This window comes from Melospiza melodia, chromosome W (assembly GCF_035770615.1).
Source record: "Melospiza melodia melodia isolate bMelMel2 chromosome W, bMelMel2.pri, whole genome shotgun sequence".
In the NCBI taxonomy this organism is placed as follows: domain Eukaryota; kingdom Metazoa; phylum Chordata; class Aves; order Passeriformes; family Passerellidae; genus Melospiza; species Melospiza melodia.
In genome coordinates, this window is record NC_086225.1 from 47,450,663 (window position 1) to 47,594,841 (window position 144,179).

The following is a 144,179-nucleotide window of genomic DNA, read 5'->3' on the forward strand; positions in this document are numbered from 1 at the left end:
AGCAGTAGACGTGACAAATAACAATAGGCTTCTGTAGAATAGGCTTTAGGATGGCAACAAGGTTATTTAATGTATATCTTTAGAAGGTTAGCATGAATAGAACTCTGTTCTTTGTCTCTTATCAACTAGTCTTTGTTTTAGCTACGATTACCTATGTTTTATAAGATTGGATAGAATGCTTGTCAAGATGTGTTTTCTGTGTCTGATTGGCTGAATTCTAGTCTGAGATGATTTTATGTATTGCTGTATGAGCCCTGTTGAAGGAGACATTTTTTGGTGTGGATCAGTGAGCTGTCATGTCTCCATTTTGTATTTTGAGACTGATGTGCTGGAAATAAAAGCAAAAATCTCTTCACTGGTCTGGTTACCATGTTATCCATATTTGGATATTTTGCCGCGACCTAGTGGGTTCCTTTTTTAAGGCGTGGGCTCCTGACACCATTGGACTTATACCTGTCCCGTCCCCCGCATATTGGTGCCTCGTGTGAGGACGTAGAATAGAAGAAAAACAAAGAAAAATCGTGGAAGTACCAGCTGCGGAGACCCAAGTGTTAACAAGGAGCACACTGTATCATCTCTCCCGCCGAAGCCAAGAAAATTGTAAGTAACTTATCTCGGGAGAGCGCTTGGGTGACGTTGGGAGGCAAAATAGCGAAAAAGAAAATTATTAAAAGAACACAAAAATGGGAACGAATTTATCAAAAGTTGAATGGGATGTTTTTCATCAATTAGAGACAATGTTACAAGAAAAAGGTCACTCTGAAATTTCAAAAACTGAGCTTAAAACCTTACTTATCTGGGTTAAAGCGAATACGCAAGATTTAAATCTGCAGTCTGCATTTACTTTTCATTTTTGGGATCAGATAAACTGGAGAATCTATAATCTAGTCTCTCTCAAAAAAGATGAAAGCTTAAGAGAACTTATGCCGGTTTGTAGAGCGCTGTTGGAGCACTGTTTTAAACAAACTGATAATAATAAGATCAACTTGGACTCAGAAAACAAAGCTTCTTGTTCTGTCTCATTAAATTCCAGTAAACCGGAGACTGTGTGAGTATCGGAGAATGTTACAAGTGTTGTTGCAAATGCTGAAAGTATTGCTTTGAACTCTGTTGAACAAAATCTTTCTTCTCTCTCTCTGGGAAAAAATGAGACTCTTTTGGACTTTTCTTTGCGTTGTTCTGTTAATGTAAAAATATGTGACTCTTGTAAGGGGGATGGAACAAAGTGTGTAAAAGATGGAAATGAAAAAGTGACTGTACTTCCTAAAATTGTTTGTGCAGGGACACTGAAACCTGAATTGGATTCTGTTGGGCCTGGGGTGGAGGCTGAGGTGGCTGCTTCCACTCGGGAAATTGTGTTCCGGGGAACTCTTTTTCAGTTAAGCAAAAACAGGGTTGTTCTGGTCTTTGTCAATCTATAGATACAGAGAAAGAAAAATTGGCTTTAAGGGTGGAGTCCTTTGAAAGGAAGAGATGGAAGAAACTCGCGACTGTGTTGTTGCTGAAATTCAAAAAGCTGGACTTGAAATCTCTGCAACGAAAATTCAACAAGTTTCACCTTAGAAGTACCTGGGATGGAAGATGATGGAAGACGATGGAAGACGACAATAATACCACAGAAAATTCAGATCCGAACCAGAGTCAACAACCTACAAGAGTTACAACAACTTCTAGGAGAAATCAACTGGGTCAGACCGATGGTGGGAATCACCAATGATGAACTGAGTCCGCTCTTCCATTTGCTGAGAGGAAGTTGCGACATCACTTCGCCAAGAACTTTAACCCCTGAAGCTCGTGCTGCTCTCGACAAAGTCACAGAAGCTCTTCAAAAAAGACAAGCTCATCGCTGCGTTCCTGAAAATCCTTTCTTTCTTGCAATCTTAGGAGAGAAGATGCAGCTTTGTGGTCTCATTTTCCAGTGGGATGCCACAGAACAAGATCCTTTGTTAATAATGGAATGGGTTTTTCCTCCCTACAGGTTTTCAAAGACCATTTGCTCAGTTTTAGAAATGATTGCATACATTATAATTAAGGCTAGAACCAGATTGTTAACTTTGGCAGGTCAAGAATGTTCAGTTATCTATTTGCCATTGAAAAATGATTATTTCAATTGGGCAATGCAAAATTCCGATGATTTACAATATGCATTCTTAGGTTTTCCAGGTGTTTGTTCCATACACTATCCAGCTCACAAACTACTGCAAGCAAAATTGAGTTTCAGAGAAAAACCTAAATTAAGTGAAGAACCTTTACATGCTGTGACTCTCTTCACTGATGGCTCTGGTAAAAGCCACAAGTCCGTTGTGACTTGGTTTAATCAAAAGACTGATGTTTGGGAATCTGATATTCAAACAGTAGAGGGATCCCCTCAAATTGTTGAGCTTGCTGCAGTAGTTTGAGCTTTTCAGCTGTTTCCTCAGCCTTTTAATTTGGTCACAGATTCTGCTTATGTTGCTAATGTAGTCAGGAGAATAGAAGGTTCCATTTTAAAGGATGTTAGTAATGAAACTTTACATCGTTGGCTTTCATGTCTTTTTATAACTTTGCAATATAGAACTAATCCATATTTTGTTTCTCACATTAGGGCGCATTCTTCACTTCCTGGATTTTTAGTGGAAGGAAATGCAAGAGCGGACAAGCTGACAATGGTCATTTCTAACACATTGCCAAATATTTTTGAACAAGCAAAATTGAGTCATGCCTTTTTCCACCAAAATGCACAAGCACTCATGCGAATGTTCCAAATCACTAAAAGTCAAGCTAAAGCTATCATTCATACTTGCCCTGACTGTCAATTGGTACAACCTCCTGTTTCTACAGGAGCAATCAACCCCCGAGGCTTACAAAGCCTACAGTTGTGGCAAACAGGTGTTACTAAATAGCCTTCTTTTGGTAAATTTAAAAATATTCATGTTTCCATAGACACGTTCTCTGGTGCAGTTTTTGCTTCCCTTCACACAGGTGAAACTGGCAGCCATGCCTGTCATCATTTCCTGCAAGCTTTTGCTTCATTGGGTATACCCCAAGAAGTAAAAACTGACAATGGTCCCGCATACATATCTCAAAAATTGGCCACATTTTTAAATGAATGGGGTGTTCGACACATTTTTGGTATTCCCCACTCTCCCACAAGCCAAGCAATCATTGAAAGAACACATCAAACCTTAAAACGCATATTAGATCAACAGAGAGGGGGAACGGAAATCACCCCACAGATGAGACTGAGTAAGGCTTTGTATGGTTTTAATTTTCTAAATAGTTCAAGTACAGAACCAGATCCACCAATCTTTAGACACTTTTCAAATAGCACACAGGCAAAACTGAAAGAACATCCTCCTCTTCTAATTAGAAACCCTGACTCTGGACAGATGGAAGGCCCGTTTCAATTAATAACGTGGGGCAAAGGGTATGCTTCTATTTCCACAGGTGCTGGAAGAATTAAGTGGGTTCCTGCCAAAAACGTCAAACCGTATCGCACTTCAGAACCTGTTGTCGAGCCTAGAACTGAGGAAGCGAGTACGCAGACGTGGACCGAATGGAAGGATCCCGGGTCTCGCCTGACGCCTCTTGTGCCTGACGTTCTTTGTGCATCGGTGGAACCCATGAACTCTGATTTTGTGCCAATGTTATTTATGAGTATACGAATTGAATGCTGAATGTTTGTTTAACAAAGCTAGTTTTTGGCTGAAAATTTAGGTTATTGTTTTTGTTTAGAAAGAATTCTGCCAAAACTTAGTTCTTGAAAGAGATGGGGCAGAATCAAATGGTATACTTGTTTTGCTTGATGTTAATTGTTTTTTGTCGTGCAGATTTGCCTGTGGATCGACGAAAAACGAATGTTTGGGTGACCTTAGCCAAGGCTGCCGGATCGGATACTATATGCCTGTCGAATTCGGAACCAGAAAAGCCTTTCTCAACCTGTTTGGTTGGTGTGCCAGTGAAAGAGTTTCCTTTGGTCAGAAAAGAATCCAATGGTAAACCAGGTGGAATTGACAATGGAAACAGTCCTTCCTTCAATTGGAACATTTGTTCGAAAAAACTTCTCAGGGCAGCAAATGTTTCAAACAGTTGGGATGTGTTTCTGGAGACGGACCAATATCCACGGCAATTGCCAAAAGGGTATTGGATCATTTGCGGAGACAGAGGTTGGCAAGGCATTCCAGCCCACCTTGAAGGTGGCCCTTGTAGCATTGGTATGCTTACCATAATTGCCCCCACTGCCAAAGCAGTGATGAAAAAGAAACAAAGGAAAACAAGAGCTGTTCCTCATTATGATGAGAACTGTCAGAGTGATTTTATGCCTTGGAATGCCGCCAGAAGGCTTTCAGCAGGTATATTTCTACCCCAATTGGCTTCAGCTGTGGCATTGAGACAATTAGATCAAGTTGGATGTTGGCTGAGCAAACAAGCTAATGCCACATCCTCCGCAATCAGTGATATGTTGACCGATGTTGATAGTATTAGACATGCTACTCTTCAAAACAGAGCAGCCATTGATTTTCTTTTACTGGCACAAGGACATGGTTGTGAGGAATTGGAAGGATTGTGTTGTATGAATTTGTCTGATCGTTCTGAATCCATTCACAAAAGCATTCAAAAATTAAAGGATCTGACAGCCCAAATTAAAGAAGATGGAGGTTCCTGGTTGGATGATTTGTTTCAAAATTGGAGTTTTGCACCTTGGCTAAGGCAGCTTTGCAAGATAGGTCTTTACATATTAGGTGTTCTAATACTGATATTGATAGTGGCACCTTGTATACTCTGTTGTGTTCGGCGAATGATGAACAAAACAGTCCGAGAAGTTTTTGTCATTCAAGCAGGAGAACTAGGAAGTAGAAGCACAGAGAGTGTACGAAATCTCACGAAAGCAGTAGATGAGGGTATTGACATGAACGAAGGTTTTGAATTAAGGCCTTGGAATCGACCAGAGTTTTTTGAACGATGCCTTGTGACTGTTGCCAAACGTGATTCATAGCTCTCTTTCAGGGATTGGGTCTTCACAGCATTAAGTTGCTGTGCCGTAATATAGCAATGCTTCAGTTTAGTGAAAATAGGTCTTCAGCAGATAATAAGCAGAAATTTTGCAATAGAGCTATGAAACGCAAATAGCAAGCGACAAGAAAATGAAAGCTTCTGGGTCAAAGAGAGAGGGGGAAATGTTGGAATCCATAAGGTTAGAGGATTTTTAAGAAATGGTTACAAAGAAGTATGTAGGCCTTAGACTGGAGTTTTGTTAGCATTGCAGAAAAGTTTCCCATGCAAGCAGAAAAAGTTTTCCATGCAAGCAGAAAAGTTTCCCAAGCAGTAGACGTGACAAATAACAATAGGCTTCTGTAGAATTGGCTTTAGGATGGCAACAAGGTTATTTAATGTATATCTTTAGAAGGTTAGCATGAATAGAACTCTGTTCTTTGTCTCTTATCAACTAGTCTTTGTTTTAGCTACGATTACCTATGTTTTATAAGATTGGATAGAATGCTTGTCAAGATGTGTTTTCTGTGTCTGATTGGCTGAATTCTAGTCTGAGATGATTTTATGTATTGCTGTATGAGCCCTGTTGAAGGAGACATTTTTTGGTGTGGATCAGTGAGCTGTCATGTCTCCATTTTGTATTTTGAGACTGATGTGCTGGAAATAAAAGCAAAAATCTCTTCACTGGTCTGGTTACCATGTTATCCATATTTGGATATTTTGCCGCGGCCTAGTGGGTTCCTTTTTTAAGGCGTGGGTTCCTGACACTATTGGACTTATACCTGTCGCGTCCCCCGCATATTGGTGCCTCGTGTGAGGACGTAGAATAGAAGAAAAACAAAGAAAAATCGTGGAAGTACCAGCTGCGGAGACCCAAGTGTTAACAAGGAGCACACTGTATCATCTCTCCCGCCGAAGCCAAGAAAATTGTAAGTAACGTATCTCGGGAGAGCGCTTGGGTGACGTTGGGAGGCAAAATAGCGAAAAAGAAAATTATTAAAAGAACACAAAAATGGGAACGAATTTATCAAAAGTTGAATGGGATGTTTTTCATCAATTAGAGACAATGTTACAAGAAAAAGGTCACTCTGAAATTTCAAAAACTGAGCTTAAAACCTTACTTATCTGGGTTAAAGCGAATACGCAAGATTTAAATCTGCAGTCTGCATTTACTTTTCATTTTTGGGATCAGATAAACTGGAGAATCTATAATCTAGTCTCTCTCAAAAAAGATGAAAGCTTAAGAGAACTTATGCCGGTTTGTAGAGCGCTGTTGGAGCACTGTTTTAAACAAACTGATAATAATAAGATCAACTTGGACTCAGAAAACAAAGCTTCTTGTTCTGTCTCATTAAATTCCAGTAAACCGGAGACTGTGTGAGTATCGGAGAATGTTACAAGTGTTGTTGCAAATGCTGAAAGTATTGCTTTGAACTCTGTTGAACAAAATCTTTCTTCTCTCTCTCTGGGAAAAAATGAGACTCTTTTGGACTTTTCTTCGCGTTGTTCTGTTAATGTAAAAATATGTGACTCTTGTAAGGGGGATGGAACAAAGTGTGTAAAAGATGGAAATGAAAAAGTGACTGTACTTCCTAAAATTGTTTGTGCAGGGACACTGAAACCTGAATTGGATTCTGTTGGGCCTGGGGTGGAGGCTGAGGTGGCTGCTTCCACTCGGGAAATTGTGTTCCGGGGAACTCTTTTTCAGTTAAGCAAAAACAGGGTTGTTCTGGTGTTTGTCAATCTATAGATACAGAGAAAGAAAAATTGGCTTTAAGGGTGGAGTCCTTTGAAAGGAAGAGATGGAAGAAACTCGGGACTGTGTTGTTGCTGAAATTCAAAAAGCTGGACTTGAAATCTCTGCAACGAAAATTCAACAAGTTTCACCTTAGAAGTACCTGGGATGGAAGATGATGGAAGACGATGGAAGACGACAATAATACCACAGAAAATTCAGATCCGAACCAGAGTCAACAACCTACAAGAGTTACAACAACTTCTAGGAGAAATCAACTGGGTCAGACCGATGGTGGGAATCACCAATGATGAACTGAGTCCGCTCTTCCATTTGCTGAGAGGAAGTTGCGACATCACTTCGCCAAGAACTTTAACCCCTGAAGCTCGTGCTGCTCTCGACAAAGTCACAGAAGCTCTTCAAAAAAGACAAGCTCATCGCTGCGTTCCTGAAAATCCTTTCTTTCTTGCAATCTTAGGAGAGATGATGCAGCTTTGTGGTCTCATTTTCCAGTGGGATGCCACAGAACAAGATCCTTTGTTAATAATGGAATGGGTTTTTCCTCCCTACAGGTTTTCAAAGACCATTTGCTCAGTTTTAGAAATGATTGCATACATTATAATTAAGGCTAGAACCAGATTGTTAACTTTGGCAGGTCAAGAATGTTCAGTTATCTATTTGCCATTGAAAAATGATTATTTCAATTGGGCAATGCAAAATTCTGATGATTTACAATATGCATTCTTAGGTTTTCCAGGTGTTTGTTCCATACACTATCCAGCTCACAAACTACTGCAAGCAAAATTGAGTTTCAGAGAAAAACCTAAATTAAGTGAAGAACCTTTACATGCTGTGACTCTCTTCACTGATGGCTCTGGTAAAAGCCACAAGTCCGTTGTGACTTGGTTTAATCAAAAGACTGATGTTTGGGAATCTGATATTCAAACAGTAGAGGGATCCCTTCAAATTGTTGAGCTTGCTGCAGTAGTTTGAGCTTTTCAGCTGTTTCCTCAGCCTTTTAATTTGGTCACAGATTCTGCTTATGTTGCTAATGTAGTCAGGAGAATAGAAGGTTCCATTTTAAAGGATGTTAGTAATGAAACTTTACATCGTTGGCTTTCATGTCTTTTTATAACTTTGCAATATAGAACTAATCCATATTTTGTTTCTCACATTAGGGCGCATTCTTCACTTCCTGGATTTTTAGTGGAAGGAAATGCAAGAGCGGACAAGCTGACAATGGTCATTTCTAACACATTGCCAAATATTTTTGAACAAGCAAAATTGAGTCATGCCTTTTTCCACCAAAATGCACAAGCACTCATGCGAATGTTCCAAATCACTAAAAGTCAAGCTAAAGCTATCATTCATACTTGCCCTGACTGTCAATTGGTACAACCTCCTGTTTCTACAGGAGCAATCAACCCCCGAGGCTTACAAAGCCTACAGTTGTGGCAAACAGGTGTTACTAAATAGCCTTCTTTTGGTAAATTTAAAAATATTCATGTTTCCATAGACACGTTCTCTGGTGCAGTTTTTGCTTCCCTTCACACAGGTGAAACTGGCAGCCATGCCTGTCATCATTTCCTGCAAGCTTTTGCTTCATTGGGTATACCCCAAGAAGTAAAAACTGACAATGGTCCCGCATACATATCTCAAAAATTGGCCACATTTTTAAATGAATGGGGTGTTCGACACATTTTTGGTATTCCCCACTCTCCCACAAGCCAAGCAATCATTGAAAGAACACATCAAACCTTAAAACGCATATTAGATCAACAGAGAGGGGGAACGGAAATCACCCCACAGATGAGACTGAGTAAGGCTTTGTATGGTTTTAATTTTCTAAATAGTTCAAGTACAGAACCAGATCCACCAATCTTTAGACACTTTTCAAATAGCGCACCGGCAAAACTGAAAGAACATCCTCCTCTTCTAATTAGAAACCCTGACTCTGGACAGATGGAAGGCCCGTTTCAATTAATAACGTGGGGCAAAGGGTATGCTTCTATTTCCACAGGTGCTGGAAGAATTAAGTGGGTTCCTGCCAAAAACGTCAAACCGTATCGCACTTCAGAACCTGTTGTCGAGCCTAGAACTGAGGAAGCGAGTACGCAGACGTGGACCGAATGGAAGGATCCCGGGTCTCGCCTGACGCCTCTTGTGCCTGACGTTCTTTGTGCATCGGTGGAACCCATGAACTCTGATTTTGTGCCAATGTTATTTATGAGTATACGAATTGAATGCTGAATGTTTGTTTAACAAAGCTAGTTTTTGGCTGAAAATTTAGGTTATTGTTTTTGTTTAGAAAGAATTCTGCCAAAACTTAGTTCTTGAAAGAGATGGGGCAGAATCAAATGGTATACTTGTTTTGCTTGATGTTAATTGTTTTTTGTCGTGCAGATTTGCCTGTGGATCGACCGAAAACGAATGTTTGGGTGACCTTAGCCAAGGCTGCCGGATCGGATACTATATGCCTGTCGAATTCGGAACCAGAAAAGCCTTTCTCAACCTGTTTGGTTGGTGTGCCAGTGAAAGAGTTTCCTTTGGTCAGAAAAGAATCCAATGGTAAACCAGGTGGAATTGACAATGGAAACAGTCCTTCCTTCAATTGGAACATTTGGTCCAACAAACTTCTCAGGGCAGCAAATGTTTCAAACAGTTGGGATGTGTTTCTGGAGACGGACCAATATCCACGGCAATTGCCAAAAGGGTATTGGATCATTTGCGGAGACAGAGGTTGGCAAGGCATTCCAGCCCACCTTGAAGGTGGCCCTTGTAGCATTGGTATGCTTACCATAATTGCCCCCACTGCCAAAGCAGTGATGAAAAAGAAACAAAGGAAAACAAGAGCTGTTCCTCATTATGATGAGAACTGTCAGAGTGATTTTATGCCTTGGAATGCCGCCAGAAGGCTTTCAGCAGGTATATTTCTACCCCAATTGGCTTCAGCTGTGGCATTGAGACAATTAGATCAAGTTGGATGTTGGCTGAGCAAACAAGCTAATGCCACATCCTCCGCAATCAGTGATATGTTGACCGATGTTGATAGTATTAGACATGCTACTCTTCAAAACAGAGCAGCCATTGATTTTCTTTTACTGGCACAAGGACATGGTTGTGAGGAATTGGAAGGATTGTGTTGTATGAATTTGTCTGATCGTTCTGAATCCATTCACAAAAGCATTCAAAAATTAAAGGATCTGACAGCCCAAATTAAAGAAGATGGAGGTTCCTGGTTGGATGATTTGTTTCAAAATTGGAGTTTTGCACCTTGGCTAAGGCAACTTTGCAAGATAGGTCTTTACATATTAGGTGTTCTAATACTGATATTGATAGTGGCACCTTGTATACTCTGTTGTCTTCGGCGAATGATGAACAAAACAGTCCGAGAAGTTTTTGTCATTCAAGCAGGAGAACTAGGAAGTAGAAGCACAGAGAGTGTATGAAATCTCACGAAAGCAGTAGATGAGGGTATTGACATGAACGAAGGTTTTGAATTAAGGCCTTGGAATCGACCAGAGTTTTTTGAACGATGCCTTGTGACTGTTGCCAAACGTGATTCATATCTCTCTTTCAGGGATTGGGTCTTCACAGCATTAAGTTGCTGTGCCGTAATATAGCAATGCTTCAGTTTAGTGAAAATAGGTCTTCAGCAGATAATAAGCAGAAATTTTGCAATAGAGCTATGAAACGCAAATAGCAAGCGACAAGAAAATGAAAGCTTCTGGGTCAAAGAGAGAGGGGGAAATGTTGGAATCCATAAGGTTAGAGGATTTTTAAGAAATGGTTACAAAGAAGTATGTAGGCCTTAGACTGGAGTTTTGTTAGCATTGCAGAAAAGTTTCCCATGCAAGCAGAAAAAGTTTTCCATGCAAGCAGAAAAGTTTCCCAAGCAGTAGACGTGACAAATAACAATAGGCTTCTGTAGAATAGGCTTTAGGATGGCAACAAGGTTATTTAATGTATATCTTTAGAAGGTTAGCATGAATAGAACTCTGTTCTTTGTCTCTTATCAACTAGTCTTTGTTTTAGCTACGATTACCTATGTTTTATAAGATTGGATAGAATGCTTGTCAAGATGTGTTTTCTGTGTCTGATTGGCTGAATTCTAGTCTGAGATGATTTTATGTATTGCTGTATGAGCCCTGTTGAAGGAGACGTTTTTTGGTGTGGATCAGTGAGCTGTCATGTCTCCATTTTGTATTTTGAGACTGATGTGCTGGAAATAAAAGCAAAAATCTCTTCACTGGTCTGGTTACCATGTTATCCATATTTGGATATTTTGCCACGGCCTAGTGGGTTCCTTTTTTAAGGCGTGGGTTCCTGACACTATTGGACTTATACCTGTCCCGTCCCCCGCATATTGGTGCCTCGTGTGAGGACGTAGAATAGAAGAAAAACAAAGAAAAATCGTGGAAGTACCAGCTGCGGAGACCCAAGTGTTAACAAGGAGCACACTGTATCATCTCTCCCGCCGAAGCCAAGAAAATTGTAAGTAACTTATCTCGGGAGAGCGCTTGGGTGACGTTGGGAGGCAAAATAGCGAAAAAGAAAATTATTAAAAGAACACAAAAATGGGAACGAATTTATCAAAAGTTGAATGGGATGTTTTTCATCAATTAGAGACAATGTTACAAGAAAAAGGTCACTCTGAAATTTCAAAAACTGAGCTTAAAAACTTACTTATCTGGGTTAAAGCGAATACGCAAGATTTAAATCTGCAGTCTGCATTTACTTTTCATTTTTGGGATCAGATAAACTGGAGAATCTATAATCTAGTCTCTCTCAAAAAAGATGAAAGCTTAAGAGAACCTATGCCGCTTTGTAGAGCGCTGTTGGAGCACTGTTTTAAACAAACTGATAATAATAAGATCAACTTGGACTCAGAAAACAAAGCTTCTTGTTCTGTCTCATTAAATTCCAGTAAACCGGAGACTGTGTGAGTATCGGAGAATGTTACAAGTGTTGTTGCAAATGCTGAAAGTATTGCTTTGAACTCTGTTGAACAAAATCTTTCTTCTCTCTCTCTGGGAAAAAATGAGACTCTTTTGGACTTTTCTTTGCGTTGTTCTGTTAATGTAAAAATATGTGACTCTTGTAAGGGGGATGGAACAAAGTGTGTAAAAGATGGAAATGAAAAAGTGACTGTACTTCCTAAAATTGTTTGTGCAGGGACACTGAAACCTGAATTGGATTCTGTTGGGCCTGGGGTGGAGGCTGAGGTGGCTGCTTCCACTCGGGAAATTGTGTTCCGGGGAACTCTTTTTCAGTTAAGCAAAAACAGGGTTGTTCTGGTCTTTGTCAATCTATAGATACAGAGAAAGAAAAATTGGCTTTAAGGGTGGAGTCCTTTGAAAGGAAGAGATGGAAGAAACTCGCGACTGTGTTGTTGCTGAAATTCAAAAAGCTGGACTTGAAATCTCTGCAACGAAAATTCAACAAGTTTCACCTTAGAAGTACCTGGGATGGAAGATGATGGAAGACGATGGAAGACGACAATAATACCACAGAAAATTCAGATCCGAACCAGAGTCAACAACCTACAAGAGTTACAACAACTTCTAGGAGAAATCAACTGGGTCAGACCGATGGTGGGAATCACCAATGATGAACTGAGTCCGCTCTTCCATTTGCTGAGAGGAAGTTGCGACATCACTTCGCCAAGAACTTTAACCCCTGAAGCTCGTGCTGCTCTCGACAAAGTCACAGAAGCTCTTCAAAAAAGACAAGCTCATCGCTGCGTTCCTGAAAATCCTTTCTTTCTTGCAATCTTAGGAGAGAAGATGCAGCTTTGTGGTCTCATTTTCCAGTGGGATGCCACAGAACAAGATCCTTTGTTAATAATGGAATGGGTTTTTCCTCCCTACAGGTTTTCAAAGACCATTTGCTCAGTTTTAGAAATGATTGCATACATTATAATTAAGGCTAGAACCAGATTGTTAACTTTGGCAGGTCAAGAATGTTCAGTTATCTATTTGCCATTGAAAAATGATTATTTCAATTGGGCAATGCAAAATTCCGATGATTTACAATATGCATTCTTAGGTTTTCCAGGTGTTTGTTCCATACACTATCCAGCTCACAAACTACTGCAAGCAAAATTGAGTTTCAGAGAAAAACCTAAATTAAGTGAAGAACCTTTACATGCTGTGACTCTCTTCACTGATGGCTCTGGTAAAAGCCACAAGTCCGTTGTGACTTGGTTTAATCAAAAGACTGATGTTTGGGAATCTGATATTCAAACAGTAGAGGGATCCCCTCAAATTGTTGAGCTTGCTGCAGTAGTTTGAGCTTTTCAGCTGTTTCCTCAGCCTTTTAATTTGGTCACAGATTCTGCTTATGTTGCTAATGTAGTCAGGAGAATAGAAGGTTCCATTTTAAAGGATGTTAGTAATGAAACTTTACATCGTTGGCTTTCATGTCTTTTTATAACTTTGCAATATAGAACTAATCCATATTTTGTTTCTCACATTAGGGCGCATTCTTCACTTCCTGGATTTTTAGTGGAAGGAAATGCAAGAGCGGACAAGCTGACAATGGTCATTTCTAACACATTGCCAAATATTTTTGAACAAGCAAAATTGAGTCATGCCTTTTTCCACCAAAATGCACAAGCACTCATGCGAATGTTCCAAATCACTAAAAGTCAAGCTAAAGCTATCATTCATACTTGCCCTGACTGTCAATTGGTACAACCTCCTGTTTCTACAGGAGCAATCAACCCCCGAGGCTTACAAAGCCTACAGTTGTGGCAAACAGGTGTTACTAAATAGCCTTCTTTTGGTAAATTTAAAAATATTCATGTTTCCATAGACACGTTCTCTGGTGCAGTTTTTGCTTCCCTTCACACAGGTGAAACTGGCAGCCATGCCTGTCATCATTTCCTGCAAGCTTTTGCTTCATTGGGTATACCCCAAGAAGTAAAAACTGACAATGGTCCCGCATACATATCTCAAAAATTGGCCACATTTTTAAATGAATGGGGTGTTCGACACATTTTTGGTATTCCCCACTCTCCCACAAGCCAAGCAATCATTGAAAGAACACATCAAACCTTAAAACGCATATTAGATCAACAGAGAGGGGGAACGGAAATCACCCCACAGATGAGACTGAGTAAGGCTTTGTATGGTTTTAATTTTCTAAATAGTTCAAGTACAGAACCAGATCCACCAATCTTTAGACACTTTTCAAATAGCACACAGGCAAAACTGAAAGAACATCCTCCTCTTCTAATTAGAAACCCTGACTCTGGACAGATGGAAGGCCCGTTTCAATTAATAACGTGGGGCAAAGGGTATGCTTCTATTTCCACAGGTGCTGGAAGAATTAAGTGGGTTCCTGCCAAAAACGTCAAACCGTATCGCACTTCAGAACCTGTTGTCGAGCCTAGAACTGAGGAAGCGAGTACGCAGACGTGGACCGAATGGAAGGATCCCGGGTCTCGCCTGACGCCTCTTGTGCCTGACGTTCTTTGTGCATCGGTGGAACCCATGAACTCTGATTTTGTGCCAATGTTATTTATGAGTATACGAATTGAATGCTGAATGTTTGTTTAACAAAGCTAGTTTTTGGCTGAAAATTTAGGTTATTGTTTTTGTTTAGAAAGAATTCTGCCAAAACTTAGTTCTTGAAAGAGATGGGGCAGAATCAAATGGTATACTTGTTTTGCTTGATGTTAATTGTTTTTTGTCGTGCAGATTTGCCTGTGGATCGACGAAAAACGAATGTTTGGGTGACCTTAGCCAAGGCTGCCGGATCGGATACTATATGCCTGTCGAATTCGGAACCAGAAAAGCCTTTCTCAACCTGTTTGGTTGGTGTGCCAGTGAAAGAGTTTCCTTTGGTCAGAAAAGAATCCAATGGTAAACCAGGTGGAATTGACAATGGAAACAGTCCTTCCTTCAATTGGAACATTTGTTCGAAAAAACTTCTCAGGGCAGCAAATGTTTCAAACAGTTGGGATGTGTTTCTGGAGACGGACCAATATCCACGGCAATTGCCAAAAGGGTATTGGATCATTTGCGGAGACAGAGGTTGGCAAGGCATTCCAGCCCACCTTGAAGGTGGCCCTTGTAGCATTGGTATGCTTACCATAATTGCCCCCACTGCCAAAGCAGTGATGAAAAAGAAACAAAGGAAAACAAGAGCTGTTCCTCATTATGATGAGAACTGTCAGAGTGATTTTATGCCTTGGAATGCCGCCAGAAGGCTTTCAGCAGGTATATTTCTACCCCAATTGGCTTCAGCTGTGGCATTGAGACAATTAGATCAAGTTGGATGTTGGCTGAGCAAACAAGCTAATGCCACATCCTCCGCAATCAGTGATATGTTGACCGATGTTGATAGTATTAGACATGCTACTCTTCAAAACAGAGCAGCCATTGATTTTCTTTTACTGGCACAAGGACATGGTTGTGAGGAATTGGAAGGATTGTGTTGTATGAATTTGTCTGATCGTTCTGAATCCATTCACAAAAGCATTCAAAAATTAAAGGATCTGACAGCCCAAATTAAAGAAGATGGAGGTTCCTGGTTGGATGATTTGTTTCAAAATTGGAGTTTTGCACCTTGGCTAAGGCAGCTTTGCAAGATAGGTCTTTACATATTAGGTGTTCTAATACTGATATTGATAGTGGCACCTTGTATACTCTGTTGTGTTCGGCGAATGATGAACAAAACAGTCCGAGAAGTTTTTGTCATTCAAGCAGGAGAACTAGGAAGTAGAAGCACAGAGAGTGTATGAAATCTCACGAAAGCAGTAGATGAGGGTATTGACATGAACGAAGGTTTTGAATTAAGGCCTTGGAATCGACCAGAGTTTTTTGAACGATGCCTTGTGACTGTTGCCAAACGTGATTCATATCTCTCTTTCAGGGATTGGGTCTTCACAGCATTAAGTTGCTGTGCCGTAATATAGCAATGCTTCAGTTTAGTGAAAATAGGTCTTCAGCAGATAATAAGCAGAAATTTTGCAATAGAGCTATGAAACGCAAATAGCAAGCGACAAGAAAATGAAAGCTTCTGGGTCAAACAGAGAGGGGGAAATGTTGGAATCCATAAGGTTAGAGGATTTTTAAGAAATGGTTTCAAAGAAGTATGTAGGCCTTAGACTGGAGTTTTGTTAGCATTGCAGAAAAGTTTCCCATGCAAGCAGAAAAAGTTTTCCATGCAAGCAGAAAAGTTTCCCAAGCAGTAGACGTGACAAATAACAATAGGCTTCTGTAGAATAGGCTTTAGGATGGCAACCAAGTTATTTAATGTATATCTTTAGAAGGTTAGCATGAATCGAACTCTGTTCTTTGTCTCTTATCAACTAGTCTTTGTTTTAGCTACGATTACCTATGTTTTATAAGATTGGATAGAATGCTTGTCAAGATGTGTTTTCTGTGTCTGATTGGCTGAATTCTAGTCTGAGATGATTTTATGTATTGCTGTATGAGCCCTGTTGAAGGAGACATTTTTTGGTGTGGATCAGTGAGCTGTCATGTCTCCATTTTGTATTTTGAGACTGATGTGCTGGAAATAAAAGCAAAAATCTCTTCACTGGTCTGGTTACCATGTTATCCATATTTGGATATTTTGCCGCGACCTAGTGGGTTCCTTTTTTAAGGCGTGGGCTCCTGACACCATTGGACTTATACCTGTCCCGTCCCCCGCATATTGGTGCCTCGTGTGAGGACGTAGAATAGAAGAAAAACAAAGAAAAATCGTGGAAGTACCAGCTGCGGAGACCCAAGTGTTAACAAGGAGCACACTGTATCATCTCTCCCGCCGAAGCCAAGAAAATTGTAAGTAACGTATCTCGGGAGAGCGCTTGGGTGACGTTGGGAGGCAAAATAGCGAAAAAGAAAATTATTAAAAGAACACAAAAATGGGAACGAATTTATCAAAAGTTGAATGGGATGTTTTTCATCAATTAGAGACAATGTTACAAGAAAAAGGTCACTCTGAAATTTCAAAAACTGAGCTTAAAATCTTACTTAACTGCTTGCATGGAAAACTTTTTCTGCTTGCATGGGAAACTTTTCTGCAATGCTAACAAAACTCCAGTCTAAGGCCCACATACTTCTTTGTAACCATTTCTTAAAAATCCTCTAACCTTATGGATTCCAACATTTCCCCCTCTCTGTTTGACCCAGAAGCTTTCATTTTCTTGTCGCTTGCTATTTGCGTTTCATAGCTCTATTGCAAAATTTCTGCTTATTATCTGCTGAAGACCTATTTTCACTAAACTGAAGCATTGCTATATTACGGCACAGCAACTTAATGCTGTGAAGACCCAATCCCTGAAAGAGAGATATGAATCACGTTTGGCAACAGTCACAAGGCATCGTTCAAAAAACTCTGGTCGATTCCAAGGCCTTAATTCAAAACCTTCGTTCATGTCAATACCCTCATCTACTGCTTTCGTGAGATTTCGTACACTCTCTGTGCTTCTACTTCCTAGTTCTCCTGCTTGAATGACAAAAACTTCTCGGGCTGTTTTGTTCATCATTCGCTGAACACAACAGAGTATACAAGGTGCCACTATCAATATCAGCATTAGAACACCTAATATGTAAAGACCTATCTTGCAAAGTTGCCTTAGCCAAGGTGCAAAACTCCAATTTTGAAACAAATCATCCAACCAGGAACCTCCATCTTCTTTAATTTGGGCTGTCAGATCCTTTAATTTTTGAATGCTTTTGTGAATGGATTCGGAATGATCAGACAAATTCATACAACACAATCCTTCAAATTCCTCACAACCATGTCCTTGTGCCAGTAAGAGAAAATCAATGGCTGCTCTGTTTTGAAGAGTAGCATGTCTAATACTATCAACATCGGTCAACATATCACTGATTGCGGAGGATGTGGCATTAGCTTGTTTGCTCAGCCAACATCCAACTCGATCTAATTGTCTCAATGCCACAGCTGAAGCCAGTTGGGGTAGAAATATACCTGCTGAAAGCCTTCTGGCGGCATTCCAAGGCATAAAATCACTCTGACAGTTCTCATCATAATGAGGAACAGCTCTTGTTTTCCTTTGTTTCTTTTTCATCACTGCTTTGGCAGTGGGGGCAATTATGGTAAGCATACCAATGCTACAAGGGCCACCTTCAAGGTGGGCTGGAATGCCTTGCCAACCTCTGTCTCCGCAAATGATCCAATACCCTTTTGGCAATTGCCGTGGATATTGGTCCGTCTCCAGAAACACATCCCAACTGTTTGAAACATTTGCTGCCCTGAGAAGTTTTTTCAAACAAATGTTCCAATTGAAGGAAGGACTGTTTCCATTGTCAATTCCACCTGGTTTACCATTGGATTCTTTTCTGACCAAAGGAAACTCTTTCACTGGCACACCAACCAAACAGGTTGAGAAAGGCTTTTCTGGTTCCGAATTAGACAGGCATATAGTATCCGATCCGGCAGCCTTGGCTAAGGTCACCCAAACACTCGTTTTCGGTTGATCCACAGGCAAATCTGCATGACAAAAAACAATTAACATCAAGCAAAACAAGTATACCATTTGATTCTGCCCCATCTCTTTCAAGAACTAAGTTTTGGCAGAATTCTTTCTAAACAAAAACAATAACCTAAATTTTCAGCCAAAAATTAGCTTTGTTAAACAAACATTCAGCATTCAATTCGTATACTCATAAATAACATTGGCACAAAATCAGAGTTCATGGGTTCCACCGATGCACAAAGAACGTCAGGCACAAGAGGCGTCAGGCGAGACCCGGGATCCTTCCATTCGGTCCACGTCTGCGTACTCGCTTCCTCAGTTCTAGGCTCGACAACAGGTTCTGAAGTGCGATACGGTTTGACGTTTTTGGCAGGAACCCACTTAATTCTTCCAGCACCTGTGGAAATAGAAGCATACCCTTTGCCCCACGTTATTAATTGAAACGGGCCTTCCATCTGTCCAGAGTCAGGGTTTCTAATTAGAAGAGGAGGATGTTCTTTCAGTTTTGCCTGTGTGCTATTTGAAAAGTGTCTAAAGATTGGTGGATCTGGTTCTGTACTTGAACTATTTAGAAAATTAAAACCATACAAAGCCTTACTCAGTCTCATCTGTGGGGTGATTTCCGTTCCCCCTCTCTGTTGATCTAATATGCGTTTTAAGGTTTGATGTGTTCTTTCAATGATTGCTTGGCTTGTGGGAGAGTGGGGAATACCAAAAATGTGTCGAACACCCCATTCATTTAAAAATGTGGCCAATTTTTGAGATATGTATGCGGGACCATTGTCAGTTTTTACTTCTTGGGGTATACCCAATGAAGCAAAAGCTTGCAGGAAATGATGACAGGCATGGCTGCCAGTTTCACCTGTGTGAAGGGAAGCAAAAACTGCACCAGAGAACGTGTCTATGGAAACATGAATATTTTTAAATTTACCAAAAGAAGGCTATTTAGTAACACCTGTTTGCCACAACTGTAGGCTTTGTAAGCCTCGGGGGTTGATTGCTCCTGTAGAAACAGGAGGTTGTACCAATTGACAGTCAGGGCAAGTATGAATGATAGCTTTAGCTTGACTTTTAGTGATTTGGAACATTCGCATGAGTGCTTGTGCATTTTGGTGGAAAAAGGCATGACTCAATTTTGCTTGTTCAAAAATATTTGACAATGTGTTAGAAATGACCATTGTCAGCTTGTCCGCTCTTGCATTTCCTTCCACTAAAAATCCAGGAAGTGAAGAATGCGCCCTAATGTGAGAAACAAAATATGGATTAGTTCTATATTGCAAAGTTATAAAAAGACATGAAAGCCAACGATGTAAAGTTTCATTACTAACATCCTTTAAAATGGAACCTTCTATTCTCCTGACTACATTAGCAACATAAGCAGAATCTGTGACCAAATTAAAAGGCTGAGGAAACAGCTGAAAAGCTCAAACTACTGCAGCAAGCTCAACAATTTGAAGGGATCCCTCTACTGTTTGAATATCAGATTCCCAAACATCAGTCTTTTGATTAAACCAAGTCACAACGGACTTGTGGCTTTTACCAGAGCCATCAGTGAAGAGAGTCACAGCATGTAAAGGTTCTTCACTTAATTTAGGTTTTTCTCTGAAACTCAATTTTGCTTGCAGTAGTTTGTGAGCTGGATAGTGTATGGAACAAACACCTGGAAAACCTAAGAATGCATATTGTAAATCATCGGAATTTTGCATTGCCCAATTGAAATAATCATTTTTCAATGGCAAATAGATAACTGAACATTCTTGACCTGCCAAAGTTAACAATCTGGTTCTAGCCTTAATTATAATGTATGCAATCATTTCTAAAACTGAGCAAATGGTCTTTGAAAACCTGTAGGGAGGAAAAACCCATTCCATTATTAACAAAGGATCTTGTTCTGTGGCATCCCACTGGAAAATGAGACCACAAAGCTGCATCTTCTCTCCTAAGATTGCAAGAAAGAAAGGATTTTCAGGAACGCAGCGATGAGCTTGTCTTTTTTGAAGAGCTTCTGTGACTTTGTCGAGAGCAGCACGAGCTTCAGGGGTTAAAGTTCTTGGCGAAGTGATGTCGCAACTTCCTCTCAGCAAATGGAAGAGCGGACTCAGTTCATCATTGGTGATTCCCAGCATCGGTCTGACCCAGTTGATTTCTCCTAGAAGTTGTTGTAACTCTTGTAGGTTGTTGACTCTGGTTCGGATCTGAATTTTCTGTGGTCTTCTTGTCGTCTTCCATCGTCTTCCATCATCTTCCATCCCAGGTACTTCTAAGGTGAAACTTGTTGAATTTTCGTTGCAGAGATTTCAAGTCCAGCTTTTTGAATTTCAGCAACAACACAGTCGCGAGTTTCTTCCATCTCTTCCTTTCAAAGGACTCCACCCTTAAAGCCAATTTTTCTTTCTCTGTATCTATAGATTGACAAACACCAGAACAACCATGTTTTTGCTTAAGTGAAAACGAGTTCCCCGGAACCACAATTTCCCGAGTGGAAGCAGCCACCTCAGCCTCCACCCCAGGCCCAACAGAATCCAATTCAGGTTTCAGTGTCCCTGCACAAACAATTTTAGGAAGTACAGTCACTTTTTCATTTCCATCTTTTACACACTTTGTTCCATCCCCCTTACAAGAGTCACATATTTTTACATTAACAGAACAACGCGAAGAAAAGTCCAAAAGAGTCTCATTTTTTCCCAGAGAGAGAGAAGAAAGATTTTGTTCAACAGAGTTCAAAGCAATACTTTCAGGATTTGCAACAACGCTTGTAACATTCTCCGATACTCACACAGTCTCCGGTTTACTGGAATTTAATGAGACAGAACCAGAAGCTTTGTTTTCTGAGTCCAAGTTGATCTTATTATTATCAGTTTGTTTAAAACAGCGCTCCAACAGCGCTCTACAAACCGGCATAAGTTCTCTTAAGCTTTCATCTTTTTTGAGAGAGACTAGTTTATAGATTCTCCAGTTTATCTGATCCCAAAAATGAAAAGTAAAAGCAGACTGCAGATTTAAATCTTGCGTATTCGCTTTAACCCAGATAAGTAAGTTTTTAAGCTCAGTTTTTGAAATTTCAGAGTGACCTTTTTCTTGTAACATTGTCTCTAATTGATGAAAAACATCCCATTCAACTTTTGATAAATTCGTTCCCATTTTTGTGTTCTTTTAATAATTTTCTTTTTCGCTATTTTGCCTCCCAACGTCACCCAAGCGCTGTCCCGAGATAAGTTACTTACAATTTTCTTGGCTTCGGCGGGAGAGATGATACAGTGTGCTCCTTGTTAACACTTGGGTCTCCGCAGCTGGTACTTCCACGATTTTTCTTTCTTTTTCTTCTATTCTACGTCCTCACACGAGGCACCAATATGCGGGGGACGGGACAGGTATAAGTCCAATAGTGTCAGGAACCCACGCCTTAAAAAAGGAACCCACTAGGCCGCGGCAAAATATCCAAATATGGATAACATGGTAACCAGACCAGTGAAGAGATTTTTGCTTTTATTTCCAGCACATCAGTCTCAAAATACAAAATGGAGACATGACAGCTCACTGATCCACACCAAAAAATGTCTCCTTCAACAGGGCTCATACAGCAATACATAAAATCATCTCAGACTAGAATTCAGCCAATCAGACACAGAAAACACATCTTGACAAGCATTCTATCCAATCTTATAAAACATAGGTAATCGTAGCTAAAACAAAGACTAGTTGATAAGAGACAAAGAACAGAGTTCGATTCATGCTAACCTTCTAAAGATATACATTAAATAACCTTGTTGCCATCCTAAAGCCAATTCTACAGAAGCCTATTGTTATTTGTCACGTCTACTGCTTGGGAAACTTTTCTGCTTGCATGGAAAACTTTTTCTGCTTGCATGGGAAACTTTTCTGCAATGCTAACAAAACTCCAGTCTAAGGCCTACATACTTCTTTGTAACCATTTCTTAAAAATCCTCTAACCTTATGGATTCCAACATTTCCCCCTCTCTGTTTGACCCAGAAGCTTTCATTTTCTTGTCGCTTGCTATTTGCGTTTCATAGCTCTATTGCAAAATTTCTGCTTATTATCTGCTGAAGACCTATTTTCACTAAACTGAAGCATTGCTATATTACGGCACAGCAACTTAATGCTGTGAAGACCCAATCCCTGAAAGAGAGATATGAATCACGTTTGGCAACAGTCACAAGGCATCGTTCAAAAAACTCTGGTCGATTCCAAGGCCTTAATTCAAAACCTTCGTTCATGTCAATACCCTCATCTACTGCTTTCGTGAGATTTCGTACACTCTCTGTGCTCCTACTTCCTAGTTCTCCTGCTTGAATGACAAAAACTTCTCGGACTGTTTTGTTCATCATTCGCCGAACACAACAGAGTATACAAGGTGCCACTATCAATATCAGTATTAGAACACCTAATATGTAAAGACCTATCTTGCAAAGCTGCCTTAGCCAAGGTGCAAAACTCCAATTTTGAAACAAATCATCCAACCAGGAACCTCCATCTTCTTTAATTTGGGCTGTCAGATCCTTTAATTTTTGAATGCTTTTGTGAATGGATTCAGAACGATCAGACAAATTCATACAACACAATCCTTCAAATTCCTCACAACCATGTCCTTGTGCCAGTAAGAGAAAATCAATGGCTGCTCTGTTTTGAAGAGTAGCATGTCTAATACTATCAACATCGGTCAACATATCACTGATTGCGGAGGATGTGGCATTAGCTTGTTTGCTCAGCCAACATCCAACTCGATCTAATTGTCTCAATGCCACAGCTGAAGCCAATTGGGGTAGAAATATACCTGCTGAAAGCCTTCTGGCGGCATTCCAAGGCATAAAATCACTCTGACAGTTCTCATCATAATGAGGAACAGCTCTTGTTTTCCTTTGTTTCTTTTTCATCACTGCTTTGGCAGTGGGGGCAATTATGGTAAGCATACCAATGCTACAAGGGCCACCTTCAAGGTGGGCTGGAATGCCTTGCCAACCTCTGTCTCCGCAAATGATCCAATACCCTTTTGGCAATTGCCGTGGATATTGGTCCGTCTCCAGAAACACATCCCAACTGTTTGAAACATTTGCTGCCCTGAGAAGTTTTTTCAAACAAATGTTCCAATTGAAGGAAGGACTGTTTCCATTGTCAATTCCACCTGGTTTACCATTGGATTCTTTTCTGACCAAAGGAAACTCTTTCACTGGCACACCAACCAAACAGGTTGAGAAAGGCTTTTCTGGTTCCGAATTAGACAGGCATATAGTATCCGATCCGGCAGCCTTGGCTAAGGTCACCCAAACATTCGTTTTCGGTTGATCCACAGGCAAATCTGCACGACAAAAAACAATTAAAATCAAGCAAAACAAGTATACCATTTGATTCTTCCCCATCTCTTTCAAGAACTAAGTTTTGGCAGAATTCTTTCTAAACAAAAACAATAACCTAAATTTTCAGCCAAAAATTAGCTTTGTTAAACAAACATTCAGCATTCAATTCGTATACTCATAAATAACATTGGCACAAAATCAGAGTTCATGGGTTCCACCGATGCACAAAGAACGTCAGGCACAAGAGGCGTCAGGCGAGACCCGGGATCCTTCCATTCGGTCCACGTCTGCGTACTCGCTTCCTCAGTTCTAGGCTCGACAACAGGTTCTGAAGTGCGATACGGTTTGACGTTTTTGGCAGGAACCCACTTAATTCTTCCAGCACCTGTGGAAATAGAAGCATACCCTTTGCCCCACGTTATTAATTGAAACGGGCCTTCCATCTGTCCAGAGTCAGGGTTTCTAATTAGAAGAGGAGGATGTTCTTTCAGTTTTGCCTGTGTGCTATTTGAAAAGTGTCTAAAGATTGGTGGATCTGGTTCTGTACTTGAACTATTTAGAAAATTAAAACCATACAAAGCCTTACTCAGTCTCATCTGTGGGGTGATTTCCGTTCCCCCTCTCTGTTGATCTAATATGCGTTTTAAGGTTTGATGTGTTCTTTCAATGATTGCTTGGCTTGTGGGAGAGTGGGGAATACCAAAAATGTGTCGAACACCCCATTCATTTAAAAATGTGGCCAATTTTTGAGATATGTATGCGGGACCATTGTCAGTTTTTACTTCTTGGGGTATACCCAATGAAGCAAAAGCTTGCAGGAAATGATGACAGGCATGGCTGCCAGTTTCACCTGTGTGAAGGGAAGCAAAAACTGCACCAGAGAACGTGTCTATGGAAACATGAATATTTTTAAATTTACCAAAAGAAGGCTATTTAGTAACACCTGTTTGCCACAACTGTAGGCTTTGTAAGCCTCGGGGGTTGATTGCTCCTGTAGAAACAGGAGGTTGTACCAATTGACAGTCAGGGAAAGTATGAATGATAGCTTTAGCTTGACTTTTAGTGATTTGGAACATTCGCATGAGTGCTTGTGCATTTTGGTGGAAAAAGGCATGACTCAATTTTGCTTGTTCAAAAATATTTGGCAATGTGTTAGAAATGACCATTGTCAGCTTGTCCGCTCTTGCATTTCCTTCCACTAAAAATCCAGGAAGTGGAGAATGCGCCCTAATGTGAGAAACAAAATATGGATTAGTTCTATATTGCAAAGTTATAAAAAGACATGAAAGCCAACGATGTAAGTTTCATTACTAACATCCTTTAAAATGGAACCTTCTATTCTCCTGACTACATTAGCAACATAAGCAGAATCTGTGACCAAATTGAAAGGCTGAGGAAACAGCTGAAAAGCTCAAACCACTGCAGCAAGCTCAACAATTTGAGGGGATCCCTCTACTGTTTGAATATCAGATTCTCAAACATCAGTCTTTTGATTAAACCAAGTCACAACGGACTTGTGGCTTTTACCAGAGCCATCAGTGAAGAGAGTCACAGCATGTAAAGGTTCTTCACTTAATTTAGGTTTTTCTCTGAAACTCAATTTTGCTTGCAGTAGTTTGTGAGCTGGATAGTGTATGGAACAAACACCTGGAAAACCTAAGAATGCATATTGTAAATCATCAGAATTTTGCATTGCCCAATTGAAATAATCATTTTTCAATGGCAAATAGATAACTGAACATTCTTGACCTGCCAAAGTTAACAATCTGGTTCTAGCCCTAATTATAATGTATGCAATCATTTCTAAAACTGAGCAAATGGTCTTTGAAAACCTGTAGGGAGGAAAAACCCATTCCATTATTAACAAAGGATCTTGTTCTGTGGCATCCCACTGGAAAATGAGACCACAATGCTGCATCTTCTCTCCTAAGATTGCAAGAAAGAAAGGATTTTCAGGAACGCAGCGATGAGCTTGCCTTTTTTGAAGAGCTTCTGTGACTTTGTCGAGAGCAGCACGAGCTTCAGGGGTTAAAGTTCTTGGCGAAGTGATGTCGCAACTTCCTCTCAGCAAATGGAAGAGCGGACTCAGTTCATCATTGGTGATTCCCAGCATCGGTCTGACCCAGTTGATTTCTCCTAGAAGTTGTTGTAACTCTTGTAGGTTGTTGACTCTGGTTCGGATCTGAATTTTCTGTGGTATTATTGTCGTCTTCCATCGTCTTCCATCATCTTCCATCCCAGGTACTTCTAAGGTGAAACTTGTTGAATTTTCGTTGCAGAGATTTCAAGTCCAGCTTTTTGAATTTCAGCAACAACACAGTCGCGAGTTTCTTCCATCTCTTCCTTTCAAAGGACTCCACCCTTAAAGCCAATTTTTCTTTCTCTGTATCTATAGATTGACAAACACCAGAACAACCATGTTTTTGCTTAAGTGAAAAAGAGTTCCCCGGAACCACAATTTCCCAAGTGGAAGCAGCCACCTCAGCCTCCACCCCAGGCCCAACAGAATCCAATTCAGGTTTCAGTGTCCCTGCACAAACAATTTTAGGAAGTACAGTCACTTTTTCATTTCCATCTTTTACACACTTTGTTCCATCCCGCTTACAAGAGTCACATATTTTTACATTAACAGAACAACGCGAAGAAAAGTCCAAAAGAGTCTCATTTTTTCCCAGAGAGAGAGAAGAAAGATTTTGTTCAACAGAGTTCAAAGCAATACTTTCAGCATTGGCAACAACACTTGTAACATTCTCCGATACTCACACAGTCTCCGGTTTACTGGAATTTAATGAGACAGAACCAGAAGCTTTGTTTTCTGAGTCCAAGTTGATCTTATTATTATCAGTTTGTTTAAAACAGTGCTCCAACAGCGCTCTACAAACCGGCATAAGTTCTCTTAAGCTTTCATCTTTTTTGAGAGAGACTAGATTATAGATTCTCCAGTTTATCTGATCCCAAAAATGAAAAGTAAAAGCAGACTGCAGATTTAAGTCTTGCGTATTCGCTTTAACCCAGATAAGTAAGTTTTTAAGCTCAGTTTTTGAAATTTCAGAGTGACCTTTTTCTTGTAACATTGTCTCTAATTGATGAAAAACATCCCATTCAACTTTTGATAAATTCGTTCCCATTTTTGTGTTCTTTTAATAATTTTCTTTTTCGCTATTTTGCCTCCCAACGTCACCCAAGCGCTCTCCCGAGATAAGTTACTTACAATTTTCTTGGCTTCGGCGGGAGAGATGATACAGTGTGCTCCTTGTTGACACTTGGGTCTCCGCAGCTGGTACTTCCACGATTTTTCTTTGTTTTTCTTCTATTCTACGTCCTCACACGAGGCACCAATATGCGGGGGACGGGACAGGTATAAGTCCAATAGTGTCAGGGACCCACGCCTTAAAAAAGGAACCCACTAGGCCGCGGCAAAATATCCAAATATGGATAACATGGTAACCAGACCAGTGAAGAGATTTTTGCTTTTATTTCCAGCACATCAGTCTCAAAATACAAAATGGAGACATGACAGCTCACTGATCCACACCAAAAAATGTCTCCTTCAACAGGGCTCATACAGCAATACATAAAATCATCTCAGACTAGAATTCAGCCAATCAGACACAGAAAACACATCTTGACAAGCATTATATCCAATCTTTTAAAACATAGGTAATCGTAGCTAAAACAAAGACTAGTTGATAAGAGACAAAGAACAGAGTTCTATTCATGCTAACCTTCTAAAGATATACATTAAATAACTTGGTTGCCATCCTAAAGCCAATTCTACAGAAGCCTATTGTTATTTGTCACGTCTACTGCTTGGGAAACTTTTCTGCTTGCATGGAAAACTTTTTCTGCTTGCATGGGAAACTTTTCTGCAATGCTAACAAAACTCCAGTCTAAGGCCTACATACTTCTTTGTAACCATTTCTTAAAAATCCTCTAACCTTATGGATTCCAACATTTCCCCCTCTCTGTTTGACCCAGAAGCTTTCATTTTCTTGTCGCTTGCTATTTGCGTTTCATAGCTCTATTGCAAAATTTCTGCTTATTATCTGCTGAAGACCTATTTTCACTAAACTGAAGCATTGCTATATTACGGCACAGCAACTTAATGCTGTGAAGACCCAATCCCTGAAAGAGAGCTATGAATCACGTTTGGCAACAGTCACAAGGCATCGTTCAAAAAACTCTGGTCGATTCCAAGGCCTTAATTCAAAACCTTCGTTCATGTCAATACCCTCATCTACTGCTTTCGTGAGATTTCGTACACTCTCTGTGCTTCTACTTCCTAGTTCTCCTGCTTGAATGACAAAAACTTCTCGGACTGTTTTGTTCATCATTCGCCGAACACAACAGAGTATACAAGGTGCCACTATCAATATCAGTATTAGAACACCTAATATGTAAAGACCTATCTTGCAAAGTTGCCTTAGCCAAGGTGCAAAACTCCAATTTTGAAACAAATCATCCAACCAGGAACCTCCATCTTCTTTAATTTGGGCTGTCAGATCCTTTAATTTTTGAATGCTTTTGTGAATGGATTCAGAACGATCAGACAAATTCATACAACACAATCCTTCAAATTCCTCACAACCATGTCCTTGTGCCAGTAAAAGAAAATCAATGGCTGCTCTGTTTTGAAGAGTAGCATGTCTAATACTATCAACATCGGTCAACATATCACTGATTGCAAAGGATGTGGCATTAGCTTGTTTGCTCAGCCAACATCCAACTCGATCTAATTGTCTCAATGCCACAGCTGAAGCCAATTGGGGTAGAAATATACCTGCTGAAAGCCTTCTGGTGGCATTCCAAGGCATAAAATCACTCTGACAGTTCTCATCATAATGAGGAACAGCTCTTGTTTTCCTTTGTTTCTTTTTCATCACTGCTTTGGCAGTGGGGGCAATTATGGTAAGCATACCAATGCTACAAGGGCCACCTTCAAGGTGGGCTGGAATGCCTTGCCAACCTCTGTCTCCGCAAATGATCCAATACCCTTTTGGCAATTGCCGTGGATATTGGTCCGTCTCCAGAAACACATCCCAACTGTTTGAAACATTTGCTGCCCTGAGAAGTTTTTTCAAACAAATGTTCCAATTGAAGGAAGGACTGTTTCCATTGTCAATTCCACCTGGTTTACCATTGGATTCTTTTCTGACCAAAGGAAACTCTTTCACTGGCACACCAACCAAACAGGTTGAGAAAGGCTTTTCTGGTTCCGAATTAGACAGACATATAGTGTCCGATCCGGCAGCCTTGGCTAAGGTCACCCAAACATTTGTTTTCGGTTGATCCACAGGCAAATCTGCACGACAAAAAACAATTAAAATCAAGCAAAACAAGTATACCATTTGATTCTGCCCCATCTCTTTCAAGAACTAAGTTTTGGCAGAATTCTTTCTAAACAAAAACAATAACCTAAATTTTCAGCCAAAAACTAGCTTTGCAAAACAAACATTCAGCATTCAATTCGTATACTCATAAATAACATTGGCACAAAATCAGAGTTCATGGGTTCCACCGATGCACAAAGAACGTCAGGCACAAGAGGCGTCAGGCGAGACCCGGGATCCTTCCATTCGGTCCACGTCTGCGTACTCGCTTCCTCAGTTCTAGGCTCGACAACAGGTTCTGAAGTGCGATACAGTTTGACGTTTTTGGCAGGAACCCACTTAATTCTTCCAGCACCTGTGGAAATAGAAGCATACCCTTTGCCCCACGTTATTAATTGAAACGGGCCTTCCATCTGTCCAGAATCAGTGTTTCTAATTAGAAGAGGAGGATGTTCTTTCAGTTTTGCCTGTGTGCTATTTGAAAAGTGTCTAAAGATTGGTGGATCTGGTTCTGTACTTGAACTATTTAGAAAATTAAAACCATACAAAGCCTTACTCAGTCTCATCTGTGGGGTGATTTCCGTTCCCCCTCTCTGTTGATCTAATATGCGTTTTAAGGTTTGATGTGTTCTTTCAATGATTGCTTGGCTTGTGGGAGAGTGGGGAATACCAAAAATGTGTCGAACACCCCATTCATTTAAAAATGTGGCCAATTTTTGAGATATGTATGCGGGACCATTGTCAGTTTTTACTTCTTGGGGTATACCCAATGAAGCAAAAGCTTGCAGGAAATGATGACAGGCATGGCTGCCAGTTTCACCTGTGTGAAGGGAAGCAAAAACTGCACCAGAGAACGTGTCTATGGAAACATGAATATTTTTAAATTTACCAAAAGAAGGCTATTTAGTAACACCTGTTTGCCACAACTGTAGGCTTTGTAAGCCTCGGGGGTTGATTGCTCCTGTAGAAACAGGAGGTTGTACCAATTGACAGTCAGGGCAAGTATGAATGATAGCTTTAGCTTGACTTTTAGTGATTTGGAACATTCGCATGAGTGCTTGTGCATTTTGGTGGAAAAAGGCATGACTCAATTTTGCTTGTTCAAAAATATTTGGCAATGTGTTAGAAATGACCATTGTCAGCTTGTCCGCTCTTGCATTTCCTTCCACTAAAAATCCAGGAAGTGAAGAATGCGCCCTAATGTGAGAAACAAAATATGGATTAGTTCTATATTGCAAAGTTATAAAAAGACATGAAAGCCAACGATGTAAAGTTTCATTACTAACATCCTTTAAAATGGAACCTTCTATTCTCCTGACTACATTAGCAACATAAGCAGAATCTGTGACCAAATTAAAAGGCTGAGGAAACAGCTGAAAAGCTCAAACTACTGCAGCAAGCTCAACAATTTGAGGGGATCCCTCTACTGTTTGAATATCAGATTCCCAAACATCAGTCTTTTGATTAAACCAAGTCACAACGGACTTGTGGCTTTTACCAGAGCCATCAGTGAAGAGAGTCACAGCATGTAAAGGTTCTTCACTTAATTTAGGTTTTTCTCTGAAACTCAATTTTGCTTGCAGTAGTTTGTGAGCTGGATAGTGTATGGAACAAACACCTGGAAAACCTAAGAATGCATATTGTAAATCATCAGAATTTTGCATTGCCCAATTGAAATAATCATTTTTCAATGGCAAATAGATAACTGAACATTCTTGACCTGCCAAAGTTAACAATCTGGTTCTAGCCCTAATTATAATGTATGCAATCATTTCTAAAACTGAGCAAATGGTCTTTGAAAACCTGTAGGGAGGAAAAACCCATTCCATTATTAACAAAGGATCTTGTTCTGTGGCATCCCACTGGAAAATGAGACCACAAAGCTGCATCTTCTCTCCTAAGATTGCAAGAAAGAAAGGATTTTCAGGAACGCAGCGATGAGCTTGTCTTTTTTGAAGAGCTTCTGTGACTTTGTCGAGAGCAGCACGAGCTTCAGGGGTTAAAGTTCTTGGCGAAGTGATGTCGCAACTTCCTCTCAGCAAATGGAAGAGCGGACTCAGTTCATCATTGGTGATTCCCAGCATCGGTCTGACCCAGTTGATTTCTCCTAGAAGTTGTTGTAACTCTTGTAGGTTGTTGACTCTGGTTTGGATCTGAATTTTCTGTGGTATTATTGTCGTCTTCCATCGTCTTCCATCATCTTCCATCCCAGGTACTTCTAAGGTGAAACTTGTTGAATTTTCGTTGCAGAGATTTCAAGTCCAGCTTTTTGAATTTCAGCAACAACACAGTCGCGAGTTTCTTCCATCTCTTCCTTTCAAAGGACTCCACCCTTAAAGCCAATTTTTCTTTCTCTGTATCTATAGATTGACAAACACCAGAACAACCATGTTTTTGCTTAAGTGAAAAAGAGTTCCCCGGAACCACAATTTCCCGAGTGGAAGCAGCCACCTCAGCCTCCACCCCAGGCCCAACAGAATCCAATTCAGGTTTCAGTGTCCCTGCACAAACAATTTTAGGAAGTACAGTCACTTTTTCATTTCCATCTTTTACACACTTTGTTCCATCCCCCTTACAAGAGTCACATATTTTTACATTAACAGAACAACGCAAAGAAAAGTCCAAAAGAGTCTCATTTTTTCCCAGAGAGAGAGAAGAAAGATTTTGTTCAACAGAGTTCAAAGCAATACTTTCAGCATCTGCAACAACACTTGTAACATTCTCCGATACTCACACAGTCTCCAGTTTACTGGAATTTAATGAGACAGAACCAGAAGCTTTGTTTTCTGAGTCCAAGTTGATCTTATTATTATCAGTTTGTTTAAAACAGTGCTCCAACAGCGCTCTACAAACCGGCATAAGTTCTCTTAAGCTTTCATCTTTTTTGAGAGAGACTAGATTATAGATTCTCCAGTTTATCTGATCCCAAAAATGAAAAGTAAAAGCAGACTGCAGATTTAAGTCTTGCGTATTCGCTTTAACCCAGATAAGTAAGTTTTTAAGCTCAGTTTTTGAAATTTCAGAGTGACCTTTTTCTTGTAACATTGCCTCTAATTGATGAAAAACATCCCATTCAACTTTTGATAAATTCGTTCCCATTTTTGTGTTCTTTTAATAATTTTCTTTTTCGCTATTTTGCCTCCCAACGTCACCCAAGCGCTCTCCCGAGATAAGTTACTTACAATTTTCTTGGCTTCGGCGGGAGAGATGATACAGTGTGCTCCTTGTTAACACTTGGGTCTCCGCAGCTGGTACTTCCACGATTTTTCTTTGTTTTTCTTCTATTCTACGTCCTCACACGAGGCACCAATATGCGGGGGACGGGACAGGTATAAGTCCAATAGTGTCAGGGACCCACGCCTTAAAAAAGGAACCCACTAGGCCGCGGCAAAATATCCAAATATGGATAACATGGTAACCAGACCAGTGAAGAGATTTTTGCTTTTATTTCCAGCATATCAGTCTCAAAATACAAAATGGAGACATGACAGCTCACTGATCCACACCAAAAAATGTCTCCTTCAACAGGGCTCATACAGCAATACATAAAATCATCTCAGACTAGAATTCAGCCAATCAGACACAGAAAACACATCTTGACAAGCATTCTATCCAATCTTATAAAACATAGGTAATCGTAGCTAAAACAAAGACTAGTTGATAAGAGACAAAGAACAGAGTTCGATTCATGCTAACCTTCTAAAGATATACATTAAATAACCTTGTTGCCATCCTAAAGCCAATTCTACAGAAGCCTATTGTTATTTGTCACGTCTACTGCTTGGGAAACTTTTCTGCTTGCATGGAAAACTTTTTCTGCTTGCATGGGAAACTTTTCTGCAATGCTAACAAAACTCCAGTCTAAGGCCTACATACTTCTTTGTAACCATTTCTTAAAAATCCTCTAACCTTATGGATTCCAACATTTCCCCCTCTCTGTTTGACCCAGAAGCTTTCATTTTCTTGTCGCTTGCTATTTGCGTTTCATAGCTCTATTGCAAAATTTCTGCTATTTATCTGCTGAAGACCTATTTTCACTAAACTGAAGCATTGCTATATTACGGCACAGCAACTTAATGCTGTGAAGACCCAATCCCTGAAAGAGAGCTATGAATCACGTTTGGCAACAGTCACAAGGCATCGTTCAAAAAACTCTGGTCGATTCCAAGGCCTTAATTCAAAACCTTCGTTCATGTCAATACCCTCATCTACTGCTTTCGTGAGATTTCGTACACTCTCTGTGCTTCTACTTCCTAGTTCTCCTGCTTGAATGACAAAAACTTCTCGGACTGTTTTGTTCATCATTCGCCGAACACAACAGAGTATACAAGGTGCCACTATCAATATCAGTATTAGAACACCTAATATGTAAAGACCTATCTTGCAAAGTTGCCTTAGCCAAGGTGCAAAACTCCAATTTTGAAACAAATCATCCAACCAGGAACCTCCATCTTCTTTAATTTGGGCTGTCAGATCCTTTAATTTTTGAATGCTTTTGTGAATGGATTCAGAACGATCAGACAAATTCATACAACACAATCCTTCAAATTCCTCACAACCATGTCCTTGTGCCAGTAAAAGAAAATCAATGGCTGCTCTGTTTTGAAGAGTAGCATGTCTAATACTATCAACATCGGTCAACATATCACTGATTGCGGAGGATGTGGCATTAGCTTGTTTGCTCAGCCAACATCCAACTCGATCTAATTGTCTCAATGCCACAGCTGAAGCCAATTGGGGTAGAAATATACCTGCTGAAAGCCTTCTGGCGGCATTCCAAGGCATAAAATCACTCTGACAGTTCTCATCATAATGAGGAACAGCTCTTGTTTTCCTTTGTTTCTTTTTCATCACTGCTTTGGCAGTGGGGGCAATTATGGTAAGCATACCAATGCTACAAGGGCCACCTTCAAGGTGGGCTGGAATGCCTTGCCAACCTCTGTCTCCGCAAATGATCCAATACCCTTTTGGCAATTGCCGTGGATATTGGTCCGTCTCCAGAAACACATCCCAACTGTTTGAAACATTTGCTGCCCTGAGAAGTTTTTTCGAACAAATGTTCCAATTGAAGGAAGGACTGTTTCCATTGTCAATTCCACCTGGTTTACCATTGGATTCTTTTCTGACCAAAGGAAACTCTTTCACTGGCACACCAACCAAACAGGTTGAGAAAGGCTTTTCTGGTTCCGAATTAGACAGACATATAGTATCCGATCCGGCAGCCTTGGCTAAGGTCACCGAAACACTCGTTTTCGGTTGATCCACAGGCAAATCTGCACGACAAAAAACAATTAAAATCAAGCAAAACAAGTATACCATTTGATTCTGCCCCATCTCTTTCAAGAACTAAGTTTTGGCAGAATTCTTTCTAAACAAAAACAATAACCTAAATTTTCAGCCAAAAACTAGCTTTGCAAAACAAACATTCAGCATTCAATTCGTATACTCATAAATAACATTGGCACAAAATCAGAGTTCATGGGTTCCACCGATGCACAAAGAACGTCAGGCACAAGAGGCGTCAGGCGAGACCCGGGATCCTTCCATTCGGTCCACGTCTGCGTACTCACTTCCTCAGTTCTAGGCTCGACAACAGGTTCTGAAGTGCGATACGGTTTGACGTTTTTGGCAGGAACCCACTTAATTCTTCCAGCACCTGTGGAAATAGAAGCATACCCTTTGCCCCACGTTATTAATTGAAACGGGCCTTCCATCTGTCCAGAGTCAGGGTTTCTAATTAGAAGAGGAGGATGTTCTTTCAGTTTTGCCTGTGTGCTATTTGAAAAGTGTCTAAAGATTGGTGGATCTGGTTCTGTACTTGAACTATTTAGAAAATTAAAACCATACAAAGCCTTACTCAGTCTCATCTGTGGGGTGATTTCCGTTCCCCCTCTCTGTTGATCTAATATGCGTTTTAAGGTTTGATGTGTTCTTTCAATGATTGCTTGGCTTGTGGGAGAGTGGGGAATACCAAAAATGTGTCGAACACCCCATTCATTTAAAAATGTGGCCAATTTTTGAGATATGTATGCGGGACCATTGTCAGTTTTTACTTCTTGGGGTATACCCAATGAAGCAAAAGCTTGCAGGAAATGATGACAGGCATGGCTGCCAGTTTCACCTGTGTGAAGGGAAGCAAAAACTGCACCAGAGAACGTGTCTATGGAAACATGAATATTTTTAAATTTACCAAAAGAAGGCTATTTAGTAACACCTGTTTGCCACAACTGTAGGCTTTGTAAGCCTCGGGGGTTGATTGCTCCTGTAGAAACAGGAGGTTGTACCAATTGACAGTCAGGGCAAGTATGAATGATAGCTTTAGCTTGACTTTTAGTGATTTGGAACATTCGCATGAGTGCTTGTGCATTTTGGTGGAAAAAGGCATGACTCAATTTTGCTTGTTCAAAAATATTTGGCAATGTGTTAGAAATGACCACTGTCAGCTTGTCCGCTCTTGCATTTCCTTCCACAAAAAATGCAGGAAGTGAAGAATGCGCCCTAATGTGAGAAACAAAATATGGATTAGTTCTATATTGCAAAGTTATAAAAAGACATGAAAGCCAACGATGTAAGTTTCATTACTAACATCCTTTAAAATGGAACCTTCTATTCTCCTGACTACATTAGCAACATAAGCAGAATCTGTGACCAAATTAAAAGGCTGAGGAAACAGCTGAAAAGCTCAAACTACTGCAGCAAGCTCAACAATTTGAGGGGATCCCTCTACTGTTTGAATATCAGATTCCCAAACATCAGTCTTTTGATTAAACCAAGTCACAACGGACTTGTGGCTTTTACCAGAGCCATCAGTGAAGAGAGTCACAGCATGTAAAGGTTCTTCACTTAATTTAGGTTTTTCTCTGAAACTCAATTTTGCTTGCAGTAGTTTGTGAGCTGGATAGTGTATGGAACAAACACCTGGAAAACCTAAGAATGCATATTGTAAATCATCAGAATTTTGCATTGCCCAATTGCAATAATCATTTTTCAATGGCAAATAGATAACTGAACATTCTTGACCTGCCAAAGTTAACAATCTGGTTCTAGCCTTAATTATAATGTATGCAATCATTTCTAAAACTGAGCAAATGGTCTTTGAAAACCTGTAGGGAGGAAAAACCCATTCCATTATTAACAAAGGATCTTGGTCTGCGGCATCCCACTGGAAAATGAGACCACAAAGCTGCATCTTCTCTCCTAAGATTGCAAGAAAGAAAGGATTTTCAGGAACGCAGCGATGAGCTTGTCTTTTTTGAAGAGCTTCTGTGACTTTGTCGAGAGCAGCACGAGCTTCAGGGGTTAAAGTTCTTGGCGAAGTGATGTCGCAACTTCCTCTCAGCAAATGGAAGAGCGGACTCAGTTCATCATTGGTGATTCCCAGCATCGGTCTGACCCAGTTGATTTCTCCTAGAAGTTGTTGTAACTCTTGTAGGTTGTTGACTCTGGTTTGGATCTGAATTTTCTGTGGTCTTCTTGTCGTCTTCCATCGTCTTCCATCATCTTCCATCCCAGGTACTTCTAAGGTGAAACTTGTTGAATTTTCGTTGCAGAGATTTCAAGTCCAGCTTTTTGAATTTCAGCAACAACACAGTCGCGAGTTTCTTCCATCTCTTCCTTTCAAAGGACTCCACCCTTAAAGCCAATTTTTCTTTCTCTGTATCTATAGATTGACATACACCAGAACAACCATGTTTTTGCTTAAGTGAAAAAGAGTTCCCCGGAACACAATTTCCCGAGTGGAAGCAGCCACCTCAGCCTCCACCCCAGGCCCAACAGAATCCAATTCAGGTTTCAGTGTCCCTGCACAAACAATTTTAGGAAGTACAGTCACTTTTTCATTTCCATCTTTTACACACTTTGTTCCATCCCGCTTACAAGAGTCACATATTTTTACATTAACAGAACAACGCGAAGAAAAGTCCAAAAGAGTCTCATTTTTTCCCAGAGAGAGAGAAGAAAGATTTTGTTCAACAGAGTTCAAAGCAATACTTTCAGCATTTGCAACAACACTTGTAACATTCTCCGATACTCACACAGTCTCCGGTTTACTGGAATTTAATGAGACAGAACCAGAAGCTTTGTTTTCTGAGTCCAAGTTGATCTTATTATTATCAGTTTGTTTAAAACAGTGCTCCAACAGCGCTCTACAAACCGGCATAAGTTCTCTTAAGCTTTCATCTTTTTTGAGAGAGACTAGTTTATAGATTCTCCAGTTTATCTGATCCCAAAAGTGAAAAGTAAAAGCAGACTGCAGATTTAAATCTTGCGTATTCGCTTTAACCCAGATAAGTAAGTTTTTAAGCTCAGTTTTTGAAATTTCAGAGTGACCTTTTTCTTGTAACATTGTCTCTAATTGATGAAAAACATCCCATTCAACTTTTGATAAATTCGTTCCCATTTTTGTGTTCTTTTAATAATTTTCTTTTTCGCTATTTTGCCTCCCAACGTCACCCAAGCGCTCTCCCGAGATAAGTTACTTACAATTTTCTTGGCTTCGGCGGGAGAGATGATACAGTGTGCTCCTTGTTAACACTTGGGTCTCCGCAGCTGGTACTTCCACGATTTTTCTTTCTTTTTCTTCTATTCTACGTCCTCACATGAGGCACCAATATGCGGGGGACGGGACAGGTATAAGTCCAATAGTGTCAGGAACCCACGCCTTAAAAAAGGAACCCACTAGGCCGCGGCAAAATATCCAAATATGGATAACATGGTAACCAGACCAGTGAAGAGATTTTTGCTTTTATTTCCAGCACATCAGTCTCAAAATACAAAATGGAGACATGACAGCTCACTGATCCACACCAAAAAATGTCTCCTTCAACAGGGCTCATACAGCAATACATAAAATCATCTCAGACTAGAATTCAGCCAATCAGACACAGAAAACACATCTTGACAAGCATTCTATCCAATCTTATAAAACATAGGTAATCGTAGCTAAAACAAAGACTAGTTGATAAGAGACAAAGAACAGAGTTCTATTCATGCTAACCTTCTAAAGATATACATTAAATTAACTTGGTTGCCATCCTAAAGCCAATTCTACAGAAGCCTATTGTTATTTGTCACGTCTACTGCTTGGGAAACTTTTCTGCTTGCATGGAAAACTTTTTCTGCTTGCATGGGAAACTTTTCTGCAATGCTAACAAAACTCCAGTCTAAGGCCTACATACTTCTTTGTAACCATTTCTTAAAAATCCTCTAACCTTATGGATTCCAACATTTCCCCCTCTCTCTTTGACCCAGAAGCTTTCATTTTCTTGTCGCTTGCTATTTGCGTTTCATAGCTCTATTGCAAAATTTCTGCTTATTATCTGCTGAAGACCTATTTTCACTAAACTGAAGCATTGCTATATTACAGCACAGCAACTTAATGCTGTGAAGACCCAATCCCTGAAAGAGAGCTATGAATCACGTTTGGCAACAGTCACAAGGCATCGTTCAAAAAACTCTGGTCGATTCCAAGGCCTTAATTCAAAACCTTCGTTCATGTCAATACCCTCATCTACTGCTTTCGTGAGATTTCGTACACTCTCTGTGCTTCTACTTCCTAGTTCTCCTGCTTGAATGACAAAAACTTCTCGGACTGTTTTGTTCATCATTCGCCGAACACAACAGAGTATACAAGGTGCCACTATCAATATCAGTATTAGAACACCTAATATGTAAAGACCTATCTTGCAAAGTTGCCTTAGCCAAGGTGCAAAACTCCAATTTTGAAACAAATCATCCAACCAGGAACCTCCATCTTCTTTAATTTGGGCTGTCAGATCCTTTAATTTTTGAATGCTTTTGTGAATGGATTCAGAATGATCAGACAAATTCATACAACACAATCCTTCAAATTCCTCACAACCATGTCCTTGTGCCAGTAAGAGAAAATCAATGGCTGCTCTGTTTTGAAGAGTAGCATGTCTAATACTATCAACATCGGTCAACATATCACTGATTGCGGAGGATGTGGCATTAGCTTGTTTGCTCAGCCAACATCCAACTCGATCTAATTGTCTCAATGCCACAGCTGAAGCCAATTGGGGTAGAAATATACCTGCTGAAAGCCTTCTGGCGGCATTCCAAGGCATAAAATCACTCTGACAGTTCTCATCATAATGAGGAACAGCTCTTGTTTTCCTTTGTTTCTTTTTCATCACTGCTTTGGCAGTGGGGGCAATTATGGTAAGCATACCAATGCTACAAGGGCCACCTTCAAGGTGGGCTGGAATGCCTTGCCAACCTCTGTCTCCGCAAATGATCCAATACCCTTTTGGCAATTGCCGTGGATATTGGTCCGTCTCCAGAAACACATCCCAACTGTTTGAAACATTTGCTGCCCTGAGAAGTTTTTTCGAACAAATGTTCCAATTGAAGGAAGGACTGTTTCCATTGTCAATTCCACCTGGTTTACCATTGGATTCTTTTCTGACCAAAGGAAACTCTTTCACTGGCACACCAACCAAACAGGTTGAGAAAGGCTTTTCTGGTTCCGAATTAGACAGACATATAGTATCCGATCCGGCAGCCTTGGCTAAGGTCACCCAAACACTCGTTTTCGGTTGATCCACAGGCAAATCTGCACGACAAAAAACAATTAAAATCAAGCAAAACAAGTATACCATTTGATTCTGCCCCATCTCTTTCAAGAACTAAGTTTTGGCAGAATTCTTTCTAAACAAAAACAATAACCTAAATTTTCAGCCAAAAACTTGCTTTGCAAAACAAACATTCAGCATTCAATTCGTATACTCATAAATAACATTGGCACAAAATCAGAGTTCATGGGTTCCACCGATGCACAAAGAACGTCAGGCACAAGAGGCGTCAGGCGAGACCCGGGATCCTTCCATTCGGTCCACGTCTGCGTACTCGCTTCCTCAGTTCTAGGCTCGACAACAGGTTCTGAAGTGCGATACGGTTTGACGTTTTTGGCAGGAACCCACTTAATTCTTCCAGCACCTGTGGAAATAGAAGCATACCCTTTGCCCCACGTTATTAATTGAAACGGGCCTTCCATCTGTCCAGAGTCAGGGTTTCTAATTAGAAGAGGAGGATGTTCTTTCAGTTTTGCCTGTGTGCTATTTGAAAAGTGTCTAAAGATTGGTGGATCTGGTTCTGTACTTGAACTATTTAGAAAATTAAAACCATACAAAGCCTTACTCAGTCTCATCTGTGGGGTGATTTCCGTTCCCCCTCTCTGTTGATCTAATATGCGTTTTAAGGTTTGATGTGTTCTTTCAATGATTGCTTGGCTTGTGGGAGAGTGGGGAATACCAAAAATGTGTCGAACACCCCATTCATTTAAAAATGTGGCCAATTTTTGAGATATGTATGCGGGACCATTGTCAGTTTTTACTTCTTGGGGTATACCCAATGAAGCAAAAGCTTGCAGGAAATGATGACAGGCATGGCTGCCAGTTTCACCTGTGTGAAGGGAAGCAAAAACTGCACCAGAGAACGTGTCTATGGAAACATGAATATTTTTAAATTTACCAAAAGAAGGCTATTTAGTAACACCTGTTTGCCACAACTGTAGGCTTTGTAAGCCTCGGGGGTTGATTGCTCCTGTAGAAACAGGAGGTTGTACCAATTGACAGTCAGGGCAAGTATGAATGATAGCTTTAGCTTGACTTTTAGTGATTTGGAACATTCGCATGAGTGCTTGTGCATTTTGGTGGAAAAAGGCATGACTCAATTTTGCTTGTTCAAAAATATTTGGCAATGTGTTAGAAATGACCACTGTCAGCTTGTCCGCTCTTGCATTTCCTTCCACAAAAAATGCAGGAAGTGAAGAATGCGCCCTAATGTGAGAAACAAAATATGGATTAGTTCTATATTGCAAAGTTATAAAAAGACATGAAAGCCAACGATGTACAGTTTCATTACTAACATCCTTTAAAATGGAACCTTCTATTCTCCTGACTACATTAGCAACATAAGCAGAATCTGTGACCAAATTAAAAGGCTGAGGAAACAGCTGAAAAGCTCAAACTACTGCAGCAAGCTCAACAATTTGAGGGGATCCCTCTACTGTTTGAATATCAGATTCCCAAACATCAGTCTTTTGATTAAACCAAGTCACAACGGACTTGTGGCTTTTACCAGAGCCATCAGTGAAGAGAGTCACAGCATGTAAAGGTTCTTCACTTAATTTAGGTTTTTCTCTGAAACTCAATTTTGCTTGCAGTAGTTTGTGAGCTGGATAGTGTATGGAACAAACACCTGGAAAACCTAAGAATGCATATTGTAAATCATCAGAATTTTGCATTGCCCAATTGAAATAATCATTTTTCAATGGCAAATAGATAACTGAACATTCTTGACCTGCCAAAGTTAACAATCTGGTTCTAGCCTTAATTATAATGTATGCAATCATTTCTAAAACTGAGCAAATGGTCTTTGAAAACCTGTAGGGAGGAAAAACCCATTCCATTATTAACAAAGGATCTTGTTCTGTGGCATCCCACTGGAAAATGAGACCACAAAGCTGCATCTTCTCTCCTAAGATTGCAAGAAAGAAAGGATTTTCAGGAACGCAGCGATGAGCTTGTCTTTTTTGAAGAGCTTCTGTGACTTTGTCGAGAGCAGCACGAGCTTCAGGGGTTAAAGTTCTTGGCGAAGTGATGTCGCAACTTCCTCTCAGCAAATGGAAGAGCGGACTCAGTTCATCATTGGTGATTCCCAGCATCGGTCTGACCCAGTTGATTTCTCCTAGAAGTTGTTGTAACTCTTGTAGGTTGTTGACTCTGGTTCGGATCTGAATTTTCTGTGGTCTTCTTGTCGTCTTCCATCGTCTTCCATCATCTTCCATCCCAGGTACTTCTAAGGTGAAACTTGTTGAATTTTCGTTGCAGAGATTTCAAGTCCAGCTTTTTGAATTTCAGCAACAACACAGTCGCGAGTTTCTTCCATCTCTTCCTTTCAAAGGACTCCACCCTTAAAGCCAATTTTTCTTTCTCTGTATCTATAGATTGACAAACACCAGAACAACCATGTTTTTGCTTAAGTGAAAAAGAGTTCCCCGGAACCACAATTTCCCAAGTGGAAGCAGCCACCTCAGCCTCCACCCCAGGCCCAACAGAATCCAATTCAGGTTTCAGTGTCCCTGCACAAACAATTTTAGGAAGTACAGTCACTTTTTCATTTCCATCTTTTACACACTTTGTTCCATCCCGCTTACAAGAGTCACATATTTTTACATTAACAGAACAACGCGAAGAAAAGTCCAAAAGAGTCTCATTTTTTCCCAGAGAGAGAGAAGAAAGATTTTGTTCAACAGAGTTCAAAGCAATACTTTCAGCATTGGCAACAACACTTGTAACATTCTCCGATACTCACACAGTCTCCGGTTTACTGGAATTTAATGAGACAGAACCAGAAGCTTTGTTTTCTGAGTCCAAGTTGATCTTATTATTATCAGTTTGTTTAAAACAGTGCTCCAACAGCGCTCTACAAACCGGCATAAGTTCTCTTAAGCTTTCATCTTTTTTGAGAGAGACTAGTTTATAGATTCTCCAGTTTATCTGATCCCAAAAGTGAAAAGTAAAAGCAGACTGCAGATTTAAATCTTGCGTATTCGCTTTAACCCAGATAAGTAAGTTTTTAAGCTCAGTTTTTGAAATTTCAGAGTGACCTTTTTCTTGTAACATTGTCTCTAATTGATGAAAAACATCCCATTCAACTTTTGATAAATTCGTTCCCATTTTTGTGTTCTTTTAATAATTTTCTTTTTCGCTATTTTGCCTCCCAACGTCACCCAAGCGCTCTCCCGAGATAAGTTACTTACAATTTTCTTGGCTTCGGCGGGAGAGATGATACAGTGTGCTCCTTGTTGACACTTGGGTCTCCGCAGCTGGTACTTCTACAATTTTTTTCTTTTTCTTCTATTCTACATTCTCACACGAGGCACCAATATGCGGGGGACGGGACAGGTATAAGTCCAATGGTGTCAGGAACCCACGCCTTAAAAAAGGAACCCACTAGGTTGCGGCAAAATATCCAAATATGGATAACATGGTAACCAGACCAGTGAAGAGATTTTTGCTTTTATTTCCAGCACATCAGTCCCAAAATACAAAATGGAGACATGACAGCTCACTGATCCACACCAAAAAATGTCTCCTTCAACAGGGCTCATACAGCAATACATAAAATCATCTCAGACTAGAATTCAGCCAATCAGACACAGAAAACACATCTTGACAAGCATTCTATCCAATCTTTTAAAACATAGGTAATCGTAGCTAAAACAAAGACTAGTTGATAAGAGACAAAGAACAGAGTTCTATTCATGCTAACCTTCTAAAGATATACATTAAATAACTTTGTTGCCATCCTAAAGCCAATTCTACAGAAGCCTATTGTTATTTGTCACGTCTACTGCTTGGGAAACTTTTCTGCTTGCATGGAAAACTTTTTCTGCTTGCATGGGAAACTTTTCTGCAATGCTAACAAAACTCCAGTCTAAGGCCTACATACTTCTTTGTAACCATTTCTTAAAAATCCTCTAACCTTATGGATTCCAACATTTCCCCCTCTCTGTTTGACCCAGAAGCTTTCATTTTCTTGTCGCTTGCTATTTGCGTTTCATAGCTCTATTGCAAAATTTCTGCTTATTATCTGCTGAAGACCTATTTTCACTAAACTGAAGCATTGCTATATTACGGCACAGCAACTTAATGCTGTGAAGACCCAATCCCTGAAAGAGAGCTATGAATCACGTTTGGCAACAGTCACAAGGCATCGTTCAAAAAACTCTGGTCGATTCCAAGGCCTTAATTCAAAACCTTCGTTCATGTCAATACCCTCATCTACTGCTTTCGTGAGATTTCGTACACTCTCTGTGCTTCTACTTCCTAGTTCTCCTGCTTGAATGACAAAAACTTCTCGGACTGTTTTGTTCATCATTCGCCGAACACAACAGAGTATACAAGGTGCCACTATCAATATCAGTATTAGAACACCTAATATGTAAAGACCTATCTTGCAAAGTTGCCTTAGCCAAGGTGCAAAACTCCAATTTTGAAACAAATCATCCAACCAGGAACCTCCATCTTCTTTAATTTGGGCTGTCAGATCCTTTAATTTTTGAATGCTTTTGTGAATGGATTCAGAACGATCAGACAAATTCATACAACACAATCCTTCAAATTCCTCACAACCATGTCCTTGTGCCAGTAAAAGAAAATCAATGGCTGCTCTGTTTTGAAGAGTAGCATGTCTAATACTATCAACATCGGTCAACATATCACTGATTGCGGAGGATGTGGCATTAGCTTGTTTGCTCAGCCAACATCCAACTCGATCTAATTGTCTCAATGCCACAGCTGAAGCCAATTGGGGTAGAAATATACCTGCTGAAAGCCTTCTGGTGGCATTCCAAGGCATAAAATCACTCTGACAGTTCTCATCATAATGAGGAACAGCTCTTGTTTTCCTTTGTTTCTTTTTCATCACTGCTTTGGCAGTGGGGGCAATTATGGTAAGCATACCAATGCTACAAGGGCCACCTTCAAGGTGGGCTGGAATGCCTTGCCAACCTCTGTCTCCACAAATGATCCAATACCCTTTTGGCAATTGCCGTGGATATTGGTCCGTCTCCAGAAACACATCCCAACTGTTTGAAACATTTGCTGCCCTGAGAAGTTTGTTGGAACAAATGTTCCAATTGAAGGAAGGACTGTTTCCATTGTCAATTCCACCTGGTTTACCATTGGATTCTTTTCTGACCAAAGGAAACTCTTTCACTGGCACACCAACCAAACAGGTTGAGAAAGGCTTTTCTGGTTCCGAATTAGACAGGCATATAGTATCCGATCCGGCAGCCTTGGCTAAGGTCACCCAAACATTTGTTTTCTGTTGATCCACAGGCAAATCTGCACGACAAAAAACAATTAAAATCAAGCAAAACAAGTATACCATTTGATTCTGCCCCATCTCTTTCAAGAACTAAGTTTTGGCAGAATTCTTTCTAAACAAAAACAATAACCTAAATTTTCAGCCAAAAACTAGCTTTGCAAAACAAACATTCAGCATTCAATTCGTATACTCATAAATAACATTGGCACAAAATCAGAGTTCATGGGTTCCACCGATGCACAAAGAACGTCAGGCACAAGAGGCGTCAGGCGAGACCCGGGATCCTTCCATTCGGTCCACGTCTGCGTACTCGCTTCCTCAGTTCTAGGCTCGACAACAGGTTCTGAAGTGCGATACGGTTTGACGTTTTTGGCAGGAACCCACTTAATTCTTCCAGCACCTGTGGAAATAGAAGCATACCCTTTGCCCCACGTTATTAATTGAAACGGGCCTTCCATCTGTCCAGAGTCAGGGTTTCTAATTAGAAGAGGAGGATGTTCTTTCAGTTTTGCCTGTGTGCTATTTGAAAAGTGTCTAAAGATTGGTGGATCTGGTTCTGTACTTGAACTATTTAGAAAATTAAAACCATACAAAGCCTTACTCAGTCTCATCTGTGGGGTGATTTCCGTTCCCCCTCTCTGTTGATCTAATATGCGTTTTAAGGTTTGATGTGTTCTTTCAATGATTGCTTGGCTTGTGGGAGAGTGGGGAATACCAAAAATGTGTCGAACACCCCATTCATTTAAAAATGTGGCCAATTTTTGAGATATGTATGCGGGACCATTGTCAGTTTTTACTTCTTGGGGTATACCCAATGAAGCAAAAGCTTGCAGGAAATGATGACAGGCATGGCTGCCAGTTTCACCTGTGTGAAGGGAAGCAAAAACTGCACCAGAGAACGTGTCTATGGAAACATGAATATTTTTAAATTTACCAAAAGAAGGCTATTTAGTAACACCTGTTTGCCACAACTGTAGGCTTTGTAAGCCTCGGGGGTTGATTGCTCCTGTAGAAACAGGAGGTTGTACCAATTGACAGTCAGGGCAAGTATGAATGATAGCTTTAGCTTGACTTTTAGTGATTTGGAACATTCGCATGAGTGCTTGTGCATTTTGGTGGAAAAAGGCATGACTCAATTTTGCTTGTTCAAAAATATTTGGCAATGTGTTAGAAATGACCACTGTCAGCTTGTCCGCTCTTGCATTTCCTTCCACAAAAAATGCAGGAAGTGAAGAATGCGCCCTAATGTGAGAAACAAAATATGGATTAGTTCTATATTGCAAAGTTATAAAAAGACATGAAAGCCAACGATGTACAGTTTCATTACTAACATCCTTTAAAATGGAACCTTCTATTCTTCTGACTACATTAGCAACATAAGCAGAATCTGTGACCAAATTAAAAGGCTGAGGAAACAGCTGAAAAGCTCAAACTACTGCAGCAAGCTCAACAATTTGAGGGGATCCCTCTACTGTTTGAATATCAGATTCCCAAACATCAGTCTTTTGATTAAACCAAGTCACAACGGACTTGTGGCTTTTACCAGAGCCATCAGTGAAGAGAGTCACAGCATGTAAAGGTTCTTCACTTAATTTAGGTTTTTCTCTGAAACTCAATTTTGCTTGCAGTAGTTTGTGAGCTGGATAGTGTATGGAACAAACACCTGGAAAACCTAAGAATGCATATTGTAAATCATCAGAATTTTGCATTGCCCAATTGAAATAATCATTTTTCAATGGCAAATAGATAACTGAACATTCTTGACCTGCCAAAGTTAACAATCTGGTTCTAGCCTTAATTATAATGTATGCAATCATTTCTAAAACTGAGCAAATGGTCTTTGAAAACCTGTAGGGAGGAAAAACCCATTCCATTATTAACAAAGGATCTTGTTCTGTGGCATCCCACTGGAAAATGAGACCACAAAGCTGCATCTTCTCTCCTAAGATTGCAAGAAAGAAAGGATTTTCAGGAACGCAGCGATGAGCTTGTCTTTTTTGAAGAGCTTCTGTGACTTTGTCGAGAGCAGCACGAGCTTCAGGGGTTAAAGTTCTTGGCGAAGTGATGTCGCAACTTCCTCTCAGCAAATGGAAGAGCGGACTCAGTTCATCATTGGTGATTCCCAGCATCGGTCTGACCCAGTTGATTTCTCCTAGAAGTTGTTGTAACTCTTGTAGGTTGTTGACTCTGGTTCGGATCTGAATTTTCTGTGGTCTTCTTGTCGTCTTCCATCGTCTTCCATCATCTTCCATCCCAGGTACTTCTAAGGTGAAACTTGTTGAATTTTCGTTGCAGAGATTTCAAGTCCAGCTTTTTGAATTTCAGCAACAACACAGTCGCGAGTTTCTTCCATCTCTTCCTTTCAAAGGACTCCACCCTTAAAGCCAATTTTTCTTTCTCTGTATCTATAGATTGACAAACACCAGAACAACCATGTTTTTGCTTAAGTGAAAAAGAGTTCCCCGGAACCACAATTTCCCAAGTGGAAGCAGCCACCTCAGCCTCCACCCCAGGCCCAACAGAATCCAATTCAGGTTTCAGTGTCCCTGCACAAACAATTTTAGGAAGTACAGTCACTTTTTCATTTCCATCTTTTACACACTTTGTTCCATCCCGCTTACAAGAGTCACATATTTTTACATTAACAGAACAACGCGAAGAAAAGTCCAAAAGAGTCTCATTTTTTCCCAGAGAGAGAGAAGAAAGATTTTGTTCAACAGAGTTCAAAGCAATACTTTCAGCATTGGCAACAACACTTGTAACATTCTCCGATACTCACACAGTCTCCGGTTTACTGGAATTTAATGAGACAGAACCAGAAGCTTTGTTTTCTGAGTCCAAGTTGATCTTATTATTATCAGTTTGTTTAAAACAGTGCTCCAACAGCGCTCTACAAACCGGCATAAGTTCTCTTAAGCTTTCATCTTTTTTGAGAGAGACTAGTTTATAGATTCTCCAGTTTATCTCATCCCAAAAATGAAAAGTAAAAGCAGACTGCAGATTTAAATCTTGCGTATTCGCTTTAACCCAGATAAGTAAGTTTTTAAGCTCAGTTTTTGAAATTTCAGAGTGACCTTTTTCTTGTAACATTGTCTCTAATTGATGAAAAACATCCCATTCAACTTTTGATAAATTCGTTCCCATTTTTGTGTTCTTTTAATAATTTTCTTTTTCGCTATTTTGCCTCCCAATGTCACCCAAGCGCTCTCCCGAGATAAGTTACTTACAATTTTCTTGGCTTCGGCGGGAGAGATGATACAGTGTGCTCCTTGTTGACACTTGGGTCTCCGCAGCTGGTACTTCTACAATTTTTTTCTTTTTCTTCTATTCTACATTCTCACACGAGGCACCAATATGCGGGGGACGGGACAGGTATAAGTCCAATGGTGTCAGGAACCCACGCCTTAAAAAAGGAACCCACTAGGTTGCGGCAAAATATCCAAATATGGATAACATGGTAACCAGACCAGTGAAGAGATTTTTGCTTTTATTTCCAGCACATCAGTCTCAAAATACAAAATGGAGACATGACAGCTCACTGATCCACACCAAAAAATGTCTCCTTCAACAGGGCTCATACAGCAATACATAAAATCATCTCAGACTAGAATTCAGCCAATCAGACACAGAAAACACATCTTGACAAGCATTCTATCCAATCTTATAAAACATAGGTAATCGTAGCTAAAACAAAGACTAGTTGATAAGAGACAAAGAACAGAGTTCTATTCATGCTAACCTTCTAAAGATATACATTAAATAACCTTGTTGCCATCCTAAAGCCAATTCTACAGAAGCCTATTGTTATTTGTCACGTCTACTGCTTGGGAAACTTTTCTGCTTGCATGGAAAACTTTTTCTGCTTGCATGGGAAACTTTTCTGCAATGCTAACAAAACTCCAGTCTAAGGCCTACATACTTCTTTGTAACCATTTTTTAAAAATCCTCTAACCTTATGGATTCCAACATTTCCCCCTCTCTCTTTGACCCAGAAGCTTTCATTTTCTTGTCGCTTGCTATTTGCGTTTCATAGCTCTATTGCAAAATTTCTGCTTATTATCTGCTGAAGACCTATTTTCACTAAACTGAAGCATTGCTATATTACGGCACAGCAACTTAATGCTGTGAAGACCCAATCCCTGAAAGAGAGCTATGAATCACGTTTGGCAACAGTCACAAGGCATCGTTCAAAAAACTCTGGTCGATTCCAAGGCCTTAATTCAAAACCTTCGTTCATGTCAATACCCTCATCTACTGCTTTCGTGAGATTTCGTACACTCTCTGTGCTTCTACTTCCTAGTTCTCCTGCTTGAATGACAAAAACTTCTCGGACTGTTTTGTTCATCATTCGCCGAACACAACAGAGTATACAAGGTGCCACTATCAATATCAGTATTAGAACACCTAATATGTAAAGACCTATCTTGCAAAGTTGCCTTAGCCAAGGTGCAAAACTCCAATTTTGAAACAAATCATCCAACCAGGAACCTCCATCTTCTTTAATTTGGGCTGTCAGATCCTTTAATTTTTGAATGCTTTTGTGAATGGATTCAGAACGATCAGACAAATTCATACAACACAATCCTTCAAATTCATCACAACCATGTCCTTGTGCCAGTAAGAGAAAATCAATGGCTGCTCTGTTTTGAAGAGTAGCATGTCTAATACTATCAACATCGGTCAACATATCACTGATTGCGGAGGATGTGGCATTAGCTTGTTTGCTCAGCCAACATCCAACTCGATCTAATTGTCTCAATGCCACAGCTGAAGCCAATTGGGGTAGAAATATACCTGCTGAAAGCCTTCTGGCGGCATTCCAAGGCATAAAATCACTCTGACAGTTCTCATCATAATGAGGAACAGCTCTTGTTTTCCTTTGTTTCTTTTTCATCACTGCTTTGGCAGTGGGGGCAATTATGGTAAGCATACCAATGCTACAAGGGCCACCTTCAAGGTGGGCTGGAATGCCTTGCCAACCTCTGTCTCCGCAAATGATCCAATACCCTTTTGGCAATTGCCGTGGATATTGGTCCGTCTCCAGAAACACATCCCAACTGTTTGAAACATTTGCTGCCCTGAGAAGTTTTTTCGAACAAATGTTCCAATTGAAGGAAGGACTGTTTCCATTGTCAATTCCACCTGGTTTACCATTGGATTCTTTTCTGACCAAAGGAAACTCTTTCACTGGCACACCAACCAAACAGGTTGAGAAAGGCTTTTCTGGTTCCGAATTAGACAGACATATAGTATCCGATCCGGCAGCCTTGGCTAAGGTCACCCAAACACTCGTTTTCGGTTGATCCACAGGCAAATCTGCACGACAAAAAACAATTAAAATCAAGCAAAACAAGTATACCATTTGATTCTGCCCCATCTCTTTCAAGAACTAAGTTTTGGCAGAATTCTTTCTAAACAAAAACAATAATCTAAATTTTCAGCCAAAAATTAGCTTTGTTAAACAAACATTCAGCATTCAATTCGTATACTCATAAATAACATTGGCACAAAATCAGAGTTCATGGGTTCCACCGATGCACAAAGAACGTCAGGCACAAGAGGCGTCAGGCGAGACCCGGGATCCTTCCATTCGGTCCACGTCTGCGTACTCGCTTCCTCAGTTCTAGGCTCGACAACAGGTTCTGAAGTGCGATACGGTTTGACGTTTTTGGCAGGAACCCACTTAATTCTTCCAGCACCTGTGGAAATAGAAGCATACCCTTTGCCCCACGTTATTAATTGAAACGGGCCTTCCATCTGTCCAGAGTCAGGGTTTCTAATTAGAAGAGGAGGATGTTCTTTCAGTTTTGCCTGTGTGCTATTTGAAAAGTGTCTAAAGATTGGTGGATCTGGTTCTGTACTTGAACTATTTAGAAAATTAAAACCCTACAAAGCCTTACTCAGTCTCATCTGTGGGGTGATTTCCGTTCCCCCTCTCTGTTGATCTAATATGCGTTTTAAGGTTTGATGTGTTCTTTCAATGATTGCTTGGCTTGTGGGAGAGTGGGGAATACCAAAAATGTGTCGAACACCCCATTCATTTAAAAATGTGGCCAATTTTTGAGATATGTATGCGGGACCATTGTCAGTTTTTACTTCTTGGGGTATACCCAATGAAGCAAAAGCTTGCAGGAAATGATGACAGGCATGGCTGCCAGTTTCACCTGTGTGAAGGGAAGCAAAAACTGCACCAGAGAACGTGTCTATGGAAACATGAATATTTTTAAATTTACCAAAAGAAGGCTATTTAGTAACACCTGTTTGCCACAACTGTAGGCTTTGTAAGCCTCGGGGGTTGATTGCTCCTGTAGAAACAGGAGGTTGTACCAATTGACAGTCAGGGCAAGTATGAATGATAGCTTTAGCTTGACTTTTAGTGATTTGGAACATTCGCATGAGTGCTTGTGCATTTTGGTGGAAAAAGGCATGACTCAATTTTGCTTGTTCAAAAATATTTGGCAATGTGTTAGAAATGACCATTGTCAGCTTGTCCGCTCTTGCATTTCCTTCCACTAAAAATCCAGGAAGTGAAGAATGCGCCCTAATGTAAGAAACAAAATATGGATTAGTTCTATATTGCAAAGTTATAAAAAGACATGAAAGCCAACGATGTAAGTTTCATTACTAACATCCTTTAAAATGGAACCTTCTATTCTCCTGACTACATTAGCAACATAAGCAGAATCTGTGACCAAATTAAAAGGCTGAGGAAACAGCTGAAAAGCTCAAACTACTGCAGCAAGCTCAACAATTTGAGGGGATCCCTCTACTGTTTGAATATCAGATTCCCAAACATCAGTCTTTTGATTAAACCAAGTCACAACGGACTTGTGGCTTTTACCAGAGCCATCAGTGAAGAGAGTCACAGCATGTAAAGGTTCTTCACTTAATTTAGGTTTTTCTCTGAAACTCAATTTTGCTTGCAGTAGTTTGTGAGCTGGATAGTGTATGGAACAAACACCTGGAAAACCTAAGAATGCATATTGTAAATCATCAGAATTTTGCACTGCCCAATTGAAATAATCATTTTTCAATGGCAAATAGATAACTGAACATTCTTGACCTGCCAAAGTTAACAATCTGGTTCTAGCCTTAATTATAATGTATGCAATCATTTCTAAAACTGAGCAAATGGTCTTTGAAAACCTGTAGGGAGGAAAAACCCATTCCATTATTAACAAAGGATCTTGTTCTGCGGCATCCCACTGGAAAATGAGACCACAAAGCTGCATCTTCTCTCCTAAGATTGCAAGAAAGAAAGGATTTTCAGGAACGCAGCGATGAGCTTGTCTTTTTTGAAGAGCTTCTGTGACTTTGTCGAGAGCAGCACGAGCTTCAGGGGTTAAAGTTCTTGGCGAAGTGATGTCGCAACTTCCTCTCAGCAAATGGAAGAGCGGACTCAGTTCATCATTGGTGATTCCCAGCATCGGTCTGACCCAGTTGATTTCTCCTAGAAGTTGTTGTAACTCTTGTAGGTTGTTGACTCTGGTTTGGATCTGAATTTTCTGTGGTATTATTGTCGTCTTCCATCGTCTTCCATCATCTTCCATCCCAGGTACTTCTAAGGTGAAACTTGTTGAATTTTCGTTGCAGAGATTTCAAGTCCAGCTTTTTGAATTTCAGCAACAACACAGTCGCGAGTTTCTTCCATCTCTTCCTTTCAAAGGACTCCACCCTTAAAGCCAATTTTTCTTTCTCTGTATCTATAGATTGACAAACACCAGAACAACCATGTTTTTGCTTAAGTGAAAAAGAGTTCCCCGGAACCACAATTTCCCGAGTGGAAGAAGCCACCTCAGCCTCCACCCCAGGCCCAACAGAATCCAATTCAGGTTTCAGTGTCCCTGCACAAACAATTTTAGGAAGTACAGTCACTTTTTCATTTCCATCTTTTACACACTTTGTTCCATGCCCCTTACAAGAATCCCATATTTTTACATTAACAGAACAACGCGAAGAAAAGTCCAAAAGAGTCTCATTTTTTCCCAGAGAGAGAGAAGAAAGATTTTGTTCAACAGAGTTCAAAGCAATACTTTCAGCATTTGCAACAACACTTGTAACATTCTCCGATACTCACACAGTCTCCGGTTTACTGGAATTTAATGAGACAGAACCAGAAGCTTTGTTTTCTGAGTCCAAGTTGATCTTATTATTATCAGTTTGTTTAAAACAGCGCTCCAACAGCGCTCTACAAACCGGCATAAGTTCTCTTAAGCTTTCATCTTTTTTGAGAGAGACTAGATTATAGATTCTCCAGTTTATCTGATCCCAAAAATGAAAAGTAAAAGCAGACTGCAGATTTAAATCTTGCGTATTCGCTTTAACCCAGATAAGTAAGTTTTTAAGCTCAGTTTTTGAAATTTCAGAGTGACCTTTTTCTTGTAACATTGCCTCTAATTGATGAAAAACATCCCATTCAACTTTTGATAAATTCGTTCCCATTTTTGTGTTCTTTTAATAATTTTCTTTTTCGCTATTTTGCCTCCCAACGTCACCCAAGCGCTCTCCCGAGATAAGTTACTTACAATTTTCTTGGCTTCGGCGGGAGAGATGATACAGTGTGCTCCTTGTTAACACTTGGGTCTCCGCAGCTGGTACTTCCATGATTTTTCTTTGTTTTTCTTCTATTCTACGTCCTCACACTCGGCACCAATATGCAGGGGACGGGACAGGTATAAGTCCAATAGTGTCAGGAGCCCAACCTTAAAAAAGGAACCCACTACGTCGCGGCAAAATATCCAAATATGGATAACATGGTAACCAGACCAGTGAAGAGATTTTTGCTTTTATTTCCAGCACATCAGTCTCAAAATACAAAATGGAGACATGACAGCTCACTGATCCACACCAAAAAATGTCTCCTTCAACAGGGCTCATACAGCAATACATAAAATCATCTCAGACTAGAATTCAGCCAATCAGACACAGAAAACACATCTTGACAAGCATTCTATCCAATCTTATAAAACATAGGTAATCGTAGCTAAAACAAAGACTAGTTGATAAGAGACAAAGAACAGAGTTCTATTCATGCTAACCTTCTAAAGATATACATTAAATTAACTTGTTTCCATTTTTCACGTCTACTGCTTGGGAAACTTTTCTGCTTGCACGGAAATCTTTTCTGCTTGCATGGGAAACTTTTCTGCAATGCTAACAAAACTCCAGTCTAAGGCCTACATACTTCTTTTTAACCATTTCTTAAAAATCCTCTAACCTTATGGATTTCAACATCAGGCCTTTATCAGTTCCATAGCTTTAAGCCCTAACAAACACAATTCAACCAACCACCATGCACCACGCTGTGAACACACGACGGTTCTAGAACTTGTTGATTTACCTCTAATTCAGCTGCCTCACCTCCCACAGTCCTTTTCTACTTAGCCAAAGTAATGGGCCTCAGCCCAAGGCCTTCCTTTTTTAAGCTTCTAGCTATATGCAGCAGCAAACCACTACTTTCTTCTGTGCCAAGACTTTAGGTAGACGATTTGCATCTGCCCTTCCAGTGAAACCTAATGGGGAGAGAAAAGCCTCTCAGAGATGTTTAGTCATTCCATTTTCTAGACAGGCCAAATCCAAAGAAAAGCAAGCTATGGGATTGTGTACTTGCTCTTACAAAACACCTGCTGCCCTCTGACAATCAACTAGCAGAAAACCAGCCAAACTGAGACTTGAGGCAAACGACCCTTGGAAGGGAATAATGATGTGATCAATCAAGATAACACTTTTCCAGGCTACCGAGATATTGGAAATGTCAGCAAAGGCTTGAGAGCAAAGGCTGAACAAATGGGGAAAGGGTAAAAGAATCCCAAGAAAAACATGACCAAAGGTTAAAACAATTCCAAGAAAAACATGGGCAAGTAACCTGTTGAAGCCTTCAGGAAATCAGTGGCCGCTGATTGACATAGGCCATTCAAGTAATTGACCCCTGCACCTTCCACTCCTTTTTCATAGGGTGAATTGAGACCATGGAATCACAATTCCTTGGATTCTGTTCTTAACATTAGGAAAGAAGTACAGCAGCTGAAGTACCTGTTACTGATGTGATACCCAGAAACACAGAGTTGACACATTTCATTCTTGGCCAATCACAACAAGCAAGACTAAGAGGATAAGGCTGGCTTATTTTCATGACATTTTTCTTGTTTGACAGCCTGCTCTGATTGCAGTGAAACTTTTTCATTAGCTTCTCTCTACAAGGAGAAAGTCCAGTTCAATGTCCTGCCCTACTGCTGCAAGTATACCATTTGGTTTCTCGAGCCAAAAAATTGAATTGGAAGGTACGGAGCTAAGAGCCGCTCCGGGGCGTCTTTCGGCAGAAGCCGCGCTAAGGAGAGCACTGTGAGCGGCACAATCGTCTTTGCGCGAAGAAGCCGCTTCTTCGGCTCCGGGAGCCGGAGAGAGCGGCAGCTTCGGGAAGGTGAAGAAGCAAGCTGTACAACACTGGGATTGTGTGCGCACCTTGCCAACTGATAAAAAACAGTACTTTTGCACTCTCCTGACTCTTCCAATCACATGAACAATAGATTAGAAGTTGTTTTGGACAACTTTTCTTTTCTTCCTGCCAAACACTTGGCAGACATCTCTGCAACTTCTAGAACACCTTGGGAGATGTTTTCTGTGCTGGCACAGTTTTTCCTAGCCAGACATAGTGGAAAAGCGTTTTGCTGAGATGTAGATGAGAAGAGACGCTAAAGACGAAGGTAGGATGCTGTCCGGAGCTAAGAGCCGCTCCCGGGCGTCTTTCGGCAGAAGCCGCGCTAAGGAGAGCACTGTGAGCGGCACAATCGTCTTTGCGCGAAGAAGCCGCTTCTTCGGCTCCGGGAGCCGGAGAGAGCGGCAGCTTCGGGAAGGTGAAGAAGCAAGATGTACAACACTGGGATTGTGTGCGCACCTTGCCAACTGATACAAAACAGTACTTTTGCACTCTCCTGACTTTTCCAATCACATGAACGTTCGATTCGAAGCTGTTTTGGACAACTTTTCGTTTCTTCCTGCCAAACACTTGGCAGACATCTCTGCAACGTCTAGAACACGATGGGAGATGTTTTCTGTGCTGGCACAGTTTTTCCTAGCAGACATAGTGGAAAAGCTTTTTGCTGAGATGTAGATGAGAAGAGGCGTTAAAGACGAAGGTAGGATGCTGTCCGGAGCTAAGAGCCGCTCCCGGGCGTCTTTCGGCAGAAGCCGCGCTAAGGAGAGCACTGTGAGCGGCACAGTCGTCTTTGCGTGAAAAAGCCGCTTCTTCGGCTCCGGGAGCCGGAGAGAGCTGCAACTTTGGGAAGGTGAAGAAGCAAGCTGTACAACACTGGGATTGTGTGCGCAACTTGCCAACTAATAGAAAACAGTACTTTTGCACTCTCCTGACTTTTCCAGTCACATGAACATTCGATTAGAATCTGTTTTGGACAACTTTTCTTTTCTTCCTGCCAAACACTTGGCAGACATCCGTGCAACGTCTACAACACGATGGGAGATGTTTTCTATGCTGGCACAATTTCTCCCTGCCAGATGTAGTGGAAAAGCTTTTTGATAAGATGTAGACGACAAGAGAGGCTAAAGAGTGGATGTTAGCAAATGACACCCATCTTCAAAAAATGCAATTAAGAGGACTCGCGATAGTACAAACCAGCCAGCCTCTTTTTTATCCCCAGTAAGTTGATGAAGCAGCTCTTCCTGGAAATCCTTGCCAGGCACATGAAAGACGACCAAATAATGTAGTTAGCATGATTTTTCAGGGGAATTTCATGCTGAACATCACTTTAAACTCCTCTGATGAATCAACTTGACTGGTAGATGAAGGGAATATTATCTGCCTGGGCTTCAGGGCGGTTTTTGACATATCTCTACATGGCAGCACACATACATATGGAAGCAATAATGCAAAGGGGAGGGAATCAGTGTCTTTTCAGTGATGCTGAGGGAAAAGACAAGAGGCAGTGGGCACACACTGAAATACAGGAGATTGCCTTTGAACATCAGTAAATGTTTCTTTACTGTGAGGGTGACTGAACCACGGCACAGACTGCCCAGAAAGATTGTGGAGCCTGGATCTTTGAAGACATTAAAAGTACACCCAGATAGAATCCTGGGCAAGAGGCTCTAGGTATCCTGGTTTAGGCAGGGGGGTTGGGCCTGGTTAGCCCCACCAACCCCTTCCACTCTCTTTCATTCTGTGCTAGTGAATTCTCTTCAAGATGCATTTCAAGCACTGGCATGACAAAGTTCTGTGCAGACAGAGATCCAAATGGACATGGCATCTAAGTTCCTTAAGCAGTGTTCAAGAAGAATGTAAAACTCTGGCACAAGTGTCTCTTCCCTAACTGAATCCCTTTCATGGGAAAATTCCCAGCTCTAGAAAGATCTTCTGATACGCATGCTTAAGACTGACACTGGCTGAGCAAATTTCTCCCTATGTGTATCTAAGACCAGTTAGGATCTTCACCCAAAGTGCTGTCAACATAGTCACAGAATGCCTATTGTTAAGAAGTGACAGCTTCCATCAGAATGGCAACTATTGGTCCACAAAATGGATTAATGGATGGGAATTATCTACGTGGGTTAAAAACAAAAATAAAGAGTTGGTCTTTATTTATCAATTTCATTGCAATATTGATAAGGGAAGAAAAAGATCTAAGTCCTTGACTTTCTGAACTCGAGGAAAGATTTTAAAAATTCCTTGTAAAAATGTATGATCACAATCAGACTATTGAAACCATTTTAGTTGGGAACAAAGTTCCAAAATTGTCTAGATAGTGGCAAAGAAGCCAAGAAAATAGGAAAGAAACAAAAAGAGAGCAAAAGAGTCAGCTTCAGTGTACAAGCTCGTTCTAGAAGTAGTCTGCTGGGAAAAGGAACCCCCAGCTAAATTTCCAATGTATTCCTGCGCTTGATTCAGTAACTGGTCAATGTAAAAACCAATCCTTTTGTACAACTTCTTCCAGCAACAAAAACTCCAACAGGTTGACACTACCATCATGCCTGTTCCAGACATATTTAAAAGAGAAATGATGATTTTCTTGAAAACCTACTTGCATAAAAGTTGCAAGATGGTGGAGGGATTCCCACATCCTCCTTCCTCCATCTGGCTTGAAAGTATATTTGATAAAATATGCAACAAAGCACATGATTTATAAGGGAGAGTCAAATGGATGATTTGGGAATTGATCTCTTGTTGATAGTAAACTTCATATCCACTCGGTGTGACCTTTTTAAAACAAAATGTGGAGCTGAGGCATGAATCTGCCACAACAATTGTAAAGCAAACATACACACTCCCCTTCACATGCCCCCCCTTCCACACACACCTAGGCACACACAGAGATCAGCATAGCAGATCATGAACACCTTGGAAAAGACTGAAATGCTAAATGCCTCTCTTGATGGGCAAAAGAGCTGGTGCAGTAATTCAAATGCCTGGTACAAAAATTCTGTTTCATATTTAGCTCCTATTTAAAACACAGCTTTTCATTTCATTCTATTTACAGAATATTTTAATTTCATTTGTTTCTTTAAAATTACTTAGTTCTCAACTGTTGTATGTCTAGGAATATTTTCTTCCAAAAATAGAAAAAAATAGATGATATCTTTTCAGCAGAAAACATTGGTTGATACAATTTTAAACCATCATGATATGGAAGAATTCTTCTGTCCCTCTCGAAGGTGGAAGAAGCATTTGGATCACAGATCATCTACAATGAAATACTTGACATGTTTAAGATGCTTTCAATCAATTTTGATCGTCAATTGCTTATTCGTTGTAAACAGTAATTTTTCAGTGAAGGGAAAGTGTGTGTGGTATATCTACATGATGTGTTCAAAGCCAGTTCCTACTAATGGCCAGGCTGAATTCCAGTAAATAATGTCCCGAATGATATTTTGCCGCCTTCTTTGGCACTTCATGAAATCTTACCCCGATGAAGTGCTGAAACACAGAGATTTTCTCTTAGAGAGTGTCTCATGTTGTAACCCATCCCATGGATTTTATGCTGTAATTCTTATCTCTTTTAAAATTTACTATCTTCTGTACAGTTTTCATGAAACTTTCTGTTACAGTAGTGAATAGCACAGATAAATGTCATTTTGTACAACTTTGAATTTACCCCAAGAGCTGAGAGAAAACTTGCTCCTATACTTCAATCCGAGTTTCTTCTATAGTCCAACTTTGTTTCTCTACCATCAAGCTTCTCCTTTGTTGCTGCTCCAAGCCCCGTCCAAGGTGACCTTGAATACTTTCAGGGAGGGGACACCCACAACTTCTCTGGGCAACCTGTTCCAGTGTTCCAGCACTCCCACAGTAAAAAAGGCCTTCCTTTCATCTAATATGTGTAGGAAATCATAAATCTAGGCATAGAAGCTTGGAGTGCAAATTTGAAATTCTTTGGATTTGAAGCACATTTTATATGAATACTGACTTACAGATGACTAAAAGATGTTGATGGGCATTTGAGCTGACAAGTTTTGAAAAAGTGCATGGAAATTAAAATTGAAACCACTAAAATTAAAAACTCCTTGCCATTTTCTTTTTCCTCTCCTATTCAAAATTGCATATGTCAGATATCAGTGCTTCATGCAAACATCTCAGATGCTCTCAGAGAAAAAGCTTTTCTTTCAGACTAAGTTGCGGTTGACGTAGAACACTAGCAGGAGTGAAAGTTTTTCTGGGCATCGGGGCAGCACCTTCTCCTTGGATTTGTGTGCAGAATGCATTTTATCCAAACTGGAAAATAGATCCCAGCTCTGTTCTATTCATCATTCTTACTTCATCAGGCCTGAAGATTCTGTGAAAAGTAGCCTGTGGACCTTGAAGATAGCGCATGTGAAACAGATGAGAGGTGATAGAGAAGTTGAGGGAGAGAAGAAAGAGCATATGGCTGAAACCAGAAAGTATTTCTTCACGTGATCATGGAAGATTGCAGGAGCCACTTGGTGCTATCAAACCAGCCCGACTTGGCACTGGTGCCACCTTGGGTCTGGGAGCCATCTTGCATATCGTGCATTTTAAGGAGCCAGCTGGCCACTCCCAGCCATATGCCCCCAAACACAAACCACGGCCCTTTTCTCTGGCAAACAAAACTCAGCTGCCCTGCTTCTGGATGGCAGATTGCAGGAGCCACTTGGTACTATCAAACCAGCCCGACTTGGCAGTGGTGCCACCTTGGGTCTGGAAGCCGTCATGCGCATGGTTGATTTTCAGGAGTCAGTCGGGCTGGTTTGATGGTGCAAATGGCTCTTGCAATTTGCCATCCAGAAGCGGGGCAGCTGATTTTTGTTTGCCAGAGAATAGTTCCGTGGGTTGTTTTGGGGGCATATGGTTTGGAGTGGCCGGCTGGCTCCTTGAAATGCTCGATACGCAGGATGGTTCCCAGACCCAAGGTGGTACCACTGCCAAGTCGGGCTGTTTTTGTAGTACCAAGTGCATCCTGCAATCTGCCATCCAGAAGCGGGGCAGCTTAGTTTTGTTTGCCAGGGAAAAGCGCCGTTGTTTTTGATTGGGGTCTGTGGCCGAGAGCGGTCGGCTGGCTCCTGACAATCCACAATTCGCAGGATGGTTCCCAGACCCAAGGTGGCACCAGTGGCAAGTCAGGCTGGTTTGATAGTACCAAGTGGCTCCTGCAATCTGCCATCCAGTAGCGGGGCAGCTGAGTTTTGTTCGCCAGAGAAAAGGGCCGTGGGTTTTGTTTGGGGGCATATGGCTGGGAGTGGCCAGCTGGCTCCTTAAAATGCACGATACGCAGGATGGTAACCAGACCCAAGGTGGCACCAGTGCCAAGTCGGGCTGTTTTTGTAGTACCAAGTGGCTCCTGCAAACTGCCATCCAGAAGAGGGGCAGCTGAGTTTTGTTTGCCAGGGAAATGGGCCGAGGTTTGTGTTTGGGGGCATATGGCTGGGAGTGGCCGGCTGGCCCCTGGAAATCCACGATACGCAGGATGGTTCCCAGATCCAAGGTGGTACCAGTGCCAAGTTGGGCTGGTTTGATAGTCCCAAGTGGCTCCTGCAAACTGCCATCCAGAAGCGGGGCAGCTGAGTTTTGTTTGCCAGGGAAATGGGCCGTGGTTTGTGTTTGGGGGCCTGTGGCTGGGAGTGGCCGGCTGTTTCCTGAAAATCCACGATAGGCAGGATGGTTCCCAGACCCAAGGTGGCACCAGTTCCAAGTTGGGCTGGTTTGCTAGTACCAAGTGGCTCCTGCAATCTGCCATCCAGAAGCGGGGCAGCTTACTTTTGTTTGCCAGGGAAACGTGCCAAGGTTTGTGTTTGGGGGCCTATGGCCAGCAGTGTTCGGCTGGTTCCTGAATATGTACGATACGCAGGATGGTTCCCAGATCCAAGGTGGCACCAGTGCCAAGTCGGGCTGGTTTGATGGTGCAAAGTGGCTCCTGCAATCTGCCATCCAGAAGCGGGGCAGCTGATTTTTGTTTGCCAGAGAAATGGTCCGTGGTTTGTTTTTGGGGGCATATGGATGGGAGTGGCCGGCTGGCTCCTTAAAATGCTCGATACGCAGGATGGTTCCCAGACCCAAGGTGGCACCACTGCCAAGTTGGGCTGTTTTTGTAGTACCAAGTGCGTCCTGCAATTTGCCAAGCAGAAGAGGGGCAGTTGAGTTTTGTTTGCCAGAGAAAAGGGCCGTGGTTTGTGTTTGGGGGCATATGGCTGAGAGTGGCCGGCTGGCCCCTGAAAATCCACGATACGCAGGATGGTTCCCAGAGCCAAGGTGGCACCAGTGCCAAGTCGGGCTGGTTTGATAGTACTAAGTAGCTCCTGCAATCTGCCATCCAGAAGCGGGGCAGCTTACTTTTGTTTGCCAGGGAAACGGGCCGAGGTTTGTGTCTGGGGCCTATGTCTGAGAGTGACCGGCTGGCTCCTGAAAAGCTACAATAGGCAGGATGGTTAACAGACCCATGGTGGCACCAGTGCCAAGTCAGGCTGGTTTGATAGTACCAAGTGGCTCCTGCCATCTGCCATCAAAAAGCTGGGCAGCTGAGTTTTGTTTGCCAGAGAAAAGGGCCGTGGTTTGTGTTTGGGGGCATATGGCTGGGAGTGGCCAGCTGGCTCCTTAAAATGCACGATATGCAAGATGGCTCCCAGACCCAAGGTGGCACCAGTGCCAAGTCGGGCTGGTTTGATAGCACCAAGTGGCTCCTGCAATCTTCCATGATCACGTGAAGAAATACTTTCTGGTTTCAGCCATATGCTCTTTCTTCTCTCCCTCAACTTCTCTATCACCTCTCATCTGTTTCACATGCGCTATCTTCAAGGTCCACAGGCTACTTTTCACAGAATCTTCAGGCCTGATGAAGTAAGAATGATGAATAGAACAGAGCTGGGATCTATTTTCCAGTTTGGATAAAATGCATTCTGCACACAAATCCAAGGAGAAGGTGCTGCCCCGATGCCCAGAAAAACTTTCACTCCTGCTAGTGTTCTACGTCAACCGCAACTTAGTCTGAAAGAAAAGCTTTTTCTCTGAGAGCATCTGAGATGTTTGCATGAAGCACTGATATCTGACATATGCAATTTTGAATAGGAGAGGAAAAAGAAAATGGCAAGGAGTTTTTAATTTTAGTGGTTTCAATTTTAATTTCCGTGCACTTTTTCAAAACTTGTCAGCTCAAATGCCCATCAACATCTTTTAGTCATCTGTAAGTCAGTATTCATATAAAATGTGCTTCAAATCCAAAGAATTTCAAATTTGCACTCCAAGCTTCTATGCCTAGATTTATGATTTCCTACACATATTAGATGAAAGGAAGGCCTTTTTTACTGTGGGAGTGCTGGAACACTGGAACAGGTTGCCCAGAGAAGTTGTGGGTGTCCCCTCCCTGAAAGTATTCAAGGTCACCTTGGACGGGGCTTGGAGCAGCAACAAAGGAGAAGCTTGATGGTAGAGAAACAAAGTTGGACTATAGAAGAAACTCGGATTGAAGTATAGGAGCAAGTTTTCTCTCAGCTCTTGGGGTAAATTCAAAGTTGTACAAAATGACATTTATCTGTGCTATTCACTACTGTAACAGAAAGTTTCATGAAAACTGTACAGAAGATAGTAAATTTTAAAAGAGATAAGAATTACAGCATAAAATCCATGGGATGGGTTACAACATGAGACACTCTCTAAGAGAAAATCTCTGTGTTTCAGCACTTCATCGGGGTAAGATTTCATGAAGTGCCAAAGAAGGCGGCAAAATATCATTCGGGACATTATTTACTGGAATTCAGCCTGGCCATTAGTAGGAACTGGCTTTGAACACATCATGTAGATATACCACACACACTTTCCCTTCACTGAAAAATTACTGTTTACAACGAATAAGCAATTGACGATCAAAATTGATTGAAAGCATCTTAAACATGTCAAGTATTTCATTGTAGATGATCTGTGATCCAAATGCTTCTTCCACCTTCGAGAGGGACAGAAGAATTCTTCCATATCATGATGGTTTAAAATTGTATCAACCAATGTTTTCTGCTGAAAAGATATCATCTATTTTTTTCTATTTTTGGAAGAAAATATTCCTAGACATACAACAGTTGAGAACTAAGTAATTTTAAAGAAACAAATGAAATTAAAATATTCTGTAAATAGAATGAAATGAAAAGCTGTGTTTTAAATAGGAGCTAAATATGAAACAGAATTTTTGTACCAGGCATTTGAATTACTGCACCAGCTCTTTTGCCCATCAAGAGAGGCATTTAGCATTTCAGTCTTTTCCAAGGTGTTCATGATCTGCTATGCTGATCTCTGTGTGTGCCTAGGTGTGTGTGGAAGGGGAGGCATGTGAAGGGGAGTGTGTATGTTTGCTTTACAATTGTTGTGGCAGATTCATGCCTCAGCTCCACATTTTGTTTTAAAAAGGTCACACCGAGTGGATATGAAGTTTACTATCAACAAGAGATCAATTCCCAAATCATCCATTTGACTCTCCCTTATAAATCATGTGCTTTGTTGCATATTTTATCAAATATACTTTCAAGCCAGATGGAGGAAGGAGGATGTGGGAATCCCTCCACCATCTTGCAACTTTTATGCAAGTAGGTTTTCAAGAAAATCATCATTTCTCTTTTAAATATGTCTGGAACAGGCATGATGGTAGTGTCAACCTGTTGGAGTTTTTGTTGCTGGAAGAAGTTCTACAAAAGGATTGGTTTTTACATTGACCAGTTACTGAATCAAGCGCAGGAATACATTGGAAATTTAGCTGGGGGTTCCTTTTCCCAGCAGACTACTTCTAGAACGAGCTTGTACACTGAAGCTGACTCTTTTGCTCTCTTTTTGTTTCTTTCCTATTTTCTTGGCTTCTTTGCCACTATCTAGACAATTTTGGAACTTTGTTCCCAACTAAAATGGTTTCAATAGTCTGATTGTGATCATACATTTTTACAAGGAATTTTTAAAATCTTTCCTCGAGTTCAGAAAGTCAAGGACTTAGATCTTTTTCTTCCCTTATCAATATTGCAATGAAATTGATAAATAAAGACCAACTCTTTATTTTTGTTTTTAACCCACGTAGATAATTCCCATCCATTAATCCATTTTGTGGACCAATAGTTGCCATTCTGATGGAAGCTGTCACTTCTTAACAATAGGCATTCTGTGACTATGTTGACAGCACTTTGGGTGAAGATCCTAACTGGTCTTAGATACACATAGGGAGAAATTTGCTCAGCCAGTGTCAGTCTTAAGCATGCGTATCAGAAGATCTTTCTAGAGCTGGGAATTTTCCCATGAAAGGGATTCAGTTAGGGAAGAGACACTTGTGCCAGAGTTTTACATTCTTCTTGAACACTGCTTAAGGAACTTAGATGCCATGTCCATTTGGATCTCTGTCTGCACAGAACTTTGTCATGCCAGTGCTTGAAATGCATCTTGAAGAGAATTCACTAGCACAGAATGAAAGAGAGTGGAAGGGGTTGGTGGGGCTAACCAGGCCCAACCCCCCTGCCTAAACCAGGATACCTAGAGCCTCTTGCCCAGGATTCTATCTGGGTGCACTTTTAATGTCTTCAAAGATCCAGGCTCCACAATCTTTCTGGGCAGTCTGTGCCGTGGTTCAGTCACCCTCACAGTAAAGAAACATTTACTGATGTTCAAAGGCAATCTCCTGTATTTCAGTGTGTGCCCACTGCCTCTTGTCTTTTCCCTCAGCATCACTGAAAAGACACTGATTCCCTCCCCTTTGCATTATTGCTTCCATATGTATGTGTGCTGCCATGTAGAGATATGTCAAAAACCGCCCTGAAGCCCAGGCAGATAATATTCCCTTCATCTACCAGTCAAGTTGATTCATCAGAGGAGTTTAAAGTGATGTTCAGCATGAAATTCCCCTGAAAAATCATGCTAACTACATTATTTGGTCGTCTTTCATGTGCCTGGCAAGGATTTCCAGGAAGAGCTGCTTCATCAACTTACTGGGGATAAAAAAGAGGCTGGCTGGTTTGTACTATCGCGAGTCCTCTTAACTGCATTTTTTGAAGATGGGTGTCATTTGCTAACATCCACTCTTTAGCCTCTCTTGTCGTCTACATCTTAGCAAAAAGCTTTTCCACTACATCTGGCAAGGAGAAATTGTGCCAGCACAGAAAACATCTCCCATCGTGTTCTAGACGTTGCACGGAGGTCTGCCAAGTGTTTGGCAGGAAGAAAAGAAAAGCTGTCCAAAACAGATTCTAATCGAATGTTCATGTGACTGGAAAAGTCAGGAGAGTGCAAAAGTACTGTTTTCTATTAGTTGGCAAGTTGCGCACACAATCCCAGTGTTGTACAGCTTGCTTCTTCACCTTCCCAAAGTTGCAGCTCTCTCCGGCTCCCGGAGCCGAAGAAGCGGCTTTTTCACGCAAAGACGACTTTGCCGCTCACAGTGCTCTCCTTAGCGCGGCTTCTGCCGAAAGACGCCCGGGAGCGGCTCTTAGCTCCGGACAGCATCCTACCTTCGTCTTTAGCGCCTCTTCTCATCTACATCTCAGCAAAAAGCTTTTCCACTATGTCTGCTAGGAAAAACTGTGCCAGCACAGAAAACATCTCCCATCGTGTTCTAGACGTTGCAGAGATGTCTGCCAAGTGTTTGGCAGGAAGAAAAGAAAAGTTGTCCAAAACAGCTTCGAATCGAACGTTCATGTGATTGGAAAAGTCAGGAGAGTGCAAAAGTACTGTTTTGTATCAGTTGGCAAGCTGCGCACACAATCCCAGTGTTGTACAGCTTGCTTCTTCACCTTCCCGAAGCTGCCGCTCTCTCCGGCTCCCGGAGCCGAAGAAGTGGCTTCTTCGCGCAAAGACGATTGTGCCGCTCACAGTGCTCTCCTTAGCGCGGCTTCTGCCGAAAGACGCCCGGGAGCGGCTCTTAGCTCCGGACAGCATCCTACCTTCGTCTTTAGCGCCTCTTCTCATCTACATCTCAGCAAAAAGCTTTCCCACTATGTCTGGCTAGGAAAAACTGTGCCAGCACAGAAAACATCTCCCAAGGTGTTCTAGTCATTGCATGGAGGTCTGCCAAGTGTTTGGCAGGAAGAAAAGAAAAGTTGTCCAAAACAGCTTCCAATCCATCGTTCATATGATTGGAAAAGTCAGGAGAGTGCAAAGGTACTGTTTTGTATCAGTTGGCAAGGTGCGCACACAATCCCAGTGTTGTACAGCTTGCTTCTTCACCTTCCCGAAGCTGCTGCTCTCTCCGGCTCCGGGAGGCGAGGAAGCGGCTTCTTCGGGCAAAGACGATTGTGCCGCTCACGGTGCTCTCCTTTGCGCGGCTTCTGCCGAAAGTCGCCCGGGAGCGGCTCTTAGCTCCGGACAGCATCCTACCTTCGTCTTTAGCGTCTCTTCTCATCTACATCTCAGCAAAACGCTTTCCCACTATTTCTGGCTAGGAAAAACTGTGCCAGCACAGAAAACATCTCCCAAGGTGTTCTAGACGTTGCACCGATGTCTGCCAAGTGTTTGGCAGGAAGAAAAGAAAAGTTGTCCAAAACAGCTTCTAATCGAATGTTCATGTGATTGGAAAAGTCAGGAGAGTGCAAAAGTACTGTTTTCTCTTCGTTGGCAAGTTGCGCACACAATCCCAGTGTTGTACAGCTTGCTTCTTCACCCTCCCGAAGTTGCCGCTCTCTCCGGCTCCCGGAGCCGAAGAAGCGTCTTCTTCCCGCAAAGAAGACTGTGCCGCTCACAGTGCTCTCCTTAGCGCGGCTTCTGCCGAAAGACGCCCGGGAGCGGCTCTTAGCTTCGGACAGCATCCTACCTTCGTCTTTAGCGCCTCTTCTCATCTACATCTCAGCAAAACGCTTTCCCACTATGTCTGGCTAGGAAAAACTGTGCCAGCACAGAAAACATCTCCCATCGTGTTCTAGAAGTTGCAGAGATGTCTGCCGAGCGTTTGGCAGGAAGAAAAGAAAAGTTGTCAAAAACAGCTTCCAATCGAATGTTCATGTGATTTGAAGAGTCAGGAGAGTGCAAAAGTAATGTTTTGTATCAGTTGGCATGGAACGCACACAATCCCAGTGTTGTACAGCTTGCTTCTTCACCTTCCCGTAGCTGCCGCTCTCTCCGGCTCCCGGAGCCGAAGAAGCGGCTTCTTCGCGCAAAGACGATTGTGCCGCTCACAGTGCTCTCCTTAGCGCGGCTTCTGCCGAAAAGCCCCCGGGAGCGGCTCTTAGCTCCGGACAGCATCCTACCTTCGTCTATAGCGTCTCTTCTCATCTACATCTCAGCAAAACGCTTTCCCACTATGTCTGGCTAGGAAAAACTGTGCCAGCACAGAAAACATCTCCCAAGGTGTTCTAGACGTTGCACGGATGTCTGCCAAGTGTTTGGAAGGAAGAAAAGAAAAGTTGTCAAAAACAGCTTCCAATCGAATGTTCATGTGATTGGAAAAGTCAGGAGAGTGCAAAGGTACTGTTTTGTATCAGTTTGCAAGGTGCGCACACAATCCCAGTGTTGTACAGCTTGCTTCTTCACCTTCCCAAAGCTGCCGCTCTCTCCGGCTCCCGGAGCCGAAGAAGCGGCTTCTTCGCGCAAAGACGATTGTGCCGCTCACAGTGCTCTCCTTAGAGCGGCTTCTGCCGAAAGACGCCCGGGAGCGGCTCTTAGCTCCGGACAGCATCCTACCTTCGTCTTTAGCGCCTCTTCTCATCTACATCTCAGCAAAACGCTTTCCCACTATGTCTGGCTAGGAAAAACTGTGCCAGCACAGAAAACATCTCCCAAGGTGTTCTAGACGTTGCACGGATGTCTGCCAAGTGTTTGGCAGGAAGAAAAGGAAAGTTATCCAAAACAGCTTCTAATCGAATGTTCATGTGACTGGAAAAGTCAGGAGAGTGCAAAAGTACTGTTTTCTATTAGTTGGCAATTGCGCACACAATCCCAGTGTTGTACAGCTTGCTTCTTCACCTTCCCGAAGTTGCCGCTCTCTCCGGCTCCTGGAGCCGAAGAAGCGGCTTCTTCGCGCAAAGACGACTGTGCCGCTCACAGTGCCCTCCTTAGCGCGGCTTCTGCCGAAAGACGCCCGGGAGCGGCTCTTAGCTTCGGACAGCATCCTACCTTCGTCTTTAGCGCCTCTTCTCATCTACATCTCGGCAAAAAGCTTTTCCACTATGTCTGGCTAGGAAAAACTGTGCCAGCACAGAAAACATCTCCCATCGTGTTCTAGACGTTGCAGAGATGTCTGCCAAGTGTTTGGCAGGAAGAAAAGAAAAGTTGTCCAAAACAGCTTCTAATCGAATGTTCATGTGATTGGAAAAGTCAGGAGAGTGCAAAAGTACTGTTTTCTATCAGTTGGCAAGGTGCGCACACAATCCCAGTGTTGTACATCTTGCTTCTTCACATTCCCGAAGTTGCCGCTCTCTCCGGCTCCCGGAGCCGAAGAAGCGGCTTCTTCGCGCAAAGACGACTGTGCCGCTCACAGTGCTCTCCTTAGCGCGGCTTCTGCCGAAAGACGCCCGGGAGCGGCTCTTAGCTCCGGACAGCATCCTACCTTCGTCTTTAGCGCCTCTTCTCATCTACATCTCGGCAAAAAGCTTTTCCAATATGTCTGCTAGGAAAAACTGTGCCAGCACAGAAAACATCTCCCATCGTGTTCTAGAAGTTGCAGAGATGTCTGCCGAGTGTTTGCAGGAAGAAAAGAAAAGTTGTCCAAAACAGCTTCCAATCGAGTGTTCATGTGATTGGAAGAGTCAGGAGAGTGCAAAAGTACTGTTTTGTATCAGTTGGCAAGGCACGCACACAATCCCAGTGTTGTACAGCTTGCTTCTTCACCTTCCCAAAGCTGCCGCTCTCTCCGGCTCCCGGAGCCGAAGAAGTGGCTTCTTCGCGCAAAGACGATTGTGCCGCTCACAGTGCTCTCCTTAGCGCGGCTTCTGCCGAAAAACGCCCGGGAGCGGCTCTTAGCTCCGGACAGCATGCTACCTTCGTCTTTAGCGTCTCTTCTCATCTACATCTCAGCAAAACGCTTTCCCACTATGTCTGGCTAGGAAAAACTGTGCCAGCACAGAAAACATCTCCCAATGTGTTCTAGACGTTGCACGGATGTCTGCCAAGTGTTTGGAAGGAAGAAAAGGAAAGTTGTCCAAAACAGCTTCCAATCGAATGTTCATGTGATTGGAAAAGTCAGGAGAGTGCAAAGGTACTGTTTTGTATCAGTTGGCAAGGTGCGCACACAATCCCAGTGTTGTACAGCTTGCTTCTTCACCTTCCCGAAGCTGCCGCTCTCTCCGGCTCCCGGAGCCGAAGAAGCGGCTTCTTCGCGCAAAGACGATTGTGCCGCTCACAGTGCTCTCCTTAGCGCGGCTTCTGCCGAAAGACGCCCGGGAGCGGCTCTTAGCTCCGGACAGCATCCTACCTTCGTCTTTAGCGTCTCTTCTCATCTACATCTCAGCAAAACGCTTTTCCACTATGTCTGGCTAGGAAAAACTGTGCCAGCACAGAAAACATCTCCCAAGGTGTTCTAGACGTTGCACGGATGTCTGCCAAGTGTTTGGCAGGAAGAAAAGGAAAGTTATCCAAAACAGCTTCTAATCGAATGTTCATGTGACTGGAAAAGTCAGGAGAGTGCAAAAGTACTGTTTTCTATTAGTTGGCAATTGCGCACACAATCCCAGTGTTGTACAGCTTGCTTCTTCACCTTCCTGAAGTTGCCGCTCTCTCCGGCTCCCGGAGCCGAAGAAGCGGCTTCTTCGCGCAAAGACGATTGTGCCGCTCACAGTGCTCTCCTTAGCGCGGCTTCAGCCGAAAAACGCCCGGGAGCGGCTCTTAGCTCCGGACAGCATCCTACCTTCAACTTTAGCGTCTCTTCTCATCTACATCTCAGCAAAACGCTTTCCCACTATGTCTGGCTAGGAAAAACTGTGCCAGCACAGAAAACATCTCCCAAGGTGTTCTAGACGTTGCACGGATGTCTGCCAAGTGTTTGGAAGGAAGAAAAGAAAAGTTGTCCAAAACAGCTTCCAATCGAATGTTCATGTGATTGGAAAAGTCAGGAGAGTGCAAAGGTACTGTTTTGTATCAGTTGGTAAGGTGCGCACACAATCCCAGTGTTGTTCAGCTTGCTTCTTCACCTTCCCGAAGCTGCCGCTCTCTCCGGCTCCCGGAGCCGAAGAAGCGGCTTCTTCGCGCAAAGACGATTGTGCCGCTCACAGTGCTCTCCTTAGCGCGGCTTCTGCCGAAAGACGCCCGGGAGCGGCTCTTAGCTCCGGACAGCATCCTACCTTCGTCTTTAGCGCCTCTTCTCATCTACATCTCAGCAAAACGCTTTCCCACTATGTCTGGCTAGGAAAAACTGTGCCAGCACAGAAAACATCTCCCAATGTGTTCTAGACGTTGCACGGATGTCTGCCAAGTGTTTGGCAGGAAGAAAAGAAAAGTTGTCCAAAACAGCTTCCAATCGAATGTTCATGTGATTGGAAAAGTCAGGAGAGTGCAAAGGTACTGTTTTGTATCAGTTGGTAAGGTGCGCACACAATCCCAGTGTTGTTCAGCTTGCTTCTTCACCTTCCCGAAGCTGCCGCTCTCTCCGGCTCCCGGAGCCGAAGAAGCGGCTTCTTCGCGCAAAGACGATTGTGCCGCTCACAGTGCTGTCCTTAGCGCGGCTTCTGCCGAAAGACGCCCGGGAGCGGCTCTTAGCTCCGGACAGCATCCTACCTTCGTCTTTAGCGTCTCTTCTCATCTAAATCTCAGCAAAAAGCTTTTCCACTATGTCTGGCTAGGAAAAACTGTGCCAGCACAGAAAACATCTCCCAAGGTGTTCTAGACGTTGCACGGATGTCTGCCAAGTGTTTGGCAGGAAGAAAAGAAAAGTTGTCCAAAACAGCTTCCAATCGAACGTTCATGTGATTGGAAAAGTCAGGAGAGTGCAAAGGTACTGTTTTCTATTAGTTGGCAATTGCGCACACAATCCCAGTGTTGTACAGCTTGCTTCTTCACCTTTCCGAAGCTGCCGCTCTCCCCAGCTCCCGGAGCCGAAGAAGTGGCTTCTTCGCGCAAAGACGATTGTGCCGCTCACAGTGCTCTCCTTAGCGCGGCTTCTGCCGAAAGACGCCCGGGAGCGGCTCTTAGCTCCGGACAGCATCCTACCTTCGTCTTTAGCGCCTCTTCTCATCTACATCTCAGCAAAACGCTTTCCCACTATGTCTGGCTAGGAAAAACTGTGCCAGCACAGAAAACATCTCCCAAGGTGTTCTAGACGTTGCACGGATGTCTGCCAAGTGTTTGGCAGGAAGAAAAGGAAAGTTATCCAAAACAGCTTCTAATCGAATGTTCATGTGACTGGAAAAGTCAGGAGAGTGCAAAAGTACTGTTTTCTATTAGTTGGCAATTGCGCACACAATCCCAGTGTTGTACAGCTTGCTTCTTCACCTTCCCGAAGTTGCTGCTCTCTCCGGCTCCCGGAGCCGAAGAAGCGGCTTCTTCGCGCAAAGACGACTGTGCCGCTCACAGTGCTCTCCTTAGCGCGGCTTCTGCCGAAAGACGCCCGGGAGCGGCTCTTAGCTCCGGACAGCATCCTACCTTCGTCTTTAGCGCCTCTTCTCATCTACATCTCGGCAAAAAGCTTTTCCACTATGTCTGGCTAGGAGAAACTGTGCCAGCACAGAAAACATCTCCCATCGTGTTCTAGACGTTGCAGAGATGTCTGCCAAGTGTTTGGCAGGAAGAAAAGAAAAGTTATCCAAAACAGCTTCTAATCGAATGTTCATGTGATTGGAAAAGTCAGGAGAGCGCAAAAGTACTGTTTTGTATCAGTTGGAAGCTGCGCACACAATCCCAGTGTTGTACAGCTTGCTTCTTCACATTCCCGAAGTTGCCGCTCTCTCCGGCTCCCGGAGCCGAAGAAGTGGCTTCTTCGCTTAAAGACGATTGTGCCGCTCACAGTGCTCTCCTTAGCGCGGCTTCTGCCGAAAGACGCCCGGGAGCGGCTCTTAGCTCCGGACAGCATCCTACCTTCGTCTTTAGCGCCTCTTCTCATCTACATCTCAGCAAAACGCTTTCCCACTATGTCTGGCTAGGAAAAACTGTGCCAGCACAGAAAACATCTCCCAATGTGTTCTAGACGTTGCACGGATGTCTGCCAAGTGTTTGGCAGGAAGAAAAGAAAAGTTGTCCAAAACAGCTTCCAATCGAACGTTCATGTGATTGGAAAAGTCAGGAGAGTGCAAAGGTACTGTTTTGTATCAGTTGGCAAGGTGCGCACACAATCCCAGTGTTGTACAGCTTGCTTCTTCACCTTCCCGAAGCTGCCGCTCTCTCCGGCTCCCGGAGCCGAAGAAGCGGCTTCTTCGCGCAAAGACGATTGTGCCGCTCACAGTGCTCTCCTTAGCGCGGCTTCTGCCGAAAGACGCCCGGGAGCGGCTCTTAGCTCCGGACAGCATCCTACCTTCGTCTTTAGCGCCTCTTCTCATCTACATCTCAGCAAAAAGCTTTTCCACTATGTCTGGCTAGGAAAAACTGTGCCAGCACAGAAAACATCTCCCAAGGTGTTCTAGACGTTGCACGGATGTCTGCCAAGTGTTTGGAAGGAAGAAAAGAAAAGTTGTCCAAAACAGCTTCCAATCGAACGTTCATGTGATTGGAAAAGTCAGGAGAGTGCAAAGGTACTGTTTTCTATTAGTTGGCAATTGCGCACACAATCCCAGTGTTGTACAGCTTGCTTCTTCACCTTTCCGAAGCTGCCGCTCTCCCCAGCTCCCGGAGCCGAAGAAGCGGCTTCTTCGCGCAAAGACGACTGTGCCGCTCACAGTGCTCTCCTTAGCGCGGCTTCTGCCGAAAGACGCCCGGGAGCGGCTCTTAGCTCCGGACAGCATCCTACCTTCGTCTTTAGCGCCTCTTCTCATCTACATCTCAGCAAAACGCTTTCCCACTATGTCTGGCTAGGAAAAACTGTGCCAGCACAGAAAACATCTCCCAAGGTGTTCTAGACGTTGCACGGATGTCTGCCAAGTGTTTGGCAGGAAGAAAAGAAAAGTTGTCCAAAACAGCTTCCAATCGAACGTTGATGTGATTGGAAAAGTCAGGAGAGTGCAAAGGTACTGTTTTCTATTAGTTGGCAATTGCGCACACAATCCCAGTGTTGTACAGCTTGCTTCTTCACCTTTCCGAAGCTGCCGCTCTCCCCAGCTCCCGGAGCCGAAGAAGCGGCTTCTTCGCGCAAAGACGACTGTGCCGCTCACAGTGCTCTCCTTAGCGCGGCTTCTGCCGAAAGCCGCCCGGGAGCGGCTCTTAGCTCCGGACAGCATCCTACCTTCGTCTTTAGCGCCTCTTCTCATCTACATCTCAGCAAAAGTCTTTCCCACTATGTCTGGCTAGGAAAAACTGTGCCAGCACAGAAAACATCTCCCAATGTGTTCTAGACGTTGCACGGATGTCTGCCAAGTGTTTGGCAGGAAGAAAAGAAAAGTTGTCCAAAACAGTTTCCAATCGAACGTTCATGTGATTGGAAAAGTCAGGAGAGTGCAAAGGTACTGTTTTCTATTAGTTGGCAATTGCGCACACAATCCCAGTGTTGTACAGCTTGCTTCTTCACCTTTCCGAAGCTGCCGCTCTCCCCAGCTCCCGGAGCCGAAGAAGCGGCTTCTTCGCGCAAAGACGACTGTGCCGCTCACAGTGCTCTCCTTAGCGCGGCTTCTGCCGAAAGACGCCCGGGAGCGGCTCTTAGCTCCGGACAGCATCCTACCTTCGTCTTTAGCGCCTCTTCTCATCTACATCTCAGCAAAACGCTTTCCCACTATGTCTGGCTAGGAAAAACTGTGCCAGCACAGAAAACATCTCCCAATGTGTTCTAGACGTTGCACGGATGTCTGCCAAGTGTTTGGCAGGAAGAAAAGAAAAGTTGTCCAAAACAGCTTCCAATCGAACGTTCATGTGATTGGAAAAGTCAGGAGAGTGCAAAGGTACTGTTTTGTATCAGTTGGCAAGGTGCGCACACAATCCCAGTGTTGTACAGCTTGCTTCTTCACATTCCCGAAGCTGCCGCTCTCTCCGGCTCCCGGAGCCGAAGAAGCGGCTTCTTTGCGCAAAGACGATTGTGCCGCTCACAGTGCTCTCCTTAGCACGGCTTCTGCCGAAAGACGCCCGGGAGCGGCTCTTAGCTCCGGACAGCATCCTACCTTCGTCTTTAGCGCCTCTTCTCATCTACATCTCAGCAAAAAGCTTTTCCACTATGTCTGGCTAGGAAAAACTGTGCCAGCACAGAAAACATCTCCCAAGGTGTTCTAGACGTTGCACGGATGTCTGCCAAGTGTTTGGAAGGAAGAAAAGAAAAGTTGTCCAAAACAGCTTCCAATCGAATGTTCATGTGATTGGAAAAGTCAGGAGAGTGCAAAGGTACTGTTTTGTATCAGTTGGCAAGGTGCGCACACAATCCCAGTGTTGTACAGCTTGCTTCTTCACCTTCCCGAAGCTGCCGCTCTCTCCGGCTCCCAGAGCCGAAGAAGCGGCTTCTTCGTGCAAAGACGATTGTGCCGCTCACAGTGCTCTCCTTAGCGCGGCTTCTGCCGAAAGATGCCCGGGAGCGGCTCTTAGCTCCGGACAGCATCCTACCTTCGTCTTTAGCGCCTCTTCTCATCTACATCTCAGCAAAAAGCTTTTCCACTATGTCTGGCTAGGAAAAACTGTGCCAGCACAGAAAACATCTCCCAAGGTGTTCTAGACGTTGCACGGATGTCTGCCAAGTGTTTGGCAGGAAGAAAAGAAAAGTTGTCCAAAACAGCCTCCAATCGAACGTTCATGTGATTGGAAAAGTCAGGAGAGTGCAAAGGTACTGTTTTCTATTAGTTGGCAATTGCGCACACAATCCCAGTGTTGTACAGCTTGCTTCTTCACCTTTCCGAAGCTGCCGCTCTCACCGGCTCCCGGAGCCGAAGAAGCGGCTTCTTCGCGCAAAGACGACTGTGCCGCTCACAGTGCCCTCCTTAGCGCGGCTTCTGCCGAAAGACGCCCGGGAGCAGCTCTTAGCTTCGGACAGCATCCTACCTTCGTCTTTAGCGCCTCTTCTCATCTACATCTCGGCAAAAAGCTTTTCCACTATGTCTGGCTAGGAAAAACTGTGCCAGCACAGAAAACATCTTCCATCGTGTCCTAGAAGTTTCAGAGATGTCTGCCAAGTGTTTGGCAGGAAGAAAAGGAAAGTTGTCCAAAACAGCTTCTAATCGAATGTTCATGTGACTGGAAAAGTCAGGAGAGTGCAAAAGTACTGTTTTCTATTAGTTGGCAATTGCGCACACAATCCCAGTGTTGTACAGCTTGCTTCTTCACCTTCCCGAAGCTGCCGCTCTCTCCGGCTCCCGGAGCCGAAGAAGCGGCTTCTTCGCGCAAAGACGACTGTGCCGCTCACAGTGCTCTCCTTAGAGCGGCTTCTGCCGAAAGACGCCCGGGAGCGGCTCTTAGCTCCGGACAGCATCCTACCTTCGTCTTTAGCGCCTCTTCTCATCTACATCTCAGCAAAACGCTTTTCCACTATGTCTGGCTAGGAAAAACTGTGCCAGCACAGAAAACATCTCCCAAGGTGTTCTAGACGTTGCACGGATGTCTGCCAAGTGTTTGGCAGGAAGAAAAGAAAAGTTGTCCAAAACAGCTTCCAATCGAACGTTCATGTGATTGGAAGAGTCAGGAGAGTGCAAAAGTACTGTTTTGCATCAGTTGGCAAGGTGCGCACACAATCCCAGTGTTGTACAGCTTGCTTCTTCACCTTCCCGAAGCTGCCGCTCTCTCCGGCTCCCGGAGCCGAAGAAGCGGCTTCTTCGCGCAAAGACGACTGTGCCGCTCACAGTGCCCTCCTTAGCGCGGCTTCTGCCGAAAGACGCCCGGGAGCAGCTCTTAGCTTCGGACAGCATCCTACCTTCGTCTTTAGCGCCTCTTCTCATCTACATCTCGGCAAAAAGCTTTTCCACTATGTCTGGCTAGGAAAAACTGTGCCAGCACAGAAAACATCTTCCATCGTGTCCTAGAAGTTTCAGAGATGTCTGCCAAGTGTTTGGCAGGAAGAAAAGGAAAGTTGTCCAAAACAGCTTCTAATCGAATGTTCATGTGACTGGAAAAGTCAGGAGAGTGCAAAAGTACTGTTTTCTATTAGTTGGCAATTGCGCACACAATCCCAGTGTTGTACAGCTTGCTTCTTCACCTTCCCGAAGTTGCCGCTCTCTCCGGCTCCCGGAGCCGAAGAAGCGGCTTCTTCGCGCAAAGACGACTGTGCCGCTCACAGTGCTCTCCTTAGCGCGGCTTCTGCCGAAAGACGCCCGGGAGCGGCTCTTAGCTCCGGACAGCATCCTACCTTCGTCTTTAGCGCCTCTTCTCATCTACATCTCAGCAAAAAGCTTTTCCACTATGTCTGGCTAGGAAAAACTGTGCCAGCACAGAAAACATCTTCCATCGTGTCCTAGAAGTTTCAGAGATGTCTGCCAAGTGTTTGGCAGGAAGAAAAGGAAAGTTGTCCAAAACAGCTTCTAATCGAATGTTCATGTGATTGGAAAAGTCAGGAGAGTGCAAAAGTACTGTTTTGTATCAGTTGGAAGCTGCGCACACAATCCCAGTGTTGTACAGCTTGCTTCTTCACCTTCCCGAAGCTGCCGCTCTCTCCGGCTCCCGGAGCCGAAGAAGCGGCTTCTTCGCGCAAAGACGACTGTGCCGCTCACAGTGCTCTCCTTAGCGCGGCTTCTGCCGAAAGACGCCCGGGAGCGGCTCTTAGCTCCGGACAGCATCCTACCTTCGTCTTTAGCGTCTCTTCTCATCTACATCTCAGAAAAACGCTTTCCCACTATGTCTGGCTAGGAAAAACTGTGCCAGCACAGAAAACATCTCCCAAGGTGTTCTAGACGTTGCATGGATGTCTGCCAAGTGTTTGGCAGGAATAAAGGAAAGTTGTCCAAAACAGCTTCCAATCGAACGTTCATGTGATTGGAAGAGTCAGGAGAGTGCAAAAGTACTGTTTTGTATCAGTTGGCAAGGTACGCACACAATCCCAGTGTTGTACAGCTTGCTTCTTCACCTTTCCGAAGCTGCCGCTCTCCCCGGCTCCCGGAGCCGAAGAAGCGGCTTCTTCGCGCAAAGACGATTGTGCCGCGCACAGTGCTCTCCTTAGCGCGGCTTCTGCCGAAAGACGCCCGGGAGCGGCTCTTAGCTCCGGACAGCATCCTACCTTCGTCTTTAGCGCCTCTTCTCATCTACATCTCGGCAAAAAGCTTTTCCACTATGTCTGGCTAGGAAAAACTGTGGCAGCACAGAAAACATCTCCCAAGGTGTTCTAGACGTTGCACGGATGTCTGCCAAGTGTTTGGCAGGAAGAAAAGAAAAGTTGTCCAAAACAGCTTCCAATCGAACGTTCATGTGATTGGAAGAGTCAGGAGAGTGCAAAAGTACTGTTTTGTATCAGTTGGCAAGGTGCGCACACAATCCCAGTGTTGTACAGCTTGCTTCTTCACCTTCCCGAAGCTGCCGCTCTCTCCGGCTCCCGGAGCCGAAGAAGCGGCTTCTTCGCGCAAAGACGACTGTGCCGCTCACAGTGCCCTCCTTAGCGCGGCTTCTGCCGAAAGACGCCCGGGAGCAGCTCTTAGCTTCGGACAGCATCCTACCTTCGTCTTTAGCGCCTCTTCTCATCTACATCTTGGCAAAAAGCTTTTCCACTATGTCTGGCTAGGAAAAACTGTGCCAGCACAGAAAACATCTCCCAAGGTGTTCTAGACGTTGCATGGATGTCTGCCAAGTGTTTGGCAGGAATAAAAGAAAAGTTGTCCAAAACAGCTTCCAATCGAACGTTCATGTGATTGGAAGAGTCAGGAGAGTGCAAAAGTACTGTTTTGTATCAGTTGGCAAGGTACGCACACAATCCCAGTGTTGTACAGCTTGCTTCTTCACCTTTTCGAAGCTGCCGCTCTCCCCAGCTCCTGGAGCCGAAGAAGCAGCTTCTTCGCGCAAAGACGATTGTGCCGCTCACAGTGCTCTCCTTAGCGCGGCTTCTGCCGAAAGACGCCCGGGAGCGGCTCTTAGCTCCGGACAGCATCCTACCTTCGTCTTTAGCGCCTCTTCTCATCTACATCTCAGCAAAAAGCTTTTCCACTATGTCTGGCTAGGAAAAACTGTGCCAGCACAGAAAACATCTCCCATCGTGTTCTAGATTTGCACGGATGTCTGCCAAGTGTTTGGCAGGAAGAAAAGAAAAGTGGTCCAAAACAACTTCCAATCGAACGTTCATGTGACTGGAAAAGTCAGGAGAGTGCAAAAGTACTGTTTTCTATTAGTTGGCAATTGCGCACACAATCCCAGTGTTGTACAGCTTGCTTCTTCACCTTCCTGAAGCTGCCGCTCTCTCCGGCTCCCGGAGCGGAAGAAGCGGCTTCTTCGCGCAAAGACGACTGTGCCGCTCACAGTGCTCTCCTTAGCGCGGCTTCTGCCCAAAGACGCCCGGGAGCGGCTCTTAGCTCCGGACAGCATCCTACCTTCGTCTTTAGCGCCTCTTCTCATCTACATCTCGGCAAAAAGCTTTTCCACTATGTCTGGCTAGGAAAAACTGTGCCAGCACAGAAAACATCTTCCATCGTGTTCTAGAAGTTGCAGAGATGTCTGCCAAGTGTTTGGCAGGAAGAAAAGAAAAGTTGTCCAAAACAGCTTCTAATCGAATGTTCATATGATTGGAAAAGTCAGGAGAGTGCAAAAGTACTGTTTTGTATCAGTTGGCAAGGTGGGCACACAATCCCAGTGTTGTACAGCTTGCTTCTTCACCTTCCCGAAGTTGCCGCTCTCTCCGGCTCCCGGAGCCGAAGAAGCGGCTTCTTCGCGCAAAGACGACTGTGCCGCTCACTGTGCTCTCCTTAGCGCGGCTTCTGCCGAAAGACGCCCGGGAGCGGCTCTTAGCTCCGGACAGCATCCTACCTTCGTCTTTAGCGCCTCTTCTCATCTACATCTCGGCAAAAAGCTTTTCCACTATGTCTGGCTAGCAAAAACTGTGCCAGCACAGAAAACATCTTCCATCGTGTTCTAGAAGTTGCAGAGATGTCTGTCAAGTGTTTGGCAGGAAGAAAAGAAAAGTTGTCCAAAAGAGCTTCTAATCGAATGTTCATGTGATTGGAAAAGTCAGGAGAGTGCAAAAGTACTGTTTTGTATCAGTTGGCAAGCTGCGCACACAATCCCAGTGTTTTACAGCTTGCTTCTTCACATTCCCGAAGTTGCCGCTCTCCCCGTCTCCCGGAGCCGAAGAAGCGGCTACTTCGCGCAAAGACGATTGTGCCGCTCACAGTGCTCTCCTTAGCGCGGCTTCTGCCGAAAGACGCCCGGGAGCGGCTCTTAGCTCCGGACAGCATCCTACCTTCGTCTTTAGCGTCTCTTCTCATCTACATCTCAGCAAAACGCTTTCCCACTATGTCTGGCTAGGAAAAACTGTGCCAGCACAGAAAACATCTCCCAAGGTGTTCTAGACGTTGCATGGATGTCTGCCAAGTGTTTGGCAGGAAGAAAAGAAAAGTTGTCCAAAACAGCTTCCAATCGAACGTTCATGTGATTGGAAGAGTCAGGAGAGTGCAAAAGTACTGTTTTGTATCAGTTGGCAAGGTACGCACACAATCCCAGTGTTGTACAGCTTGCTTCTTCACCTTTCCGAAGCTGCCGCTCTCCCCAGCTCCCGGAGCCGAAGAAGCAGCTTCTTCGCGCAAAGACGATTGTGCCGCTCACAGTGCTCTCCTTAGCGCGGCTTCTGCCCAAAGACGCCCGGGAGCGGCTCTTAGCTCCGGACAGCATCCTACCTTCGTCTTTAGCGCCTCTTCTCATCTACATCTCGGCAAAAAGCTTTTCCAGTATGTCAGCTAGGAAAAACTGTGCCAGCACAGAAAACATCTCCCAAGGTGTTCTAGACGTTGCACGGATGTCTGCCAAGTGTTTGGCAGGAAAAAAAGGAAAGTTGTCCAAAACAGCTTCCAATCGAACGTTCATGTGATTGGAAGAGTCAGGAGAGTGCAAAAGTACTGTTTTGTATCAGTTGGCAATGTACGCACACAATCCCAGTGTTGTACAGCTTGCTTCTTCACCTTTCCGAAGCTGCCGCTCTCTCCGGCTCCCGGAGCCGAAGAAGCAGCTTCTTCGCGCAAAGACGATTGTGCCGCTCACAGTGCTCTCCTTAGCGCGGCTTCTGCCGAAAGACGCCCGGGAGCGGCTCTTAGCTCCGGACAGCATCCTACCTTCGTCTTTAGCGCCTCTTCTCATCTACATCTCAGCAAAAAGCTTTTCCACTATGTCTGGCTAGGAAAAACTGTGCCAGCACAGAAAACATCTCCCATCGTGTTCTAGATTTGCACGGATGTCTGCCAAGTGTTTGGCAGGAAGAAAAGAAAAGTGGTCCAAAACAACTTCCAATCGAACGTTCATGTGACTGGAAAAGTCAGGAGAGTGCAAAAGTACTGTTTTCTATTAGTTGGCAATTGCGCACACAATCCCAGTGTTGTACAGCTTGCTTCTTCACCTTCCTGAAGCTGCCGCTCTCTCCGGCTCCCGGAGCGGAAGAAGCGGCTTCTTCGCGCAAAGACGACTGTGCCGCTCACAGTGCTCTCCTTAGCGCGGCTTCTGCCCAAAGACGCCCGGGAGCGGCTCTTAGCTCCGGACAGCATCCTACCTTCGTCTTTAGCGCCTCTTCTCATCTACATCTCGGCAAAAAGCTTTTCCACTATGTCTGGCTAGCAAAAACTGTGCCAGCACAGAAAACATCTTCCATCGTGTTCTAGAAGTTGCAGAGATGTCTGCCAAGTGTTTGGCAGGAAGAAAAGAAAAGTTGTCCAAAACAGCTTCTAATCGAATGTTCATGTGATTGGAAAAGTCAGGAGAGTGCAAAAGTACTGTTTTGTATCAGTTGGCAAGCTGCGCACACAATCCCAGTGTTTTACAGCTTGCTTCTTCACATTCCCGAAGTTGCCGCTCTCCCCGGCTCCCGGAGCCGAAGAAGCGGCTACTTCGCGCAAAGACGATTGTGCCGCTCACAGTGCTCTCCTTAGCGCGGCTTCTGCCGAAAGACGCCCGGGAGCGGCTCTTAGCTCCGGACAGCATCCTACCTTCGTCTTTAGCGTCTCTTCTCATCTACATCTCAGCAAAACGCTTTCCCACTATGTCTGGCTAGGAAAAACTGTGCCAGCACAGAAAACATCTCCCAAGGTGTTCTAGACGTTGCATGGATGTCTGCCAAGTGTTTGGCAGGAATAAAAGAAAAGTTGTCCAAAACAGCTTCCAATCGAACGTTCATGTGATTGGAAGAGTCAGGAGAGTGCAAAAGTACTGTTTTGTATCAGTTGGCAAGGTACGCACACAATCCCAGTGTTGTACAGCTTGCTTCTTCACCTTCCCGAAGCTGCCGCTCTCCCCAGCTCCCGGAGCCGAAGAAGCAGCTTCTTCGCGCAAAGACGATTGTGCCGCTCACAGTGCTCTCCTTAGCGCGGCTTCTGCCCAAAGACGCCCGGGAGCGGCTCTTAGCTCCGGACAGCATCCTACCTTCGTCTTTAGCGCCTCTTCTCATCTACATCTCGGCAAAAAGCTTTTCCAGTATGTCAGCTAGGAAAAACTGTGCCAGCACAGAAAACATCTCCCAAGGTGTTCTAGACGTTGCACGGATGTCTGCCAAGTGTTTGGCAGGAAGAAAAGAAAAGTGGTCCAAAACAGCTTCTAATCGAATGTTCATGTGACTGGAAAAGTCAGGAGAGTGCAAAAGTACTGTTTTCTATTACTTGGCATGTTGCGCACACAATCCCAGTGTTGTACAGCTTGCTTCTTCACCTTCCCGAAGTTGCCGCTCTCTCCGGCTCCCGGAGCCGAAGAAGCGGCTTCTTCGCGCAAAGATGACTGTGCCGCTCACAGTGCTCTCCTTAGCGCGGCTTCTGCCGAAAGACGCCCGGGAGCAGCTCTTAGCTTCGGACAGCATCCTACCTTCGTCTTTAGCGCCTCTTCTCATCTACATCTCGGCAAAAAGCTTTTCCACTATGTCTGCTAGGAAAAACTGTGCCAGCACGGAAAACATCTCCCAAGGTGTTCTAGACGTTGCACGGATGTCTGCCAAGTGTTTGGCAGGAAAAAAAGAAAAGTTGTCCAAAACAGCTTCCAATCGAATGATCATGTGCTTGGAAAAGTCAGGAGAGTGCAAAGGTACTGTTTTGTATCAGTTGGCAAGGTGCGCACACAATCCCAGTGTTGTACAGCTTGCTTCTTCACCTTCCCGAAGCTGCCGCTCTCTCCGGCTCCCGGAGCCAAAGAAGCGGCTTCTTCGCGCAAAGACGACTGTGCCGCTCACAGTGCTCTCCTTAGCGCGGCTTCTGCCGAAAGACGCCCGGGAGCGGCTCTTAGCTCCGGACAGCATCCTACCTTCGTCTTTAGCGCCTCTTCTCATCTACATCTCGGCAAAAAGCTTTTCCACTATGCCTGGCTAGGAAAAACTGTGCCAGCACAGAAAACATCTTCCATCGTGTTCTAGAAGTTGCAGAGATGTCTGCCAAGTGTTTGGCAGGAAGAAAAGAAAAGTTGTCCAAAACAGCTTCTAATCGAATGTTCATGTGATTGGAAAAGTCAGGAGAGTGCAAAAGTACTGTTTTGTATCAGTTGGCAAGCTGCGCACACAATCCCAGTGTTGTACAGCTTGCTTCTTCACATTCCCGAAGTTGCCGCTCTCCCCGGCTCCCGGAGCCGAAGAAGCGGCTACTTCGCGCAAAGACGATTGTGCCGCTCACAGTGCTCTCCTTAGCGCGGCTTCTGCCGAAAGACGCCCGGGAGCGTCTCTTAGCTCCGGACAGCATCCTACCTTCGTCTTTAGCGTCTCTTCTCATCTACATCTCAGCAAAACGCTTTCCCACTATGTCTGGCAAGGAAAAACTGTGCCAGCGCAGAAAACATCTCCCAAGGTGTTCTAGACGTTGCACGGATGTCTGCCAAGTGTTTGGCAGGAAGAAAAGAAAAGTTGTCCAAAACAGCTTCCAATCGAACGTTCATGTGATTGGAAGAGTCAGGAGAGTGCAAAAGTACTGTTTTGTATCAGTTGGCAAGGTACGCACACAATCCCAGTGTTGTACAGCTTGCTTCTTCACCTTCCCGAAGCTGCCGCTCTCCCCAGCTCCCTGAGCCGAAGAAGCAGCTTCTTCGCGCAAAGACGATTGTGCCGCTCACAGTGCTCTCCTTAGCGCGGCTTCTGCCGAAAGACGCCCGGGAGCGGCTCTTAGCTCCGGACAGCATCCTACCTTCGTTTTTAGCGTCTCTTCTCATCTACATCTCAGCAAAACGCTTTCCCACTATGTCTGGCTAGGAAAAACTGTGCCAGCACAGAAAACATCTCCCAAGGTCTTCTAGACATTGCACGGATGTCTGCCAAGTGTTTGGCAGGAAGAAAAGGAAAGTTGTCCAAAACAGCTTCCAATCGAACGTTCATGTGATTGGAAAAGTCAGGAGAGTGCAAAGGTACTGTTTTGTATCAGTTGGCAAGGCGCGCACACAATCCCAGTGTTGTACAGCTTGCTTCTTCACCTTCCCAAAGCTGCCGCTCTCTCCGGCTCCCGGAGCCGAAGAAGTGGCTTCTTCGCGCAAAGACGATTGTGCCGCTCACAGTGCTCTCCTTAGCGCGGCTTCTGCCGAAAAACGCCCGGGAGCGGCTCTTAGCTCCGGACAGCATGCTACCTTCGTCTTTAGCGTCTCTTCTCATCTACATCTCAGCAAAACGCTTTCCCACTATGTCTGGCTAGGAAAAACTGTGCCAGCACAGAAAACATCTCCCAATGTGTTCTAGACGTTGCACGGATGTCTGCCAAGTGTTTGGAAGGAAGAAAAGGAAAGTTGTCCAAAACAGCTTCCAATCGAATGTTCATGTGATTGGAAAAGTCAGGAGAGTGCAAAGGTACTGTTTTGTATCAGTTGGCAAGGTGCGCACACAATCCCAGTGTTGTACAGCTTGCTTCTTCACCTTCCCGAAGCTGCCGCTCTCTCCGGCTCCCGGAGCCGAAGAAGCGGCTTCTTCGCGCAAAGACGATTGTGCCGCTCACAGTGCTCTCCTTAGCGCGGCTTCTGCCGAAAGACGCCCGGGAGCGGCTCTTAGCTCCGGACAGCATCCTACCTTCGTCTTTAGCGTCTCTTCTCATCTACATCTCAGCAAAACGCTTTTCCACTATGTCTGGCTAGGAAAAACTGTGCCAGCACAGAAAACATCTCCCAAGGTGTTCTAGACGTTGCACGGATGTCTGCCAAGTGTTTGGCAGGAAGAAAAGGAAAGTTATCCAAAACAGCTTCTAATCGAATGTTCATGTGACTGGAAAAGTCAGGAGAGTGCAAAAGTACTGTTTTCTATTAGTTGGCAATTGCGCACACAATCCCAGTGTTGTACAGCTTGCTTCTTCACCTTCCCGAAGTTGCCGCTCTCTCCGGCTCCCGGAGCCGAAGAAGCGGCTTCTTCGCGCAAAGACGATTGTGCCGCTCACAGTGCTCTCCTTAGCGCGGCTTCAGCCGAAAAACGCCCGGGAGCGGCTCTTAGCTCCGGACAGCATCCTACCTTCAACTTTAGCGTCTCTTCTCATCTACATCTCAGCAAAACGCTTTCCCACTATGTCTGGCTAGGAAAAACTGTGCCAGCACAGAAAACATCTCCCAAGGTGTTCTAGACGTTGCACGGATGTCTGCCAAGTGTTTGGAAGGAAGAAAAGAAAAGTTGTCCAAAACAGCTTCCAATCGAATGTTCATGTGATTGGAAAAGTCAGGAGAGTGCAAAGGTACTGTTTTGTATCAGTTGGTAAGGTGCGCACACAATCCCAGTGTTGTTCAGCTTGCTTCTTCACCTTCCCGAAGCTGCCGCTCTCTCCGGCTCCCGGAGCCGAAGAAGCGGCTTCTTCGCGCAAAGACGATTGTGCCGCTCACAGTGCTCTCCTTAGCGCGGCTTCTGCCGAAAGACGCCCGGGAGCGGCTCTTAGCTCCGGACAGCATCCTACCTTCGTCTTTAGCGCCTCTTCTCATCTACATCTCAGCAAAACGCTTTCCCACTATGTCTGGCTAGGAAAAACTGTGCCAGCACAGAAAACATCTCCCAAGGTGTTCTAGACGTTGCACGGATGTCTGCCAAGTGTTTGGCAGGAAGAAAAGGAAAGTTATCCCAAACAGCTTCTAATCGAATGTTCATGTGACTGGAAAAGTCAGGAGAGTGCAAAAGTACTGTTTTCTATTAGTTGGCAATTGCGCACAAAATCCCAGTGTTGTACAGCTTGCTTCTTCACCTTCCCGAAGTTGCCGCTCTCTCCGGCTCCCGGAGCCGAAGAAGCGGCTTCTTCGCGGAAAGACGACTGTGCCGCTCACAGTGCCCTCCTTAGCGCGGCTTCTGCCGAAAGACGCCCGGGAGCGGCTCTTAGCTTCGGACAGCATCCTACCTTCGTCTTTAGCGCCTCTTCTCATCTACATCTCGGCAAAAAGCTTTTCCACTATGTCTGGCTAGGAAAAACTGTGCCAGCACAGAAAACATCTCCCATCGTGTTCTAGACGTTGCACGGATGTCTGCCAAGTGTTTGGCAGGAAGAAAAGAAAAGTTATCCAAAACAGCTTCTAATCGAATGTTCATGTGATTGGAAAAGTCAGGAGAGTGCAAAAGTACTGTTTTGTATCAGTTGGAAGCTGCGCACACAATCCCAGTGTTGTACAGCTTGCTTCTTCACATTCCCGAAGTTGCCGCTCTCTCCGGCTCCCGGAGCCGAAGAAGCGGCTTCTTCGCTTAAAGACGATTGTGCCGCTCACAGTGCTCTCCTTAGCGCGGCTTCTGCCGAAAGACGCCCGGGAGCGGCTCTTAGCTCCGGACAGCATCCTACCTTCGTCTTTAGCGCCTCTTCTCATCTACATCTCAGCAAAACGCTTTCCCACTATGTCTGGCTAGGAAAAACTGTGCCAGCACAGAAAACATCTCCCAAGGTGTTCTAGACGTTGCACGGATGTCTGCCAAGTGTTTGGCAGGAAGAAAAGAAAAGTTGTCCAAAACAGCTTCCAATCGAATGTTCATGTGATTGGAAAAGTCAGGAGAGTGCAAAGGTACTGTTTTGTATCAGTTGGTAAGGTGCGCACACAATCCCAGTGTTGTTCAGCTTGCTTCTTCACCTTCCCGAAGCTGCCGCTCTCTCCGGCTCCCGGAGCCGAAGAAGCGGCTTCTTCGCGCAAAGACGATTGTGCCGCTCACAGTGCTGTCCTTAGCGCGGCTTCTGCCGAAAGACGCCCGGGAGCGGCTCTTAGCTCCGGACAGCATCCTACCTTCGTCTTTAGCGTCTCTTCTCATCTAAATCTCAGCAAAAAGCTTTTCCACTATGTCTGGCTAGGAAAAACTGTGCCAGCACAGAAAACATCTCCCAAGGTGTTCTAGACGTTGCACGGATGTCTGCCAAGTGTTTGGCAGGAAGAAAAGAAAAGTTGTCCAAAACAGCTTCCAATCGAACGTTCATGTGATTGGAAAAGTCAGGAGAGTGCAAAGGTACTGTTTTCTATTAGTTGGCAATTGCGCACACAATCCCAGTGTTGTACAGCTTGCTTCTTCACCTTTCCGAAGCTGCCGCTCTCCCCAGCTCCCGGAGCCGGAGAAGTGGCTTCTTCGCGCAAAGACGATTGTGCCGCTCACAGTGCTCTCCTTAGCGCGGCTTCTGCCGAAAGACGCCCGGGAGCGGCTCTTAGCTCCGGACAGCATCCTACCTTCGTCTTTAGCGCCTCTTCTCATCTACATCTCAGCAAAACGCTTTCCCACTATGTCTGGCTAGGAAAAACTGTGCCAGCACAGAAAACATCTCCCAAGGTGTTCTAGACGTTGCACGGATGTCTGCCAAGTGTTTGGCAGGAAGAAAAGGAAAGTTATCCAAAACAGCTCCTAATCGAATGTTCATGTGACTGGAAAAGTCAGGAGAGTGCAAAAGTACTGTTTTCTATTAGTTGGCAATTGCGCACACAATCCCAGTGTTGTACAGCTTGCTTCTTCACCTTCCCGAAGTTGCTGCTCTCTCCGGCTCCCGGAGCCGAAGAAGCGGCTTCTTCGCGCAAAGACGACTGTGCCGCTCACAGTGCTCTCCTTAGCGCGGCTTCTGCCGAAAGACGCCCGGGAGCGGCTCTTAGCTCCGGACAGCATCCTACCTTCGTCTTTAGCGCCTCTTCTCATCTACATCTCGGCAAAAAGCTTTTCCACTATGTCTGGCTAGGAGAAACTGTGCCAGCACAGAAAACATCTCCCATCGTGTTCTAGACGTTGCAGAGATGTCTGCCAAGTGTTTGGCAGGAAGAAAAGAAAAGTTATCCAAAACAGCTTCTAATCGAATGTTCATGTGATTGGAAAAGTCAGGAGAGCGCAAAAGTACTGTTTTGTATCAGTTGGAAGCTGCGCACACAATCCCAGTGTTGTACAGCTTGCTTCTTCACATTCCCGAAGTTGCCGCTCTCTCCGGCTCCCGGAGCCGAAGAAGTGGCTTCTTCGCTTAAAGACGATTGTGCCGCTCACAGTGCTCTCCTTAGCGCGGCTTCTGCCGAAAGACGCCCGGGAGCGGCTCTTAGCTCCGGACAGCATCCTACCTTCGTCTTTAGCGCCTCTTCTCATCTACATCTCAGCAAAACGCTTTCCCACTATGTCTGGCTAGGAAAAACTGTGCCAGCACAGAAAACATCTCCCAATGTGTTCTAGACGTTGCACGGATGTCTGCCAAGTGTTTGGCAGGAAGAAAAGAAAAGTTGTCCAAAACAGCTTCCAATCGAACGTTCATGTGATTGGAAAAGTCAGGAGAGTGCAAAGGTACTGTTTTGTATCAGTTGGCAAGGTGCGCACACAATCCCAGTGTTGTACAGCTTGCTTCTTCACCTTCCCGAAGCTGCCGCTCTCTCCGGCTCCCGGAGCCGAAGAAGCGGCTTCTTCGCGCAAAGACGATTGTGCCGCTCACAGTGCTCTCCTTAGCGCGGCTTCTGCCGAAAGACGCCCGGGAGCGGCTCTTAGCTCCGGACAGCATCCTACCTTCGTCTTTAGCGCCTCTTCTCATCTACATCTCAGCAAAAAGCTTTTCCACTATGTCTGGCTAGGAAAAACTGTGCCAGCACAGAAAACATCTCCCAAGGTGTTCTAGACGTTGCACGGATGTCTGCCAAGTGTTTGGAAGGAAGAAAAGAAAAGTTGTCCAAAACAGCTTCCAATCGAACGTTCATGTGATTGGAAAAGTCAGGAGAGTGCAAAGGTACTGTTTTCTATTAGTTGGCAATTGCGCACACAATCCCAGTGTTGTACAGCTTGCTTCTTCACCTTTCCGAAGCTGCCGCTCTCTCCGGCTCCCGGAGCCGAAGAAGCGGCTTCTTCGCGCAAAGACGACTGTGCCGCTCACAGTGCTCTCCTTAGCGCGGCTTCTGCCGAAAGACGCCCGGGAGCGGCTCTTAGCTCCGGACAGCATCCTACCTTCGTCTTTAGCGCCTCTTCTCATCTACATCTCAGCAAAACGCTTTCCCACTATGTCTGGCTAGGAAAAACTGTGCCAGCACAGAAAACATCTCCCAAGGTGTTCTAGACGTTGCACGGATGTCTGCCAAGTGTTTGGCAGGAAGAAAAGAAAAGTTGTCCAAAACAGCTTCCAATCGAACGTTGATGTGATTGGAAAAGTCAGGAGAGTGCAAAGGTACTGTTTTCTATTAGTTGGCAATTGCGCACACAATCCCAGTGTTGTACAGCTTGCTTCTTCACCTTTCCGAAGCTGCCGCTCTCCCCAGCTCCCGGAGCCGAAGAAGCGGCTTCTTCGCGCAAAGACGACTGTGCCGCTCACAGTGCTCTCCTTAGCGCGGCTTCTGCCGAAAGCCGCCCGGGAGCGGCTCTTAGCTCCGGACAGCATCCTACCTTCGTCTTTAGCGCCTCTTCTCATCTACATCTCAGCAAAAGTCTTTCCCACTATGTCTGGCTAGGAAAAACTGTGCCAGCACAGAAAACATCTCCCAATGTGTTCTAGACGTTGCACGGATGTCTGCCAAGTGTTTGGCAGGAAGAAAAGAAAAGTTGTCCAAAACAGCTTCCAATCGAACGTTCATGTGATTGGAAAAGTCAGGAGAGTGCAAAGGTACTGTTTTCTATTAGTTGGCAATTGCGCACACAATCCCAGTGTTGTACAGCTTGCTTCTTCACCTTTCCGAAGCTGCCGCTCTCCCCAGCTCCCGGAGCCGAAGAAGCGGCTTCTTCGCGCAAAGACGACTGTGCCGCTCACAGTGCTCTCCTTAGCGCGGCTTCTGCCGAAAGACGCCCGGGAGCGGCTCTTAGCTCCGGACAGCATCCTACCTTCGTCTTTAGCGCCTCTTCTCATCTACATCTCAGCAAAACGCTTTCCCACTATGTCTGGCTAGGAAAAACTGTGCCAGCACAGAAAACATCTCCCAATGTGTTCTAGACGTTGCACGGATGTCTGCCAAGTGTTTGGCAGGAAGAAAAGAAAAGTTGTCCAAAACAGCTTCCAATCGAACGTTCATGTGATTGGAAAAGTCAGGAGAGTGCAAAGGTACTGTTTTGTATCAGTTGGCAAGGTGCGCACACAATCCCAGTGTTGTACAGCTTGCTTCTTCACATTCCCGAAGCTGCCGCTCTCTCCGGCTCCCGGAGCCGAAGAAGCGGCTTCTTTGCGCAAAGACGATTGTGCCGCTCACAGTGCTCTCCTTAGCACGGCTTCTGCCGAAAGACGCCCGGGAGCGGCTCTTAGCTCCGGACAGCATCCTACCTTCGTCTTTAGCGCCTCTTCTCATCTACATCTCAGCAAAAAGCTTTTCCACTATGTCTGGCTAGGAAAAACTGTGCCAGCACAGAAAACATCTCCCAAGGTGTTCTAGACGTTGCACGGATGTCTGCCAAGTGTTTGGAAGGAAGAAAAGAAAAGTTGTCCAAAACAGCTTCCAATCGAATGTTCATGTGATTGGAAAAGTCAGGAGAGTGCAAAGGTACTGTTTTGTATCAGTTGGCAAGGTGCGCACACAATCCCAGTGTTGTACAGCTTGCTTCTTCACCTTCCCGAAGCTGCCGCTCTCTCCGGCTCCCAGAGCCGAAGAAGCGGCTTCTTCGTGCAAAGACGATTGTGCCGCTCACAGTGCTCTCCTTAGCGCGGCTTCTGCCGAAAGATGCCCGGGAGCGGCTCTTAGCTCCGGACAGCATCCTACCTTCGTCTTTAGCGCCTCTTCTCATCTACATCTCAGCAAAAAGCTTTTCCACTATGTCTGGCTAGGAAAAACTGTGCCAGCACAGAAAACATCTCCCAAGGTGTTCTAGACGTTGCACGGATGTCTGCCAAGTGTTTGGCAGGAAGAAAAGAAAAGTTGTCCAAAACAGCCTCCAATCGAACGTTCATGTGATTGGAAAAGTCAGGAGAGTGCAAAGGTACTGTTTTCTATTAGTTGGCAATTGCGCACACAATCCCAGTGTTGTACAGCTTGCTTCTTCACCTTTCCGAAGCTGCCGCTCTCACCGGCTCCCGGAGCCGAAGAAGCGGCTTCTTCGCGCAAAGACGACTTTGCCGCTCACAGTGCCCTCCTTAGCGCGGCTTCTGCCGAAAGACGCCCGGGAGCAGCTCTTAGCTTCGGACAGCATCCTACCTTCGTCTTTAGCGCCTCTTCTCATCTACATCTCGGCAAAAAGCTTTTCCACTATGTCTGGCTAGGAAAAACTGTGCCAGCACAGAAAACATCTTCCATCGTGTCCTAGAAGTTTCAGAGATGTCTGCCAAGTGTTTGGCAGGAAGAAAAGGAAAGTTGTCCAAAACAGCTTCTAATCGAATGTTCATGTGACTGGAAAAGTCAGGAGAGTGCAAAAGTACTGTTTTCTATTAGTTGGCAATTGCGCACACAATCCCAGTGTTGTACAGCTTGCTTCTTCACCTTCCCGAAGCTGCCGCTCTCTCCGGCTCCCGGAGCCGAAGAAGCGGCTTCTTCGCGCAAAGACGACTGTGCCGCTCACAGTGCTCTCCTTAGAGCGGCTTCTGCCGAAAGACGCCCGGGAGCGGCTCTTAGCTCCGGACAGCATCCTACCTTCGTCTTTAGCGCCTCTTCTCATCTACATCTCAGCAAAACGCTTTTCCACTATGTCTGGCTAGGAAAAACTGTGCCAGCACAGAAAACATCTCCCAAGGTGTTCTAGACGTTGCACGGATGTCTGCCAAGTGTTTGGCAGGAAGAAAAGAAAAGTTGTCCAAAACAGCTTCCAATCGAACGTTCATGTGATTGGAAGAGTCAGGAGAGTGCAAAAGTACTGTTTTGCATCAGTTGGCAAGGTGCGCACACAATCCCAGTGTTGTACAGCTTGCTTCTTCACCTTCCCGAAGCTGCCGCTCTCTCCGGCTCCCGGAGCCGAAGAAGCGGCTTCTTCGCGCAAAGACGACTGTGCCGCTCACAGTGCCCTCCTTAGCGCGGCTTCTGCCGAAAGACGCCCGGGAGCAGCTCTTAGCTTCGGACAGCATCCTACCTTCGTCTTTAGCGCCTCTTCTCATCTACATCTCGGCAAAAAGCTTTTCCACTATGTCTGGCTAGGAAAAACTGTGCCAGCACAGAAAACATCTTCCATCGTGTCCTAGAAGTTTCAGAGATGTCTGCCAAGTGTTTGGCAGGAAGAAAAGGAAAGTTGTCCAAAACAGCTTCTAATCGAATGTTCATGTGACTGGAAAAGTCAGGAGAGTGCAAAAGTACTGTTTTCTATTAGTTGGCAATTGCGCACACAATCCCAGTGTTGTACAGCTTGCTTCTTCACCTTCCCGAAGCTGCCGCTCTCTCCGGCTCCCGGAGCCGAAGAAGCGGCTTCTTCGCGCAAAGACGACTGTGCCGCTCACAGTGCTCTCCTTAGAGCGGCTTCTGCCGAAAGACGCCCGGGAGCGGCTCTTAGCTCCGGACAGCATCCTACCTTCGTCTTTAGCGCCTCTTCTCATCTACATCTCGGCAAAAAGCTTTTCCAATATGTCTGCTAGGAAAAACTGTGCCAGCACAGAAAACATCTCCCATCGTGTTCTAGAAGTTGCAGAGATGTCTGTCAAGTGTTTGGCAGGAAGAAAAGAAAAGTTGTCCAAAACAGCTTCCAATCCAATGTTCATGTGATTGGATGAGTCAGGGGAGTGCAAAAGTACTGTTTTGTATCAGTTGGCAAGGCACGCACACAATCCCAGTGTTGTACAGCTTGCTTCTTCACCTTCCCGAAGTTGCCGCTCTCTCCGGCTCCCGGAGCCGAAGAAGCGGCTTCTTCGCGCAAAGACGATTGTGCCGCTCACAGTGCTCTCCTTAGCGCGGCTTCTGCCGAAAGACGCCCGGGAGCGGCTCTTAGCTCCGGACAGCATCCTACCTTCGTCTTTAGCGCCTCTTCTCATCTACATCTCAGCAAAACGCTTTCCCACTATGTCTGGCTAGGAAAAACTGTGCCAGCACAGAAAACATCTCCCATCGTGTTCTAGACGTTGCACGGATGTCTGCCAAGTGTTTGGAAGGAAGAAAAGGAAAGTTGTCCAAAACAGCTTCCAATCGAATGTTCATGTGATTGGAAAAGTCAGGAGAGTGCAAAGGTACTGTTTTGTATCAGTTGGCAAGGTGCGCACACAATCCCAGTGTTGTACAGCTTGCTTCTTCACCTTCCCGAAGCTGCCGCTCTCTCCGGCTCCCGGAGCCGAAGAAGCGGCTTCTTCGCGCAAAGACGATTGTGCCGCTCACAGTGCTCTCCTTAGCGCGGCTTCTGCCGAAAGACGCCCGGGAGCGGCTCTTAGCTCCGGACAGCATCCTACCTTCGTCTTTAGCGTCTCTTCTCATCTACATCTCAGCAAAACGCTTTTCCACTATGTCTGGCTAGGAAAAACTGTGCCAGCACAGAAAACATCTCCCAAGGTGTTCTAGACGTTGCACGGATGTCTGCCAAGTGTTTGGCAGGAAGAAAAGGAAAGTTATCCAAAACAGCTTCTAATCGAATGTTCATGTGACTGGAAAAGTCAGGAGAGTGCAAAAGTACTGTTTTCTATTAGTTGGCAATTGCGCACACAATCCCAGTGTTGTACAGCTTGCTTCTTCACCTTCCCGAAGTTGCCGCTCTCTCCGGCTCCCGGAGCCGAAGAAGCGGCTTCTTCGCGCAAAGACGATTGTGCCGCTCACAGTGCTCTCCTTAGCGCGGCTTCAGCCGAAAAACGCCCGGGAGCGGCTCTTAGCTCCGGACAGCATCCTACCTTCAACTTTAGCGTCTCTTCTCATCTACATCTCAGCAAAACGCTTTCCCACTATGTCTGGCTAGGAAAAACTGTGCCAGCACAGAAAACATCTCCCAAGGTGTTCTAGACGTTGCACGGATGTCTGCCAAGTGTTTGGAAGGAAGAAAAGAAAAGTTGTCCAAAACAGCTTCCAATCGAATGTTCATGTGATTGGAAAAGTCAGGAGAGTGCAAAGGTACTGTTTTGTATCAGTTGGTAAGGTGCGCACACAATCCCAGTGTTGTTCAGCTTGCTTCTTCACCTTCCCGAAGCTGCCGCTCTCTCCGGCTCCCGGAGCCGAAGAAGCGGCTTCTTCGCGCAAAGACGATTGTGCCGCTCACAGTGCTCTCCTTAGCGCGGCTTCTGCCGAAAGACGCCCGGGAGCGGCTCTTAGCTCCGGACAGCATCCTACCTTCGTCTTTAGCGCCTCTTCTCATCTACATCTCAGCAAAACGCTTTCCCACTATGTCTGGCTAGGAAAAACTGTGCCAGCACAGAAAACATCTCCCAAGGTGTTCTAGACGTTGCACGGATGTCTGCCAAGTGTTTGGCAGGAAGAAAAGGAAAGTTATCCCAAACAGCTTCTAATCGAATGTTCATGTGACTGGAAAAGTCAGGAGAGTGCAAAAGTACTGTTTTCTATTAGTTGGCAATTGCGCACAAAATCCCAGTGTTGTACAGCTTGCTTCTTCACCTTCCCGAAGTTGCCGCTCTCTCCGGCTCCCGGAGCCGAAGAAGCGGCTTCTTCGCGGAAAGACGACTGTGCCGCTCACAGTGCCCTCCTTAGCGCGGCTTCTGCCGAAAGACGCCCGGGAGCGGCTCTTAGCTTCGGACAGCATCCTACCTTCGTCTTTAGCGCCTCTTCTCATCTACATCTCGGCAAAAAGCTTTTCCACTATGTCTGGCTAGGAAAAACTGTGCCAGCACAGAAAACATCTCCCATCGTGTTCTAGACGTTGCACGGATGTCTGCCAAGTGTTTGGCAGGAAGAAAAGAAAAGTTATCCAAAACAGCTTCTAATCGAATGTTCATGTGATTGGAAAAGTCAGGAGAGTGCAAAAGTACTGTTTTGTATCAGTTGGAAGCTGCGCACACAATCCCAGTGTTGTACAGCTTGCTTCTTCACATTCCCGAAGTTGCCGCTCTCTCCGGCTCCCGGAGCCGAAGAAGCGGCTTCTTCGCTTAAAGACGATTGTGCCGCTCACAGTGCTCTCCTTAGCGCGGCTTCTGCCGAAAGACGCCCGGGAGCGGCTCTTAGCTCCGGACAGCATCCTACCTTCGTCTTTAGCGCCTCTTCTCATCTACATCTCAGCAAAACGCTTTCCCACTATGTCTGGCTAGGAAAAACTGTGCCAGCACAGAAAACATCTCCCAATGTGTTCTAGACGTTGCACGGATGTCTGCCAAGTGTTTGGCAGGAAGAAAAGAAAAGTTGTCCAAAACAGCTTCCAATCGAATGTTCATGTGATTGGAAAAGTCAGGAGAGTGCAAAGGTACTGTTTTCTATCAGTTGGTAAGGTGCGCACACAATCCCAGTGTTGTTCAGCTTGCTTCTTCACCTTCCCGAAGCTGCCGCTCTCTCCGGCTCCCGGAGCCGAAGAAGCGGCTTCTTCGCGCAAAGACGATTGTGCCGCTCACAGTGCTGTCCTTAGCGCGGCTTCTGCCGAAAGACGCCCGGGAGCGGCTCTTAGCTCCGGACAGCATCCTACCTTCGTCTTTAGCGTCTCTTCTCATCTAAATCTCAGCAAAAAGCTTTTCCACTATGTCTGGCTAGGAAAAACTGTGCCAGCACAGAAAACATCTCCCAAGGTGTTCTAGACGTTGCACGGATGTCTGCCAAGTGTTTGGCAGGAAGAAAAGAAAAGTTGTCCAAAACAGCTTCCAATCGAACGTTCATGTGATTGGAAAAGTCAGGAGAGTGCAAAGGTACTGTTTTCTATTAGTTGGCAATTGCGCACACAATCCCAGTGTTGTACAGCTTGCTTCTTCACCTTTCCGAAGCTGCCGCTCTCCCCAGCTCCCGGAGCCGAAGAAGTGGCTTCTTCGCGCAAAGACGATTGTGCCGCTCACAGTGCTCTCCTTAGCGCGGCTTCTGCCGAAAGACGCCCGGGAGCGGCTCTTAGCTCCGGACAGCATCCTACCTTCGTCTTTAGCGCCTCTTCTCATCTACATCTCAGCAAAACGCTTTCCCACTATGTCTGGCTAGGAAAAACTGTGCCAGCACAGAAAACATCTCCCAAGGTGTTCTAGACGTTGCACGGATGTCTGCCAAGTGTTTGGCAGGAAGAAAAGGAAAGTTATCCAAAACAGCTCCTAATCGAATGTTCATGTGACTGGAAAAGTCAGGAGAGTGCAAAAGTACTGTTTTCTATTAGTTGGCAATTGCGCACACAATCCCAGTGTTGTACAGCTTGCTTCTTCACCTTCCCGAAGTTGCTGCTCTCTCCGGCTCCCGGAGCCGAAGAAGCGGCTTCTTCGCGCAAAGACGACTGTGCCGCTCACAGTGCTCTCCTTAGCGCGGCTTCTGCCGAAAGACGCCCGGGAGCGGCTCTTAGCTCCGGACAGCATCCTACCTTCGTCTTTAGCGCCTCTTCTCATCTACATCTCGGCAAAAAGCTTTTCCACTATGTCTGGCTAGGAGAAACTGTGCCAGCACAGAAAACATCTCCCATCGTGTTCTAGACGTTGCAGAGATGTCTGCCAAGTGTTTGGCAGGAAGAAAAGAAAAGTTATCCAAAACAGCTTCTAATCGAATGTTCATGTGATTGGAAAAGTCAGGAGAGCGCAAAAGTACTGTTTTGTATCAGTTGGAAGCTGCGCACACAATCCCAGTGTTGTACAGCTTGCTTCTTCACATTCCCGAAGTTGCCGCTCTCTCCGGCTCCCGGAGCTGAAGAAGTGGCTTCTTCGCTTAAAGACGATTGTGCCGCTCACAGTGCTCTCCTTAGCGCGGCTTCTGCCGAAAGACGCCCGGGAGCGGCTCTTAGCTCCGGACAGCATCCTACCTTCGTCTTTAGCGCCTCTTCTCATCTACATCTCAGCAAAACGCTTTCCCACTATGTCTGGCTAGGAAAAACTGTGCCAGCACAGAAAACATCTCCCAATGTGTTCTAGACGTTGCACGGATGTCTGCCAAGTGTTTGGCAGGAAGAAAAGAAAAGTTGTCCAAAACAGCTTCCAATCGAACGTTCATGTGATTGGAAAAGTCAGGAGAGTGCAAAGGTACTGTTTTGTATCAGTTGGCAAGGTGCGCACACAATCCCAGTGTTGTACAGCTTGCTTCTTCACCTTCCCGAAGCTGCCGCTCTCTCCGGCTCCCGGAGCCGAAGAAGCGGCTTCTTCGCGCAAAGACGATTGTGCCGCTCACAGTGCTCTCCTTAGCGCGGCTTCTGCCGAAAGACGCCCGGGAGCGGCTCTTAGCTCCGGACAGCATCCTACCTTCGTCTTTAGCGCCTCTTCTCATCTACATCTCAGCAAAACGCTTTTCCACTATGTCTGGCTAGGAAAAACTGTGCCAGCACAGAAAACATCTCCCAAGGTGTTCTAGACGTTGCACGGATGTCTGCCAAGTGTTTGGAAGGAAGAAAAGAAAAGTTGTCCAAAACAGCTTCCAATCGAACGTTCATGTGATTGGAAGAGTCAGGAGAGTGCAAAAGTACTGTTTTGCATCAGTTGGCAAGGTGCGCACACAATCCCAGTGTTGTACAGCTTGCTTCTTCACCTTCCCGAAGCTGCCGCTCTCTCCGGCTCCCGGAGCCGAAGAAGCGGCTTCTTCGCGCAAAGACGACTGTGCCGCTCACAGTGCCCTCCTTAGCGCGGCTTCTGCCGAAAGACGCCCGGGAGCAGCTCTTAGCTTCGGACAGCATCCTACCTTCGTCTTTAGCGCCTCTTCTCATCTACATCTCGGCAAAAAGCTTTTCCACTATGTCTGGCTAGGAAAAACTGTGCCAGCACAGAAAACATCTTCCATCGTGTCCTAGAAGTTTCAGAGATGTCTGCCAAGTGTTTGGCAGGAAGAAAAGGAAAGTTGTCCAAAACAGCTTCTAATCGAATGTTCATGTGACTGGAAAAGTCAGGAGAGTGCAAAAGTACTGTTTTCTATTAGTTGGCAATTGCGCACACAATCCCAGTGTTGTACAGCTTGCTTCTTCACCTTCCCGAAGCTGCCGCTCTCTCCGGCTCCCGGAGCCGAAGAAGCGGCTTCTTCGCGCAAAGACGACTGTGCCGCTCACAGTGCTCTCCTTAGAGCGGCTTCTGCCGAAAGACGCCCGGGAGCGGCTCTTAGCTCCGGACAGCATCCTACCTTCGTCTTTAGCGCCTCTTCTCATCTACATCTCGGCAAAAAGCTTTTCCAATATGTCTGCTAGGAAAAACTGTGCCAGCACAGAAAACATCTCCCATCGTGTTCTAGAAGTTGCAGAGATGTCTGTCAAGTGTTTGGCAGGAAGAAAAGAAAAGTTGTCCAAAACAGCTTCCAATCCAATGTTCATGTGATTGGATGAGTCAGGGGAGTGCAAAAGTACTGTTTTGTATCAGTTGGCAAGGCACGCACACAATCCCAGTGTTGTACAGCTTGCTTCTTCACCTTCCCGAAGCTGCCGCTCTCTCCGGCTCCCGGAGCCGAAGAAGCGGCTTCTTCGCGCAAAGACGATTGTGCCGCTCACAGTGCTCTCCTTAGCGCGGCTTCTGCCGAAAGACGCCCGGGAGCGGCTCTTAGCTCCGGACAGCATCCTACCTTCGTCTTTAGCGCCTCTTCTCATCTACATCTCAGCAAAACGCTTTCCCACTATGTCTGGCTAGGAAAAACTGTGCCAGCACAGAAAACATCTCCCATCGTGTTCTAGACGTTGCACGGATGTCTGCCAAGTGTTTGGCAGGAAGAAAAGGAAAGTTATCCAAAACAGCTTCTAATCGAATGTTCATGTGATTGGAAAAGTCAGGAGAGTGCAAAAGTACTGTTTTGTATCAGTTGGAAGCTGCGCACACAATCCCAGTGTTGTACAGCTTGCTTCTTCACATTCCCGAAGTTGCCGCTCTCTCCGGCTCCCGGAGCCGAAGAAGCGGCTTCTTCGCGCAAAGACGATTGTGCCGCTCACAGTGCTCTCCTTAGCGCGGCTTCTGCCGAAAGACGCCCGGGAGCGGCTCTTAGCTCCGGACAGCATCCTACCTTCGTCTTTAGCGCCTCTTCTCATCTACATCTCAGCAAAACGCTTTTCCACTATGTCTGGCTAGGAAAAACTGTGCCAGCACAGAAAACATCTTCCATCGTGTCCTAGAAGTTTCAGAGATGTCTGCCAAGTGTTTGGCAGGAAGAAAAGGAAAGTTGTCCAAAACAGCTTCTAATCGAATGTTCATGTGATTGGAAAAGTCAGGAGAGTGCAAAAGTACTGTTTTGTATCAGTTGGAAGCTGCGCACACAATCCCAGTGTTGTACAGCTTGCTTCTTCACCTTCCCGAAGCTGCCGCTCTCCCCAGCTCCCGGAGCCGAAGAAGCGGCTTCTTCGCGCAAAGACGACTGTGCCGCTCACAGTGCTCTCCTTAGCGCGGCTTCTGCCGAAAGACGCCCGGGAGCGGCTCTTAGCTCCGGACAGCATCCTACCTTCGTCTTTAGCGCCTCTTCTCATCTACATCTCAGCAAAAAGCTTTTCCACTATGTCTGGCTAGGAAAAACTGTGCCAGCACAGAAAACATCTTCCATCGTGTCCTAGAAGTTTCAGAGATGTCTGCCAAGTGTTTGGCAGGAAGAAAAGAAAAGTTGTCCAAAACAGCTTCCAATCGAACGTTCATGTGATTGTAAAAGTCAGGAGAGTGCAAAAGTACTGTTTTGTATCAGTTGGCAAGGTGGGCACACAATCCCAGTGTTGTACAGCTTGCTTCTTCACCTTCCCGAAGTTGCCGCTCTCTCCGGCTCCCGGAGCCGAAGAAGCGGCTTCTTCGCGCAAAGACGACTGTGCCGCTCACAGTGCTCTCCTTAGCGCGGCTTCTGCCGAAAGACGCCCGGGAGCGGCTCTTAGCTCCGGACAGCATCCTACCTTCGTCTTTAGCGCCTCTTCTCATCTACATCTCGGCAAAAAGCTTTTCCACTATGTCTGGCTAGGAAAAACTGTGCCAGCACAGAAAACATCTTCCATCGTGTTCTAGAAGTTGCAGAGATGTCTGTCAAGTGTTTGGCAGGAAGAAAAGAAAAGTTGTCCAAAACAGCTTCTAATCGAATGTTCATGTGATTGGAAAAGTCAGGAGAGTGCAAAAGTACTGTTTTGTATCAGTTGGCAAGCTGCGCACACAATCCCAGTGTTTTACAGCTTGCTTCTTCACATTCCCGAAGTTGCCGCTCTCCCCGGCTCCCGGAGCCGAAGAAGCGGCTACTTCGCGCAAAGACGATTGTGCCGCTCACAGTGCTCTCCTTAGCGCGGCTTCTGCCGAAAGACGCCCGGGAGCGGCTCTTAGCTCCGGACAGCATCCTACCTTCGTCTTTAGCGTCTCTTCTCATCTACATCTCAGCAAAACGCTTTCCCACTATGTCTGGCTAGGAAAAACTGTGCCAGCACAGAAAACATCTCCCAAGGTGTTCTAGACGTTGCATGGATGTCTGCCAAGTGTTTGGCAGGAATAAAGGAAAGTTGTCCAAAACAGCTTCCAATCGAACGTTCATGTGATTGGAAGAGTCAGGAGAGTGCAAAAGTACTGTTTTGTATCAGTTGGCAAGGTACGCACACAATCCCAGTGTTGTACAGCTTGCTTCTTCACCTTTCCGAAGCTGCCGCTCTCCCCGGCTCCCGGAGCCGAAGAAGCGGCTTCTTCGCGCAAAGACGATTGTGCCGCGCACAGTGCTCTCCTTAGCGCGGCTTCTGCCGAAAGACGCCCGGGAGCGGCTCTTAGCTCCGGACAGCATCCTACCTTCGTCTTTAGCGCCTCTTCTCATCTACATCTCGGCAAAAAGCTTTTCCACTATGTCTGGCTAGGAAAAACTGTGGCAGCACAGAAAACATCTCCCAAGGTGTTCTAGACGTTGCACGGATGTCTGCCAAGTGTTTGGCAGGAAGAAAAGAAAAGTTGTCCAAAACAGCTTCCAATCGAACGTTCATGTGATTGGAAGAGTCAGGAGAGTGCAAAAGTACTGTTTTGTATCAGTTGGCAAGGTGCGCACACAATCCCAGTGTTGTACAGCTTGCTTCTTCACCTTCCCGAAGCTGCCGCTCTCTCCGGCTCCCGGAGCCGAAGAAGCGGCTTCTTCGCGCAAAGACGACTGTGCCGCTCACAGTGCCCTCCTTAGCGCGGCTTCTGCCGAAAGACGCCCGGGAGCAGCTCTTAGCTTCGGACAGCATCCTACCTTCGTCTTTAGCGCCTCTTCTCATCTACATCTTGGCAAAAAGCTTTTCCACTATGTCTGGCTAGGAAAAACTGTGCCAGCACAGAAAACATCTCCCAAGGTGTTCTAGACGTTGCATGGATGTCTGCCAAGTGTTTGGCAGGAATAAAAGAAAAGTTGTCCAAAACAGCTTCCAATCGAACGTTCATGTGATTGGAAGAGTCAGGAGAGTGCAAAAGTACTGTTTTGTATCAGTTGGCAAGGTACGCACACAATCCCAGTGTTGTACAGCTTGCTTCTTCACCTTTTCGAAGCTGCCGCTCTCCCCAGCTCCTGGAGCCGAAGAAGCAGCTTCTTCGCGCAAAGACGATTGTGCCGCTCACAGTGCTCTCCTTAGCGCGGCTTCTGCCGAAAGACGCCCGGGAGCGGCTCTTAGCTCCGGACAGCATCCTACCTTCGTCTTTAGCGCCTCTTCTCATCTACATCTCAGCAAAAAGCTTTTCCACTATGTCTGGCTAGGAAAAACTGTGCCAGCACAGAAAACATCTCCCATCGTGTTCTAGATTTGCACGGATGGCTGCCAAGTGTTTGGCAGGAAGAAAAGAAAAGTGGTCCAAAACAACTTCCAATCGAACGTTCATGTGACTGGAAAAGTCAGGAGAGTGCAAAAGTACTGTTTTCTATTAGTTGGCAATTGCGCACACAATCCCAGTGTTGTACAGCTTGCTTCTTCACCTTCCTGAAGCTGCCGCTCTCTCCGGCTCCCGGAGCGGAAGAAGCGGCTTCTTCGCGCAAAGACGACTGTGCCGCTCACAGTGCTCTCCTTAGCGCGGCTTCTGCCCAAAGACGCCCGGGAGCGGCTCTTAGCTCCGGACAGCATCCTACCTTCGTCTTTAGCGCCTCTTCTCATCTACATCTCGGCAAAAAGCTTTTCCACTATGTCTGGCTAGGAAAAACTGTGCCAGCACAGAAAACATCTTCCATCGTGTTCTAGAAGTTGCAGAGATGTCTGCCAAGTGTTTGGCAGGAAGAAAAGAAAAGTTGTCCAAAACAGCTTCTAATCGAATGTTCATATGATTGGAAAAGTCAGGAGAGTGCAAAAGTACTGTTTTGTATCAGTTGGCAAGGTGGGCACACAATCCCAGTGTTGTACAGCTTGCTTCTTCACCTTCCCGAAGTTGCCGCTCTCTCCGGCTCCCGGAGCCGAAGAAGCGGCTTCTTCGCGCAAAGACGACTGTGCCGCTCACTGTGCTCTCCTTAGCGCGGCTTCTGCCGAAAGACGCCCGGGAGCGGCTCTTAGCTCCGGACAGCATCCTACCTTCGTCTTTAGCGCCTCTTCTCATCTACATCTCGGCAAAAAGCTTTTCCACTATGTCTGGCTAGCAAAAACTGTGCCAGCACAGAAAACATCTTCCATCGTGTTCTAGAAGTTGCAGAGATGTCTGTCAAGTGTTTGGCAGGAAGAAAAGAAAAGTTGTCCAAAAGAGCTTCTAATCGAATGTTCATGTGATTGGAAAAGTCAGGAGAGTGCAAAAGTACTGTTTTGTATCAGTTGGCAAGCTGCGCACACAATCCCAGTGTTTTACAGCTTGCTTCTTCACATTCCCGAAGTTGCCGCTCTCCCCGGCTCCCGGAGCCGAAGAAGCGGCTACTTCGCGCAAAGACGATTGTGCCGCTCACAGTGCTCTCCTTAGCGCGGCTTCTGCCGAAAGACGCCCGGGAGCGGCTCTTAGCTCCGGACAGCATCCTACCTTCGTCTTTAGCGTCTCTTCTCATCTACATCTCAGCAAAACGCTTTCCCACTATGTCTGGCTAGGAAAAACTGTGCCAGCACAGAAAACATCTCCCAAGGTGTTCTAGACGTTGCATGGATGTCTGCCAAGTGTTTGGCAGGAAGAAAAGAAAAGTTGTCCAAAACAGCTTCCAATCGAACGTTCATGTGATTGGAAGAGTCAGGAGAGTGCAAAAGTACTGTTTTGTATCAGTTGGCAAGGTACGCACACAATCCCAGTGTTGTACAGCTTGCTTCTTCACCTTTCCGAAGCTGCCGCTCTCCCCAGCTCCCGGAGCCGAAGAAGCAGCTTCTTCGCGCAAAGACGATTGTGCCGCTCACAGTGCTCTCCTTAGCGCGGCTTCTGCCCAAAGACGCCCGGGAGCGGCTCTTAGCTCCGGACAGCATCCTACCTTCGTCTTTAGCGCCTCTTCTCATCTACATCTCGGCAAAAAGCTTTTCCAGTATGTCAGCTAGGAAAAACTGTGCCAGCACAGAAAACATCTCCCAAGGTGTTCTAGACGTTGCACGGATGTCTGCCAAGTGTTTGGCAGGAAAAAAAGGAAAGTTGTCCAAAACAGCTTCCAATCGAACGTTCATGTGATTGGAAGAGTCAGGAGAGTGCAAAAGTACTGTTTTGTATCAGTTGGCAATGTACGCACACAATCCCAGTGTTGTACAGCTTGCTTCTTCACCTTTCCGAAGCTGCCGCTCTCTCCGGCTCCCGGAGCCGAAGAAGCAGCTTCTTCGCGCAAAGATGATTGTGCCGCTCACAGTGCTCTCCTTAGCGCGGCTTCTGCCGAAAGACGCCCGGGAGCGGCTCTTAGCTCCGGACAGCATCCTACCTTCGTCTTTAGCGCCTCTTCTCATCTACATCTCAGCAAAAAGCTTTTCCACTATGTCTGGCTAGGAAAAACTGTGCCAGCACAGAAAACATCTCCCATCGTGTTCTAGATTTGCACGGATGTCTGCCAAGTGTTTGGCAGGAAGAAAAGAAAAGTGGTCCAAAACAACTTCCAATCGAACGTTCATGTGACTGGAAAAGTCAGGAGAGTGCAAAAGTACTGTTTTCTATTAGTTGGCAATTGCGCACACAATCCCAGTGTTGTACAGCTTGCTTCTTCACCTTCCTGAAGCTGCCGCTCTCTCCGGCTCCCGGAGCGGAAGAAGCGGCTTCTTCGCGCAAAGACGACTGTGCCGCTCACAGTGCTCTCCTTAGCGCGGCTTCTGCCCAAAGACGCCCGGGAGCGGCTCTTAGCTCCGGACAGCATCCTACCTTCGTCTTTAGCGCCTCTTCTCATCTACATCTCGGCAAAAAGCTTTTCCACTATGTCTGGCTAGCAAAAACTGTGCCAGCACAGAAAACATCTTCCATCGTGTTCTAGAAGTTGCAGAGATGTCTGCCAAGTGTTTGGCAGGAAGAAAAGAAAAGTTGTCCAAAACAGCTTCTAATCGAATGTTCATGTGATTGGAAAAGTCAGGAGAGTGCAAAAGTACTGTTTTGTATCAGTTGGCAAGCTGCGCACACAATCCCAGTGTTTTACAGCTTGCTTCTTCACATTCCCGAAGTTGCCGCTCTCCCCGGCTCCCGGAGCCGAAGAAGCGGCTACTTCGCGCAAAGACGATTGTGCCGCTCACAGTGCTCTCCTTAGCGCGGCTTCTGCCGAAAGACGCCCGGGAGCGGCTCTTAGCTCCGGACAGCATCCTACCTTCGTCTTTAGCGTCTCTTCTCATCTACATCTCAGCAAAACGCTTTCCCACTATGTCTGGCTAGGAAAAACTGTGCCAGCACAGAAAACATCTCCTGTTCTAGAAGTTGCACGGATGTCTGCCAAGTGTTTGGCAGGAAGAAAAGAAAAGTTGTCCAAAACAGCTTCCAATCGAATGTTCCTGTGATTGGAAAAGTCAGGAGAGTGCAAAGGTACTGTTTTCTATCAGTTGGCAAGGTGCGCACACAATCCCAGTGTTGTACAGCTTGCTTCTTCACCTTCCCGAAGCTGCCGCTCTCGCCGGCTGCCGGAGCCCAAGAAGCGGCTTCTTCGCGCAAAGACGATTGTGCCGCTCACAGTGCTCTCCTTAGCGCGGCTTCTGCCGAAAGACGCCCGGCAGCGGCTCTTACCTCCGGAGAGCATCCTACCTTCCTCTTTAGCTCCTCTTCTCATCTACACCTCGGCAACAAGCTTCTCCACTATGTCTGGCTAGGAAAAACTGTGCCAGCACAGAAAACATCTCCCCTCGTGTTCTAGAAGTTGCACGGATGTCTGCCAAGTGTTTGGCAGGAAGAAAAGAAAAGTTGTCCAAAACAGCTTCCAATCGAATGTTCCTGTGATTGGAAAAGTCAGGAGAGTGCAAAGGTACTGTTTTCTATCAGTTGGCAAGGTGCGCACACAATCCCAGTGTTGTACAGCTTGCTTCTTCACCTTCCCGAAGCTGCCGCTCTCGCCGGCTGCCGGAGCCCAAGAAGCGGCTTCTTCGCGCAAAGACGATTGTGCCGCTCACAGTGCTCTCCTTAGCGCGGCTTCTGCCGAAAGACGCCCGGCAGCGGCTCTTACCTCCGGAGAGCATCCTACCTTCCTCTTTAGCTCCTCTTCTCATCTACACCTCGGCAACAAGCTTCTCCACTATGTCTGGCTAGGAAAAACTGTGCCAGCACAGAAAACATCTCCCATCGTGTTCTAGAAGTTGCACGGATGTCTGCCAAGTGTTTGGCAGGAAGAAAAGAAAAGTTGTCCAAAACAGCTTCCAATCGAATGTTCCTGTGATTGGAAAAGTCAGGAGAGTGCAAAGGTACTGTTTTCGATCAGTTGGCAAGGTGCGCACACAATCCCAGTGTTGTACAGCTTGCTTCTTCACCTTCCCGAAGCTGCCGCTCTCGCCGGCTGCCGGAGCCCAAGAAGCGGCTTCTTCGCGCAAAGACGATTGTGCCGCTCACAGTGCTCTCCTTAGCGCGGCTTCTGCCGAAAGACGCCCGGCAGCGGCTCTTACCTCCGGAGAGCATCCTACCTTCCTCTTTAGCTCCTCTTCTCATCTACACCTCGGCAACAAGCTTTCCCACTATGTCTGGCTAGGAAAAACTGTGCCAGCACAGAAAACATCTCCCCTCGTGTTCTAGAAGTTGCACGGATGTCTGCCAAGTGTTTGGCAGGAAGAAAAGAAAAGTTGTCCAAAACAGCTTCCAATCGAATGTTCCTGTGATTGGAAAAGTCAGGAGAGTGCAAAGGTACTGTTTTCTATCAGTTGGCAAGGTGCGCACACAATCCCAGTGTTGTACAGCTTGCTTCTTCACCTTCCCGAAGCTGCCGCTCTCGCCGGCTGCCGGAGCCCAAGAAGCGGCTTCTTCGCGCAAAGACGATTGTGCCGCTCACAGTGCTCTCCTTAGCGCGGCTTCTGCCGAAAGACGCCCGGCAGCGGCTCTTACCTCCGGAGAGCATCCTACCTTCCTCTTTAGCTCCTCTTCTCATCTACACCTCGGCAACAAGCTTTTCCACTATGTCTGGCTAGGAAAAACTGTGCCAGCACAGAAAACATCTCCCCTCGTGTTCTAGAAGTTGCACGGATGTCTGCCAAGTGTTTGGCAGGAAGAAAAGAAAAGTTGTCCAAAACAGCTTCCAATCGAATGTTCCTGTGATTGGAAAAGTCAGGAGAGTGCAAAGGTACTGTTTTCTATCAGTTGGCAAGGTGCGCACACAATCCCAGTGTTGTACAGCTTGCTTCTTCACCTTCCCGAAGCTGCCGCTCTCGCCGGCTGCCGGAGCCCAAGAAGCGGCTTCTTCGCGCAAAGACGATTGTGCCGCTCACAGTGCTCTCCTTAGCGCGGCTTCTGCCGAAAGACGCCCGGCAGCGGCTCTTACCTCCGGAGAGCATCCTACCTTCCTCTTTAGCTCCTCTTCTCATCTACACCTCGGCAACAAGCTTTTCCACTATGTCTGGCTAGGAAAAACTGTGCCAGCACAGAAAACATCTCCCCTCGTGTTCTAGAAGTTGCACGGATGTCTGCCAAGTGTTTGGCAGGAAGAAAAGAAAAGTTGTCCAAAACAGCTTCCAATCGAATGTTCCTGTGATTGGAAAAGTCAGGAGAGTGCAAAGGTACTGTTTTCTATCAGTTGGCAAGGTGCGCACACAATCCCAGTGTTGTACAGCTTGCTTCTTCACCTTCCCGAAGCTGCCGCTCTCGCCGGCTGCCGGAGCCCAAGAAGCGGCTTCTTCGCGCAAAGACGATTGTGCCGCTCACAGTGCTCTCCTTAGCGCGGCTTCTGCCGAAAGACGCCCGGCAGCGGCTCTTACCTCCGGAGAGCATCCTACCTTCCTCTTTAGCTCCTCTTCTCATCTACACCTCGGCAACAAGCTTTTCCACTATGTCTGGCTAGGAAAAACTGTGCCAGCACAGAAAACATCTCCCATCGTGTTCTAGAAGTTGCACGGATGTCTGCCAAGTGTTTGGCAGGAAGAAAAGAAAAGTTGTCCAAAACAGCTTCCAATCGAATGTTCCTGTGATTGGAAAAGTCAGGAGAGTGCAAAGGTACTGTTTTCTATCAGTTGGCAAGGTGCGCACACAATCCCAGTGTTGTACAGCTTGCTTCTTCACCTTCCCGAAGCTGCCGCTCTCGCCGGCTGCCGGAGCCCAAGAAGCGGCTTCTTCGCGCAAAGACGATTGTGCCGCTCACAGTGCTCTCCTTAGCGCGGCTTCTGCCGAAAGACGCCCGGCAGCGGCTCTTACCTCCGGAGAGCATCCTACCTTCCTCTTTAGCTCCTCTTCTCATCTACACCTCGGCAACAAGCTTTTCCACTATGTCTGGCTAGGAAAAACTGTGCCAGCACAGAAAACATCTCCCATCGTGTTCTAGAAGTTGCACGGATGTCTGCCAAGTGTTTGGCAGGAAGAAAAGAAAAGTTGTCCAAAACAGCTTCCAATCGAATGTTCCTGTGATTGGAAAAGTCAGGAGAGTGCAAAGGTACTGTTTTCGATCAGTTGGCAAGGTACGCACACAATCCCAGTGTTGTACAGCTTGCTTCTTCACCTTCCCGAAGCTGCCGCTCTCGCCGGCTCCCGGAGCCGAAGAAGCGGCTTCTTCGCGAAAAGACGATCGTGCCGCTCACAGTGCTCTCCTTAGCGTGGCTTCTGCCGAAAGACGCCCGGGAGCGGCTCTTAGCTCCGGACAGCATCCTACCTTCGTCTTTAGCGCCTCTTCTCATCTACATCTCGGCAAAATCTTTTCCACTATGTCTGGCTAGGAAAAACTGTGCCAGCACAGAAAACATCTCCCAAGGTGTTCTAGACGTTGCACGGATGTCTGCCAAGTGTTTGGCAGGAAAAAAAGAAAAGTTGTCCAAAACAGCTTCCAATCGAACGATCATGTGCTTGGAAAAGTCAGGAGAGTGCAAAGGTACTGTTTTGTATCAGTTGGCAAGGTGCGCACACAATCCCAGTGTTGTACAGCTTGCTTCTTCACCTTCCCGAAGCTGCCGCTCTCTCCGGCTCCCAGAGCCAAAGAAGCGGCTTCTTCGCGCAAAGACGACTGTGCCGCTCACAGTGCTCTCCTTAGCGCGGCTTCTGCCGAAAGACGCCCGGGAGCGGCTCTTAGCTTCGGATAGCATCCTACCTTCGTCTTTAGCGCCTCTTCTCATCTACATCTCAGCAAAAAGCTTTTCCACTATGTCTGGCTAGGAAAAACTGTGCCAGCACAGAAAACATCTCCCAAGGTGTTCTAGACGTTGCAGAGATGTCTGCCGAGTGTTTGGCAGGAAGAAAAGAAAAGTTGTCCAAAACAGCTTCCAATCGAACGTTCATGCGATTGGAAGAGTCCGTAGAGTGCAAAAGTACTGTTTTGTATCAGTTGGCAAGGTACGCACACAATCCCAGTGTTGTACAGCTTGCTTCTTCACCTTCCCGAAGCTGCCGCTCTCTCCGGCTCCCGGAGCCGAAGAAGCGGCTTCTTCGCGCAAAGACGATTGTGCCGCTCACAGTGCTCTCCTTAGCACGGCTTCTGCCGAAAGACGCCCGGGAGCGGCTCTTAGCTCCGGACAGCATCCTACCTTCGTCTTTAGCGTCTCTTCTCATCTACATCTCAGCAAAACGCTTTCCCAATATTTCTGGCTAGGAAAAACTGTGCCAGCACAGAAAACATCTCCCAAGGTGTTCTAGACGTTGCACGGATGTCTGCCAAGTGTTTGGCAGGAAGAAAAGAAAAGTTGTCCAAAACAGCTTCTAATCGAATGTTCATGTGACTGGAAAAGTCATGAGAGTGCAAAAGTACTGTTTTCTCTTCGTTGGCTAGTTGCGCACACAATCCCAGTGTTGTACAGCTTGCTTCTTCACCCTCCCGAAGTTGCCGCTCTCTCCGGCTCCCGGAGCCGAAGAAGCGGCTTCTTCGCGCAAAGATGACTGTGCCGCTCACAGTGCTCTCCTTAGCGCGGCTTCTGCCCAAAGACGCTCCGGAGCGGCTCTTAGCTTCGGACAGCATCCTACCTTCGTCTTTAGCGCCTCTTCTCATCTACATCTCGACAAAAAGCTTTTCCACTATGTCTGCTAGGAAAAACTCTGCCAGCACAGAAAACATCTCCCATCGTGTTCTAGACGTTGCAGAGATGTCTGCCAAGTGTTTGGCAGGAAGAAAAGAAATGTTGTCCAAAACAGCTTCTAATCGAATGTTCATGTGATTGGAAGGGTCAGGAGAGTGCAAAAGTACTGTTTTGTATCAGTTGGCAAGGTACGCACACAATCCCAGTGTTGTACAGCTTGCTTCTTCACCTTCCCGAAGCTGCCGCTCTCTCCGGCTCCCGGAGCCAAAGAAGCGGCTTCTTCGCGCAAAGACGATTGTGCCGCTCACAGTGCTCTCCTTAGCGCGGCTTCTGCCCAAAGACACCCCGGAGCGGCTCTTAGCTCCGTACCTTCCAATTCAATTTTTTGGCCCGACAAACCAAATGGTATACTTGCAGCAGTAGGGCAGGACAGTTATCTGGACTTTCTCCTTGTAGAGAGAAGCTAATGAAAAAGTTTCACTGCAATCAGAGCAGGCTGTCAAACAAGAAAAATGTCATGAAAATAAGCCAGCCTTATCCTCTTAGTCTTGCTTGTTGTGATTGGCCAATAATGAAATGTGTCCGCTCTGTGTTTCTGGGTATCACATCAGTAACAGGTACTTCAGCTGCTGTACTTCTCTCCTAAAGTTAAGAACAGAATCCAAGGAATTGTGATTCCATGGTCTCAATTCACCCTATGAAAAAGGAGTGGAAGGTGCAGGGGTCAATTAACTTGAATGGCCTATGTCAATCAGCGGCCACTGATTTCCTGAAGGCTTCAACAGGTTACTTGCCCATGTTTTTCTTGGAATTGTTTTAACCTTTGGTCATGTTTTTCTTGGGATTCTTTTACCCTTTCCCCATTTGTTCAGCCTTTGCTCTCAAGCCTTTGCTGACATTTCCAATATCTCGGTAGCCTGGAAAAGTGTTGTCTTGATTGATCACATCATTATTCCCTTCCAAGGGTCGTTTGCCTCAAGTCTCAGTTTGGCTGGTTTTCTGCTAGGTGATTGTCAGAGGGCAGCAGGTGTTTTGTAAGAGCAAGTACACAATCCCATAGCTTGCTTTTCTTTGGATTTGGCCTGTCTAGAAAATGGAATGACTAAACATCTCTGAGAGGCTTTTCTCTCCCCATTAGGTTTCACTGGAAGGGCAGATGCAAATCGTCTACCTAAAGTCTTGGCACAGAAGAAAGTAGTGGTTTGCTGCTGCATATAGCTAGAAGCTTACAAAAGGAAGGCCTTGGGCTGAGGCCCATTACTTTGGCTAAGTAGAAAAAGGCTGTGGGAGGTGAGGCAGCTGAATTAGAGGTAAATCAACAAGTTGTAGAACCGTCGTGTGTTCACAGCGTGGTGCATGGTGGTTGGTTGAATTGTGTTTGTTATGGCTTAAAGCTATGGAACTGATAAAGGCCTGATGTTGGAATCCATAAAGTTAGAGGATTTTTAAGAAATGGTTAAAAAGAAGTATGTAGGCCTTAGACAGGAGTTTTGTTAGCATTGCAGAAAAGTTTCCCATGCAAGCAGAAAAGATTTCCGTGCAAGCAGAAAAGTTTCCCAAGCAGTAGACGTGAAAAATGGAAACAAGTTTATTTAATGTATATCTTTAGAAGGTTAGCATGAATAGAACTCTGTTCTTTGTCTCTTATCAACTAGTCTTTGTTTTAGCTACGATTATCTATGTTTTATAAGATTGGATAGAATGCTTGTCAAGATGTGTTTTCTGTGTCTGATTGGCTGAATTCTAGTCTGAGATGATTTTATGTATTGCTGTATGAGCCCTGTTGAAGGAGACATTTTTTGGTGTGGATCAGTGAGCTGTCATGTCTCCATTTTGTATTTTGAGACTGATGTGCTGGAAATAAAAGCAAAAATCTCTTCACTGGTCTGGTTACCATGTTATCCATATTTGGCTATTTTGCCGCGGCCTAGTGGGTTCCTTTTTTAAGGCGTGGGTTCCTGACACTATTGGACTTATACCTGTCCCGTCCCCCGCATATTGGTGCCTCGTGTGAGGACGTAGAATAGAAGAAAAACAAAGAAAAATCGTGGAAGTACCAGCTGCGGAGACCCAAGTGTTAACAAGGAGCACACTGTATCATCTCTCCCGCCGAAGCCAAGAAAATTGTAAGTAACTTATCTCGGGAGAGCGCTTGGGTGACGTTGGGAGGCAAAATAGCGAAAAAGAAAATTATTAAAAGAACACAAAAATGGGAACGAATTTATCAAAAGTTTAATGGGATGTTTTTCATCAATTAGAGACAATGTTACAAGAAAAAGGTCACTCTGAAATTTCAAAAACTGAGCTTAAAAACTTACTTATCTCGGTTAAAGCGAATACGCAAGATTTAAATCTGCAGTCTGCTTTTACTTTTCATTTTTGGGATCAGATAAACTGGAGAATCTATAAACTAGTCTCTCTCAAAAAAGATGAAAGCTTAAGAGAACTTATGCCGGTTTGTAGAGCGCTGTTGGAGCACTGTTTTAAACAAACTGATAATAATAAGATCAACTTGGACTCAGAAAACAAAGCTTCTGGTTCTGTCTCATTAAATTCCAGTAAACCGGAGACTGTGTGAGTATCGGAGAATGTTACAAGTGTTGTTGCAAATGCTGAAAGTATTGCTTTGAACTCTGTTGAACAAAATCTTTCTTCTCTCTCTCTGGGAAAAAATGAGACTCTTTTGGACTTTTCTTCGCGTTGTTCTGTTAATGTAAAAATATGTGACTCTTGTAAGGGGGATGGAACAAAGTCTGTAAAAGATGGAAATGAAAAAGTGACTGTACTTCCTAAAATTGTTTGTGCAGGGACACTGAAACCTGAATTGGATTCTGTTGGGCCTGGGGTGGAGGCTGAGGTGGCTGCTTCCACTCGGGAAATTGTGGTTCCGGGGAACTCTTTTTCAGTTAAGCAAAAACATGGTTGTTCTGGTGTTTGTCAATCTATAGATACAGAGAAAGAAAAATTGGCTTTAAGGGTGGAGTCCTTTGAAAGGAAGAGATGGAAGAAACTCGCGACTGTGTTGTTGCTGAAATTCAAAAAGCTGGACTTGAAATCTCTGCAACGAAAATTCAACAAGTTTCACCTTAGAAGTACCTGGGATGGAAGATGATGGAAGACGATGGAAGACGACAATAATACCACAGAAAATTCAGATCCGAACCAGAGTCAACAACCTACAAGAGTTACAACAACTTCTAGGAGAAATCAACTGGGTCAGACCGATGCTGGGAATCACCAATGATGAACTGAGTCCGCTCTTCCATTTGCTGAGAGGAAGTTGCGACATCACTTCGCCAAGAACTTTAACCCCTGAAGCTCGTGCTGCTCTCGACAAAGTCACAGAAGCTCTTCAAAAAAGACAAGCTCATCGCTGCGTTCCTGAAAATCCTTTCTTTCTTGCAATCTTAGGAGAGAAGATGCAGCTTTGTGGTCTCATTTTCCAGTGGGATGCCACAGAACAAGATCCTTTGTTAATAATGGAATGGGTTTTTCCTCCCTACAGGTTTTCAAAGACCATTTGCTCAGTTTTAGAAATGATTGCATACATTATAATTAGGGCTAGAACCAGATTGTTAACTTTGGCAGGTCAAGAATGTTCAGTTATCTATTTGCCATTGAAAAATGATTATTTCAATTGGGCAATGCAAAATTCTGATGATTTACAATATGCATTCTTAGGTTTTCCAGGTGTTTGTTCCATACACTATCCAGCTCACAAACTACTGCAAGCAAAATTGAGTTTCAGAGAAAAACCTAAATTAAGTGAAGAACCTTTACATGCTGTGACTCTCTTCACTGATGGCTCTGGTAAAAGCCACAAGTCCGTTGTGACTTGGTTTAATCAAAAGACTGATGTTTGAGAATCTGATATTCAAACAGTAGAGGGATCCCCTCAAATTGTTGAGCCTTCTGCAGTAGTTTGAGCTTTTCAGCTGTTTCCTCAGCCTTTTAATTTGGTCACAGATTCTGCTTATGTTGCTAATGTAGTCAGGAGAATAGAAGGTTCCATTTTAAAGGATGTTAGTAATGAAACTTTACATCGTTGGCTTTCATGTCTTTTTATAACTTTGCAATATAGAACTAATCCATATTTTGTTTCTCACATTAGGGCGCATTCTTCACTTCCTGGATTTTTAGTGGAAGGAAATGCAAGAGCGGACAAGCTGACAATGGTCATTTCTAACACATTGCCAAATAGTTTTGAACAAGCAAAATTGAGTCATGCCTTTTTCCACCAAAATGCACAAGCACTCATGCGAATGTTCCAAATCACTAAAAGTCAAGCTAAAGCTATCATTCATACTTGCCCTGACTGTCAATTGGTACAACCTCCTGTTTCTACAGGAGCAATCAACCCCCGAGGCTTACAAAGCCTACAGTTGTGGCAAACAGGTGTTACTAAATAGCCTTCTTTTGGTAAATTTAAAAATATTCATGTTTCCATAGACACGTTCTCTGGTGCAGTTTTTGCTTCCCTTCACACAGGTGAAACTGGCAGCCATGCCTGTCATCATTTCCTGCAAGCTTTTGCTTCATTGGGTATACCCCAAGAAGTAAAAACTGACAATGGTCCCGCATACATATCTCAAAAATTGGCCACATTTTTAAATGAATGGGGTGTTCGACACATTTTTGGTATTCCCCACTCTCCCACAAGCCAAGCAATCATTGAAAGAACACATCAAACCTTAAAACGCATATTAGATCAACAGAGAGGGGGAACGGAAATCACCCCACAGATGAGACTGAGTAAGGCTTTGTATGGTTTTAATTTTCTAAATAGTTCAAGTACAGAACCAGATCCACCAATCTTTAGACACTTTTCAAATAGCACACAGGCAAAACTGAAGGAACATCCTCCTCTTCTAATTAGAAACCCTGACTCTGGACAGATGGAAGGCCCGTTTCAATTAATAACGTGGGGCAAAGGGTATGCTTCTATTTCCACAGGTGCTGGAAGAATTAAGTGGGTTCCTGCCAAAAACGTCAAACCGTATCGCACTTCAGAACCTGTTGTCGAGCCTAGAACTGAGGAAGCGAGTACGCAGACGTGGACCGAATGGAAGGATCCCGGGTCTCACCTGACGCCTCTTGTGCCTGACGTTCTTTGTGCATCGGTGGAACCCATGAACTCTGATTTTGTGCCAATGTTATTTATGAGTATACGAATTGAATGCTGAATGTTGGTTTAACGAAGCAAATTTTTGGCTGAAAATTTAGGTTATTGTTTTTGTTTAGAAAGAATTCTGACAAAACTTAGTTCTTGAAAGAGATGGGGCAGAATCAAATGGTATACTTGTTTTGCTTGATTTTAATTGTTTTTTGTCGTGCAGATTTGCCTGTGGATCAACCGAAAACGAGTGTTTGGGTGACCTTAGCCAAGGCTGCCGGATCGGATACTATATGTCTGTCTAATTCGGAACCAGAAAAGCCTTTCTCAACCTGTTTGGTTGGTGTGCCAGTGAAAGAGTTTCCTTTGGTCAGAAAAGAATCCAATGGTAAACCAGGTGGAATTGACAATGGAAACAGTCCTTCCTTCAATTGGAACATTTGTTCGAAAAAACTTCTCAGGGCAGCAAATGTTTCAAACAGTTGGGATGTGTTTCTGGAGACGGACCAATATCCACGGCAATTGCCAAAAGGGTATTGGATCATTTGCGGAGACAGAGGTTGGCAAGGCATTCCAGCCCACCTTGAAGGTGGCCCTTGTAGCATTGGTATGCTTACCATAATTGCCCCCACTGCCAAAGCAGTGATGAAAACGAAACAAAGGAAAACAAGAGCTGTTCCTCATTATGATGAGAACTGTCAGAGTGATTTTATGCCTTGGAATGCCGCCAGAAGGCTTTCAGCAGGTATATTTCTACCCCAATTGGCTTCAGCTGTGGCATTGAGACAATTAGATCGAGTTGGATGTTGGCTGAGCAAACAAGCTAATGCCACATCCTCCGCAATCAGTGATATGTTGACCGATGTTGATAGTATTAGACATGCTACTCTTCAAAACAGAGCAGCCATTGATTTTCTTTTACTGGCACAAGGACATGGTTGTGAGGAATTTGAAGGATTGTGTTGTATGAATTTGTCTGATCATTCTGAATCCATTCACAAAAGCATTCAAAAATTAAAGGATCTGACAGCCCAAATTAAAGAAGATGGAGGTTCCTGGTTGGATGATTTGTTTCAAAATTGGAGTTTTGCACCTTGGCTAAGGCAACTTTGCAAGATAGGTCTTTACATATTAGGTGTTCTAATACTGATATTGATAGTGGCACCTTGTATACTCTGTTGTGTTCGGCGAATGATGAACAAAACAGTCCGAGAAGTTTTTGTCATTCAAGCAGGAGAACTAGGAAGTAGAAGCACAGAGAGTGTACGAAATCTCACGAAAGCAGTAGATGAGGGTATTGACATGAACGAAGGTTTTGAATTAAGGCCTTGGAATCGACCAGAGTTTTTTGAACGATGCCTTGTGACTGCTGCCAAACGTGATTCATAGCTCTCTTTCAGGGATTGGGTCTTCACAGCATTAAGTTGCTGTGCCGTAATATAGCAATGCTTCAGTTTAGTGAAAATAGGTCTTCAGCAGATAATAAGCAGAAATTTTGCAATAGAGCTATGAAACGCAAATAGCAAGCGACAAGAAAATGAAAGCTTCTGGGTCAAACAGAGAGGGGGAAATGTTGGAATCCATAAGGTTAGAGGATTTTTAAGAAATGGTTACAAAGAAGTATGTAGGCCTTAGACTGGAGTTTTGTTAGCATTGCAGAAAAGTTTCCCATGCAAGCAGAAAAAGTTTTCCATGCAAGCAGAAAAGTTTCCCAAGCAGTAGACGTGACAAATAACAATAGGCTTCTGTAGAACTGGCTTTAGGATGGCAACAAGGTTATTTAATGTATATCTTTAGAAGGTTAGCATGAATAGAACTCTGTTCTTTGTCTCTTATCAACTAGTCTTTGTTTTAGCTACGATTACCTATGTTTTATAAGATTGGATAGAATGCTTGTCAAGATGTGTTTTCTGTGTCTGATTGGCTGAATTCTAGTCTGAGATGATTTTATGTATTGCTGTATGAGCCCTGTTGAAGGAGACATTTTTTGGTGTGGATCAGTGAGCTGTCATGTCTCCATTTTGTATTTTGAGACTGATGTGCTGGAAATAAAAGCAAAAATCTCTTCACTGGTCTGGTTACCATGTTATCCATATTTGGATATTTTGCCGCGGCCTAGTGGGTTCCTTTTTTAAGGCGTGGGTTCCTGACACTATTGGACTTATACCTGTCCCGTCCCCCGCATATTGGTGCCTCGTGTGAGGACGTAGATTAGAAGAAAAACAAAGAAAAATCGTGGAAGTACCAGCTGCGGAGACCCAAGTGTTAACAAGGAGCACACTGTATCATCTCTCCCGCCGAAGCCAAGAAAATTGTAAGTAACTTATCTCGGGAGAGCGCTTGGGTGACGTTGGGAGGCAAAATAGCGAAAAAGAAAATTATTAAAAGAACACAAAAATGGGAACGAATTTATCAAAAGTTGAATGGGATGTTTTTCATCAATTAGAGACAATGTTACAAGAAAAAGGTCACTCTGAAATTTCAAAAACTGAGCTTAAAAACTTACTTATCTGGGTTAAAGCGAATACGCAAGATTTAAATCTGCAGTCTGCTTTTACTTTTCATTTTTGGGATCAGATAAACTGGAGAATCTATAATCTAGTCTCTCTCAAAAAAGATGAAAGCTTAAGAGAACTTATGCCGGTTTGTAGAGCGCTGTTGGAGCACTGTTTTAAACAAACTGATAATAATAAGATCAACTTGGACTCAGAAAACAAAGCTTCTGGTTCTGTCTCATTAAATTCCAGTAAACCGGAGACTGTGTGAGTATCGGAGAATGTTACAAGTGTTGTTGCAAATGCTGAAAGTATTGCTTTGAACTCTGTTGAACAAAATCTTTCTTCTCTCTCTCTGGGAAAAAATGAGACTCTTTTGGACTTTTCTTCGCGTTGTTCTGTTAATGTAAAAATATGTGACTCTTGTAAGGGGGATGGAACAAAGTCTGTAAAAGATGGAAATGAAAAAGTGACTGTACTTCCTAAAATTGTTTGTGCAGGGACACTGAAACCTGAATTGGATTCTGTTGGGCCTGGGGTGGAGGCTGAGGTGGCTGCTTCCACTCGGGAAATTGTGGTTCCGGGGAACTCTTTTTCACTTAAGCAAAAACATGGTTGTTCTGGTGTTTGTCAATCTATAGATACAGAGAAAGAAAAATTGGCTTTAAGGGTGGAGTCCTTTGAAAGGAAGAGATGGAAGAAACTCGCGACTGTGTTGTTGCTGAAATTCAAAAAGCTGGACTTGAAATCTCTGCAACGAAAATTCAACAAGTTTCACCTTAGAAGTACCTGGGATGGAAGATGATGGAAGACGATGGAAGACGACAATAATACCACAGAAAATTCAGATCCGAACCAGAGTCAACAACCTACAAGAGTTACAACAACTTCTAGGAGAAATCAACTGGGTCAGACCGATGCTGGGAATCACCAATGATGAACTGAGTCCGCTCTTCCATTTGCTGAGAGGAAGTTGCGACATCACTTCGCCAAGAACTTTAACCCCTGAAGCTCGTGCTGCTCTCGACAAAGTCACAGAAGCTCTTCAAAAAAGACAAGCTCATCGCTGCGTTCCTGAAAATCCTTTCTTTCTTGCAATCTTAGGAGAGAAGATGCAGCTTTGTGGTCTCATTTTCCAGTGGGATGCCACAGAACAAGATCCTTTGTTAATAATGGAATGGGTTTTTCCTCCCTACAGGTTTTCAAAGACCATTTGCTCAGTTTTAGAAATGATTGCATACATTATAATTAGGGCTAGAACCAGATTGTTAACTTTGGCAGGTCAAGAATGTTCAGTTATCTATTTGCCATTGAAAAATGATTATTTCAATTGGGCAATGCAAAATTCTGATGATTTACAATATGCATTCTTAGGTTTTCCAGGTGTTTGTTCCATACACTATCCAGCTCACAAACTACTGCAAGCAAAATTGAGTTTCAGAGAAAAACCTAAATTAAGTGAAGAACCTTTACATGCTGTGACTCTCTTCACTGATGGCTCTGGTAAAAGCCACAAGTCCGTTGTGACTTGGTTTAATCAAAAGACTGATGTTTGAGAATCTGATATTCAAACAGTAGAGGGATCCCCTCAAATTGTTGAGCCTTCTGCAGTAGTTTGAGCTTTTCAGCTGTTTCCTCAGCCTTTTAATTTGGTCACAGATTCTGCTTATGTTGCTAATGTAGTCAGGAGAATAGAAGGTTCCATTTTAAAGGATGTTAGTAATGAAACTTTACATCGTTGGCTTTCATGTCTTTTTATAACTTTGCAATATAGAACTAATCCATATTTTGTTTCTCACATTAGGGCGCATTCTTCACTTCCTGGATTTTTAGTGGAAGGAAATGCAAGAGCGGACAAGCTGACAATGGTCATTTCTAACACATTGCCAAATAGTTTTGAACAAGCAAAATTGAGTCATGCCTTTTTCCACCAAAATGCACAAGCACTCATGCGAATGTTCCAAATCACTAAAAGTCAAGCTAAAGCTATCATTCATACTTGCCCTGACTGTCAATTGGTACAACCTCCTGTTTCTACAGGAGCAATCAACCCCCGAGGCTTACAAAGCCTACAGTTGTGGCAAACAGGTGTTACTAAATAGCCTTCTTTTGGTAAATTTAAAAATATTCATGTTTCCATAGACACGTTCTCTGGTGCAGTTTTTGCTTCCCTTCACACAGGTGAAACTGGCAGCCATGCCTGTCATCATTTCCTGCAAGCTTTTGCTTCATTGGGTATACCCCAAGAAGTAAAAACTGACAATGGTCCCACATACATATCTCAAAAATTGGCCACATTTTTAAATGAATGGGGTGTTCGACACATTTTTGGTATTCCCCACTCTCCCACAAGCCAAGCAATCATTGAAAGAACACATCAAACCTTAAAACGCATATTAGATCAACAGAGAGGGGGAACGGAAATCACCCCACAGATGAGACTGAGTAAGGCTTTGTATGGTTTTAATTTTCTAAATAGTTCAAGTACAGAACCAGATCCACCAATCTTTAGACACTTTTCAAATAGCACACAGGCAAAACTGAAAGAACATCCTCCTCTTCTAATTAGAAACCCTGACTCTGGACAGATGGAAGGCCCGTTTCAATTAATAACGTAGGGCAAAGGGTATGCTTCTATTTCCACAGGTGCTGGAAGAATTAAGTGGGTTCCTGCCAAAAACGTCAAACCGTATCACACTTCAGAACCTGTTGTCGAGCCTAGAACTGAGGAAGCGAGTACGCAGACGTGGACCGAATGGAAGGATCCCGGGTCTCGCCTGACGCCTCTTGTGCCTGACGTTCTTTGTGCATTGGTGGAACCCATGAACTCTGATTTTGTGCCAATGTTATTTATGAGTATACGAATTGAATGCTGAATGTTTGTCTAACGAAGCAAATTTTTGGCTGAAAATTTAGGTTATTGTTTTTGTTTAGAAAGAATTCTGCCAAAACTTAGTTCTTGAAAGAGATGGGGCAGAATCAAATGGTATACTTGTTTTGCTTGATGTTAATTGTTTTTTGTCGTGCAGATTTGCCTGTGGATCAACCGAAAACGAGTGTTTGGGTGACCTTAGCCAAGGCTGCCGGATCGGATACTATATGTCTGTCTAATTCGGAACCAGAAAAGCCTTTCTCAACCTGTTTGGTTGGTGTGCCAGTGAAAGAGTTTCCTTTGGTCAGAAAAGAATCCAATGGTAAACCAGGTGGAATTGACAATGGAAACAGTCCTTCCTTCAATTGGAACATTTGTTCGAAAAAACTTCTCAGGGCAGCAAATGTTTCAAACAGTTGGGATGTGTTTCTGGAGACGGACCAATATCCACGGCAATTGCCAAAAGGGTATTGGATCATTTGCGGAGACAGAGGTTGGCAAGGCATTCCAGCCCACCTTGAAGGTGGCCCTTGTAGCATTGGTATGCTTACCATAATTGCCCCCACTGCCAAAGCAGTGATGAAAAAGAAACAAAGGAAAACAAGAGCTGTTCCTCATTATGATGAGAACTGTCAGAGTGATTTTATGCCTTGGAATGCCGCCAGAAGGCTTTCAGCAGGTATATTTCTACCCCAATTGGCTTCAGCTGTGGCATCGAGACAATTAGATCGAGTTGGATGTTGGCTGAGCAAACAAGCTAATGCCACATCCTCCGCAATCAGTGATATGTTGATCGATGTTGATAGTATTAGACATGCTACTCTTCAAAACAGAGCAGCCATTGATTTTCTCTTACTGGCACAAGGACATGGTTGTGAGGAATTTGAAGGATTGTGTTGTATGAATTTGTCTGATCATTCTGAATCCATTCACAAAAGCATTCAAAAATTAAAGGATCTGACAGCCCAAATTAAAGAAGATGGAGGTTCCTGGTTGGATGATTTGTTTCAAAATTGGAGTTTTGCACCTTGGCTAAGGCAACTTTGCAAGATAGGTCTTTACATATTAGGTGTTCTAATACTGATATTGATAGTGGCACCTTGTATACTCTGTTGTCTTCGGCGAATGATGAACAAAACAGTCCGAGAAGTTTTTGTCATTCAAGCAGGAGAACTAGGAAGTAGAAGCACAGAGAGTGTACGAAATCTCACGAAAGCAGTAGATGAGGGTATTGACATGAACGAAGGTTTTGAATTAAGGCCTTGGAATCGACCAGAGTTTTTTGAACGATGCCTTGTGACTGTTGCCAAATGTGATTCATAGCTCTCTTTCAGGGATTGGGTCTTCACAGCATTAAGTTGCTGTGCCGTAATATAGCAATGCTTCAGTTTAGTGAAAATAGGTCTTCAGCAGATAATAAGCAGAAATTTTGCAATAGAGCTATGAAACGCAAATAGCAAGCGACAAGAAAATAAAAGCTTCTGGGTCAAACAGAGAGGGGGAAATGTTGGAATCCATAAGGTTAGAGGATTTTTAAGAAATGGTTACAAAGAAGTATGTAGGCCTTAGACTGGAGTTTTGTTAGCATTGCAGAAAAGTTTCCCATGCAAGCAGAAAAAGTTTTCCATGCAAGCAGAAAAGTTTCCCAAGCAGTAGACGTGACAAATAACAATAGGCTTCTGTAGAACTGGCTTTAGGATGGCAACAAGGTTATTTAATGTATATCTTTAGAAGGTTAGCATGAATAGAACTCTGTTCTTTGTCTCTTATCAACTAGTCTTTGTTTTAGCTACGATTACCTATGTTTTATAAGATTGGATAGAATGCTTGTCAAGATGTGTTTTCTGTGTCTGATTGGCTGAATTCTAGTCTGAGATGATTTTATGTATTGCTGTATGAGCCCTGTTGAAGGAGACATTTTTTGGTGTGGATCAGTGAGCTGTCATGTCTCCATTTTGTATTTTGAGACTGATGTGCTGGAAATAAAAGCAAAAATCTCTTCACTGGTCTGGTTACCATGTTATCCATATTTGGATATTTTGCCGCGGCCTAGTGGGTTCCTTTTTTAAGGCGTGGGTTCCTGACACTATTGGACTTATACCTGTCCCGTCCCCCGCATATTGGTGCCTCGTGTGAGGACGTAGATTAGAAGAAAAACAAAGAAAAATCGTGGAAGTACCAGCTGCGGAGACCCAAGTGTTAACAAGGAGCACACTGTATCATCTCTCCCGCCGAAGCCAAGAAAATTGTAAGTAACTTATCTCGGGAGAGCGCTTGGGTGACGTTGGGAGGCAAAATAGCGAAAAAGAAAATTATTAAAAGAACACAAAAATGGGAACGAATTTATCAAAAGTTGAATGGGATGTTTTTCATCAATTAGAGACAATGTTACAAGAAAAAGGTCACTCTGAAATTTCAAAAACTGAGCTTAAAAACTTACTTATCTGGGTTAAAGCGAATACGCAAGATTTAAATCTGCAGTCTGCTTTTACTTTTCATTTTTGGGATCAGATAAACTGGAGAATCTATAATCTAGTCTCTCTCAAAAAAGATGAAAGCTTAAGAGAACTTATGCCGGTTTGTAGAGCGCTGTTGGAGCACTGTTTTAAACAAACTGATAATAATAAGATCAACTTGGACTCAGAAAACAAAGCTTCTGGTTCTGTCTCATTAAATTCCAGTAAACCGGAGACTGTGTGAGTATCGGAGAATGTTACAAGTGTTGTTGCAAATGCTGAAAGTATTGCTTTGAACTCTGTTGAACAAAATCTTTCTTCTCTCTCTCTGGGAAAAAATGAGACTCTTTTGGACTTTTCTTCGCGTTGTTCTGTTAATGTAAAAATATGTGACTCTTGTAAGGGGGATGGAACAAAGTCTGTAAAAGATGGAAATGAAAAAGTGACTGTACTTCCTAAAATTGTTTGTGCAGGGACACTGAAACCTGAATTGGATTCTGTTGGGCCTGGGGTGGAGGCTGAGGTGGCTGCTTCCACTCGGGAAATTGTGGTTCCGGGGAACTCTTTTTCACTTAAGCAAAAACATGGTTGTTCTGGTGTTTGTCAATCTATAGATACAGAGAAAGAAAAATTGGCTTTAAGGGTGGAGTCCTTTGAAAGGAAGAGATGGAAGAAACTCGCGACTGTGTTGTTGCTGAAATTCAAAAAGCTGGACTTGAAATCTCTGCAACGAAAATTCAACAAGTTTCACCTTAGAAGTACCTGGGATGGAAGATGATGGAAGACGATGGAAGACGACAAGAAGACCACAGAAAATTCAGATCTGAACCAGAGTCAACAACCTACAAGAGTTACAACAACTTCTAGGAGAAATCAACTGGGTCAGACCGATGCTGGGAATCACCAATGATGAACTGAGTCCGCTCTTCCATTTGCTGAGAGGAAGTTGCGACATCACTTCGCCAAGAACTTTAACCCCTGAAGCTCGTGCTGCTCTCGACAAAGTCACAGAAGCTCTTCAAAAAAGACAAGCTCATCGCTGCGTTCCTGAAAATCCTTTCTTTCTTGCAATCTTAGGAGAGAAGATGCAGCTTTGTGGTCTCATTTTCCAGTGGGATGCCACAGAACAAGATCCTTTGTTAATAATGGAATGGGTTTTTCCTCCCTACAGGTTTTCAAAGACCATTTGCTCAGTTTTAGAAATGATTGCATACATTATAATTAAGGCTAGAACCAGATTGTTAACTTTGGCAGGTCAAGAATGTTCAGTTATCTATTTGCCATTGAAAAATGATTATTTCAATTGGGCAATGCAAAATTCTGATGATTTACAATATGCATTCTTAGGTTTTCCAGGTGTTTGTTCCATACACTATCCAGCTCACAAACTACTGCAAGCAAAATTGAGTTTCAGAGAAAAACCTAAATTAAGTGAAGAACCTTTACATGCTGTGACTCTCTTCACTGATGGCTCTGGTAAAAGCCACAAGTCCGTTGTGACTTGGTTTAATCAAAAGACTGATGTTTGAGAATCTGATATTCAAACAGTAGAGGGATCCCCTCAAATTGTTGAGCTTGCTGCAGTAGTTTGAGCTTTTCAGCTGTTTCCTCAGCCTTTTAATTTGGTCACAGATTCTGCTTATGTTGCTAATGTAGTCAGGAGAATAGAAGGTTCCATTTTAAAGGATGTTAGTAATGAAACTTTACATCGTTGGCTTTCATGTCTTTTTATAACTTTGCAATATAGAACTAATCCATATTTTGTTTCTCACATTAGGGCGCATTCTTCACTTCCTGGATTTTTAGTGGAAGGAAATGCAAGAGCGGACAAGCTGACAATGGTCATTTCTAACACATTGCCAAATAGTTTTGAACAAGCAAAATTGAGTCATGCCTTTTTCCACCAAAATGCACAAGCACTCATGCGAATGTTCCAAATCACTAAAAGTCAAGCTAAAGCTATCATTCATACTTGCCCTGACTGTCAATTGGTACAACCTCCTGTTTCTACAGGAGCAATCAACCCCCGAGGCTTACAAAGCCTACAGTTGTGGCAAACAGGTGTTACTAAATAGCCTTCTTTTGGTAAATTTAAAAATATTCATGTTTCCATAGACACGTTCTCTGGTGCAGTTTTTGCTTCCCTTCACACAGGTGAAACTGGCAGCCATGCCTGTCATCATTTCCTGCAAGCTTTTGCTTCATTGGGTATACCCCAAGAAGTAAAAACTGACAATGGTCCCGCATACATATCTCAAAAATTGGCCACATTTTTAAATGAATGGGGTGTTCGACACATTTTTGGTATTCCCCACTCTCCCACAAGCCAAGCAATCATTGAAAGAACACATCAAACCTTAAAACGCATATTAGATCAACAGAGAGGGGGAACGGAAATCACCCCACAGATGAGACTGAGTAAGGCTTTGTATGGTTTTAATTTTCTAAATAGTTCAAGTACAGAACCAGATCCACCAATCTTTAGACACTTTTCAAATAGCACACAGGCAAAACTGAAAGAACATCCTCCTCTTCTAATTAGAAACCCTGACTCTGGACAGATGGAAGGCCCGTTTCAATTAATAACGTGGGGCAAAGGGTATGCTTCTATTTCCACAGGTGCTGGAAGAATTAAGTGGGTTCCTGCCAAAAACGTCAAACCGTATCGCACTTCAGAACCTGTTGTCGAGCCTAGAACTGAGGAAGCGAGTACGCAGACGTGGACCGAATGGAAGGATCCCGGGTCTCACCTGACGCCTCTTGTGCCTGACGTTCTTTGTGCATCGGTGGAACCCATGAACTCTGATTTTGTGCCAATGTTATTTATGAGTATACGAATTGAATGCTGAATGTTGGTTTAACGAAGCAAATTTTTGGCTGAAAATTTAGGTTATTGTTTTTGTTTAGAAAGAATTCTGCCAAAACTTAGTTCTTGAAAGAGATGGGGCAGAATCAAATGGTATACTTGTTTTGCTTGATTTTAATTGTTTTTTGTCGTGCAGATTTGCCTGTGGATCAACCGAAAACGAGTGTTTGGGTGACCTTAGCCAAGGCTGCCGGATCGGATACTATATGTCTGTCTAATTCGGAACCAGAAAAGCCTTTCTCAACCTGTTTGGTTGGTGTGCCAGTGAAAGAGTTTCCTTTGGTCAGAAAAGAATCCAATGGTAAACCAGGTGGAATTGACAATGGAAACAGTCCTTCCTTCAATTGGAACATTTGTTCGAAAAAACTTCTCAGGGCAGCAAATGTTTCAAACAGTTGGGATGTGTTTCTGGAGACGGACCAATATCCACGGCAATTGCCAAAAGGGTATTGGATCATTTGCGGAGACAGAGGTTGGCAAGGCATTCCAGCCCACCTTGAAGGTGGCCCTTGTAGCATTGGTATGCTTACCATAATTGCCCCCACTGCCAAAGCAGTGATGAAAAAGAAACAAAGGAAAACAAGAGCTGTTCCTCATTATGATGAGAACTGTCAGAGTGATTTTATGCCTTGGAATGCCGCCAGAAGGCTTTCAGCAGGTATATTTCTACCCCAATTGGCTTCAGCTGTGGCATCGAGACAATTAGATCGAGTTGGATGTTGGCTGAGCAAACAAGCTAATGCCACATCCTCCGCAATCAGTGATATGTTGATCGATGTTGATAGTATTAGACATGCTACTCTTCAAAACAGAGCAGCCATTGATTTTCTCTTACTGGCACAAGGACATGGTTGTGAGGAATTTGAAGGATTGTGTTGTATGAATTTGTCTGATCATTCTGAATCCATTCACAAAAGCATTCAAAAATTAAAGGATCTGACAGCCCAAATTAAAGAAGATGGAGGTTCCTGGTTGGATGATTTGTTTCAAAATTGGAGTTTTGCACCTTGGCTAAGGCAACTTTGCAAGATAGGTCTTTACATATTAGGTGTTCTAATACTGATATTGATAGTGGCACCTTGTATACTCTGTTGTCTTCGGCGAATGATGAACAAAACAGTCCGAGAAGTTTTTGTCATTCAAGCAGGAGAACTAGGAAGTAGAAGCACAGAGAGTGTACGAAATCTCACGAAAGCAGTAGATGAGGGTATTGACATGAACGAAGGTTTTGAATTAAGGCCTTGGAATCGACCAGAGTTTTTTGAACGATGCCTTGTGACTGTTGCCAAATGTGATTCATAGCTCTCTTTCAGGGATTGGGTCTTCACAGCATTAAGTTGCTGTGCCGTAATATAGCAATGCTTCAGTTTAGTGAAAATAGGTCTTCAGCAGATAATAAGCAGAAATTTTGCAATAGAGCTATGAAACGCAAATAGCAAGCGACAAGAAAATAAAAGCTTCTGGGTCAAACAGAGAGGGGGAAATGTTGGAATCCATAAGGTTAGAGGATTTTTAAGAAATGGTTACAAAGAAGTATGTAGGCCTTAGACTGGAGTTTTGTTAGCATTGCAGAAAAGTTTCCCATGCAAGCAGAAAAAGTTTTCCATGCAAGCAGAAAAAGTTTTCCATGCAAGCAGAAAAGTTTCCCAAGCAGTAGACATGACAAATAACAATAGGCTTCTGTAGAATTGGCTTTAGGATGGCAACAAGGTTATTTAATGTATATCTTTAGAAGGTTAGCATGAATAGAACTCTGTTCTTTGTCTCTTATCAACTAGTCTTTGTTTTAGCTACGATTACCTATGTTTTATAAGATTGGATAGAATGCTTGTCAAGATGTGTTTTCTGTGTCTGATTGGCTGAATTCTAGTCTGAGATGATTTTATGTATTGCTGTATGAGCCCTGTTGAAGGAGACATTTTTTGGTGTGGATCAGTGAGCTGTCATGTCTCCATTTTGTATTTTGAGACTGATGTGCTGGAAATAAAAGCAAAAATCTCTTCACTGGTCTGGTTACCATGTTATCCATATTTGGATATTTTGCCGCGGCCTAGTGGGTTCCTTTTTTAAGGCGTGGGTTCCTGACACTATTGGACTTATACCTGTCCCGTCCCCCGCATATTGGTGCCTCGTGTGAGGACGTAGAATAGAAGAAAAAGAAAGAAAAATCGTGGAAGTACCAGCTGCGGAGACCCAAGTGTTAACAAGGAGCACACTGTATCATCTCTCCCGCCGAAGCCAAGAAAATTGTAAGTAACTTATCTCGGGAGAGCGCTTGGGTGACGTTGGGAGGCAAAATAGCGAAAAAGAAAATTATTAAAAGAACACAAAAATGGGAACGAATTTATCAAAAGTTGAATGGGATGTTTTTCATCAATTAGAGACAATGTTACAAGAAAAAGGTCACTCTGAAATTTCAAAAACTGAGCTTAAAAACTTACTTATCTGGGTTAAAGCGAATACGCAAGATTTAAATCTGCAGTCTGCTTTTACTTTTCATTTTTGGGATCAGATAAACTGGAGAATCTATAATCTAGTCTCTCTCAAAAAAGATGAAAGCTTAAGAGAACTTATGCCGGTTTGTAGAGCGCTGTTGGAGCACTGTTTTAAACAAACTGATAATAATAAGATCAACTTGGACTCAGAAAACAAAGCTTCTGGTTCTGTCTCATTAAATTCCAGTAAACCGGAGACTGTGTGAGTATCGGAGAATGTTACAAGTGTTGTTGCAAATGCTGAAAGTATTGCTTTGAACTCTGTTGAACAAAATCTTTCTTCTCTCTCTCTGGGAAAAAATGAGACTCTTTTGGACTTTTCTTCGCGTTGTTCTGTTAATGTAAAAATATGTGACTCTTGTAAGGGGGATGGAAAAAAGTGTGTAAAAGATGGAAATGAAAAAGTGACTGTACTTCCTAAAATTGTTTGTGCAGGGACACTGAAACCTGAATTGGATTCTGTTGGGCCTGGGGTGGAGGCTGAGGTGGCTGCTTCCACTCGGGAAATTGTGGTTCCGGGGAACTCTTTTTCACTTAAGCAAAAACATGGTTGTTCTGGTGTTTGTCAATCTATAGATACAGAGAAAGAAAAATTGGCTTTAAGGGTGGAGTCCTTTGAAAGGAAGAGATGGAAGAAACTCGCGACTGTGTTGTTGCTGAAATTCAAAAAGCTGGACTTGAAATCTCTGCAACGAAAATTCAACAAGTTTCACCTTAGAAGTACCTGGGATGGAAGATGATGGAAGACGATGGAAGACGACAAGAAGACCACAGAAAATTCAGATCCGAACCAGAGTCAACAACCTACAAGAGTTACAACAACTTCTAGGAGAAATCAACTGGGTCAGACCGATGCTGGGAATCACCAATGATGAACTGAGTCCGCTCTTCCATTTGCTGAGAGGAAGTTGCGACATCACTTCGCCAAGAACTTTAACCCCTGAAGCTCGTGCTGCTCTCGACAAAGTCACAGAAGCTCTTCAAAAAAGACAAGCTCATCGCTGCGTTCCTGAAAATCCTTTCTTTCTTGCAATCTTAGGAGAGAAGATGCAGCTTTGTGGTCTCATTTTCCAGTGGGATGCCACAGAACAAGATCCTTTGTTAATAATGGAATGGGTTTTTCCTCCCTACAGGTTTTCAAAGACCATTTGCTCAGTTTTAGAAATGATTGCATATATTATAATTAAGGCTAGAACCAGATTGTTAACTTTGGCAGGTCAAGAATGTTCAGTTATCTATTTGCCATTGAAAAATGATTATTTCAATTGGGCAATGCAAAATTCTGATGATTTACAATATGCATTCTTAGGTTTTCCAGGTGTTTGTTCCATACACTATCCAGCTCACAAACTACTGCAAGCAAAATTGAGTTTCAGAGAAAAACCTAAATTAAGTGAAGAACCTTTACATGCTGTGACTCTCTTCACTGATGGCTCTGGTAAAAGCCACAAGTCCGTTGTGACTTGGTTTAATCAAAAGACTGATGTTTGGGAATCTGATATTCAAACAGTAGAGGGATCCCCTCAAATTGTTGAGCTTGCTGCAGTAGTTTGAGCTTTTCAGCTGTTTCCTCAGCCTTTTAATTTGGTCACAGATTCTGCTTATGTTGCTAATGTAGTCAGGAGAATAGAAGGTTCCATTTTAAAGGATGTTAGTAATGAAACTTTACATCGTTGGCTTTCATGTCTTTTTATAACTTTGCAATATAGAACTAATCCATATTTTGTTTCTCACATTAGGGCGCATTCTTCACTTCCTGGATTTTTAGTGGAAGGAAATGCAAGAGCGGACAAGCTGACAATGGTCATTTCTAACACATTGCCAAATATTTTTGAACAAGCAAAATTGAGTCATGCCTTTTTCCACCAAAATGCACAAGCACTCATGCGAATGTTCCAAATCACTAAAAGTCAAGCTAAAGCTATCATTCATACTTGCCCTGACTGTCAATTGGTACAACCTCCTGTTTCTACAGGAGCAATCAACCCCCGAGGCTTACAAAGCCTACAGTTGTGGCAAACAGGTGTTACTAAATAGCCTTCTTTTGGTAAATTTAAAAATATTCATGTTTCCATAGACACGTTCTCTGGTGCAGTTTTTGCTTCCCTTCACACAGGTGAAACTGGCAGCCATGCCTGTCATCATTTCCTGCAAGCTTTTGCTTCATTGGGTATACCCCAAGAAGTAAAAACTGACAATGGTCCCACATACATATCTCAAAAATTGGCCACATTTTTAAATGAATGGGGTGTTCGACACATTTTTGGTATTCCCCACTCTCCCACAAGCCAAGCAATCATTGAAAGAACACATCAAACCTTAAAACGCATATTAGATCAACAGAGAGGGGGAACGGAAATCACCCCACAGATGAGACTGAGTAAGGCTTTGTATGGTTTTAATTTTCTAAATAGTTCAAGTACAGAACCAGATCCACCAATCTTTAGACACTTTTCAAATAGCACACAGGCAAAACTGAAAGAACATCCTCCTCTTCTAATTAGAAACCCTGACTCTGGACAGATGGAAGGCCCGTTTCAATTAATAACGTAGGGCAAAGGGTATGCTTCTATTTCCACAGGTGCTGGAAGAATTAAGTGGGTTCCTGCCAAAAACGTCAAACCGTATCACACTTCAGAACCTGTTGTCGAGCCTAGAACTGAGGAAGCGAGTACGCAGACGTGGACCGAATGGAAGGATCCCGGGTCTCGCCTGACGCCTCTTGTGCCTGACGTTCTTTGTGCATTGGTGGAACCCATGAACTCTGATTTTGTGCCAATGTTATTTATGAGTATACGAATTGAATGCTGAATGTTTGTCTAACGAAGCAAATTTTTGGCTGAAAATTTAGGTTATTGTTTTTGTTTAGAAAGAATTCTGCCAAAACTTAGTTCTTGAAAGAGATGGGGCAGAATCAAATGGTATACTTGTTTTGCTTGATGTTAATTGTTTTTTGTCGTGCAGATTTGCCTGTGGATCAACCGAAAACGAGTGTTTGGGTGACCTTAGCCAAGGCTGCCGGATCGGATACTATATGTCTGTCTAATTCGGAACCAGAAAAGCCTTTCTCAACCTGTTTGGTTGGTGTGCCAGTGAAAGAGTTTCCTTTGGTCAGAAAAGAATCCAATGGTAAACCAGGTGGAATTGACAATGGAAACAGTCCTTCCTTCAATTGGAACATTTGTTCGAAAAAACTTCTCAGGGCAGCAAATGTTTCAAACAGTTGGGATGTGTTTCTGGAGACGGACCAATATCCACGGCAATTGCCAAAAGGGTATTGGATCATTTGCGGAGACAGAGGTTGGCAAGGCATTCCAGCCCACCTTGAAGGTGGCCCTTGTAGCATTGGTATGCTTACCATAATTGCCCCCACTGCCAAAGCAGTGATGAAAAAGAAACAAAGGAAAACAAGAGCTGTTCCTCATTATGATGAGAACTGTCAGAGTGATTTTATGCCTTGGAATGCCGCCAGAAGGCTTTCAGCAGGTATATTTCTACCCCAATTGGCTTCAGCTGTGGCATCGAGACAATTAGATCGAGTTGGATGTTGGCTGAGCAAACAAGCTAATGCCACATCCTCCGCAATCAGTGATATGTTGATCGATGTTGATAGTATTAGACATGCTACTCTTCAAAACAGAGCAGCCATTGATTTTCTCTTACTGGCACAAGGACATGGTTGTGAGGAATTTGAAGGATTGTGTTGTATGAATTTGTCTGATCATTCTGAATCCATTCACAAAAGCATTCAAAAATTAAAGGATCTGACAGCCCAAATTAAAGAAGATGGAGGTTCCTGGTTGGATGATTTGTTTCAAAATTGGAGTTTTGCACCTTGGCTAAGGCAACTTTGCAAGATAGGTCTTTACATATTAGGTGTTCTAATACTGATATTGATAGTGGCACCTTGTATACTCTGTTGTCTTCGGCGAATGATGAACAAAACAGTCCGAGAAGTTTTTGTCATTCAAGCAGGAGAACTAGGAAGTAGAAGCACAGAGAGTGTACGAAATCTCACGAAAGCAGTAGATGAGGGTATTGACATGAACGAAGGTTTTGAATTAAGGCCTTGGAATCGACCAGAGTTTTTTGAACGATGCCTTGTGACTGTTGCCAAATGTGATTCATAGCTCTCTTTCAGGGATTGGGTCTTCACAGCATTAAGTTGCTGTGCCGTAATATAGCAATGCTTCAGTTTAGTGAAAATAGGTCTTCAGCAGATAATAAGCAGAAATTTTGCAATAGAGCTATGAAACGCAAATAGCAAGCGACAAGAAAATAAAAGCTTCTGGGTCAAACAGAGAGGGGGAAATGTTGGAATCCATAAGGTTAGAGGATTTTTAAGAAATGGTTACAAAGAAGTATGTAGGCCTTAGACTGGAGTTTTGTTAGCATTGCAGAAAAGTTTCCCATGCAAGCAGAAAAAGTTTTCCATGCAAGCAGAAAAAGTTTTCCATGCAAGCAGAAAAGTTTCCCAAGCAGTAGACATGACAAATAACAATAGGCTTCTGTAGAATTGGCTTTAGGATGGCAACAAAGTTATTTAATGTATATCTTTAGAAGGTTAGCATGAATAGAACTCTGTTCTTTGTCTCTTATCAACTAGTCTTTGTTTTAGCTACGATTACCTATGTTTTATAAGATTGGATAGAATGCTTGTCAAGATGTGTTTTCTGTGTCTGATTGGCTGAATTCTAGTCTGAGATGATTTTATGTATTGCTGTATGAGCCCTGTTGAAGGAGACATTTTTTGGTGTGGATCAGTGAGCTGTCATGTCTCCATTTTGTATTTTGAGACTGATGTGCTGGAAATAAAAGCAAAAATCTCTTCACTGGTCTGGTTACCATGTTATCCATATTTGGATATTTTGCCGCGGCCTAGTGGGTTCCTTTTTTAAGGCGTGGGTTCCTGACACTATTGGACTTATACCTGTCCCGTCCCCCGCATATTGGTGCCTCGTGTGAGGACGTAGAATAGAAGAAAAAGAAAGAAAAATCGTGGAAGTACCAGCTGCGGAGACCCAAGTGTTAACAAGGAGCACACTGTATCATCTCTCCCGCCGAAGCCAAGAAAATTGTAAGTAACTTATCTCGGGAGAGCGCTTGGGTGACGTTGGGAGGCAAAATAGCGAAAAAGAAAATTATTAAAAGAACACAAAAATGGGAATGAATTTATCAAAAGTTGAATGGGATGTTTTTCATCAATTAGAGACAATGTTACAAGAAAAAGGTCACTCTGAAATTTCAAAAACTGAGCTTAAAAACTTACTTATCTGGGTTAAAGCGAATACGCAAGATTTAAATCTGCAGTCTGCTTTTACTTTTCATTTTTGGGATCAGATAAACTGGAGAATCTATAAACTAGTCTCTCTCAAAAAAGATGAAAGCTTGGGAGAACTTATGCCGGTTTGTAGAGCGCTGTTGGAGCACTGTTTTAAACAAACTGATAATAATAAGATCAACTTGGACTCAGAAAACAAAGCTTCTGGTTCTGTCTCATTAAATTCCAGTAAACCGGAGACTGTGTGAGTATTGGAGAATGTTACAAGTGTTGTTGCAAATGCTGAAAGTATTGCTTTGAACTCTGTTGAACAAAATCTTTCTTCTCTCTCTCTGGGAAAAAATGAGACTCTTTTGGACTTTTCTTCGCGTTGTTCTGTTAATGTAAAAATATGTGACTCTTGTAAGGGGGATGGAACAAAGTGTGTAAAAGATGGAAATGAAAAAGTGACTGTACTTCCTAAAATTGTTTGTGCAGGGACACTGAAACCTGAATTGGATTCTGTTGGGCCTGGGGTGGAGGCTGAGGTGGCTGCTTCCACTCGGGAAATTGTGGTTCCGGGGAACTCTTTTTCACTTAAGCAAAAACATGGTTGTTCTGGTGTTTGTCAATCTATAGATACAGAGAAAGAAAAATTGGCTTTAAGGGTGGAGTCCTTTGAAAGGAAGAGATGGAAGAAACTGGCGACTGTGTTGTTGCTGAAATTCAAAAAGCTGGACTTGAAATCTCTGCAACGAAAATTCAACAAGTTTCACCTTAGAAGTACCTGGGATGGAAGATGATGGAAGACGATGGAAGACGACAATAATACCACAGAAAATTCAGATCCAAACCAGAGTCAACAACCTACAAGAGTTACAACAACTTCTAGGAGAAATCAACTGGGTCAGACCGATGCTGGGAATCACCAATGATGAACTGAGTCCGCTCTTCCATTTGCTGAGAGGAAGTTGCGACATCACTTCGCCAAGAACTTTAACCCCTGAAGCTCGTGCTGCTCTCGACAAAGTCACAGAAGCTCTTCAAAAAAGACAAGCTCATCGCTGCGTTCCTGAAAATCCTTTCTTTCTTGCAATCTTAGGAGAGAAGATGCAGCTTTGTGGTCTCATTTTCCAGTGGGATGCCACAGAACAAGATCCTTTGTTAATAATGGAATGGGTTTTTCCTCCCTACAGGTTTTCAAAGACCATTTGCTCAGTTTTAGAAATGATTGCATACATTATAATTAGGGCTAGAACCAGATTGTTAACTTTGGCAGGTCAAGAATGTTCAGTTATCTATTTGCCATTGAAAAATGATTATTTCAATTGGGCAATGCAAAATTCTGATGATTTACAATATGCATTCTTAGGTTTTCCAGGTGTTTGTTCCATACACTATCCAGCTCACAAACTACTGCAAGCAAAATTGAGTTTCAGAGAAAAACCTAAATTAAGTGAAGAACCTTTACATGCTGTGACTCTCTTCACTGATGGCTCTGGTAAAAGCCACAAGTCCGTTGTGACTTGGTTTAATCAAAAGACTGATGTTTGGGAATCTGATATTCAAACAGTAGAGGGATCCCCTCAAATTGTTGAGCTTGCTGCAGTAGTTTGAGCTTTTCAGCTGTTTCCTCAGCCTTTTAATTTGGTCACAGATTCTGCTTATGTTGCTAATGTAGTCAGGAGAATAGAAGGTTCCATTTTAAAGGATGTTAGTAATGAAACTTACATCGTTGGCTTTCATGTCTTTTTATAACTTTGCAATATAGAACTAATCCATATTTTGTTTCTCACATTAGGGCGCATTCTTCACTTCCTGGATTTTTAGTGGAAGGAAATGCAAGAGCGGACAAGCTGACAATGGTCATTTCTAACACATTGCCAAATAGTTTTGAACAAGCAAAATTGAGTCATGCCTTTTTCCACCAAAATGCACAAGCACTCATGCGAATGTTCCAAATCACTAAAAGTCAAGCTAAAGCTATCATTCATACTTGCCCTGACTGTCAATTGGTACAACCTCCTGTTTCTACAGGAGCAATCAACCCCCGAGGCTTACAAAGCCTACAGTTGTGGCAAACAGGTGTTACTAAATAGCCTTCTTTTGGTAAATTTAAAAATATTCATGTTTCCATAGACACGTTCTCTGGTGCAGTTTTTGCTTCCCTTCACACAGGTGAAACTGGCAGCCATGCCTGTCATCATTTCCTGCAAGCTTTTGCTTCATTGGGTATACCCCAAGAAGTAAAAACTGACAATGGTCCCGCATACATATCTCAAAAATTGGCCACATTTTTAAATGAATGGGGTGTTCGACACATTTTTGGTATTCCCCACTCTCCCACAAGCCAAGCAATCATTAAAAGAACACATCAAACCTTAAAACGCATATTAGATCAACAGAGAGGGGGAACGGAAATCACCCCACAGATGAGACTGAGTAAGGCTTTGTATGGTTTTAATTTTCTAAATAGTTCAAGTACAGAACCAGATCCACCAATCTTTAGACACTTTTCAAATAGCACACAGGCAAAACTGAAAGAACATCTTCCTCTTCTAATTAGAAACCCTGACTCTGGACAGATGGAAGGCCCGTTTCAATTAATAACGTGGGGCAAAGGGTATGCTTCTATTTCCACAGGTGCTGGAAGAATTAAGTGGGTTCCTGCCAAAAACGTCAAACCGTATCGCACTTCAGAACCTGTTGTCGAGCCTAGAACTGAGGAAGCGAGTACGCAGACGTGGACCGAATGGAAGGATCCCGGGTCTCGCCTGACGCCTCTTGTGCCTGACGTTCTTTGTGCATCGGTGGAACCCATGAACTCTGATTTTGTGCCAATGTTATTTATGAGTATACGAATTGAATGCTGAATGTTTGTCTAACGAAGCTAATTTTTGGCTGAAAATTTAGGTTATTGTTTTTGTTTAGAAAGAATTCTGCCAAAACTTAGTTCTTGAAAGAGATGGGGCAGAATCAAATGGTATACTTGTTTTGCTTGATTTTAATTGTTTTTTGTCGTGCAGATTTGCCTGTGGATCAACCGAAAACGAGTGTTTGGGTGACCTTAGCCAAGGCTGCCGGATCGGATACTATATGCCTGTCTAATTCGGAACCAGAAAAGCCTTTCTCAACCTGTTTGGTTGGTGTGCCAGTGAAAGAGTTTCCTTTGGTCAGAAAAGAATCCAATGGTAAACCAGGTGGAATTGACAATGGAAACAGTCCTTCCTTCAATTGGAACATTTGTTCGAAAAAACTTCTCAGGGCAGCAAATGTTTCAAACAGTTGGGATGTGTTTCTGGAGACGGACCAATATCCACGGCAATTGCCAAAAGGGTATTGGATCATTTGCGGAGACAGAGGTTGGCAAGGCATTCCAGCCCACCTTGAAGGTGGCCCTTGTAGCATTGGTATGCTTACCATAATTGCCCCCACTGCCAAAGCAGTGATGAAAAAGAAACAAAGGAAAACAAGAGCTGTTCCTCATTATGATGAGAACTGTCAGAGTGATTTTATGCCTTGGAATGCCGCCAGAAGGCTTTCAGCAGGTATATTTCTACCCCAATTGGCTTCAGCTGTGGCATTGAGACAATTAGATCGAGTTGGATGTTGGCTGAGCAAACAAGCTAATGCCACATCCTCCGCAATCAGTGATATGTTGACCGATGTTGATAGTATTAGACATGCTACTCTTCAAAACAGAGCAGCCATTGATTTTCTTTTACTGGCACAAGGACATGGTTGTGAGGAATTGGAAGGATTGTGTTGTATGAATTTGTCTGATCGTTCTGAATCCATTCACAAAAGCATTCAAAAATTAAAGGATCTGACAGCCCAAATTAAAGAAGATGGAGGTTCCTGGTTGGATGATTTGTTTCAAAATTGGAGTTTTGCACCTTGGCTAAGGCAACTTTGCAAGATAGGTCTTTACATATTAGGTGTTCTAATACTGATATTGATAGTGGCACCTTGTATACTCTGTTGTCTTCGGCGAATGATGAACAAAACAGCCCGAGAAGTTTTTGTCATTCAAGCAGGAGAACTAGGAAGTAGAAGCACAGAGAGTGTACGAAATCTCACGAAAGCAGTAGATGAGGGTATTGACATGAACGAAGGTTTTGAATTAAGGCCTTGGAATCGACCAGAGTTTTTTGAACGATGCCTTGTGACTGTTGCCAAACGTGATTCATATCTCTCTTTCAGGGATTGGGTCTTCACAGCATTAAGTTGCTGTGCCGTAATATAGCAATGCTTCAGTTTAGTGAAAATAGGTCTTCAGCAGATAATAAGCAGAAATTTTGCAATAGAGCTATGAAACGCAAATAGCAAGCGACAAGAAAATGAAAGCTTCTGGGTCAAACAGAGAGGGGGAAATGTTGGAATCCATAAGGTTAGAGGATTTTTAAGAAATGGTTACAAAGAAGTATGTAGGCCTTAGACTGGAGTTTTGTTAGCATTGCAGAAAAGTTTCCCATGCAAGCAGAAAAAGTTTTCCATGCAAGCAGAAAAGTTTCCCAAGCAGTAGACGTGACAAATAACAATAGGCTTCTGTAGAATTGGCTTTAGGATGGCAACAAGGTTATTTAATGTATATCTTTAGAAGGTTAGCATGAATAGAACTCTGTTCTTTGTCTCTTATCAACTAGTCTTTGTTTTAGCTACGATTACCTATGTTTTATAAGATTGGATAGAATGCTTGTCAAGATGTGTTTTCTGTGTCTGATTGGCTGAATTCTAGTCTGAGATGATTTTATGTATTGCTGTATGAGCCCTGTTGAAGGAGACATTTTTTGGTGTGGATCAGTGAGCTGTCATGTCTCCATTTTGTATTTTGAGACTGATGTGCTAGAAATAAAAGCAAAAATCTCTTCACTGGTCTGGTTACCATGTTATCCATATTTGGATATTTTGCCGCGGCCTAGTGGGTTCCTTTTTTAAGGCGTGGGTTCCTGACACTATTGGACTTATACCTGTCCCGTCCCCCGCATATTGGTGCCTCGTGTGAGGACGTAGAATAGAAGAAAAACAAAGAAAAATCGTGGAAGTACCAGCTGCGGAGACCCAAGTGTTAACAAGGAGCACACTGTATCATCTCTCCCTCCGAAGCCAAGAAAATTGTAAGTAACTTATCTCAGGAGAGCGCTTGGGTGACGTTGGGAGGCAAAATAGCGAAAAAGAAAATTATTAAAAGAACACAGAAATGGGAACGAATTTATCAAAAGTTGAATGGGATGTTTTTCATCAATTAGAGGCAATGTTACAAGAAAAAGGTCACTCTGAAATTTCAAAAACTGAGCTTAAAAACTTACTTATCTGGGTTAAAGCGAATACGCAAGATTTAAATCTGCAGTCTGCTTTTACTTTTCATTTTTGGGATCAGATAAACTGGAGAATCTATAAACTAGTCTCTCTCAAAAAAGATGAAAGCTTAAGAGAACTTATGCCGGTTTGTAGAGCGCTGTTGGAGCGCTGTTTTAAACAAACTGATAATAATAAGATCAACTTGGACTCAGAAAACAAAGCTTCTGGTTCTGTCTCATTAAATTCCAGTAAACCGGAGACTGTGTGAGTATCGGAGAATGTTACAAGTGTTGTTGCAAATGCTGAAAGTATTGCTTTGAACTCTGTTGAACAAAATCTTTCTTCTCTCTCTCTGGGAAAAAATGAGACTCTTTTGGACTTTTCTTCGCGTTGTTCTGTTAATGTAAAAATATGTGACTCTTGTAAGGGGGATGGAACAAAGTGTGTAAAAGATGGAAATGAAAAAGTGACTGTACTTCCTAAAATTGTTTGTGCAGGGACACTGAAACCTGAATTGGATTCTGTTGGGCCTGGGGTGGAGGCTGAGGTGGCTTCTTCCACTCGGGAAATTGTGGTTCCGGGGAACTCTTTTTCACTTAAGCAAAAACATGGTTGTTCTGGTGTTTGTCAATCTATAGATACAGAGAAAGAAAAACTGGCTTTAAGGGTGGAGTCCTTTGAAAGGAAGAGATGGAAGAAACTCGCGACTGTGTTGTTGCTGAAATTCAAAAAGCTGGACTTGAAATCTCTGCAACGAAAATTCAACAAGTTTCACCTTAGAAGTACCTGGGATGGAAGATGATGGAAGACAATGGAAGACGACAAGAAGACCACAGAAAATTCAGATCCGAACCAGAGTCAACAACCTACAAGAGTTACAACAACTTCTAGGAGAAATCAACTGGGTCAGACCGATGCTGGGAATCACCAATGATGAACTGAGTCCGCTCTTCCATTTGCTGAGAGGAAGTTGCGACATCACTTCGCCAAGAACTTTAACCCCTGAAGCTCGTGCTGCTCTCGACAAAGTCACAGAAGCTCTTCAAAAAAGACAAGCTCATCGCTGCATTCCTGAAAATCCTTTCTTTCTTGCAATCTTAGGAGAGAAGATGCAGCTTTGTGGTCTCATTTTCCAGTGGGATGCCACAGAACAAGATCCTTTGTTAATAATGGAATGGGTTTTTCCTCCCTACAGGTTTTCAAAGACCATTTGCTCAGTTTTAGAAATGATTGCATACATTATAATTAAGGCTAGAACCAGATTGTTAACTTTGGCAGGTCAAGAATGTTCAGTTATCTATTTGCCATTGAAAAATGATTATTTCAATTGGGCAATGCAAAATTCTGATGATTTACAATATGCATTCTTAGGTTTTCCAGGTGTTTGTTCCATACACTATCCAGCTCACAAACTACTGCAAGCAAAATTGAGTTTCAGAGAAAAACCTAAATTAAGTGAAGAACCTTTACATGCTGTGACTCTCTTCACTGATGGCTCTGGTAAAAGCCACAAGTCCGTTGTGACTTGGTTTAATCAAAAGACTGATGTTTGGGAATCTGATATTCAAACAGTAGAGGGATCCCCTCAAATTGTTGAGCTTGCTGCAGTAGTTTGAGCTTTTCAGCTGTTTCCTCAGCCTTTTAATTTGGTCACAGATTCTGCTTATGTTGCTAATGTAGTCAGGAGAATAGAAGGTTCCATTTTAAAGGATGTTAGTAATGAAACTTACATCGTTGGCTTTCATGTCTTTTTATAACTTTGCAATATAGAACTAATCCATATTTTGTTTCTCACATTAGGGCGCATTCTTCACTTCCTGGATTTTTAGTGGAAGGAAATGCAAGAGCGGACATGCTGACAATGGTCATTTCTAACACATTGCCAAATATTTTTGAACAAGCAAAATTGAGTCATGCCTTTTTCCACCAAAATGCACAAGCACTCATGCGAATGTTCCAAATCACTAAAAGTCAAGCTAAAGCTATCATTCATACTTGCCCTGACTGTCAATTGGTACAACCTCCTGTTTCTACAGGAGCAATCAACCCCCGAGGCTTACAAAGCCTACAGTTGTGGCAAACAGGTGTTACTAAATAGCCTTCTTTTGGTAAATTTAAAAATATTCATGTTTCCATAGACACGTTCTCTGGTGCAGTTTTTGCTTCCCTTCACACAGGTGAAACTGGCAGCCATGCCTGTCATCATTTCCTGCAAGCTTTTGCTTCATTGGGTATACCCCAAGAAGTAAAAACTGACAATGGTCCCGCATACATATCTCAAAAATTGGCCACATTTTTAAATGAATGGGGTGTTCGACACATTTTTGGTATTCCCCACTCTCCCACAAGCCGAGCAATCATTGAAAGAACACATCAAACCTTAAAACGCATATTAGATCAACAGAGAGGGGGAACGGAAATCACCCCACAGATGAAACTGAGTAAGGCTTTGTATGGTTTTAATTTTCTAAATAGTTCAAGTACAGAACCAGATCCACCAATCTTTAGACACTTTTCAAATAGCACACAGGCAAAACTGAAAGAACATCTTCCTCTTCTAATTAGAAACCCTGACTCTGGACAGATGGAAGGCCCGTTTCAATTAATAACGTGGGGCAAAGGGTATGCTTCTATTTCCACAGGTGCTGGAAGAATTAAGTGGGTTCCTGCCAAAAACGTCAAACCGTATCGCACTTCAGAACCTGTTGTCGAGCCTAGAACTGAGGAAGCGAGTACGCAGACGTGGACCGAATGGAAGGATCCCGGGTCTCGCCTGACGCCTCTTGTGCCTGACGTTCTTTGTGCATCGGTGGAACCCATGAACTCTGATTTTGTGCCAATGTTATTTATGAGTATACGAATTGAATGCTGAATGTTTGTCTAACGAAGCAAATTTTTGGCTGAAAATTTAGGTTATTGTTTTTGTTTAGAAAGAATTCTGCCAAAACTTAGTTCTTGAAAGAGATGGGGCAGAATCAAATGGTATACTTGTTTTGCTTGATTTTAATTGTTTGTTGTCGTGCAGATTTGCCTGTGGATCAACCGAAAACGAGTGTTTGGGTGACCTTAGCCAAGGCTGCCGGATCGGATACTATATGCCTGTCTAATTCGGAACCAGAAAAGCCTTTCTCAACCTGTTTGGTTGGTGTGCCAGTGAAAGAGTTTCCTTTGGTCAGAAAAGAATCCAATGGTAAACCAGGTGGAATTGACAATGGAAACAGTCCTTCCTTCAATTGGAACATTTGGTCCAACAAACTTCTCAGGGCAGCAAATGTTTCAAACAGTTGGGATGTGTTTCTGGAGACGGACCAATATCCACGGCAATTGCCAAAAGGGTATTGGATCATTTGCGGAGACAGAGGTTGGCAAGGCATTCCAGCCCACCTTGAAGGTGGCCCTTGTAGCATTGGTATGCTTACCATAATTGCCCCCACTGCCAAAGCAGTGATGAAAAAGAAACAAAGGAAAACAAGAGCTGTTCCTCATTATGATGAGAACTGTCAGAGTGATTTTATGCCTTGGAATGCCGCCAGAAGGCTTTCAGCAGGTATATTTCTACCCCAATTGGCTTCAGCTGTGGCATCGAGACAATTAGATCGAGTTGGATGTTGGCTGAGCAAACAAGCTAATGCCACATCCTCCGCAATCAGTGATATGTTGATCGATGTTGATAGTATTAGACATGCTACTCTTCAAAACAGAGCAGCCATTGATTTTCTCTTACTGGCACAAGGACATGGTTGTGAGGAATTTGAAGGATTGTGTTGTATGAATTTGTCTGATCATTCTGAATCCATTCACAAAAGCATTCAAAAATTAAAGGATCTGACAGCCCAAATTAAAGAAGATGGAGGTTCCTGGTTGGATGATTTGTTTCAAAATTGGAGTTTTGCACCTTGGCTAAGGCAACTTTGCAAGATAGGTCTTTACATATTAGGTGTTCTAATACTGATATTGATAGTGGCACCTTGTATACTCTGTTGTCTTCGGCGAATGATGAACAAAACAGTCCGAGAAGTTTTTGTCATTCAAGCAGGAGAACTAGGAAGTAGAAGCACAGAGAGTGTACGAAATCTCACGAAAGCAGTAGATGAGGGTATTGACATGAACGAAGGTTTTGAATTAAGGCCTTGGAATCGACCAGAGTTTTTTGAACGATGCCTTGTGACTGTTGCCAAATGTGATTCATAGCTCTCTTTCAGGGATTGGGTCTTCACAGCATTAAGTTGCTGTGCCGTAATATAGCAATGCTTCAGTTTAGTGAAAATAGGTCTTCAGCAGATAATAAGCAGAAATTTTGCAATAGAGCTATGAAACGCAAATAGCAAGCGACAAGAAAATAAAAGCTTCTGGGTCAAACAGAGAGGGGGAAATGTTGGAATCCATAAGGTTAGAGGATTTTTAAGAAATGGTTACAAAGAAGTATGTAGGCCTTAGACTGGAGTTTTGTTAGCATTGCAGAAAAGTTTCCCATGCAAGCAGAAAAAGTTTTCCATGCAAGCAGAAAAAGTTTTCCATGCAAGCAGAAAAGTTTCCCAAGCAGTAGACATGACAAATAACAATAGGCTTCTGTAGAATTGGCTTTAGGATGGCAACAAAGTTATTTAATGTATATCTTTAGAAGGTTAGCATGAATAGAACTCTGTTCTTTGTCTCTTATCAACTAGTCTTTGTTTTAGCTACGATTACCTATGTTTTATAAGATTGGATAGAATGCTTGTCAAGATGTGTTTTCTGTGTCTGATTGGCTGAATTCTAGTCTGAGATGATTTTATGTATTGCTGTATGAGCCCTGTTGAAGGAGACATTTTTTGGTGTGGATCAGTGAGCTGTCATGTCTCCATTTTGTATTTTGAGACTGATGTGCTGGAAATAAAAGCAAAAATCTCTTCACTGGTCTGGTTACCATGTTATCCATATTTGGATATTTTGCCGCGGCCTAGTGGGTTCCTTTTTTAAGGCGTGGGTTCCTGACACTATTGGACTTATACCTGTCCCGTCCCCCGCATATTGGTGCCTCGTGTGAGGACGTAGAATAGAAGAAAAAGAAAGAAAAATCGTGGAAGTACCAGCTGCGGAGACCCAAGTGTTAACAAGGAGCACACTGTATCATCTCTCCCGCCGAAGCCAAGAAAATTGTAAGTAACTTATCTCGGGAGAGCGCTTGGGTGACGTTGGGAGGCAAAATAGCGAAAAAGAAAATTATTAAAAGAACACAAAAATGGGAACGAATTTATCAAAAGTTGAATGGGATGTTTTTCATCAATTAGAGACAATGTTACAAGAAAAAGGTCACTCTGAAATTTCAAAAACTGAGCTTAAAAACTTACTTATCTGGGTTAAAGCGAATACGCAAGATTTAAATCTGCAGTCTGCTTTTACTTTTCATTTTTGGGATCAGATAAACTGGAGAATCTATAAACTAGTCTCTCTCAAAAAAGATGAAAGCTTGGGAGAACTTATGCCGGTTTGTAGAGCGCTGTTGGAGCGCTGTTTTAAACAAACTGATAATAATAAGATCAACTTGGACTCAGAAAACAAAGCTTCTGGTTCTGTCTCATTAAATTCCAGTAAACCGGAGACTGTGTGAGTATCGGAGAATGTTACAAGCGTTGTTGCAAATGCTGAAAGTATTGCTTTGAACTCTGTTGAACAAAATCTTTCTTCTCTCTCTCTGGGAAAAAATGAGACTCTTTTGGACTTTTCTTCGCGTTGTTCTGTTAATGTAAAAATATGTGACTCTTGTAAGGGGGATGGAACAAAGTGTGTAAAAGATGGAAATGAAAAAGTGACTGCACTGCCTAAAATTGTTTGTGCAGGGACACTGAAACCTGAATTGGATTCTGTTGGGCCTGGGGTGGAGGCTGAGGTGGCTGCTTCCACTCGGGAAATTGTGGTTCCGGGGAACTCTTTTTCAGTTAAGCAAAAACAGGGTTGTTCTGGTGTTTGTCAATCTATAGATACAGAGAAAGAAAAATTGGCTTTAAGGGTGGAGTCCTTTGAAAGGAAGAGATGGAAGAAACTCGCGACTGTGTTGTTGCTGAAATTCAAAAAGCTGGACTTGAAATCTCTGCAACGAAAATTCAACAAGTTTCACCTTAGAAGTACCTGGGATGGAAGATGATGGAAGACGATGGAAGACGACAAGAAGACCACAGAAAATTCAGATCCGAACCAGAGTCAACAACCTACAAGAGTTACAACAACTTCTAGGAGAAATCAACTGGGTCAGACCGATGCTGGGAATCACCAATGATGAACTGAGTCCGCTCTTCCATTTGCTGAGAGGAAGTTGCGACATCACTTCGCCAAGAACTTTAACCCCTGAAGCTCGTGCTGCTCTCGACAAAGTCACAGAAGCTCTTCAAAAAAGACACGCTCATCGCTGCATTCCTGAAAATCCTTTCTTTCTTGCAATCTTAGGAGAGAAGATGCAGCTTTGTGG